This window comes from Lethenteron reissneri, chromosome 10, assembly GCF_015708825.2.
Source record: "Lethenteron reissneri isolate LAM-NWPU_2019-01 chromosome 10, ASM1570882v1, whole genome shotgun sequence".
Classification (NCBI taxonomy): Eukaryota; Metazoa; Chordata; class Hyperoartia; order Petromyzontiformes; family Petromyzontidae; genus Lethenteron; species Lethenteron reissneri.
In genome coordinates, this window is record NC_083788.1 from 9,482,653 (window position 1) to 9,613,653 (window position 131,001).

Below are 131,001 nucleotides of genomic sequence, written 5' to 3' on the forward strand. Positions count from 1 at the left end.
ACTTAGTGTGGCTAATCTGTCAACAGACTCATGTTTCATTAGTGTGGATATACAAAACAGAGGTTCATATATCTATTATTTAGCAGGATCATGTTTTTAACTTGTTCAAAAGTGGGGATAATATCACCCGCATTGACAATGCCACCTGCATTGCATATTCCCTCCGCACAAACCATGCGAGTATTTGTTTTACACAATCCCATCAGTCACGGGACCTTCTGAGTGCATAATGTCCTACGTGCAAAAAATGTATTTGCTCAAAAGTTTTTCCGCGTTGCTGCTCCACGTTCGTTTCTGGAATCTCCTTTTGCTGCTCTATCTACAAGCTCAGTCCCATCCCTTTCGCTCCCAATATGGTATTGGAGTTGGGAGACCATCCAAATATAGGATCACAGAACTTGGGGAATTGTTGGAGATTGAGTGTCATACCTGTCAATCCATACGGTTTACCAGGGAAATTGAGTTTTCAGGTCTATAAAATTAGCACAAAATTAGTTTTATTTGTTTGTGTTTCCCCGTTGTGATGGTACTTTGTAGGATGAACGTTGAGATGTATAAGGGCACTGGGTGACCAATAAGGTCTGAATTGGTCTGTAATAAGGTAGGGCACTGATAAGGGGTTGACAAGATATGTTACTCACACCTGTACCTAACTTTTTTTTTCTGGTACCTCTTAGCCTCATACTATATTTGCACTTTTATTTTTTGTTTATGATTCACGCGTGCGTGTGTTTCTTTTAAGACCGTTCAATATCCCGTTCTCCGCAACGTTTGATGTTTTGTTGTTGTGTGTTGCTGTGCTCGCGGACCTCCGTTGTGAAATAGCCGGGCAAATGGCTAAGTGGGGTCAAATGGAGTGGAAAAAAGGACTTTAAAAAAAAACTAGGGTGATACAACTTAACGCTCGAACTTGAGCAGCATTGGTTCGACATTGCAGTGTCTCATCAGCAAGGAGCAAGCGGGCTTGCTTGAAAACCCACGCTTGGAGAGCGTCCCATTGTTTATGGGCACGGATGCCCTCTCCTAACGTGAGCTCGATGCAAAAATAAAAAAAAACCACATCATTGTGGAGAATATAAAGTAAAACAACACGAGCAAGGGCTTCGTCCGCGTTGTTCACGACGCAACGACATCAACAACAACAACAATTACGGGGGGGGGGGTGTAAACAAATCTTCATTTTTATGTGGCGGAAGAACGAATGCGTGACGAAAACGTAGCGTCTTGCCACTTCGTGCTGGCGTTTAATATCGTCGCTGGGATCGATGGTTAACGGTGTGTTAGAGTTGAGAGTGGGATGGGTGGCTGTGGGTGGCTGTGGGTGAGTGGTGGTGGGTGGTGGGTGGGTGGGTGAGTGGTGGTGGATGGGGTGAGTGGGTGTGGGTGAGTGGGTGATTGGGGATGGGTGAGTGGGTGTGGATGGCTGTGGATAGGTCAGTGGATGTGGATGGCTGTGGGTGAGTGGGTGATTGGGGTTGAGTGAGTGAGTGTGGGTGGGGTGAGTGATTGAGTGTGAATGGGGTGAATGGGTGAGTGGTTGTGGGTGAGTGAGTGGTTGAGTGGCTGTGGGTGGATGTGGTTGTGAGTGGGTGGCTGTGGGTGAGTGGATGTGGGTGTATGTGGTTGTGAGTGGGATGAGTGGGTGAGTGGGTGGTTGTGAGTGGTTGTGGGTGGCTGTGGGTGAATGTGGGTGGCTGTGGTTGTGGGTGTAGGTGAGTGGGGACGGGCTATGGATGAGTGGATGTCTGTGGATGAGTGGATGAGTGGCTGTGGGTGGATGTGGTTGGCTGTGGGTGAGTGAGTGTGGATGAGTGGGTGATTGGGGTTGGGTGAGTGGTTGTGAGTGGCTGTGGGTGGCTGTGGGTGAGTGTGTGAGTGGTGAGTGGGGACGGGCTGTGAGTGGCTGTGGGTGGCTGTGGTTGTGGGTGGCTGTGGGTGAGTGAGTGGATGTGGGTGAGTGAGTGGGTGAATGTGGGTGAGTGGTTGTGTGGGTGAATGTGGGTGAGTGGTTGTGTGGGTGAATGTGGGTGAGTGGTTGTGTGGGTGAGTGGCTGTGTGGCTGTGTGTGTGGCTGTGGTGTGTGTGTGTGAGTGTGTGGCTGAATGGCTGTGTGGTGCTGTGTGTGGGTGTGTGAGTGGCTGTGTGGTGTGTGTGTCTGTGTGGCTGAGTGTGTGTTTGTGTGGCTGTGTGGTGTGTGTGTCTGTGTGGTGTGTGTGTGTGTGTGGCTGGGTGGCTGTGTGGTGTGTGTCTGTGTGTCTGTGTGGTTGCGTGTGTCTGTGTGGCTGTGTGTGTGGCTGTGGTGTGTGTGTGTGGCTGAATGGCTGTGTGGTGCTGTGTGTGAGTGGCTGTGTGGTGTGTGTGTTTGTGTGGCTGTGTGGTGTGTGTGTCTGTGTGGTGTGTGTGTGTGGCTGGGTGGCTGTGTGGTGTGTGTCTGTGTGTCTGTGTGGTTGCGTGTGTCTGTGTGGCTGTGTGTGGTGTGTGTGTCTGTGTGGCTGAGTGGCTGTGTGGTGTGTGTGTGTCTGTGTGATGTGTGTGTGTCTGTGTGGTGTGAGTATGTGTCTGTGTGCTGTGTGTGTCTGAGTGGCTGTGTGTGTGTGTGTCTGTGTGTGTGTGTCTGTGTGGTGGCTGAGTGGTGTCTGTGTGTGTGTGTGTCTGTGTGTGTGTCTGTGTGTGTGTGTCTGTGTGGTGGCTGAGTGGTGTCTGTGTGTGTGTGTGTCTGTGTGTGTGTGTCTGTGTGGCTGAGTGTGTCTGTGTGTAGCAGCAGCAGCAGGCGGCGGGGGATCTGGCGCTGCCCGCGATCTGCGCGACTCCTTTTTGGCTCTCGGGCACCGCGCGCGTCCATTTCGCGTGCGCGCCTCTCCCTCCGCCTGCCGGCCCCGAGCCTTCTTCGCTCATCTCACAACTCTCTACCCTCACATTCTTCCTCCCCTTTATTATTGTGGATTCATATCGAATGCAGTTTGTTCGTCGAGCAAAATCATTTTTTTTTCGCTATGTTCAGAAACACGCAGCTTACGCTACGTTGGGGTAACGCAGAAACTCCCCCCTCCCTCCCTCCCTCGCCTCCTCCTACGATTGTTCGAACATTTGTTGTCGCATTTCTTATTCAAAAGGGGTTTGACGGCTTCCTGCCGTGAAGTTTGTTATAATTGTGAGTGGTGGTGGTGTTGGAGGTTGTAACAAACGCGTTTGGTTTTCGTGGTCTCGTAATGGAGCCGGGCCGAGGGGCGGGGTGAGGTGAGCGCGCGCCTCGAGGGGCGGGGCGGGGGGCGGGGCGGGGGATTGAGGGGAGGGGGGATGGAGGTGACGGGGGGGGGGGCGGACATTTTCTCGATTCGGTACCCGAACACTCCGGCGGCCATCTTACTACGGGGTTGCCCCCCGCCCCTCCACTCCTACCCCTCGCCCCTCTACCGTGCGTTTCTCTTTGGCGGGTCCTTCCTTTCCGACGCCGTTTTTAGTCGACGAGTAACGACGTCACCAACCACCACCCCCCTCGCTCCCTCCCCTCCCCCACCCTCCTACATCCATTCAACTCTCTCCCTGACAAAGATGGCCGGCATGTCCCAACCGCCCCGCCCTCCTCCCCCGCGGTTGGCTCGTGGAGGCAAAGCGAGGGGCGGGGCGTTTAAGGGGGCGGGGGCGAACGTGATGACGTCAGTTTGCAACGCACCAATGAGTCGTCGCGCTTCCACCCCCCTCCCCGGGGGCAGCTGATCGACGAAGCCTAATCTACATCTGATTAGCATATAATTAGCATATTCGGCGGGTGGGGGCTAAAGTGATGTGGGCGTGTTTATTAGAAAAGGGGGCGTGGTATGAAGAAGGAGGCGGGGCTATGTGGAGGGGGCGGGGCTATGTGGAGGGGGCCTCGCTATGTCTCACCACAGTATTCTGGGTGGTGAATCTGCGTGCATGAGTTTATAATAATCTATTAGAATATATAGTAATCGAATCGTTACAATTAACGTGGTCGTGAATAAGCGCATCATTATGCGTAGCTCTCTTAGACCGGGACGTATTATAAGATTCACACCTCCACAATTTGTTACATCCCTGCGTTGCCATTCGAGTCAATTATCCACTAATTTTAGCGTACATAATCAAGCATGAGTAAGAATATTTGTTCATGCCGCCGGTTGCATATTGATATACTTAGAGGCCAGCGTATCGTGGTCTCGATTAGCATGCACTTTATTTTGATCCGGCATGTTTTACATTAAAAAAACCCCCACCAATATTGCTACACAACCGGTGCGGTGGTGAATTGTGTTCGAATAACCCCCGGTGAACCCGTTTCCATCCAGCAGTGGATCGCTTCCAGTATATGGGTGGACCACGGGGCCCAGGTGGGACTGGGTTGCTCATACTGCCATCGTGTGGGGTGTGGGATGGAGAGGCTTGCCACCGTGTTTACTGCCAGGAAACGTTGTTGGAGGTTGGGTGCACGTGGGATTGAATGGCTTAAGATGCAATATTCCAGCCAGTATATTCTTGGTTCTTTCGGTAAAGTCACGTAGAAAGGAAATAATAAAATAATATTAATATAAAACAATTGTTTTATTTTGATCCGGCAATATAAAACAATTGTTTTATATTTTTATATGTATGATTTTAGTATTTCCTTTCTACGTGACTTTACAGAAAGAACCAAGAATATGAATCCCTGCAGTCACGAAAGCTTTAAATAAAAATTCCAGCCAGTGTTAAGATAATGTTCCCAACCTCCGATAAATAAGCACGGTCGGCTACGTACGGTACGAACGAAGTTCAATATACACGTTCAATCTTGATTTGAAGCTTTCGTGACTGCAGGAATCCATACTCTTTGGTTCTTTCGGTAAAGTCACGTAGATAGAAAAATACATTTAAAAATACATATCACGATGTTTCGATCGCAACACAAGCGGTCGTCCTCAGGCGGAAAAAATTATCCAGCAGTGGAAGAATCACAGCGAGAGAGTTGTGGAACTGCTAAACCAGCAAGAAACACAGCTCTCTATCGCTGTGATTCTTCCTCTATCGCTGTGATTCTTCCTGGTTCAGCAGTTCCACTGCTGGATTATTTTTTCCGCCTGAGGACGACCGCTTGTGTTGCGATCGAAACGTCGTGATATATAATTTTTTAGTACATTTTTCTACCTACGTGACTTTACCGAAAGAACCATGCACGTTCCCGATATGTATTTTGCTGTTGTTAGTAATACCATCGTCATTTGAACCTCCCTTGCCAGTATCAAAATATAAGAATAGGAATTAAAGCTTTCGTGACTGCAGGAATTTATATTCTTTGGGTGTTTCGGTAAAGTCATGTAGATAGGTTTTCTTTGAACCTGTCTACGTTACTTTACCGAAAGACCCAAAGAATATAAGAATAGGTTGTACCCTTTATGGCAATAAAACAGGAGGTGTTAAGATGTTCAAACACCAAACTTAAACCTTTTGCAAGGAATCATGTTAGTTTCCCCAATGCGACATGTCTCGGACCATGTTCGTGAACACAAGGCAGATCTGAAGCACTGGAGGACCAATACCTCGGCCGTGGCTGATCATTGTTTTAATGCGGTGGGCTCACACGAAATTGATTTCTCTAAGACAAAGGTACTTTGCAAACCAACTGGCTATCAACAAAGATTCGTTCATGAAGCCATCTATATATTTCGACAGGGACGCAATTTCAACCGAGAAGATGGGTACAAACTTATCAATCATTGGAAGGACGTTATCAACCACTTTAAGTCCAACTGGCTGTGATGTTCCCTTCCTGCCACCTTCAGATGTTAACCCCGTGGCTTCGGCTCACCGATTTCACATTAGCAGGTTGAATTTCTCGCGCCAACGTGGTCACCTACGGACGACGACCTCTGCGTCGCGGTGGTTCTGCGATCTTAAATTAACATGCTAATCTCTCAAATTAACCTAGCCACCCACGCACTTGTCACGGACGCCGTTCTCTGATCTTACATAAAACATGCTAATTTCTATACTCTTTGGTTCTTTTGGTAAAGTCACGTAGGTATAAAATTAAATAAATCACGACGTTTCGGGCACAACACAAGCGTCCATCATCAAATGGGAAAGCATGGTCTGCTGCTGAGGCAGACTTTTAAAAGGTTTTAAATGGGTGTAGCCAAAGGGTCATAAAGAAGTGGCCGGGGCTAGTGATGTTAATGTGAAAAAAAATTAACCCGTAAAAACAAAGTTTTTCACTATAAATCCTTTATATGCGTGGCGGCTAGAGTCCTCTCGTCCTCTGGCTTGAGATGGCTGCCACCTATGGGTCAGATGATTGCCTGCCACCATTAAGCAATTGGTAATTAAATATAAAAAAAATCCTAAAAAGTTTAAAGTTATGGAAACAAATTTTTACGAAAATAAATTGTCACGCACAACGAGTCTGTGTGCAAAATGTCAGCTCGATTGGATCACGGGAAGTGGGTTAAAAAACGACCGAAAGATTTGCACGGTCGTAAGCAAGCAAGCACGCAAGTGAACTTAATATAAAGGATTTAAAAATGTGAATTTCTCACATTATTAGCCCCGCCCACTTCGTTAATGACCCTAGCACTACACCCGATAAAACAGTCTACATTCACTATGAGATCTCATTTACCAGTGGCAAAATATAGTAGTAGATTTTTACCCTTTTAAACTGGTACAAAACTGACACCTTTATTCAAGGCATCATGTTTGCAATAACCACAACACAATTAGTCAAAAAAGCAAACAAAAAGAAGCAACTCTGATAATGATAATAATATGCACTGTCCTTGAAGTTGATTGGTCCACACCCGAGACGGCTTTCTTTAGAGCCTAGTCCCCATTGGTGTTGGACCAGATGACACCAGAAGGCGTACAACTCAAACACAGTGCAATATCAGAGTATTGAGAGCTCGGGGTAAGCATTTACACTATGAGATCTCTTTTACCAGTGGCAAAATATAGTAGTAGATTTTTACCCTTTTAAACTGGTACAAAACTGACACCTTTATTCAAGGCATCATGTTTGCAATAACCACAACACAAGTAGTTAAAAAAGCAAACAAAAAGAAGCAACTCTGATAATGATAATAATATGCACTGTCCTTGAAGTTGATTGGTCCACACCCGAGACGGCTTTCTTTAGAGCCTAGTCCCCATTGGTGTTGGACCAGATGACACCAAAAGGCGTACAACTCAAACACAGTGCAATATCAGAGTATTGAGAGCTCGGGGTAAGCATTTACACTATTAGATCTCTTTTACCAGTGGCAAAATATAGTAGTAGGTTTTTACCCTTTAAAACTGGTACAAAACTGACACCTTTATTCAAGGCATCATGTTTGCAATAACCACAACACAAGTAGTCAAAAAGCAAACAAAAAGAAGCAACTCTGATAATGATAATAATATGCACTGTCCTTGAAGTTGATTGGTCCACACCCGAGACGGCTTTCTTTAGAGCCTAGTCCCCATTGGTGTTGGACCAGATGACACCAGAAGGCGTACAACTCAAACACAGTGCAATATCAGAGTATTGAGAGCTCGGGGTAAGCATTTACACTATGAGATCTCTTTTACCAGTGGCAAAATATAGTAGTAGGTTTTTACCCTTTTAAACTGGTACAAAACTGACACCTTTATTCAATGCATCATGTTTGCAATAACCACAACACAAGTAGTCAAAAAGCAAACAAAAAGAAGCAACTCTGATAATGATAATAATATGCACTGTCCTTGAAGTTGATTGGTCCACACCCGAGACGGTTTTTTTAGAGCCTAGAGCCTAGTCCCCATCTTTACTCCTCTCTCCTCCTGATGACGATCGCTTGTGTTGTGATCGAAACGTCGTAGTTTTTTGTTATTTTCTTTGAACCATCTACGTGACTTTACCGAAAGACCCAAAGAATATTATTCTTTCTTGATTTGAAGCTTTCGTGACTGCAGGAATCCATACTCTTTGGTTATTTCGGTAAAGTCACGTCGGTAGAAAAATAAAATCAAACAAAAAATAATATATCACGAAGTTTCGATGGCAACACAAGCGGTCGTCCTCAGGCGGAAAAAATAATCCAGCAGTGGAACTGCTGGACCACATTGTGGGAGTTCCGACCGCTTGTGTTGCCATCGAAACGTCGTGATATATACTTTTTTGTTTTATTTTTCTACCTTGGTGACTTTACCGAAAGAACCAAAGAGTAATACTCTTCTTATATCACCATCGTTATGGGACACCGTGTAAACGTCTGGAAAATTCCCCAGCATTGATTCCAAGCAAACCCGAACTCTGCCGATGAGACGCTGTGTGTCGTCGAAACCGGTCCAAAACTTTTTTTTTTTACCGTACTCATACCGAATAAATGCCGCTGCAAAATTATGCAATGTAATTTTTTTTTTAATCACGTGGAGATATTTTGTGGGAGACATTGCATTTCTATTTTTTTTTTGGTCGGATTATGGAAGTTGACAAGCCAACAAACGGTGCGATTCCGGCCATGCGACCCCACACACTATGGGCCAGATAGGTCAAAGCGACACGAACCGCAACTCTTGTCGCCCTCTCTTCGTGGCGAGCAAGATCTCTCGACGTTGGCATTTAGCTCCATGAGGCAAGAATGGAAAGGAGACTGAGTGTAGTAGTTAATTGTAGTAGTAAATGTTGTGGATTTGCTCTCCAATACACAACCGGTGTGCCGTACTAGTAAGGAATTGGCACGTTCTGTTTACGTGACAAACCTTACTGATTGGCCGTGTCGGGTGGTGGCGGATTTAACGACAAATTTATATTTACGCAATCTAACTCAACAAAAAAAACCTATATTATTGATTATATTGGTCGCGAAAGCCGACGTGTTAAACTAAGTAGTTATATTTTTTACTTAAAACTTTCGTGACTGCAGGAATTCATATTATTGGTTCGGTTGGTAAAGCCACGTGGATTTAAAATAAAATAAAATTGTAAATAAAAGGAAATAACCACGACGTTTAGATCGCAACACTAGCGGTCTTCATCTCTCCGCCTGATGAAACCCGCTTGTGTTGCGATCGAAACGTCGTGGTTTTTTGCTTTTATTTTTCATTTTAATTTATTTTTACAATTTTATTTTATTTTCTATCTACGTGACTTTACCGAAAGAACCAATAATATAAGTAGTTCTAGTTAAAGTTTTGAATTAAAGCTTTCGTGACTGCAGGGATTCATATTCTTGGTTCTTTCGGTAAAGTCACGTAGAAGGGAAAAAATTAAATAAAAAAACGTTAAACAGTAAAAATTCTCACGACGTTTCGACTGCAACACAAGCAATCATCATCAGGTGTGAAGCAATCATCATCAGGTGTGGATTTCACACCTGATGATAATTGCTTGTGTTGCAGTCGAAACGTCGTGATCATTTTTATTGTTTTATATTTGTATTATTTTATTTTTTCCCTTATACGTGACTTTACCGAAAAAAACAAGAATATAAGTAGTTCTTGTTATCTTCTTGGTTCTTTCGGTAAAGTCACGTAGAATGGAAATAATAAAATAATACAAATAAAACATAATAAAATAATTCTGACGACGTTTCGGCCAAAACGCAAGCAGCCGTCCTCAAGTGGAGAACACCTGAGGACGGCTGCTTGCGTTGTGGCCGAAACGTCGTGAGAATTATGTTTTATTTTTTTCATTTTATTACTTCCATTCTACGTGACTTTACCGAAAGAACCAAGAAGATGAATCCCTGCAGTCACGAAAGCTTTAAATCGAAATTTAGTTCGAGTTACTTCTGATCGGTGCATCGGTGAGATGACGGGGGGGGCAAGAGGTAAAGCGAATGGGTGTGGCGAAGGCGGAGCCTGTGAGGGCAGTGGGCGGAGCTTGTGAGGGGAGTGGGCGGAGCTTGCAGGAGGGTGAGGCGGGGCTATACAGGGGTAGGGGCGGAGCCTATTCAAAGTGGGGGAGGGAGGGAGGGGAGACGTGTGTGTGCCTGCGCGGTGACGTAACGAACGTGTGCGTTGTTACATACAACAAAAAGGGGGGGGGGGGAGTTAAAAGAGGGAGGGGCCTGTGTGTGTGTGTGTGTGGGTGGGTGGGGGCTACGCGTGTGTGGGTGGGGGCACGAGGAAAAGGGAGGGTTGGATTGGGGGGTGGGGGGTGAGAGCGAATCGGATTAGCTTCGTGCGTTTCCGTCGAGGCTTCGTGCGTTTCCGTCGGGCTGCGCGGCTCCTCCGTTGTTGGCTTCCTCGGGCGAACGTAAAACTTTAAGATCAACAGCCGCCATTTTGTTTGGAGGTTCTCTCGCCCGCCCGCCCGGGAGCCGCGGTCTCGGCCGCCGGGACACACATCCGCAGCGCGGCAGTCGCCGTTCGTCTGCTGTTCGCCGTCGCCTCCGCTGTGCCTCTCGTGCCCCTCCGTACGCGCGCTTAGACGAGCGAGGGAGGGCTCTTCGTTGGTCGCTCTTTGTGTTTTGTTGAGGGGGTTGGCGTCGCTGCCGTGTGTGGCCGTGGCCGCTTCGACCGTCGCCGCCGCGCGCCGTTCGCTGCCTCGCTTCCATTGCAGCCCGGTTGGAGCCGTCACCATTTTTGGATTTTTTTTCTCTCTCTCCCTTCTCGCTCGCTTTATTTTTATTTTTCGTTTTTGGGAAAGAAAGCTTAAGAATTATTTATTGACGTTTTTTTTATTATTTTAAACGAGCTTCGCGGATTCGATAACGGGTGGAGGGAGGTTGGGGGTTTTTTTCAGTTTTTTTCTGGATTTCAGCGACGAGGTGATTACACGGCAAGGCGGGGGGGAGGAGATAAATAAATATAAAATAATTAATCAACAGCCCCTATATTTTATTTTTTCACCGTAAATCTCAAGTATAACCGTCGAGTCGTCCAGCGGAAGCAAAAAAAAAAATCAAAATTCTATCTCGACTCGGGGGGGCCCCCCCTTTACGCGTCCTTCATCTGCGGGCAAAGTAGTGTTTTCGTCGGCAGGGGCGCTAGGTAAGACGTAAGGCTTCGGCCTAAGCTTGGGCGTCCCCCGCGGGGCCCGTCTGTCTCTCCCGGCCCGGCCTTCCCTCCCTCATCCCTCGGGAGGGTTTGACGATGCCCTGATCGGCCAGGACACGGGACGGCGAGCCGCCTTCACGGCTCTCTTCGCCGTCGTCGTCGCCGCCTTCGGCTGGTCGGCGGTGGGGAAGGAAGGCCGAGAAAGGGGGGGGGGGGAGGAGGAGGAACCCCGGCTGCTCGCGAGAGGCAGAAGCGATTGGTTCTATTGGGACGACGACGACGAGGAGAAAAAGGAGAAGGAGGAGGAGAAACAAAGTCGACGACGAGGTTGTGGGGCTAGGGTGGGTGGGGTGGGTGTGGGGGGGACGGGCGTGCGGCCACGACGAGGTGGACCGCACCGGCCATGGCTGCGTCGCGTACGGACTGCCCGAGGGGGCCACTGATTTAAGGAAGAAGAAGACGACGACGACGACGGTCTTTATTGAGTTGGAACAACCGAGACAGACGACACCACTCACTATACGAGTGATTTGAGAGGAGAGGGGGAATACGAGGAAGAGAGAGAGAGAGCGATAGGGGAGCAGGACGGTAGGGGGAGGAAGGTGGAGGAGGAAGACGCTCGCGCTCGAAGGCAAAGAAATAAGACGAGGATTTAAAGGGAAATCTCCAGCAGCAGCAACAAGTCTCGACTGAAGGGGCTCGTGTGCGACGGCGTTTTCCGAATGATCTCTGGCCACGGGGAGGCTGCTGCTGCTGCAAAATGGCCGAGAACCTGATGGACGGACCTCCCGCCGCCAAGCGGCCCAAGATCTCCTCGCCGACTCTCTCCGCCAGCGACGGCGCAGGTTGGTGGTGGTGGTGGTGTGGGTGGTGGTGGTGGTGTGGGTGGTGGTGGTGGTGTGGGTGATGGTGGTGGTGGTGGGTGGTGGTGGTGGGTGGTGGTGTGGGTGGTGGTGGTGGTGTGGGTGGTGGTGTGGGTGATGGTGGTGGTGTGGGTGGTGGTGATGGTGGTGTGGGTGGTGGTGATGGTGGTGTGGGTGGTGGTGATGGTGGTGTGGGTGGTGGTGATGGTGGTGGTGGGGGATACCCCGGGTCGGCAGGGTCGTCTCAGGACGGGATAGGGGGACGATAAGGGGGGACTGGTGGCATTCGTTAACCCTCGTCCCCACGTCCCCGTCCTCTGTGGTGTGGCGGGAAGTTGAATTACTTAAATTCGGTGAGCGGGGGAGTGTTGGGGGGGGGGGGCTTTAAATTGGCCAGAACGTGCAAATCGCAGGACCAATCCTGAAAAAGGGAGTCGTGGACCGTGCTTTGTTGGGCAAATGCATGACATCGCAATTATTTGATGCGAAGTGCCAATATTGTGAATGGTTCAGTTGGTTAAACTGCGACATAGCATGCGCCTCTGTATGTGTTGCGAAAATGGGGGTTTGTTGGTGTCGTCAGTGTAATGTTTGGTTGCATTGCACGGTGTGCATTGTAAATCCAGACCGCGTATGCCTTTTAAGTCTACACGCTACGCGTGCACATGATACACATACAGTAGTCTAATGCATACAGTGCTATAAAACAGCAATTATACTGTTATGAGATTTTAAGCTTGTTGGCACAGACAAACGCTTTAAAGAGACGCGATTGGTTTAGAATTGCAGAAATCGCCAACGCCGAATTCAACGATGTTTGTGATGCGAGTGTTGCCAAGGGGGGCCCATAACTGTGCACACGCGTGCTGGTGTCGTCTCGTGCATTAGTGCACGAATCGAATGTTGCACGCGCGCCTGTGTCGGTGCGTTATGCACGTGCGCGTGTTCGCACGCGATTCCTCCGTGCACCGCGCGCTGCCTTTAGCCTTCAAAGCTCACCCCCCCCCCTCCTCCACCTTCCCACCCAGCAGCAAACTCCACAATTAACCACCGGTTTCCACCAACATCCACACGGACAACCGTTGCACATGTTTGTTCCACGTTGCTAATTACCACCAAACCCTCCCCCCCCACTCTCCTCCCCGACTTGGCGCGCAGACACTGCCTTCGGCTCGGTGCTGTTCGAGCTGGAAAGCGAGTTGCCAGATGAACTCATACCGTCGAGCGACCCCCTGTCCCGGCTGCCCAACGGCGGGGAGCCGGGAACCATGGGTGGCGGGGGCGCCACGTCCATGATGCACGACGCCGCCGCCAAGCACAAGCAGCTGTCCGAGCTGCTACGAGCTGGCAGCACCTCCAACCTGGGCCCTGGCGGTGGTGCCGGTGCAGCCTCTGGAACCGCCGGCTCAGCTCAGAGCCAGGCTGCCGGGCAGTCTTCGGCATCCGTCGGCGCTGGGCAACAGCAGCAGCAGCAACAACAGCAGCAGCAGCACAGTCCTAACGTGTCCACGGTGCTGGGCAATGCCGTGAAAAGCCCTGCGGCGCAGGGTGGCCTCACCTCACCTCCCGGCATGCTGGCTGGGGTAGGTGGGCAGGGAGGACCTGGCGGCCACGGGGGGCCCGAGCAGCAGCAAGGCCACCCTGGCTCTGTGGGCATGCAAGGTGGAATGCTGAATCCGGCGGTGAAGAATGCCATGAACTCTGGCATGGGGCAGGGCCACCAAACACTCCTGAACAGCAATGCGCAAACGATGATGCAGCAACAGCAGCAGCAGCAAGGCGGACAACAGGGACAAATGTTGAATGGGCCCCTTTCGGCCAACAGCCTGGGGGGCATGGCTGGAGGAGCAGGAGGCCCCGCGCCTCCCCGTGCCGCCATGCAGTTCCAGGGCACGGTGGGAGCCAACAGCCTCCTGGCCGAGACCCTGGCCCAGGCGACGCCGGGGAATCACCCGGGCCTGGCGCAGTCTCAGGCCGGTGCCATGAACAAGGTAGGTGTGATGGCTCTGTGTTTGCGTCTCTTGTTTCCACCGCGAAAAGATTCCTTCGTATTCGGTGTTATTTCTTTTCGTTCTCAAACACGCAACCAAATAGAGCTTGTGTTGGGTTGTAAAACGCAGCTCCCCCCCCCCCCTCTCCATGACCACCCCTCATGACCACCCCTCACCCCCCTCTACTAACTCACGCCACTCCTCCTCCAGCTGCCCCCTCCTCCTCCGTCCGCAGGACAAAGGAAGCCGCCGCTCACACGCGTATAACGCGGGTGCTGCGTGCAGAAATATCATTGCCCCTTGTGCCATAGAACGGGGGGGTTTGGTGGGTGGTGGTGGGTTTTTACCCCCCGTAGTCCGCGCTGGTTCATGCACACAACCGCTCGCACATGAGAGAGGGGGGGGGGCCCTCCAGTGATGCCGTCAATACCAACTATTTGCTAGGGTTGCCTGCTTTAGTTTGTCACTCGCAACGCACAAGTTTCGACTGGGGAATGGGGGGGGTTTCAGGCCATTGTGTTGGAAAAATGTTGGCCTCTTGCGTTTGTTGTATGCGAAGGACAACTTAGATTCAAACACGATTGCGTTTCTTTTGGACGTGGTGTTCGAGACGTGTATCCTCCGTCGTGGCTGGTGTGTGTGTGTTTTGTAAACATCGTCACTGGGGAGACAAAGGCGGCCGCGTGTGGTGTTGGCCACCCCCTCGTGTGCCGTGCCGGTCTTAATAGGTGCTCGCTAACAGCACTTGCCCCATCACAGTCTGTTAAGGCTACACGGGGAGGGGGGTGAAGCTTTGTCTTTGTTATTGCAAGTGTGAGTAAATGGGGACCAATTGAATGGGCCATGTAGGGGCGCGGGAGAGGTGGTTCGAATGGGAGAATGTTTGCTGCACTGCCCAGTGCTCTACTTTTGCATCGATTTTGGCGTCTATAGCGGCATTTCAATCCGTCAGACAGAACCGTGAATATTTACAGATGTGTAAGTTATACGGACAGATAGTAAAGAAAAAGGGAAGGCCTTGGAGCCTGTACGTGCACTTTGAGATTGCGATATTGATCGGTAACGCTCCTCAAACACGTTATCCTTGTTACATATCTTTCCTCTTACGACGGTGATGTAATGACGAAGATGTTGCGTTTATCTGTCCTTATTGAGGAGGGGAGGTGTGGGGGGATATCCTGAACGTGTGAGTGAGCGGTGCTGCTTGGGCATTGGGGATAGCCACCTAACCTCCTGGTGTAGGGATTCCCTCCTATAGGGGGACCGGTGGAGCTGAGATAATGTGGCATTGCCTGGTGTCTGCTGCTGCTGCTTGAAACTACTGATGTGGTGTCTGCTGCTGCTTGAAACTGCTGATGTGGTGTCTGCTGCTGCTGCTGCTTGAAACTACTGATGTGGTGTCTGCTGCTGCTTGAAACTGCTGATGATTCCCTCCTATGGGGGGACCGGTGGAGCTGAGAGAATGTGGCATTGCCTGGTGTCTGCTGCTGCTGCTTGAAACTATTGATGTGGTTGCTGCTGCTGCTTGAAACTACTGATGATTCCCTCCTATGGGGGGGAACCGGTGGAGCTGAGAGAATGTGGCATTGCCTGGTGTCTGCTGCTGCTTGATGCGACTGATGTTGCACCAAGTGGCGATACGTTGAGTAGCCATCATCATCATCAGCCGCCGCTAGGCCCCGCGTTGCTCGCTCGGGGTTTAGAATTTTCATGTCGGGATTAAGAGAGGTGAATTGCAGTGCCCCGGATTAGCCAGCCGTGTTGTGTATTATATAATGACGCGTGCGTTTGACTGTGTTATCGCCAATGGTATGCGCGTGTGTGTTTCTATCTTCGTGAGCGTGTTTTGTGTACCGCATGTGTTTGGCGTCGATGCATGCTTGTGTGTATTTGCGTGAAATGAAACGTTCGCCACGCGTGCAGTATCATTTTGCGGTGGGTGCATGCTCGTTATAGCAGCCTGTGTAAAGTGCTTGCTCGCATATGCGCAGATCCGTATCCGTGCTTACACTTGCCTTACAATGCTCCTACGCGTAAGAATGTGGAACTGTGCATATGCGATGTAGCATATACGAGATGTGTAGCAATGCATAGGATCTAGTGCGCACTGTAGGTGCATATAGCAGCAGCGCCAGTAGTGTATGCATAGCACGCAGCATACTGTACTTTAATGTAGCGAGTGTTTAGAGCTGTCAATCACCAGCCGGCAATAAACGGGGGAGATGTGAAGATTGGTTAGGGACCCCCCCCCACCACTCCTCTCTTCATCCAGCAGTGGATGGACGAAAGCTTATCAATAATCAATATCAACCTCCCAATAGTGACGGCGTTGGAGGGCCCTGATCATCTAACAGTCGAATTGACGATGGCTGCGGATTATTAAACTGGTGACAAAATAAATGCGCCTACGAAGTGTAACCCAACAGCAACAACAACACTTCATCTCTGCAGGCAAGTGGATTGCCGTGAAGGCATTTGAAGGGGGGGGGGGGTGTCGGTTTTTGTATTGTTATTTAGGCATTGGGGAAAGCGTAGGCCTGCAACACACGCAGCTTTAGAGAAGTCGCAGCAGCAGCAGCGATTGAGGCCCGTGTGGGGTTGGGCATTGTACAAGTTTTTTCTCACAAGCGTGTCTCGCCATTTTAAAGTGTTTACGCCCCGTGCTTTTAAAAGGCACGGCCTTGCTCGCCCACCCCACCCCACGTCTGTCCGTGGTGCGTGTGTTAATGCATATGCCTGCCTTCCGTGCGAGCGGGTTGGGTGGGTGGGTCCTGTGTTGCTCGTGTGTGTGTGTGATATCTGCTTGAGAGAGAAGTTGTGTGAAAAAAAGGAGCGAGCGGATCGGTGTTGTTGATCGGCATTGTTGTCCGTGTTAGACCGGTTTTGGTGGCTCAGCCGATACTGTGCCTTGTATTGTGCGTTTCGGCCCACGCTTCACCAAAACGCATATGCTTAAAGGTGCCGGTTACATTGTGTAGTTTGTCGGTGCGTTGAAGTAAGTGTGAAAGCACTGGTTGGTGAAAGCGATTGTTTGTGGTAGTGGATAGCGAGACCCTCTTCTTGATAACTAGAAATGTATGTTTTTCTTAGCCATATGCATTTTGGGTTGTTTCATCTGCATTATCATCCATGCAATGTTTGAGGAGCCAGAAAGTACAGTAGTTGAGTATAGCACGTGCATCTTTTTTGCGTAGCTTGCAAAACGTGTTCGTCAGAGGTATTTTAGCATGGAGCTGTGCTTATGACTTGAGACCATTTGACTGTGAAACGTTGTATATATATCATCTCCTTGGTGTTTATGCATACACGGAAACTGAAAATAATTCTCAACGCATGTGTAGTGCATTGCAAACTTTAAATAATGAAGCGTGTAAGGATAATACGTATTTGCAATTCAATGGTTGTAGCTCTGAGTTTCAGTTTGTACGTTGTAAAGAGGCAAGCCTTTAATTTCGCAAACACTCCTGTTTTATTGTGAAAATGTTAAAATCTTGGTGGCACTGTTGTGGGTAATGTGCAATGTCGAATTATGTATCCCAGTGCAAAATTGGCGGAACATTTTTGCAGGTTTTCAAATCTACATTGGTGAATGGGCTTGAAAGAGTTTTCGCACATTGCATGTTAAGCGTTAGCGAGTGAGGATTTTAACAACTGCACATCCGTATTGCATGGATATTGGTTCGCGATTTAAAAGCAGTGTTCTACTTGCAAAAAAAAACTAGTTTGGGATTATCAGTAAAACAAAATGGCTGCTGCAAGACGCTGTAAACAATGTTTGCACGTGCGAATGTTGTGCCGAAGCATGGACATCGGTGCGATGTTTCGGCCACTTACGAGTAAATATTCTTACTGTAGAATGCTTATGGACCCTTATATTTTGATGCACAGGTGAACGTAGTTTTCCTACAGCTTGCTTTAACTTGGACGACGATTTGCGGTGGTTAATTAGTTCTTGGATGTGAAGAGATGTTGCTTTGCTTTTGTGGCTTGGCGACGCGGCATAGGTGTGTGGTGTAAATTGATGTTGGTGCACTGGATATACCTAACTCTTAGTCTTTGGAAGCCTGCATCAGGGCACTTTATTGTTTGTGTTGTTCGCAAAATATGAATACAAGTGCATATTTGAACAGTAGTGGGTGTGCTCCAATGTGAAAACCATTCTGGAAAACAAGGTGTAGTATAAATGAACGTAAACACACTTTGTAGGTTTGTATAATTCTGCAAAAATGAGGCTGCACAGTGTTGAATAATTATTATATTTAAATGTTGTGTCCTAACAGGGTATCCTCCATCAGTCATTGCAATGTTCTACTTAACTAACCCCTGTCAGTTCTGTCTTCATTTCCTCATTCGCACTTGTGTGTGTTCCTTGTTGCACACGGTGAAAACCATCACTCACATGAACTCACTCGCTTGTAAAAAGTTCTCACATAATCCTTGCTGTGTGCATATTGCAGATGACACCATCCATGGGAGGTGGCGCCTACGGCCAGCAGTACAACCAGGCCACCAACCAGCAACTGAGCGCTGCGGCCATGGGCAGCACGATGCAGAACAAGGGCGGCATGATGAACAGCATGCCGGGCTTCCCCAGCGACCTCAAGAACACCTCCATCACCAGCATGGCCAACATGGTGAGCGCCGTGGACTGATTCATTGCCACACCTGCCGAGAGCGTTGCAGTGGCACATATCGTCACTTGGGTGGAAATGTGTGTGTGGTGGCATTGGCACAACGGTTCAAGGGTCCATCATCGATCCATACGAGAGAAGCCTTTGCTATTTAAAGTTTATAGGCCCAATAAAAGTGCAAAACCGCAGATTTTATTTTCACTGATTTCTAATAAGAGGGTATAGAATAACAGTATCTACTAATTTCCTAATTTTTCGACACCAATGCCGCCATCCATGTGAGGCCTTCTTTATGCTGGATGTTCAGCATATTCCCGCAATTTAAAATGACAGTAAAAGAGAGAGTTGACTTTTTATTTACAGGGAACATTTGCTGACATTGGAAATGGGAGTTTTCATGTTTTCACACTTTTTTAAATGGAAATCTGGGAAATTGGAATATTATTTGAAAATTAGAACACAAGTACAAATTGGAGTACTTCAATTTTTGAGCGGGAAAATGCTGATCAGGAATCCCAACCGTTTAGATGAGTGGAAGATCCACACCATGCGTGCAAATTAATTGGCACTGTTGCATTGTGTGCGTAACTAACGCAGCAGACTATTGAGCGAACAATTAAATGCGCATCAATAGGTGTGTTTCTAAATATCTCCATTTCCCTAAACAAAGCACGATAACCAATGTTAACGACACAGATGTTCATACTCTCTAAACGAGGCTGATGAAAACTGGCTGAGGTAAGTCAATATCTGCAGGAATGCAGTGCTACTCATGGTTAATAAAAACGTTTACACTATGAGATCTCCTTTACCAGTGGCAAAATATTGTAATAAGTTTTTACCCTTTTAACTGGTACAAAATTTGACACCTTTATACAAGGCATCATGTTTGCAATAACCTCAACACAAGAAGTCAAAATGCAAACAAAAAGAAACAACTCTCGGTAAAGGAGATCTCATAGTGTAAATGCTTACCCCGAGCTCTCAATACTCTAATAGTGCGCTGTCTTTGAGTTGTACGCCTTTTGGCGTCATCTGGTCCAACACCAATGGAGACTAGGCTCTAAAGAAAGCTGTCTCGGGTGTGGACCAATCAACTTCAAGGACAGTGCATATCATTATCATCATCAGAGTTGTTTCTTTTTGTTTGCATTTTGACTTCTTGTGTTGAGGTTATTGCAAACATGATGCCTTGTATAAAGGTGTCAGATTTTGTGCCAGTTAAAAGGGTAAAAACCTATTACTAATAAAAACGTTTTTAGGCAGTGGTGTGGCCTTGCTTAAGCCAGTGCGAAAGTGAAGTTTTGTACACATTAATGTTCCTGCTTCCCGTACCAAAAGAAGCGAAGTGGCAGCGGGCAGCATTTAAAGCGCAAAAGTGCTGTTTTGATGCATTTTCTTTAAATAGGACCATGTCAGCATTAATCGAACTAGGGATGTTGAGTATTCTTCCCACCTGCCATTTATTACACATGCAATAATTTTCTGACCAGCTTGAGATTGTTGGTTGATGGTTAATACCTGGAAGTAAAATTTGTAGCTCTTTGCGACATCTCTCTCGATAAACGTCCACATGTAGTGCAGTCGGTTTGCTTACTCTGTACGCACAACAAAGTCTAATTTTGCCGAATGTGGATTCGAATTTGTTTTGATAACTACATCCAGTGCTTCGAGGAGGGGTATGCACAGCCGTCATCCGGCCATTGCTTATGATAGATGAATAAGGAGCTATACGAGGCAGTTCTGGTCATCCTAGGCTTGTGAGCTCGGTGGGAATGCTTTGCTGTAGGGAAAGTATTTTATGGACATTCGGAGTCTTTTTCTATATTTATGCTTGCGGTGTTAAAATTGCTGGCACGTGTTTTTAGTTTTGTTTGGTACGCTTTTACTTGTTATTGAACATACTTAGTATTAATAAACAGTTTCCCATAAAATGTGATTGTGCAATTAAAATAGAAATATTTTAATGCTTTCCGAACAGGTAATTTAAGTTTATAAAAAAAATAGACATTTCATGTATAGTCTTCAAGCAGGTAACCCAAGTTTATTCCACATATAGCATTTATTCATTTTCTTAATAAGCAAGTTGTGCTGAACATATTGACCTTTTAACACTGCTGATTGAAGAATTTTAATACAGTGAAATGATTTAGTTGTAGTGCCTTTATCAGTAGTTGCACATGTGTATGGCTGAAGATATTAACCGACAAACATCACTCAAAAGCTATTGCTGAGGTGGAAGGTAAGGTGTATGCATGTAATGGCAAGGTGGGTCTATTCGGGTATGAAATGTGGTAGGATAGTGTTAATTTAATACTTCGCAACTCTGTTACATAGTGAGTGACAAGTTCTCAAACTAACCCCTCGCTGGAAGGGTCTGTTGGCTTGAGGTTTATACCTGTATCAAGCTCTTGAAGCCAAAACCTCCGATGTTGTGCACTAAAGCGCTAGGGTTAACCACCGCTATCAAACAATTTTTTACGTCAAGTGGTTAGATTTTTGTTCTTCCACCAAAGGCAAATATGGTTTCACAAAAATCCCTTTTTATGAATTGGTGTTCGTACTTGGTTTGGTCTTAGCCAGCTCCTGTGTCAAAAGGTAAACCGAAAAGAATCCTAATGTTCTACGAGGCTCATAGGTTGCTGTGTATCAGGAATTATTATTTGTACATTATTAAATGAAGGTGTTAACATGTTGACACCATCCTCAGTTCTGATCAGGTTCGATTGGTATTGCATACCGTGGTTTCGTTGTAATTACATCATCCCTCGGTTGGCTTTCTTTATAAAAACTTGCACTTTAGCATGTCTTCATTTTACAGGCAGTGTATGCATTGATACGTTGATGCATTTGTGTGTTTTTTATGCAGTGTGTATATCGGATACCACACATTTCAATCCAGTGATTGCATTAAGCAGAAAATCGATTGCTTGTTTTGTTAGGTAATTCTGTCAATAGGGTCAAGAAAGAGTGGAGCCCGCACATACATAATGTGTGTATTTATAGTTTAATGCAAAATTGATGTGCGCTCTAAAATAGTTGTGGTTTGGAAATCCCTGTAAGGTGTTGTAGGCTCTTATGCTCCATGTGCTCGTATGCAGCCGCTGTTGCCGACATTAACTCATGCACTGTACTCGGCACTGGTGGATGTGCACGCGAGTGCCATGCTTACTAATATTGCGATGGAGCCAAGCTGTTAATAATATAGGTTTTTTTGGGTTCGATCATGTAAATATAAATGTATCGTTAACCCACCACCACCCGACACATCCAATTAGAGAGGTGTATCGCGTAAACAAAATTTGGCAATTGGTTACGACTTCAGCACACCGGTGTGTTAGAGAATAAACTCACAACATTTACAATTCGAGTATGACGTTTGACTGGTGATTGCAACCATCTTCATCGGGTGATTTGCTAGAATGTTGATTCTGGAAAATTATCTTTACGCATTCTAACCCAAAAAAACCTTTGCATATTGGTCGCGAAAGCCCACGTGTTAAACGTAGCAAAACTGGCTAGTACATAGCAGTGGAAATGTCTTTAGGATGAGTTGCTTGGATGAAAATATCAGTACAAAATGTAGTAATTCAAGAAAGTTTCAGCTACGCAAATTAAAATGTTTCATCCATTGCTGAGTGTTTCTTTCCTGAAAAGTTATCCAGGCAGCCAGGGTTAAGTGGCCTAAAAATGCCTATGCTTATCAAAGGAATGGATATGTTTTTGTTGTTCACCTGAGAATTAACTTTTAGCCATCGTGTAGCAGACACATCAAGCACAAAGATAAGTCCGCAGAGTTGATGTAAAGTAGCAGCGTGTCCCCGTGAGTGTTTTTATATTTTCTCTATTTATCCTCTTGATTTGAAGTTTTCGTGACTGCAGGAATCCATACTCTTTGGTTCTTTGGTAAAGTCACGTAGGTATAAAATAAAATGCTTTCCCACCTGATGACGGACGCTTGTGTTGCGCCCGAAACGTCGTGATTTATTTTATTTCATACCGACGTGACTTTACCGAAAGAACCAAAGGTTATATATATTTATCCTGTAATACAAAAATAATTATATAGCATGTGCATTTTGGGGTCACCCTCTAAAAAATGAACAGTAATGATCACACCAGTAATGAATCTCCTTGGGTGATTGTTATTTGATCATCAGTGGACTGTTAATTCCTGGAGTTGGCCTTGGATAGCCTATTTTGTTCTAACGCGTACAGTCAATAGGCGTGCCTTAAATGAGGATGTGGTTTCGTCTGCATACCCACTTTTTCATCTTTTGATAAAAAGTCTATAAGCTTACTGTGATGCAATAAATATTTACATTTATGTATACATCTGTGCTCTGGTCAAACTAATTGGCTGTCCCTTCCTGCTAAACTTTTAAGACTTAGGGCCAGATTCCCTTCACAAAACAGGCAAAATATATTACCTTGATGATAGTAGGGAAGGAGGCGTCGGTGCATTTGACTAATATGAACATTTGTCTAGGTATGAACCTGGCTTCTCTGAGATTATTAAAACTGGGACATGTTAAGTCGGGGGTCTTGGATGTTGCGAGCTTTTGAGGCTGTGGAGCCCAATGCCTGTAGGATAAACTGCACCTGAGCAGTGGCGTGATTGACCTGTCATTGACGACCCCTTAATCAGTGTCTCAGGGGCCTCCACCTTTTTGGATGGAACTTGTCAGCATCTATATGTCGACGAAGTGAAGATATGTGTTACTCACAACTCACTTGATTAAGTGCAATTAGATTAGTGGAGTGTAGTGATTGATGAAGAGGCGGCTTCAGTGGCATTTCCCGTGCTCAACTCCGCTTGTTGGCTGTCTGCACGTGCACGCTGCTGTTAGTCATTCACATACTTGTGTTGATTAGTGTTGGTGTTTTTTTGGGATAGCCTTTAGGCTGAGCCAACTTCTCTGCAAAGCCTAGAGTTGTCTGTTTGCTGGTAAGAATATGGAAAAAGTGGTGGACCCGCTGAACTCTAGGAAATCCCAGATACAAATTGATAACATTTTGAACTGGAAATACTGCACTTGGGGATATTATGTTTGTCCAAAATATAGATTCTTCACACGCATCATTTGTAAGGTTAAAATATGGAGACAGTTTTATTGCATTTAAATTAACTCGTACCCCTACATAATTCTGGAGTACCAGTGATCTGTTAGAATAGTATTTGTTTATTTTTGTGTGGAGGTGTTTTTGAATCGCCTGCTACATCTCTCTGCGTTTGTGTTTTTGCTTTTCGCTGCGTATGCCTGATCCTCTTGTCCTTTGACACACCACACACTCACTATCCCAGCCACAGCAGGCGGGTGGACTGGCTCAACCTCCCGCGCAGGGCCTGGCCTCCACGCCGGCGGCCGACCCCGAGAAGCGCAAGTTGATCCAGCAGCAGCTGGTGCTCCTGCTGCACGCGCACAAGTGCCAGCGACGCGAGCAGGGCAATGGCGAGGTGCGGCCCTGCAACCTCCCGCACTGCCGCACCATGAAGAACGTGCTCAACCACATGACGCACTGTCAAGCCGGCAAGTCCTGCCAAGGTGAGCGTGTCCGCCTTCTTGCTGCCGTCATCCGCAAAGTTTTTTCTTGGATGTTTCCCGCTTACTTTGAAGGAGCGCAGGCCTTTGCGTGCACAGCAATTGACAATTGGAGGGAGAGGTGACATGCAATTTGCAAGCTTGTTTCGCTTGAGGTGACAACGGTTCACTTTGCAATATTTTAGTTGAGAAAAATATTGTAGGACCCTCCTGAAAAAGTCTTTAAGCTCGTTGAGGCTTTACCGTGTTAACCATTATAATAAGCATAATCATAATAATGCAATAGCATTTGATGCTGCATGGCCAGTGTCAAAAATGCCATTGTTTCCAATGTGGCTTCTCTGCATCACACTCTTTGTTTCTATCACTTTCCATTGTCTCTAGTTGTGTTCCTGACAGGGCCTGCACACTATATTGAAGAGTCCTGTTGTCAAAAAACTGGTGTCGATCAGCTATGCCTCAGTTGCTGGCATGCACCGTGGACTGCATGCTCGTTTGCCAAAACGGTTGTTTAGATTTTCAGGTTGTAGCCAGCGGCTGTATTTTTGCATGTAATTTGTATTTTCGCAAGTTTCCTTTGGCCTTGGTACTCTGCACTCTATTTTGTCACGGACTTGCTTCTAAAGTTTTACGTGCATCACAAGGTAGTTCCATCTTGAGTAGGTGTAACCTGAAACAGGTCCATGCATAGACCGATGCTTGGAAGTTACAGTTTTGTGGTGACCCTCTTTGTCATTTTTACTTGAGAGGGCCACTCACTGGTCAACATTTCTCAAGGATAAATACGAAAGAAATACCTATGTTATTATATATTTTAAATGTTTGTTACAATTCGTGCAGCCAAACCTGTTGCTTTAGTGAGTGAGTCTTATGTGTTGGCCGTATTGGTAAAATTATATATGTGGCGAATTCAGACAGTCGAGTAACCAATTTGGTTTTATATTTTCAGTCGCACAAACATTACTGACCAAGCCAGAAGTGGGAACACTTTTGTAACATCCTGTGCCAAATCAACGCTGCAAACAGTAGCAATGTGTGCTTTTGAGCCACACATTTTAACATACCCATCAGGTGTTTACTTTTAGTCAGCGGATGTTTCGATATCCTTGGATGACCTCAATTTAAGTAAGAGGCAGAGATCAAATAAGGTTCCTATATCCAACAGGAAGGACCAAAATCTGCAATACAACTTTTGGCCAATCATAGTTTTTTAAATTTAATTAACTCTTAAGCTTAAGGAAGTCTGGGTAGTTTTTCTGAATAGTTGAGTCAGCATTCCTAGGCATTGATTCGTTTTTGAAAGGAAGTTTTTTACATTGCAGTGAAAAAGGATTGTTCCCTGCTGTAATAATATCCAAAACAGGCAAGTGAAGCAAGGATAGTTTTATGGTTGAAACTTTTTTAAACTACTTAACTTTTTTATTTTACCAGGTAAGGCACAATGAGCTATATAGCTCTTTCAGAAGTGATTGGTAAACGAAGTGACTAATGTGGGAATTTAAAGTAGCCAAATACTCTAAATGCACGTTGATTCTAAATGTGGAGGGGAAAACCGGAGGACCTGGAGAAAAATCAACGCGACCAGGGGGAGAACATGCAAACTCCAAATATACAGGTGTGAGGGTCGGGATCAAACCCACGACCTCCTGCATGCCAGGCGAGGAAGTTAATATCTCGGCACAGTGGCCCCCACATGATGATTGGATATTAATCTACGGTTATGCTAGCACCCTTTGCCTAAGAGGTCTCCACATGCACCTTACTGACTTGGCAGCGCGCGCGCACCTCGGTTCGATCTTGCGTTTACTAACCGCGATGGGGCTCTTCCTTTTGGCAGTGGCTCACTGCGCATCATCGAGGCAGATCATCTCCCACTGGAAGAACTGCACACGACCCGACTGTCCTGTGTGCCTCCCGCTCAAGAATGCTGGAGACAAGCGCAACCAGCAGTGTGAGTATCAAGATGGTCACGTACGGACCCATTGACTGGTTTACCTTAATTAATGCTTTCAATACGGAGGGGGGGTTGCTTTTTGATAATGCGCTCAAATCCACGTGACAAAGTTACAGCCAAGCGTGAACGCGTTGAATTTTTTAACGTATAATATTTTCAGAGTCGTTTGTATGCTGTTACATATTTCAAACTTTATTGTTGCTTGTTGTGCCTGATAATCGCCGCTATTTGCACAATGTTCCCGTGGCAGGGTACACGACACCTATTGTTGTGCAAACCTCTTGTAATTTGCATATTGGCATGATATGAATTGTTTATATATATGTCGAATATACATATTACTGGCCTTTTGCATAGTGCATTAAGGTCCTGGTAAAGTAATATACCACGGTGTGTAAGATTTGAGAGGGTATCTTGTGACAGATTCGGGTCCGTTTTGGCTGTGTTTGTAATATTACTCGAGCAGTCGGCCATTTTATCCTAAGCCATTTTGCAGTGGTCTCCAAAAATGAAGGACAGTGTTTTAGTCGTGTACAATTTTTTACTTTTTTCTTTCACAAAGTTGCGCTATTGCATGCTATCGAAGTAAACGGTCTTAGAATAGTCTGTGCTGTACTAACATGCCCTGCTAATATCCCAATAACACTAAATATGCACGTGGGGAAACTTGCCATATGAAGCTGTATCGAATGAGTTGCCATAGGCAAGGACAGCCAATTGCCGCCAGGTGGATTACACCAGTAGAGTGGATCTTATTTATTTTAGTTGCCTAAACTGAGAATATTTGTACTCGCGTTGCATAGAAGAGTGATTTCCGAGATGAATGAGCGTGGTTTAGCTCTGATACACACATTGCGTCATCGTTCGTGTGGTTTTGACGAGGTTCTTGACGAGAAACTGAAAATGGCTGACTTTCGGTATTTGTTGCCTGGGGCACAGGGTGTGATGAACAGGTTCACGTGCCGGCAAAGTCTTGCTCTTCCGACTTTCTCGTGCGCACGCGATAAACCAAGACTGGGAGACGAGGGGTGGTCCACGGGCGTGGCATTGGCCACATAACCCTGACTGACACTTGCTCCGCACCAGCCACATAACCGTGACACGTGCGCCGCACCGGCCACGTAACGGTGACACGTGTGCCGCAGCGATCACTAACAGTACTCGTCCCAGAGGTGTGCGAAGCCGGGTGGGTAAACTTTGTCACGCTTTGTGTGTGTTGTGCAGCCCTGCTCGGCGCCCCGTCGCTGGGTGTGAGCAGCTCGGTGAGCACGGGTGTTATGGGTCAGCCCAGCACGCCCGGTCTCTCGACGTCAAACCCCATCGACCCAAGCTCCATGCAGCGCGCCTACGCCGCACTGGGCATCCCGTACCAGAGCAGTCCGCCCCATGTGGCCCAGCAGCAGAGCGCCAATCGAGCCATGAACAGCATCAGTGAGTATACCTTCAAGATGACGATTGTTTGCAAAAAATCCATCCAGTGTAAATTCATTAAAGAGACGATTACTTGGATCATTTTCCTTTATGGTAGTGAGCATTCACCGAGTTCTAAATGATGGATTCGAATTGGGATTATGGACTCCTGCCAATATACTCGAAATAAAAAGTAAAATTAACAGCAGTATTCCTCAGCAGGTGACTTGCTAACTTGAAATCGACCAAATAAATATCTACATAACATAACGCAAGTTGGCAAAATGCCATTTCCTCCAAACAGGCCAAAGTTATTTTAATTTCATGCAGACCCATCCACTTAATTTAAGTGTAAAAGTTCCATTGTTTTTTTGCATAAAATATGTTGTGTAATACGCACCATTTTGATAAATATAACTTGAAAAGTCACTGCTGTAATGACTCCATAGGTAGGCCTCAAAAATCTTAAATTTTAAAATGATTAATTTCATGTCTATCATACAGACTTGGAATATATCAATCCTAACACCATCAAAGCCAACATGAACAACCTACTTTTCAGTAGTATTTAAAAAAGTATATATTTTTAAGCAACTGCTCATTGCACAACCACACATCCAAAATTCACACTAAATCTGCCCATTGTGCAATTTAAATAAGCAACAGCATGTGGTAGGGCTCTGAATTATTTTAAGTGTTTGCAATCAACTACGAGGAATAACGTAAGTTGATGATAGCAGCAATGGGAGCTGTCGGTTCTTAATTCTCACCACGCCACCAGCAAGGAGTGTTGTGATTGTGACCGCTGTTTCCTCAATTTGTGCGTATTATAATAATCTCATGTCTATGGCTTGCCCCAATGTTTCTCGGTTTGTGAGGAAGAAACGGCAATGCGCGAAACCCAAGCAGCGGAAACATGCCTCGTTGCATGCAGATACTCGCATTACAGAGAGCAAATAAGCGTTTAGTGTCCCGTGAGAATGTTTTCTCCAGATAAAAATCACCCTCGAGTTCAAATTAATAGTCACCCTTTTCATTGTTAGTGCACGTTGTGTTTACATTGTTTAGGAGTTAATGACATTACTATTTCAATTGGTAATGCTTGATAAATCACATGGTATTATAAAACAATATGATATTATATCTATAATTGCATTCTTTATAAGAAACTTTTAATGCCTTTATTAGAGCTGTGTTTTAATTATTAGTTATGAAGTCTACTGTTGGGGTTTCTTATCATTGCGTTAAAAACATTCGTTTTTATCTCCCAATGGACATTCATCTCTATTCAAAACATTGTGTTATAACTTGCACGACACAGGCTGGATGTTGACCTAAGTTCAGTTGAACAGTTTCTTGAAGATAAGAAAATATAACAGGTGTTAAAACGGTATAACTTATTTTTTATTTGAATGCATTTCTAAGCCTCAAATCTTCTAATTGCATGAATACCTTGCTAAATTATTTTGGAACTATGTCAAAGCTTAATTGTAAATGCCATGTGCTCAAATGCCTTATTTTCAGATTTACCATGCAAAGTACTGTGACAATATGAAGGCGCCACCGTGCAAAACGTGTGTTTTCATGCATTTGTTCACAGATGCCAACCAGATGGGTGGTATGGGCGCTGGCGGAATGGGCATGTCCAACTCTAATCAGTCGGGTAGCATGATGCAGGACCCTGGCATGCTGCCGCCCATCGGATCCCAGAGGTATGGTGGTTGTGCATCCGTCCATTGTCCTTATCACTTTCCCCATCGCAAAATCTCTGTTGGGTTCCGCTTCGTCGAGACTATTGCCCGGAACTTTTCATCGTCAATTCTGTTTTTTTGTGTCCGTCTGTGTGTTTTATAGCCCAATGGGTGGGGATAACGGACAGGCCGGAGGGCTTACGGCAAGTGCGGCCACGGCTGCCCCCAGCACAGGCGTGCGCAAGGCCTGGCACGAGCACGTCACTCAGGACCTGCGAAATCACCTGGTGCACAAGCTGTAAGTACTGGCACCTTGCACACTTACTGCAAGCACACCCATCATTATCTGACCACAAGCACTTGAAGAGCTTGGCTTGTTGGACTCCATTAAAAAGCATCCTTTAGAAGAAAAATCATGGGAATTTCAATAGGTTGCAGTCAGTTTTTGATCAACTGTACTTACTTTATCCATGATGTTGTTAAAGGAACACAGAACTGTATGCGTATCCTTAATTACACGTTTATTTATCTTTATCCTTTACTGCCGACCCCCGTTTTAATGTTATTCACAAGATGTTTTTAACTTATTATCCGTCTGGCAGTGTCCAAGCCATATTCCCCACGCCGGACCCAGCTGCACTGAAAGACCGGCGGATGGGCAACCTGGTGGCCTACGCACGCAAGGTTGAAGGGGACATGTACGAGTCTGCCAACAGCCGGGTACGGTGTGCCCGCCCGCGCGGTCATCCACCCCTTGAGGGTGGACATCTCTTTCGCTTGCCCTTCAGCAGCGTATGAACGGCATACTCATGTGCGTGCCAAAGTAGTAACACGTCGTGTTTTTGTGTGCGGTGTCCTTGCAGGAGGAGTACTACCATCTGTTGGCGGAGAAGATCTACAAGATCCAGAAGGAGTTGGAGGAGAAGCGGCGGTCACGCATGCAGAAGCAGATGATGCAGAACCCTGCTAGCATGCCGACCATGAATATGTCGCCGGGACAGGCCATCCGACCGCCCAGTAAGAGCTCTAAGTGCATATTGCCGGGTAGGCTTGTAAACCATTGGCTCCAGTAGGGCTATTGTGCACACATGGTATTTTAAGGGCACCCTGTGAGACTAATAGGTGAGCATGTGTGCGCACCTGGGAAAGGTCCTAGTGAAGAATATTTCTGTCCAGTTGTGTGTGTTAACATGAAAGCCATTGTGTATCGGCAAGCAACTAAAATTCATGGATGCGGTGCGATTGAAGTCACGCGTATCCTAATGGGCACCATATCGGGACCATATCATGTACAGAAATTTAATTGTTGATCAATGTGGTGAACCCAAGAGGGTTATTTATGGGGATGTCCTTATCCAGCAGTGAACATAACAAAAGGGATGTACAAATACATGCACAGCGTAGTGGGATTAATGTTTAACTTCCAAAAAACTTTTAGAAAAATCAACCCTATAACTAAATGCAGCCATATTTAGTTTTTGGTGGCTCTACAACCAAGCAGTGACGGAACAAAATCACTCCCTCCTTATCCATACGAGAGCCTTCTGCAAGATTCTGATAGCATTGGTGCCTTCAGTCACGGTGAGGCGTGTACAGGCATGTCCTTTGTCTTCAACCATCTCCGTACTGAATGCTTTATTTGTAGGCTGGGGGGGGGGTCTAGAAATGACGTGATCTTTAAAGGGTGATTTTATTCATAATGTATGACAAGAAGTTTACGTTGATATCTTTTTTTTGTGCAGATGGGCCAATGTCCGACACCGGTATAATGCACACAACTGCTCCAAGCGCTCCAGGGGTGCCTTCTCAGCTGCATGGCCGCATGCCAGCTCCACCAGGTACTTGCCAGTTCACGGAGGGGCCGTCCGCAAAGCTCATTCAGCTTCTATGCTCCATTATTTTATTAAGGAAATTAATAACACAATTATTCGTCAACGGTGTGTTTTTTTTGTTTCGTCAAGGATGAGAGTATGAGTGGACGAAAATCGTCAAGCCTAACGGCAATGGCCTTATAGATTACAGTGCACTGAGGAAGACATTCATGACAAAAAACTATACTATATGTTTTTAAAAACATTTACGAAGTTCACTGATTGGCTGACCTCAATATGGGAGGAAATTGAACATCCCTCGCACACCAAAATTTAATAACTGAAACGCACTAAACTTCAACTGCTTTAGTTGACTAGACTTAGAGAATGAGGAAATAAAATCCAGACTAATAGCAAAAGAATGCCACAGATTCTGGTAGAAAGGCCAACTAAATTATCACTTGTGCACACAGCTCTGTGTAGCCATCTAATCTTGCAAATCTGCTCTTTAAAAAACAGTTTTGAGCAAACTCTGTCTAGTGTAGAACTTTTTAGTAAGACTCCTGTGATGATGTTGGCGGCATGGTGGCATGTCTCCCCTTGTAACGCTGTTAAGGTAAAGGAATGGGTGGTTGATGCAGATGAGTGAAATTGCTCAAACTCACTTGGCTGAGAGTTACATTCAATTGGACGTCTGTGCAAAAGAGCTGCATAGCTCATCAGATTCTTGTGTTTTGTCTGGTATCACAGGAGTTGTGTAATAATAGAATTATCCTTTTGGTTGAGCATGGATGGAATGACTGAGTTGTCCTTCCCCTAATCATTGCTGCTTTGTTTCAATGCATAGGTGAAGAGAAACACATTAGTTAACAAAAGAGATCTCTGGTAGTTTAAAATGTGCAAACAATTATTGGGAACACTGCACTGTATGACAGTTGTACTGCAGAATGGGAAGGACATATGCCCTCTGCTGAGAGGTTTTGATGCCCCTTGCCTTGGTTAAATCATTTCTTTTATTCTCTATTTAGTACCCACTTCAATTATCATCCATGCCCAGTCCTTAGATGGTATGGTAGGTCTTGTTTGACGAAATGAAATGCGCAGTTTGGTATTAAACCTTCAATTCATTACAATTTTAATGAGTAATTCAATTTGTGATGTACATTTAATTGTTTCTGTTGCGCTTGATAATTAAGTGTCTTCCGGCATGTGAAGCTTCCTTGCACTCGAGTATAACATACAAATTAAATGTAATTGAGAATCATTTTTTGAAATACATATTTCCACCCACTTGTGGAGTGATCGCTAATTGATGGCCCAGTAGGGACCAGCGCGCAGGACTGTAAGAATGAGACAAGTGTTGCCATGGCTTCTGGAAGCCCGCTTGATCTGGGGTAGACTCTCTGCATGAAGCACAATCACCCATTCTCCTGCCACTGCGTGGAGAGCAAATGTTTGTTTCTTGTAGCCTTGTACCAGTATAGCATGACCAGGTGGACACACCCCTTGATTTATGCATTGGTATGCATTTGAAAGCTCCCGTGCTTGTTCACAAGATTTGGCCATTGTGTTCTGAATGTAGTTGCAGATATTGTGAGTTGCCTCCAATTATGTCATATTTACTGTGGGACAAATTGCTTCCAAATCTACTGTGGTGGGTAAATTTGAAATGTGCCAGATTTATGCCACCATGTCCCTGAAGGGTTCCTGTATTCTAATTGGTTGTTTCCACCCATGGAACTTTTTTTTTTCTAAACTATCATCTGAAAAATTCACTTCCGCACCATATGTGGGCATGTACTGTGTGTCTTGTACTTTTCTGACCTGCACTTGCAGTGAATCTTTACATGTTGGTGTTGCTTGTGGGAAGTCAGAGGAGTGCCACGAACTCGGACAAATTACTTACTCCTGGAGTGGGTGAATTAAATTCAGTTTTGGCTGGCTGTTTTGTGAGCCACTCCACATTGCCCTTGTGGAGTGTGGTTAGTGCAATAAAAATTAGGTTATGTAGTATTTTGTTTATCACGGAATACAACTGGCCGCATTGGGTTAAGGGGACAGACTGGTCTGCCACGGGGTTTTCATATTCCCCATGCCAGGTGTGGGCAATGATGCCAATATGAATATAATAGAATTAATTTGCACTTTAATTAGGTTTGCTGGGCACGCCTGACGTGGGGAATTTTTCAAATCCCGTGGCAGAATGCAATGTCCCTTTCGTCACTTGGGAGTCTCGGGTGCTTTTGATATAAGCTTCATTTACATGTATTCAGTAACTTGGTTGTCGTTGAAAATCCAGGCCCCGATCAATTAATCATTAATTACTGTATGCAACAAACTGCCCCAATAGATGTTGTCCTGCACTGATATTTTTGTTAGTTTTTGGAATTTGTAGTTTCCAAGAACCTTAATTTCCAAAATGTGTTTTGCGGCATTATCACTGTTCAAAAGTAAGAAACGAACAATAATACTTCAGAAATAATGAAAGACCAATTAGGGGAAAACTGCCTGAAAGCAACTAATCGCATGCAGCGTGTGTTCTTTTAAATTTTCCTTGCCTAACTCGTAACATTTTAACTTTGCATGCCAGTCTTGTGTATTGGGTACCATAGATTACCATTTATTATTTCCGTGTATCAATTATAAGTGCGGCGCGAAACTTGAGATACAGACAGTGTGCGCGATGCCTTTGTTACTTGAATGAATTAATGATATGTTATTTGTCATAGCAACACACATGTGAATGTGACATCTGCCATCTCAAATCAGCAGGACCTGGGCTCGGAGCTTGGCGGGGTCCGGCGTGGCACGGTGTGGCGGCGGGTTCTGAGTTTGCCGGCGCTGTTGGTGCTCGTGTTCCCGCAGGACCCGGGGGCCAGTTTGGGCAGATGCCCCCGATGGCAGTGCCACCAGCCGTCCTCAACCAGCGCTCGACGCCACCACTCAACCACCCAAATCAGTTGAACCAAATTAACCAAATGAATGCAATCAACCAGGTGAGAGCCGCGACTGCCGCTGATCGCTACAGGAATCCCCCCCCACCACCCCCCCCCCCCTATAAGTTGTCATATTTGTGTTGTTTCACATATACTTTGCTGATGAATTAGGGAACATGTATTTCCTTGTGAGTTTAATGTTTTGCATGTGTTCTTAAAAAAACAGCTCAAAATAGCAATGCACATGGTGAAAACAGACTATTTTGCGACGTTGTACAGTATTGTACGCGCATAGCACGCACCAGGTGCAGAGGCAGGTGAGCTCTCGACGTGCTACGCTGTAACAGGACGAAATGAATCGGCGACAATTACAAATTATGTTCACGTGGTACGCCCCTATGTGCGTACAATACAGTCGGTGTCGCAAAGTAGCTGGACTCGACAACGTAGAGGAGTTGGAGATGGTGGAGTAGCTGGAGTCCCATGGTGAGGACTGTCATGAGGAGCTCATGCAGCTAGAACAAAAAAGCAGACGACAAGGCCGATTAACTTATACCACCACAAGGAATATGAGCTGGCCTGAGCACAGCTTTCTTTGTCACTATTCTTAAGGCCTGGCCTCAGGAATAATGAACGGTCTGAACTGCATTTGGTCCCAGAAACGGTTAAGTCTGGGCACCAAATGTCGAGTTTCAGTGCTGTGTTTTTCAGTTTTGTTGTACGGTATGGAGGCCTGGACATTGCTTCAAGCTGATTTGGATAGGCTGCAGCCCTCGCACATGCCATGCCAAAGATGCCTTCTTGGCATCCGATGGTTCGACTTTGTCAGAAATGTCACCATTGCATCTACGACAGGTCTACTAGTGATTGAGAGCTTAGTTGGAAGGAGACAAATTGTCCATTTTTGGACACATTGCCTTTCTTGTTGCACAAACTCTAGCAATTTGTCCTTCAGTTGGCAGTTGTACGTTGGAAGTTGACTGCAACCCTTTGAAGAATGGCTCCGGCCCCCATGGTCACCCCCGTGATCCATAGATCAAACAAATTACTGGACACCTATATGGCAGCAAGAGCAGTTTTTTTTTAAGTTGCAAGAGGTCGCACGTTTGGCGCAATGGTCCTTTGCTGGCGATGCATGATGATTGCTACAAGGAACTGTACGAGCGGAAGAAAAAAAATTGCTGTCGAGCTGTCTTTGGACAGATATATATTTTTTTACATTCTGCAATGAAGTCAGAAGGTCTGTAGATGAGCCCAGAAGAGAGCCAGCTTCTTCTGGTGAACGTTCTTGTGGCTCCAGCTTCATTGTCAGATTCTTCCCCCTTAGTCTGTGTAACTCCAACACTACTCACCCCAAGAAGCATCTATCAAATAAGGTCCTAAACCATCTCTGGAAAGTTTTTTCTAGTTCTATCTATTATGAGTGAAAATGTATGTTAACGTATGCATTTTTGTATACTTCATGATGTATAGTCACGTTGCTTCAAGGATTATCGACGAGGAACACACAACCCCTGATTGAAAAATTATGTTTCGGAAATTAGAGTTCTCTTTAAGCAAATTCGAGTAACATTTCCCAGGAATGCACGCATCCCCAATGTTTAGTGGGGGAATCATGTACTCGCCCCTGAAGCAGCAACTGAGTAGGCTGCAGTAGACAAAGCCGAAAAGCTTTGGCTTTTACAGCCCGAATCACGATCTCGGATGTTTTTTTTATGAAATGTGGCTGGTGGTTAAATTTTGCTTATTTAAGCAAGAAATATTCTTATTTCCCACCCTACTGTCTGCCACAATCATGCTGGCATGGGCCATGTTACATTTGCAAGTTGCCACACTTGAAATGCCCACAAGGATGCCGAGGGCATGCTGCTGCTGCCAGAGCCAACATAAATGGGTGCTTATTGTTAACAGTGAATTCCACTCGGTGAGACGAAGCTGTGATGTTCCATGGGTATTTTATTGGGTTTAATGTCTCACAAATCAGATGCCCCCTTTTTATATCTAATTATAATTGCTCTTCTTCCATGTTAACTCAACACAGCATCTCGTAGGAGGCTGTGGCTCAGCTGCTTTTGAACATCACGGTTGTGGTTAAATGTGTGCCTTCAACAATCTATTGCTGACGTCACCGATAAGCCCATGATGCAGCTATGGTCGATCCTGTGAAAGTAACTGCTTAATTTGTGTAGTGGCCTTATAGTGAATAGCAAGTAGGATTTCGTGATCAAGGTTTTTAAAAACAAATCAAATGCGGCTGGTGTTTTCTGCTGCATCGGGTTCCATTACTTTGGAAACTCGTTTTGATTATTGTTCAGTGTGTTTGGCTTCCAGCTTTCATTACTGGTGAGAATCACATGATAGCTACCAGCCATGGTTATTCTGAATGGCGTAAACATTGACCATCTTCATTGTCTCACACTTGTGATTCGTTACGTGGCGGCTGTTTGGGTTGATGTTCCAATTCCCCATTGTACTGCGTGGGTCGATTCATGATGGGTTTTGTGTTCGTGTTCTTGCAGATGGGGAATACGCGCATGCCGCCGGCGCAAAGCATGATGCACATGGGCAACATTGGAGCGCAATCGCAGCAGCAGCCGCCGACACCGCAGCAGCAGCAACAGCAGCAACAACAGCAGCAACAGCAGCAACAGCAGCAACAACAACAGCAGCAGCAGCAACAGCAGCAGCAGCAGCAACAGCAGCAGCAGCAGCAGCAACAGCAGCAACAGCAGCAGCAGCAGCAACAGCAGCAGCAGCAACAGCAGCAGTTCCACTCTCAACAAGCGGGGCCTTTCCCTCCTGTGACAGCAGGCAAACCCACAAGCAGCGGGGCCCCCTCGCAAACCCCTCCGCAGCCTGCTACCACACAGGTGTGTGCCATAGTCCCTCCATGTACCTTCATAGTGACATTTACCGTTATGCAGGTGTTCCTTCACAACTGGTAAATATTCAGATTTCTTGTCATTTGTAATTCCATGGAAGGAGAGCAATGCAAGCTCCATGTTTCTTGCGATTACAGAGAACAATAATACAAATCGATGCAGTTCACTGCTTTACATGTGACACAACATGTTGGACAGTCTCATTGTGTTGGGAGGTTCATAATTGCTGATTTCAAATCTAAACATTATTTGCTGATAATGCATTGAAAGTGGTGCATAAAGAACAAAAAAATCAACAACACTGATGAATGAGTTTTTCAGAGTTGATGATGTCGGGTTGCAAATTGGTGGGAAAATTTCCAAACTTTGCTGGTCTTATTTACATGCACACGCTTTCTTTGGATTTCACCGCTCCCTCCCCCCCCCATGTCTTGTACAGGCGGCACCCATGCCAAGCACAGTCATGCAAAACAGTGGAAAGGGGAACGCAGGGCTTCCTCCAGTGACACAGGTGGCCGGGATGGCTCCATCAGCCGGGTCTCCTCTGCCACCTACCCATCAGTCCAGCCAGCCGCCCACGGGCCAATCTGGCATGCACGGGAAGCAGTCGCCCCAGCAGCAGATGCCGCAGCAGCAGCAGCAACAGCAGCCTCAACCACCGCCTCAACCGCTTGCTCAGGTATGTGGGCTGCATTGGTAACCACTGTGGAGGGTGACTTACTGATAAAGCTTTGGTTTTTTATTTGTGGAATCGAAATGTCAGAATATATTTTAGAACTGAACATTGGCCATTGAGGTTAAACACGGCGGATACAACAAGAAGCAACATGGCGTATGCCATTTGCATGCGCTTTGGGCTATCTGGTTTGAGCAGTTATCCTTTAAGTTGGCTAAAATCGGAGAAATACTAATCTTGAAAGCATATTCTGTATGAATGTAATTAGAAAGTGGAGGTTGCTTTAGGTGGGAGATGTGCAGAATGTACGAGAAACAGGTACACAGGCAGGCATTGGAGTTGGGCATCGGGAGGTTGGCAATCTAGGGTAAGACCTAAAGCCATTGGTAGTTATGAGATCTTAGAAGGCCTGGTGTTTATTGTGCAACCAAATTCGGGATATTGACCGAAGGATGGAAACAATAGTAAAGTGTGTTTGGCACATCAACGTAATTGGCCCTGATGGCCTTTTGACCATTGTGGATTTTTTGTCCCCCGGGCGCAATGCAGGTTCAGCGTTCTCCACAGAGCCAGGCGATTCCTATGGCGCAGACGACGCTGCCTCCGGCCCAGGGACCCACGTCTGTGGGGCCATCCCCAACCGCAGGGCCCCAGCACCTGCAGCAACCACCGCGCCCGCAGTCCCAGCCACAGCCACAGCCCGGGACGCCGGGCCAGCCACAGCCCAAGACTCCGGTGAGCCGGCAGGGAGAGTTGCGACGCAGAGCCACGCGTAATGCCAACATGTTTGCGTGCGACTGTGGTTGGAACTGGGTATGGATAGCACTGTGGTGTGCAATAGCTGCTGCTAGTTGCGTAACAATGCACAGGATTAAAATTCTGTGATGCTCAGGATGCTCGGTTTGAATCGTCGTTTAGGATTTATGCTTACCCACATGCTCATGTTACGTTTTGCCTAATGTGGTGTATAGCACTACAAATGAGATGAACAAGAAGCTATTTAAACAGGATCATAAAATAAATTATTTCTAATAACAATGACAAATTATTGAAAAAAGGTTCTTAAATGCCAAACTGATGCTCAGACAAACTGCACTCTCGTCATCACATCAGCCTGAAACCAAATGTCGGTCCCCTTTTTTTCAACACATGGTTAGTCCGTTGCCCTTAGAATGCTCATTTTTGTCAACTAGTGCATACCTGTAATACAGCACTGTCGACGAAATTCAGATCTTTGACTCCTAAACCTACCGGTCGGTAAGGTAGCCAAGAGTCTGCAAGACAGCAAATACGTTTATGAACATGTATTGGTGACCTTTTTAAAATGATCCAGTGATGTTTTCCTGGACACATGATTGACAGACATTTTGTTCCGAGATGTAGCCAGGTTTCGATTTAAAGCTTTCGTGACTGCAGGGATTCATCTTCTTGGTTCTTTCGGTAAAGTCACGTAGAAGGGAAATAATAAAATAATAAAAATAAAACATAATAAAACAATTCTCACGACGTTTCGGCCACAACGCAAGCAGCCGTCCTCAGGTGAAAACCAGGTCCGTCGAGGCGACAGAGTCTGAATGAAACAGCACACGAGCTTGGAGCATATATATAAGCTGGGCGCATTGACAAAGGAATTTGCATATCAAAAGGAATTTAGCATATTTATGGGAAATGCAGGCACGTGATTAGTACTGCATATGCATGTGCATTATGCAGGATTAACAGCATCAAAGGGAGCTGCAGTTACTGCTGCTGCTGCAGTTGCTGCTGCTGCTGCAGTTTCTGCTGCTGCTGCAGTTGCTGCTGCTGCTGCAGTTGCTGCTGCTGCTGTTACTGCTGCTGCTGCACTTGCTGCTGCTGCAGTTGCTGCCTTATCCATTTTAATATAACACTATGTATTATTCTACCCACCCTAATGTGTATCACACTGCTATATGTTTACTATACAATTACGACACCATACATTACTCTGCACACTGCACCATGCCAGTGAGTGGAACGCGGTCTGAAAGTCACCGTAAACGTGAACACAATCAGTTAAGATTCGGATTTTAACTGATCAGTTAAGATTCGGATTTTAACTGATCAGTTAAGATTCGGATCTTAACTGATTGTGTTCACGTTTACGGTGACTTTCAGACCGCGTTCCACTCACTGGCATGGTGCAGTGTGCAGAGTAATGTATGGTGTCGTAATTGTATAGTAAACATATAGCAGTGTGATACACATTAGGGTGGGTAGAATAATACATAGTGTTATATTAAAATGGATAAGGCAGCAACTGCAGCAGCAGCAGCAAGTGCAGCAGCAGCAGTAACAGCAGCAGCAGCAACTGCAGCAGCAACTGCAGCAGCAGCAGAAACTGCAGCAGCAGCAACTGCAGCAGCAGCAGTAACTGCAGCTCCCTTTGATGCTGTTAATCCTGCATAATGCATATGCAGTACTAATCACATTCCTGCATTTCCCATAAATATGCTAAATTCCTTTTGATATGCAAATTCCTTTGTCAATGCGCCCAGCTTATATATATGCTCCAAGCTCGTGTGCTGTTTCATTCAGACTCTGTCGCCTCGACGGACCTGGTTTTCACCTGAGGACGGCTGCTTGCGTTGTGGCCGAAACGTCGTGAGAATTGTTTTATTATGTTTTATTTTTATTATTTTATTACTTCCCTTCTACGTGACTTTACCGAAAGAACCAAGAAGATGTAGCCAGGTGGTAAATCTTTGTTTGGAGCAATGGCATTCGTAACTCACTTTGCATTGAATGGTTTGTTTTTATGCAACCATTTAGGAACTTATTTAACGGCCAACAACTATTCTGCAAGCCATTTTGAATGCAATTTGCCCATCAGAATATCCATTAACTTCAACCTGTCCTCGTAAAATCCTCTTGGATAATCGCCTTGGATGCCTAAGAATTGACTTTATTGTGCCCATCGATGCACGCCCAACGCGAACATCCTGTTGCTTATCTTCTTGGTTCTTTCGGTAAAGTCACGTAAAATGGAAATAATAAAATAATAAAAATTAAACATTAAATAATTCTCACGACGTTTCGGCCACAACGCAAGTAGCCGTCCTACTTGCTACTTGCGTTGTGGCCGAAACGTCGTGAGAATTATTTTGTTTTATTTTTATTATTTCCATTTTACGTGACTTTACCGAAAGAACCAAGAAGATGAATCCCTGCAGTCACGAAAGCTTTAAATCGAAATTTTATTGTTTTATTTTTATTATTTTATTATTTCCCTTCTACGTGACTTTACCGAAAGAACCAAGAAGATGAATCCCTGCAGTCACGAACGCTTTAAATCGAAATCCTGTTACTTAATTCGGCAACTCCTGCCTCCCTAGATGTCACAGTCGTGCGTGGGCGCCGCCGACGTGAAGGTGGCCACCCCGGCATCGGCGGGCAGCGCGTCGGACGGAGGCTCGCAGCCCGTGCCCACGGACGTCCCCACAGCCGCCACCGCCGCCACCACCGACATCAAGATGGAGATAAAGATGGAGGAGGGCGCCAGCGAGGGTGCCGCCCAGCCCGACGAGAAGCCCGACGTTAAGGTATAGCGGTGCCGCCACTGCTAGACGCTGTCGATATGGATTTGCGGATTAAAAATGTTGAATTGCGGTGTTACCCGCATCAAGTCTAATTGTACGTTAAGATCTTATTGGTTCTTTCGGTAAAGTCACGTAGAAGGGAAATACCGAAAGAACCAAGAAGATGAATTCCTGCAGTCACGAAAGCTTTAAATCAAAATTTACGTTAAGAATTGAAATGACGTTTTTGTCGAATGAAGTAAGAGAAAAGAAATGAATGTGATGTAAGATGACATAGTTTTCAGTGAAATCGTGAGCATGAATTATGACAGTTCTCAGTGGTTGAGGGATAGATTTTTGTGTATTTTAGTAACTATGCTTGTCAAAGTCATGTAGAAAATCCTTAATGGGTATTTCTCTGCAGGTTTTGTATCTTTGCACCTGATGGACCTTAGGTGTACGTTCGTTTCCTGTGATGTTTTGTTGCTTAAAAGAAGATTCAACCTTTTAGATCCATGCTTTTTGGGCTGTTCAACGCAAGTTTGAAGTTAATTAATTCTTAAAATTAACGTCCTGTCAGGTTCATCACTGGTGGCATAGTGACATCCCTGGATTGCCCATACGCTTTAATGTAAAATCAGAGCAGCAATATCACAAGAACACTGATGGAACATTTTCCCAAATTTTTTCTCAGTAACACAGCTTCGTCTCTCATATTTCGGATAGCCCAGAACACACAGCTTGGGTACATACCTCCAAAATAAAAGCTACTTTACGTAGCTTATTGCGGTTGTGCATTAACGCTATCCGACGTATTTTTGGGTTGTAATTCTTGTTGTTTGGCACGACTTCTGACGTTTCACTCTCATGCTCTGGGAGCTTCAGGATGTGAATTGCTGGGAACGAAACGTTGGACATGCCGAACACCACTTGGTTAAAACCAAGCTGTTCGCTTCTCTCAAAGCATTTCACGTTTTAGCAGTTGGTCCCATCACTAGGCTTTGACTGTGTTGATAAACAAAACAACAGTGCGGCTCTTGGTGCTCGAGTCCCCGATGACGGGCGTCTGTAGCCTGCAATGCTGACCACTGTCCATCCGTCGTCCGCAGCCGATTCGGGAGGAGGTGGACGGCGAGGTGGAAAAGATGGAGCCGAGCGAGGTGGACGAGAAGCCCGATATCAAGATGGAGGTGAAGGAGGAGAGCTCCGAGTCGAGCAACTCATCGACCGGGCCACAGCCCTCGCCCGCCACACCCCAGCCACGACCCAAGAAAGGTGACGGCATCCCCCACCCCTCGCCTACCTCCAATTAGCACGGTTGGCTACGTACGTTGCAGAAAAAGTTGTGCATACATATATGCAGTATATACATACGTTACCTACATCGTGCCCAAAGCTGGGACCGTTGCCTTCCTTCGCTGCTGTGCTTGCTAACAGAAGACGAGACTTAAAAGAACAAGGAGCTCTTGTGTTATTGATGCCAGTCATGTAATTAGTCATAGGTTGTAATTAATTCCTGATATCAGGATAAATTCATCAAATAATGCATCTGAGAATCTGTTCAATTTTACTTCCTACTTATTTTCTAATCGTGTTTCTTTGGGTAATGATGAGACAATATGAACAAGCCAAAATATGATTTATCTTGAATTCAATCGTGACAATTTGTTGAATCGTTGGGGGATGTTTGAGTGAATATACCTGCCTAGTAGAAATGTATTTGCGCTGTGTCCCTTGCTGTCTGACATGAGTTAAAAATTTAATTTTTGAGGAAAAAAGACTTTAAAATCACTAATGCTCCCTTCAGACACACACACACCTTGGGTGCATGTCCACAGGATGACATTTGGATTGCGTCGCCTTTGCCCCAACCCAGTACATGCCTAGGCGGTGCTTGGCGGCGTTCCTAACGGAAATGCGTTCGTGTGCCACCGGCGTGCAGTGTTTAAGCCCGAGGAGCTACGGCAGGCTCTGATGCCCACACTGGAAGCCCTGTACCGGCAGGACCCCGAGTCCCTGCCCTTCCGTCAGCCCGTGGACCCACAGGCACTGGGGATTCCCGTGAGTTACACTTTGCACGTCACAGTCACAATCATCATCATCATCTTGGCACCCTCCCCACAGGATTTGTTCCAAAGCTAGAGACACTCATTGCTCCCATTGCTCGAGTACTTAATTGCAAATGAGAGATTTTCTATTTTAGATTATGTCAAAGGAAGTGCCACTCTCCCTTCCTTAAGAATGTCCTTTTATCGAAAGCTCTTCAGCAGAGCTTTTGCTAAAAAGCAAAATTTATTGCAATGCAGCTTAGATGACTCACCTGTTTCTGAACAAGGGGTTTCATCCATCAATGCACCTGTGCACACGGCTGTGTGTATCCATCCAACCACAAAGCCTGGCATTTTAGAAAATCCTTCTGAAGGCAACTGCCCAATTTTAAATTATGCCACCCACAAGTCTGGGAAAAACTGGCTGAGCTGTTGTTGGTAATTGTTAGAGAACCCTGTGTTATCACAGGGGGGAAATTTCATTAATTGACTTGGGGCATTTGAGTAAGGCCTGATATTGTTTAATCCACCTCACCCCCTCGCTGCGCCACGAGCCTTAACAATCGGGAGATTTTATCTACGCTTCCCGAACTTGGTTGAGTTTAACTTGTCGCAGTGGTTAATTCAAAATGCATAGTGTTGCTTGTTCATTAAACCACGACCTAGTTACCGCATTGGGAAACCCGCAAACTCGTGCAGAACCTGGACTTTGGGCATATAAGTGTGGCACTTAAATCTCCACGTGACTCACCCAACCCCCACTTTTTGCTCGGATGCCTTGCCTAGCTTCTCGTGCAATCTCACCTGACACCAACCTTGTGTACATGAGTGCGTGTACATCTCTATTCATCACACCCGCATGCACCCGAGCAGCTTTTCAATGAACCGCAAAGGACACCTGTTATTCTTGTAGTGCTTGCACCTATTAATTGTAGTGGACATGTGTCGGAGAGTTTGCAGCCTTAGGAGAAGCATCGTTGTGAGAAAGCCATGCACCCAGGAAGTTTGCCTTTGCCAAATATGAACGCTCCACTTTTTACTGTGTTAGCTGCCACTACTGCCCATAAAGGCTGCCCCCTCTCTTAACCTTGTCCAGGGGTGTGGCAGAGCTCATTCCTTTCAGACCTCTCAAAGATGGCTGCAATGAAAAGAACCAAAAGTAAACCCAAATTTAGATCGGTGCGGGCATTCGGGGGTGAACCCCTGTCGTCACTGTTAGTGCATTGTAAGTGAACACAATTTGACAGAAGTTTGGGTCCTGGATTAAATGCATAATAACTGTCTTTTGAGTTTCCTATTGGTGGTAGCATTCAAAGCTATCGTGTGGAAACCTTGATGTATAGACCCAAAGTCTCTTCACTTGGTTTTACCACCACCCCCACGCACTAGATTTTAAGGAAGTTTCAGCTTCAACTTAAGCGATATCCCATTTAAATGTGTAACATTTAGGCTTTGGCGACCAAAACCTCTATTATGGATTCCATTTAAAACTGTAGTGATGGATATAAACTGAACATAGCATCATTTAAAATGAGTGCGCCGATTAAATCGCTGTTCGGTGCTGAATGTGTGTGTGTGTGCATGTCAACCGGTATTTATGTACCAAATTCGTATAAACTTAAGGCCGTTTGTTACCGTGAGCCATTTGTAAAAAAAAAAACTGCTGGTGCTGCTATGTTGCCCTATTTAAGCCCTTGCTTAAAATCTTTGAAAATCTATGCTGGTGATGCCTTAACTCTTCCATTGCAGTTCTTGATCCCTTCGTTGCTCCACTACCTCTGTCGTGTGCAATAACCCAAAGCTTGCTGGGATTTGATTTTTGTTTCTTCAACCTCTGTTTTTGCAGATTTAAGATATTAAAAGTTGCTTTATTTACATTAATTGGCATTCATACTCCACCTTCATTAATGTCACCTGAAGATAATCTGCCCATCTTGACATGTTTTCAGTACGTCAGAAGAACGGAAATGAAGTCCCAGCTAGCCCGCTTACAGCTTTACTGTTTGTGTGTGCGTGTGTGTGTGTGCGCGCATGTGTCATCAAATTTTTTTGGCGTTTCTGCGAAACGGTAAGACACAGCCACGGGAGATTTTGTACCATTATTATACGGAGCGAGCTAAAACTGTGTTGGAAAGTTCCAATTGCAAAATCGCTACATGATGCTACACGTGTAAAATAGTTTAAAATGAATAAATAAATAAAGGCCAAATGAAGCCGTTAACGCCCCCACAAGTGCCTACGGACATTTCTTGACCGGCAACTTTATGCGCGACAGTTGATTTTAAGGCTCCAAATTAAAGGTCCTCTCCGTGATAAGCCACGCTCAAGCCGAACGCACGTTTGTGTTGCCATCTGCTGGCCACAATGGTGGTACCAGTTCTGCTGCAGAAAAGTTGATGATCCCCTTCAGCCTTCGTCGTGATTCTGTGCAATTCGTTGGGGGGAGGACGTTGTGCCCTTCGGCCATTTTACGTACCGACCGTTTGAGGTCCTTTATAAAAAAAACGTGTCTTTAAAGAAGCCACAGCTTGTTTTGGTCCCGAGTGACTCATGCCCGTGAAATATAATGCCCGTGTATTCGGAGACTTGAGCAAAATGCTGCTCCTTATTTTGCGTATTGGGTACCAGGCAATCGTGGTATCGACAAATCCGGCTCGACTGTTGACGGCCTGCTAGCCATGTGCTGAAGGCGCATGTGCGTGAAGCTCATTAATTGTTTTCAATTGCTCGCCCGAACCCATGCCCCCTGGCTGTGTTTGCTCTGAGTGACATGTGAACCACCCAGACACCGTAAAGCCACGTTTCTTTAACAGAAACGCACCAAATTATGAAATTGCTAGTGGTGACGGATTAGCATTACCTTATACGGTTGTATACATTTTGGCCCCCAGGTGGTGCAGTGTGGAGGGTAGTGAGTGCGTTGCGATCGTGCTGCTGTTTTGCCGCTGTCAAGGAATTGAGCGCTTGATTTGTACGCCATTCCCTCAATCACATTTAAATTTCTCAACCTACAAGTGAATCTATAACACTTTCGCTGATTAAACTGCACAACTTTTTGCAGCCTTTTAACTGGATGCAGTTATTTCTGCTCATGTACGTACTTAATTTGACTCGCGCTGTTATCCAGACGCTTATGGGTTCATGAGAATTCACTTTGCTCAAACATAAGATTGCATAGCCATCGCGATGGTTTTTTCGGATGCTTGATATTTCTTGATATTGGTGCTTTTGTTTGTTATTCTATAACGGCTTTATTTTGCCCGTGGCGTGTTGAGCGCGTCCGAGTCGCGTGCCGAGCTGGGCGAGCGCACCCTTCACTCTCGCGTTGCCGCCGTGTCGGCAGGACTACTTTGACATCGTCAAGACCCCAATGGACCTGTCGACAATAAAGCGGAAACTGGACACGGGGCAGTACCAGGAGCCATGGCAGTACGTGGACGACGTGTGGCTCATGTTCAACAACGCTTGGCTCTACAACCGCAAGACGTCGCGTGTCTACAAGTACTGCTCCAAGCTGGCCGAGGTGTTCGAACAGGAGATCGACCCCGTCATGCAAAGCTTGGGCTATTGCTGTGGACGCAAGGTGAGTGCGATGATTGTGCCCGTACTCTCTTCGCACGGTGCGGAGCTCTTTGCCTACAAATTTGTCCACAACGCCACCTCAACTCGATGACTTTTAGGTGGCGGCGTCAGTGATCGTGGTGCCGCATCGTTGATGCCGTGGGTTTGTTTTCCCCGTGCCGTGTCGTTTCAGTATGAGTTCTCCCCGCAAACGCTGTGCTGCTACGGCAAGCAGCTGTGCACGATCCCCCGCGACGCCTCCTACTTCAGCTACCAAAACAGGTGAGCGCGCGCCGCACAGGGTGGTTCCCCCCTCACGTGCCTTGTCTCCGTCCCCCGCCCACAAAGCCAGTCGCCGACTAAACGGCACGAGTGTTGCCTGCTAGTTTGCGTCGTCGTTGGGAGCTCCCAACAATGTTACGTGCGCACATTTGGTGCCGAACAAAAGCAGCAAGGCTGCTGCCATGTTGACTTTCAACAAAACAAAGTCTGACAAAGCATTGTGCAGCTACATTGAGGTGGGCCTATATTTAGCAGTATTGTTTAAATTGAGCTTTGTGATGTACGCAATCGACACAATCAATGTTTAACTGCTACTATTAATAATAGTTGAAAAAGCTAATTACATCGTGGTCGTAATAATAACTGTAAAATTAAAAGCAGAACTAACACGTTTTGTTTTTTGCCAGTAGTTCAAGACAAGAACCGCCGTGTTCCACGTACTTTGACACTTGCTGAGTTTTTGTTCTTCCACAGAAGTGGGCCAGATGATTGGTTATACAATTAGCACTTGCAAATGGGGCCCAAATGTTCCAGTGTAGAATGGGTGAACTGCAAAAGCTGTGGGATGGTTTTTGAAAAATGGCATTTCTTTCTTTTTTCTCATTCAGTCTTTGCTCTTAAGCCTTTCCTATTTCTGCTGGCAGCTCCTTGTCTTCCCTTCCACTAACCTCTCTCTTGCAGCATGAGACTTGATTTATAACCTATCCTTATCAGTCTGCACCAAACCGGTCTTTAAATCCTACCGCAGATGGAACACTGCCTTGCAGATGTGGGAGAAAGAAAGGGATGGGAAGATATCTCTTCCGCAAGATGTAGAGAGGGCTCCTTGCAGAATTGTGTTTGCACCACCACAAGCCTGTCACTTTTATGAGACATAATTCTGTGGACAGCCGTTGCAGGTGCAGTGCACGCGTTGTGATGTCTACTTTTTCCGAGTTCACACAATTAGAAAGTGGAAAGTGAATAAACCCGACTTCTATGCCACTTGATATTTGTGCAGATTAATAAAAAAATAAACCTCATGCTAAGCATGTTCTCTACACAGCAAGGTTTCAAAGGGTCACAGCTATTTTGGTTTGGCATTACCAAATGAGCGCTGCCTGATATAGAAAATGTTAAATATTCTGTGACGTCCTTTGCAGGATAAGGCCATTGCACCACAGTGATAACATTTTACAAAACCTTATAATTGCCAGTGTAATTTATTTAGATGTTTTTTTATCCCATCATGGCCACACAACACAATGGACACATGATGGTGATGCAAACTGCACGAGTTACACAATTGCAGTCCTTGAAATTAAAAAACTTAAACTGTACCGAGCATATCCTAATAAAAATGATAAAAGGAATAGCTTGGCACTATGGGTTGTATGTGCAAGGGTAAAACAACTCGTCAAATAGTGCAGCGACGTTTCGACCCTTTCAACGTGACTCTCTAGGTGTTCTGTGCAGGATCTCTGATGCAACGTTATCTTCCGTGGATAGACTGCTCATCCTCTGCCTAACCTTGCAAGCTTCTCGTTCGCTTCAGTTGTACGAGGAGACACGGGGGGGGGGGGGGGGATGTGGTCTTGCTGTTACAGATGTAACCTCTGTGGTTCTTTGTCACCTGCCTGCTTTTTCCAGTCCATGCATTTATCCTTCCGACTGATTTCCCTTTTCTGTCCATGCCCTTCCCACCCCAGCCACCACTTCTTCTAACCTGTTCCACTGGCTGCTCGGGAAACCTTTTAATTTCTCACATTTCTAAAATTGTGTTTTCCTCCTACAAAGGCCAAACAAGCGTATTTGCAGTTAATCCATTCAGTTGCGCACAGATAATCTCCAATCTCTACTCAATTCTACGGTGACACTACACTTCAAATTGGTAGTCGTTGCTTGTAATTTCTTGTATACAAAGGCCATTGGTGATATTCTAAAATGATGTGAAGTGTTGTGATGGACATGCCTTTGTGGTTTATCTGGGAATCCTATTGGTTCAACTAGGGCTGCTCAAGCCCAAATCTTCCCCCAAGCAAGCGCGTGCATTTTGAAAATTGTATCAGCCACAGAACAGGCTCCTAAACCTTTGTATGCAACACTCTGTTGCATCTATTATTTCAATCAGTCTACACTTCGGATGAACAATTGCTCAGCGAGATAAGAGGCATTAGCCCTCGCATCCAGGAGTATTATTTGACACGAAATGAACGTTGGAAAGACTTGGTTTGCTTTTTATAAATGGCTGCTGGCTTGAGGGTTAAACCGTACCCCCCCCCGCCCCCCCAAACTTGCTGTCCTGTGCCCCTCTTGTTCAAGCTCCCCCCATGCTTGCTGCATTTTGTATTTTTACCATTTCCTGCTTCGCTTTGCAATCTCGTACTAAGAATCCGCTTCACTGCTGATTATGGTAGCGAATTCTTTAACGTGTAAACTTTTAAAGAAGTAAAGTCCTGCTTGTATTGTTAAACAAATTATAACCATAATTTACATGGCAAGAGTAAATTGAGAAAATTATCACAGTAAATCAAAAGCCACGATGGCGTTAATGATATTCGTTATCTTGATTGCTTGGTCAAGGAATCGATGGAAAGTGGCGGTTGATTACGGGTGGAATTCATTGTAATGTGACTTGATCGACGTGTTAATTTTGAAATCAGTTGCTAATCTAATGCTTTGCTTTGGCTCTCTGCTCTGTGTTTGTCTTTGTGTTGCGTCTCCCCTTTGTGCGTACCATTTGTTTTTTCCCGACCTCACAACCCACTACCCTTGTATTTTACACGCCCCTTATTCCTCCTCCCCACCAAAAAAAAACCGCACGCATTGCCCCCTTCACGACCCCCCTAAAATGATTCCCCACCCCCCCCCTTGCCCTCCTCCCACTTGCAACCTCATCAACCAATCGCTCCCTGCCCCCCCACCCTCCCCCGTCGGTTTGTGCCGGTCGCCGTCGCCGCCCGCCACCCCTCCCCTGCTTGGCTTCGTTGCCGCCGCGTTGGCTGTGTTCTGTTGGGGCGGACAGTTCACCCAAATATGGCCTTATTGCTGACAGGTATCACTACTGTGAAAAGTGCTTCAATGAGATCCAAGGGGATACCGTATCCCTTGGGGATGATCCCTCTCAGCCGCAAACGTAAGTTCTCAGACTGGTGTGTGCTGCATGTGTTGGGGTGGGGGGTTGTGCCTTTGCTTTGGATTATTGGGGAGTGCGGGGGGGGGAGTTTGTGCCAGAATGAGGCGTTTACAGGTAGTCCTCTACTTACGATGTAGATGCGTTACGACGACCCCATTGTAAGTCTAAAATATCGTAAGTTGAAGATGGCCTAGCCTGCCCAGGAGTCTTAAAGAATGGTGATAATTTCGCAAAACAGAGCAATTTACAGTGCCGTACTATATAAACTATATACTGTATGTATTTATTAATTACAATACTGTATTGCACAGTAAATTTTAAAGTAAAAAAGAAACAAGGTAAATCCTTAGCCTACCTATATGAACTGCAATTTAATAGAAACGTTTTTTTCAGGAAACAATCCTATCTGCTATAAAAACTTTTAAAATGCATTGAACGTATCGTATCGTGGTAACCCTAAAATGAAATCGCTAAAGTTACGTATCATACATGCATTGAACGTATCGTAGCGTATCATATTGTCCTGTACTCACCAAGATTCTGTCCGTCGTCTGCACACTTGAACGATGTTAGGTTGTTGATGGCAATTTTGTCGTATCGCTATCGCCATCGTAAGATCGAAATATCGTAAGTCGGAGCATCGTAACTCGGGGACTACCTGTATTTTTGTGTCTGTTTAATTCACACTTGTATGGGTTCGTTGGGTGGGCATGGTTGGTAAAGGCCCTCGATGGGATATGGAACCATTGTCTTTGAGGTGTTGATTAAGTCAACTTGATCAACATCAGACTTTGCTCCGTTATGGTCTATTGGCTGACAACCTTATGGGGAAGTCTATGTTACGGCAAAAAGCCTGGGCTTATATACACATGCATCTGGCAGCAGGGAATTCGAAGTGCTCTTCTGAGTGCATAGCACAAGATGTTTAGAATATTTTATAAGTTTGTGTGGTAGTGTCAAGACTGCAATTACCATGTTGAAATGTTCTGTTGCAAAAAAAAAGTGGTTTGCAGCTTTAAAGGAATACCGGAGCATTACAAATGCATTGAATAAAATAAATTCCGTCTCATTGTAAACAGATGGTACAGCTTAATGGAGCCACGCCACAGACGATCAGTTCAATCCCAGCCTTCTGAATTGCCTGTAATTTTGGCCTACTTCCCAGTGGCCAGCAGCACCTTAAATTAAAAGTCCAGTGCTCTTGTGTGCGCGCCATGGCAACAGGAACACCACTGACCACTGACCAATTGCACGCACTGACATGTGTGAACATGGGGATCCTTTGCATCCACACATTTGCATGTTATTTTAAGTCGACAAGGCACACGGCAAATGCCATTGATGACCAGGTCTGTTTTTAGGCAATCGCTGCTCGAAATTCTTGTGGACGGTTGCTGCGCCATTTTCTTTTGCCAAATATATGCAGCTGCCTAAATCTGGCCTTGTGGTCGTTGCTCCCCCTAGTGGGCACCTGGGGTGGAAACTTCCAATAAGATCGGACAGGTGTCAGTAATTACACGAGGTTGTGTGCTTTTTAGACCAATCATTGTTTTTCAGGCTTATTTTTTGCACACGTTGTTTTCATTGACCCTGACAGAATTATCGCTGTATTTATTTCACGAAGTTACCACAGTTGGTCACAAATGCATAGCTGTTGACAATTACCGACGTTTGTGCCGTAACATTTTTCTAGTGTATTAAATCAGGACCCTGGAGATCAAAATACAACCCCACCAGTAACTTGGCCAGGGGAAGTCAATAGGAGTCGTGTTTAAATACACATTTTTTACATTTAAACAGATGATGAAAGAGATTTGTACGCTTCATGTGTATGCACTAAATATAATACGTAAAACTGTTTACATTAATGTCAGGATTTACAATATTGCAAATAAGAGAAGTTAATGGTGAATCTGAATATATTTTAGATTTTTTTTACTACCCTTCGAGTGTTCTACCACCTCGATGTAAATGGTGGCTGTGTGGTGGGGGGGGGGGGGGGGGAACCTGCCTGGCCTTATAGCTGGGCATAGCCCATGATGTTCCTGTGTGTGTAACCCTGCTGCACCGTTTCTTACAGGACCATTAACAAGGACCAGTTTGAGAAGAAGAAAAATGACACTCTTGATCCTGAGCCGTGAGTACACGCCCCCCTGCCCACTTCCGGCACCAGTTACCATCCATCATGTCATGCACTTTCTTTGTAATTGCTGCACATCCACCACCGGACCTGCCTGTCCCTGTGTAACCTTGTTTGCCGCGTGCTTGCTGTTGCAGGTTTGTCGAGTGTAAGGAGTGTGGACGAAAGCTGCACCAAATCTGTGCGCTCCACAATGAGACCATTTGGCCAGCCGGGTGAGTGATGCCTTGGGCTTCTTTTAAAATAAAAACGTCTCGCCCCCCCCCCCCCCCCCTTCCCCATGAAGCTGAACATTTCTTATTTGTGATTACATTAAAATGTGGTTTGTGTGTGCAATATTTACGCTCGATTTGTGCGGTAACCTCTTATTGAAATACCCTCCTGTTATGCCCACAGCTTTGTTTGTGACACTTGTTTAAAGAAAACGGGAAGAACGAGGAAAGAAAACAAGTTTTGTTCTAAAAGTAAGTGGAGTGCGATGACCACGACAGTGTGATCCTGCGATTCATCTCTTCTCCCCAAAGACAGTGCTGCTTCTGAGATGCGTTCCAACGGCGAATGAGCAGATCCTGTTGAGCTTCATGTGCCACACAGCTCACCATATATAGAGTTGGGAAGGACCATGTTAACAGGGCCACTGATATTCGTTGAAATATTACAAGTGTAAATTCTGTAGCATAAAACTTTGTTGTGCATCAGCGGTGTTGTAACACGGCTTTGATTCACACACCCTGCCTCTTGTTCACTCAGTAAACACGTTAATCCGTTTTTTGAGTATGGCATACGTCACAAGTAATGGTTTTTAATTCCTCTAATTGGTATGCTTTTGATTTTAATCCGGATTCTTTTCGAATGTCCGCAATAACCCCGGGTGTCTGGATAATCTGCTGGTGAGCGAATTTGCCACCGAGGTAGCCGTATGTGTCGGGGTTTGGCGGCTCCAACCCCCACCATACCTGCTAACATTGCAGTGCATGATATATACCATTGGCTTACGAGATGAAGTCGAGTTACGGCAGCTGCTATAACTGTTCCTCCGCCTGACAGGCCTGAATGCGGGGTTGCCGACATCCAAACTGGGCACTCACCTTGAGAATCGCGTCAACAACTTCCTGCGACGGCAGAACTGCCCGGAGGCGGGCGAGGTGACCGTGCGCGTGGTGCATGTCTCCGACAAAACGGTGGAGGTGAAACCTGGGATGAAAGCCAGGTGAGTTCTCGGGCGGCAGCAGCAGCAGCAGCGGTGTGGTCGCCCTGCGGTGCCCGTTCGGGTTTGCTCTCTATGCATTTTAGCTCGGCCATCGGAAGCAAATATGTATTATAACACAACTGGCATTCTCGTGATAAACTTGATGGCACCACACCATACATTAGCTGATTAATATAAGGCGAGGTGTGTGGATACGGCGGTGACCAATCTGGAAAATAGTTGTGTAAATCTCTTGGAAACTGGTCGACACATTTTGGGTGTGGGGTGATGAGCATTGCCTATATGGTATTTGATGGCACTACAATGTAATGCATTTGTTCTTCACAAGAATGCTTAAACCTGTAATTCATATTTTAAAAGGCTTAATATGTTGTATCCAATGTGTTGGCACTTTACCATTATGTAGAAGCCTGATCGCCTCTAAGCTGATCGTGTGTGTGTGTGTTTCGCCCTCTGCACTTGCGCTAGATTTGTGGACAACGGGGAGATGGCAGACTCGTTCCCCTACCGAGCTAAAGCACTTTTTGCCTTCGAGGAGATTGACGGCGTCGACGTTTGTTTCTTTGGGATGCACGTCCAGGAGTACGGCTCCGACTGTCCACCACCCAATCAGAGGTAAGGCCACGTGCTGTCAATTAAGCTTAATTAATCGCCTTAACCCCCACCGACTGTACTAGACTCTGGCCTTGTGCAGTAGGTGATTGATGACAAACCAGTGATGTTGGACCAAGTGTATCAGAAGAGTTTTGAGAAGTTTGTGTATTGAGATTGGTGGGGGACATGTAGAGGCTTGGAAATAAAATATCGTTTTAACGGAGTATCAATAAAACAGATCGCCCAGTAATTATAGCTGTTATAATTTGGGCCAGCTCTATAATCTACGTGACCTCCTTGCGCATCGTATTCGCCATAATCAGAGCTCACTTGACTATCCCCATCTGTTGAGCCTAGGCATAACACGTGCATGTCTGGTCGTCCTTTTTTGCTAGGCGGGTGTACATATCGTACCTGGACAGTGTGCACTTCTTCCGACCGCGACACCTACGCACAGCTGTCTACCACGAGATCCTCATTGGCTACCTGGAGTACGTCAAGAAAATTGGGTGAGTGTGGGGGGCAAAGGAGAAAACATCCTCTCGTCTAGAAGTCGAATTGGGTGAGTGTGGGGGCAAAGGAGAAACATCCTCTCGTCTAGAAGTCGAATGCATCCGTGAGCTTGTCAAATCCGTTGGGAGATTGTGGGGAATTTTGAGTCTTGCATTACCCTTTGGCAAATGCTATTCGGTAAGTATTCAACACCTGTCAACCGGCAAGATGTTTGTTAATTTAGGCGATCCAATTTGGCGGTTTTACATGCCGCAGCCCGTTATAATTCTAATTGCAGCCTAGAGATGTTGATTACAATGTAGTAACCCTTGTATAACTTGTGATTATGCCAGCAGAAAAGCTGAATGTTCTCTCTGGTTCCGATGGGCACAACCTTGACTCAGATCGTGTGTGTGTACGTGTGGATGTGTCCACAGCTATACCCAGGGTCATATCTGGGCGTGCCCACCCAGTGAGGGCGACGACTACATCTTCCACTGCCACCCGCCAGACCAGAGGATACCCAAGCCTAAGCGCCTGCAAGAATGGTACAAGAAGATGCTGGACAAGGCAGTGGCTGAGAGAATCGTCCATGACTACAAGGTAATGCAGCGACGCACGAACAACAAGGCGTGCCCATCAACCCCAGGCTCATGCGAGCATGTTAACCTCTGACAATGTGGGTTATACCTTTAAGCACCAATTGAATGTGCGTCAGTCCTCGGCGCCTGAATTGCACGAGCCGCGTTGGATACATTTTTTTATCTTGCGGTATTGATTTTAACCCGGTACGTTGGCGATGTCACGGTGCAGGACATCCTGAAGCAGGCCACAGATGACCGGCTGACGAGCGCCAAGGAGCTGCCCTACTTTGAGGGAGACTTCTGGCCCAACGTGCTGGAGGAGAGCATCAAGGAGCTGGAGCAAGAGGAGGAGGAGCGCAAGCGGGAGGAGACGAGTGCATCGTGCGAGAGCACCGAGGTGAGGGCCGTATGGTACGATGGGCAGGGACCGCTCGCTCGGTGGCGGTCGTTGGGCCGTTGCCGATGTTTGAAGGTCCCACACAACGCCTCTGCTTGAGGTCCCCAGCTTGTACGTCTGCGCCCGCGCTCTTGCGTTCTGAGAGCGTCACGCACTTTTTTCGTTTGCGCTGATTGTGCAGGGGAAAAAGGGAGATAGCAAAAACGCCAAGAAGAAGAACAACAAGAAGACAAGCAAGAGCAAGAGTAGCAGCAGCCGCACCAGCAAGAAAAAGCCGGGCATGCCCAGCGTGTCCAACGACCTCTCTCAAAAGCTGTACGCCACCATGGAGAAACACAAGGAGGTAAGTCTGTGGCTGGGTGGGTAAGAGTGGCTGGGGTGTGTGTTGATGGTTATGGGGTTGGGCTGCGTAAGATGGGTATGGGTTGACTTAAAGCTTTCGTGACTGCAGGAATTCATAGTCTTTGGGTCTTTCGGTACAGTCGCGTAGATATTTTTCTATCTAGGTGACTTTACCGAAAGACCCAAAGAGTATGGGTATGGGTGCTGTATTAATACGCTTTATACATTCAAATAGATGTTATTGTCAGACCTCTCTCTGGGTACGGTTGGCTGGGTGAGTATGCGTGCCTGGGTTGATAAGGGGTGGTTTAGGTGGGTTCTACATTGAAATCCCAAACCCCTGCCAGATACGCGTTTGTTTCATGTTCAATCCGTATTGTACTCGTGATGGAATTACAATTGGGATGTAATCGGTGAAAATTGCTGTGAACGTTTTAAATGAATTAATCAACAAGCCCTTCCCACTTGGAGGCTTCCACTCCAATCTCCGCTTCCCTCGTGACCTGCATCAACTCGCCTCGTCTGCCATGTTCTGTCCTCCCTTCCAGGTGTTCTTCGTCATCCGGCTACATCCCCCGGCGGCGGCAAACTCTGTGCCGCCAATCCAGGACCCAGATCCGCTGGTGACGTGCGACCTCATGGACGGGCGCGACGCCTTCCTGACGATGGCGCGAGACAAGCACTACGAGTTCTCGTCGCTCCGCCGCGCCAAGTGGTCCACCATGTGCATGCTGGTGGAGTTGCACAACCAGGGGCAGGACCGCTTCGTGTACACCTGCAACGAGTGCAAGCACCACGTGGAGACGCGCTACCACTGCACCGTGTGCGAGGTGCGTAGACCAAGCGAAGAGGGGGCGACGGTCTCTCGTCCGCCATCGCGCGAGACTTTTTGTCGATATTATCATTTTGTGTTGGAGTCTGATTGGCCTCAGTTTTTGTGCATGTGTGTTGGTATTTACTTCCCCTGTTCGGCGCTAACCTTGTTACTCTTAGCAGTAAATCAAAAGGATGGTTACTGGTAGAAAATGTAGCGTCCGTTGATGCCGCATTGATTAGTGTGTGTGTATTCAATTCTCGAGAAATAAATATTACTCTTGTACAGAAATATACGAGTTATGTCACATGGCAAAAGTGGTTTAAAATCAAAGTACTAATGGAGGCGTTCTTAAAGAAAGTGCAAATTAAAGGTCACAAGTGGCTTTTCGGGCTAGTTGGTCAATCCGTTTTTCTCTCCTTGCCGTGTGCCTGCAGGACTACGACCTGTGCGTGGCCTGCTACAAGACCAAAGGCCACGAGCACAAGATGGAGAAGTGGGGCCTGGGCCTGGACGACGACAGCAACAACCAGCCCATGCAGAACCCGCAGGAGTCGCGCCGCCTCAGCATCCAGCGCTGCATCCAGTCGCTGGTGCACGCGTGCCAGTGCCTCAACGCCAACTGCTCGCTGCCGTCCTGCCTCAAGATGAAGCGCGTCGTGCAGCACACGCGCGTCTGCAAGCGCAAGACCAACGGCGGCTGCCCCATCTGCAAGCAGCTGATCGCGCTGTGCTGCTTTCACGCCAAGCACTGTCAGGAGAACAAGTGTCCCGTGCCCTTCTGCCTCAACATCAAGCACAAGCTGCGGCAGCAGCAGCTGCAGCACCGCCTGCAACAGGCGCAGATGCTGCGGCGGCGCATGGCCGCGATGACCCAGGTGACGCAGCAGCAGCCGCCTCCGCCGCCGAGAGTCACGCCGCCGCACGCGGGCCTGCCCTCGCCGACGGGCAACAGCGGGAGCTCGGTGCCGACCACGCCGACGGGGCCGCAGGCCGTGCCGCAGACGCCCCCAGGCCCCGCCGTCGGGCAATCGCCGCAATCCGCCCTCGTGCCGCAGGGCCTTTCGCAGCCGCCAAACAACGTGACGCTGGCCAACAACGGCATGGCACGCCAAGCGGGAGCCCCCGGGATGTCGGGCGGAAAGCCGACGGGGCAGCCAGGGCCAGGACAGGCACCGCCAGCTGCCGCCGTGGAGATGGCGCGGCAGATCGAGATGGCGGCGCATAACCAGCGGCACATAGCCTCGCAACAACAGCAGCAGCAGCAGCCGCAGCAGCCCCAACCGCAGCAGTCGCCGTCCATGTTCTCGCGGCCATCCAACATCAACGGCAGCATGGGAATGGGCAACTCGCCGATGATGATGGCTGGCCAGCAGATGACGTCGATGAACCATTTGGGTTTAAATATGACGGCTCCGCGCGGGCCGCAGCAGCTGCCGCAGGGCATAGGGGCCATGGGCATGCATCATTGGCAGCAGCCCGGCATGCCGACCCAGCAGATGCAGCCGGGCATGCAGCGGGCGACGGGCTTGCAGATGGGCATGTCGCAGCAGCAGATGAACATGGTGGCGGCGCAGGGTGGTAGCGTAGGCCCCAGTATGCAGGTCCCCACGCAGGGTGTGCAGCGGGGCCAGATACCGCCGTCAGCGCTGCAGGACCTGCTGCGCACGTTGCGTTCGCCCAGCTCCCCGCAGCAGCAGCAGCAGGTGCTCAACATCCTCAAGAGCAACCCGCAGCTGATGGCGGCCTTCATCAAGCAACGAGCGTCCCGCTACCAGGCCGGCCAGCCTGTCATGCAGCCGGGCATGCCGCCACAGCAAGGCATGCAGCAGGGCATGCAGCAGGGCATGCAGCAGGGCATGCAGCAGGGCTTGCAGCAGGGCATGCAGCAGGGCATGCAGCAGGGCATGCAGCAGGGCTTGCAGCAGGGGTTGCAGCAGGGTTTGCAGCAGGGTTTGCAACAGGGCATGCAGCCGGGGATGCAGCCGGGAATGCAGCCGGGCATGCAGCAGGGCATGCAGCAGGGTATGCAGCAGGGCATGCAGCAGGCGATGCAGCCGGGAATGCAGCAGGCGATGCAGCAGGGGATGCAGCCTCAGCCAGGGATGCAGCAGGGGATGCAAAACGCAATGGCGATGCGTCCTGGCGGCCCTCAGCCCGGCATGGGTATGAACCCGCAGGCGCAAAGCATGGGCATGAGCCCTGGCGTTAGCATGGGGCCGGGCGTGGTGGGGCAGCAGCAATCGTATCAGCTTATGCGGAGAGCACAGTACCAGCAGCAGGCCATGGGCGCTCATGGGCAGTTCCAGGCACCGCAGCCCACGAGCTACCAGCAAACCATGCAGCAGGCAACGCCGCAGCAACAGCAGCAGCAGCAGCGCATGCAGCAGCATCTGGGCATGCAGGCGACACAGATGGGGCAGCAGGGAATGATGAGCGGGATGACGCAGGGTGGCATGGGCCCTGAGGGTGGCCCCACGGCCATCACCCAGGCGCAGCAGCGACTGATGCTACAGGTTCAGATGAAGCAGCAGCAGTTGGTGGCGGCGGCCGCAGCAGCGAGTGGCGGCGGCCAGTCGACGCCCATGAGCCCACAGCAGCAGCACATGCTGGCGGGGCAGCAAGCGGCGCATATGGCCGGCCAGCAGATCCCAACGTCACTGAGCAACCAAGTGCGCTCGCCGCAGCCTGTGCCGTCGCCGCGGCCCCAGTCACAGCCTCCGCACTCGAGCCCTTCGCCGCGGATACAGCCGTCGCCACACCACGTCTCTCCGCAGACGAGTTCCCCGCACCCAGGCATGGCAGGCGGCCCGCCGCAGCCGTCGGGAATGGAGCAGCAGGGACACTTCTCGGCGCCGGATCAGAGCGCCATGCTGCCACAGCTGCCAGGGCCTGGCATGGGACAACACCACCTGGGGCCGGGGGACATGGGCCTCGGGGCCGATGGGTCGGACATGGGGGGCAATGGTCCGACAGCGCCTGACGAGCTGGAAAAGTTTGTGGAGACGTTGTAGTGTTGCGTGTGGAGATGGACACACACCCTTCGGACTTGACTTAAATTTTTTTTTTCTTTTGTTTTTGTACAGTTAAACATGGGAATATTTACGTAGGAAACTTTAGTAATGAGGATGTAATTCTTGTGGGAAGCTAATGCTAATATATTCCATGCTGGCCGGAATGAGCCGGTCGCAGTGGATCGTTTTGTTTTGCTAAGGACACTGATTTTTCAACAACGAACTTTTAATATGCATATTTTATATTTTTTCCTCCGTCTTTCTTGCATTCATGTTGTATCGTGTCCAAATTCATTTGTGGCAAATGCAACATGTCAATGTACACAAAAAAATGTCATTCTTTCTAAGATGAAGATATAGCCGGAAGAATTTAAACTTTTTCTATAAGTGTCTGTGGAGACGTTTCAAGTATTAATTTGTATAGTTAGGAATTATAGATATATCGCGCACATTTATTTGCCGATGCCTCTGTCTTTTGGATGTAGAAATGAATTCCGCCTCCTGGTTTCTTCCTAGCCCTAGTTTTTTCTCTCACGACGCCTGTAGAAGCTGCTTCTTACCCGTGCCCTCTCGGATGCTTCTGGAGTGTAAAGATCTTGTAAAAGAAAGAAAACAATGTAAATCATGCAGGCCCTTGGAATACGATTGGTATAAATATATGATGGAACGTAAATGAAGGCACTGTAAAAAAAACTGCATATTTCCTTCCTTTATGCTTAACTGAAATAAATGTGTGCACCTTTAAAATGGTGATGTGACCTTGATATCGCGTTAATGCTGTAAATGGTTTGGGGGAGTGTTATTGTTTTTTTATTATTTTGTTATTTTTTTTGTTGCCGATGAATTTACGTTTGTACAAGAACCAAAGCCCTTGTGCATTGATGCCGACTTCCACCCATTGCTGAGGCGCGGAAAGTGGCTTGCTTGGTAGGGGGGCATGTACATATAAACTGTGTTACAGGACTGTCTGCCAGCCAATCACAGCCCCTTGTGTCCCTCTGCAGTAATGTGCTAAATAAATGAGATTGTGGTACAACTACTCGCAGCGTTAGTGTCGACATGTTCTCTCTCAAGTCCGCCCAGGTGCCGTGAACACAAACCTGGACGCACACGCCCGTGACCCCCGGCCAAGTGTTGAAAAATTCCTGAAGTTTTTATTCTGGGTGGAAGGAGGAGGAACTGCTGTTTTGTTAAATAAAACACAATGTAAATCGTGAATCTCCTTACATACTTGGCACCAAATGATCATTGGTTTCAAACTATGGCAAGTGAAATTGACATGCTTCTTGGATTAACGTTGGCGTTGTGATGTGCGATGTAGTGATCTATTTACGATGTTTTCATGTTAGGTGCAGGCTTGGATTGTGATATGGTAATTTGATAACACTATCAACGGATTTTTTTTTTTATCAGGAATGTAGTTTATGGTATTTCATTGGCATATATTTTTTTTGCAATTTGAGTTCTGACAAGTTTTTAATAAGGTCACACTCATCAGATTTTGTTAGAACATTGATAAACCAGTAAATTGGTGCTTGCACTTTATTTGGCCGTACTTGACTCCGAGTACAAATATTGGCAATCATTGCTGAGCGGAGAATAATTTAATTGCGGTAGAAACACTTTATCCCATGGTTCTTCTGGGTTGAGCACATCTTCCAGTGTGGAGTGAGAACCCCCAATGTTTATTGGTCACTTGTTGAAAATTATGCAGTCGTTTGGAAAAGGTCATCCCACTTTTTATTCTTCATGTCAATAATAGGAGGTACCGCCAACTTGTTGATTCATGAATTAAATGTCATGTTCCCTTGCCATGACCAACTCTGCACCGTTTCTACATACAAGGTGCTTGCTGCTTAGTGAGATGGGGACAAATCCAAATACTGTAATATTTCTTCCAACGATTTAAAACACTGAAACAGAAATCCTTGTTGAACCGCCCTGCTTGGAATGTGTCGTTTTCCAAAGGGGAGGAGCACAACTTTAGGTGTCGGCGATACGTAACCACACTGCTGTGGTTTTTCTGCTGAATAAACATGATGGCAAAAAAAGCAATAGATTGACTTCTCGTGCATGAGCTCCCAGGAAAGTGTCTCAGCAATGTGTCCTGTAAATTGCGAGCCTCTCACAGGAAACGGTGATATGTTTACGTACAAACGATTTTCTGAATGCATACTATGCGTTGATCATAACTCTTGAGGACACTGGCAAGCAAATGGTTGTTAAGTTCATTTCGGCAGCAGCATATTTGTTATTTAAATCTCGGTAAAGTCAATTGAAATGCGTGCGTCTGCTGTAGGGGAGTTACGTACGTGGTGATTGTAAAAAAAAAAACTTGTGCCGAGCTACAAGGAAACATTGTGTTGAGTGATATTTTTTTCTGCTGCTTTTTTAGGCCTTGTCAAAGCATATTTAGAATTTGTATGTTTATAGAGTTTAAGGTCCCAAGAGCTGAGTGAATGGCTCAATGAAATAAAATAAATTTAACAGTAATATAAAGACGCTAATAACAACGGTTAATATGATTTGGTCAACCGTTTTGCCACCTGCAATGTGATAATCCATTTTCCAGTTGTAAGACAAGCGTAAATTTGACATCTCCAGTATTACATTGCTTCAGTGATTAGACATCTTGTTTAAACTTAAAGTAACAACCAGATTTAAATTCTGGAAATAAAATTGTGTGTGTGCCATCTAAACACATTGAGGGCCAACTCACAATGAATACTGCCCGCTGGCCAAAATGTTAAGTCTTTTTACCTCGGTGAAAAATTGCCGTTTGTTCAATTGGCGCATGCTCCATGTATAGACAATTTGTGTTTCTCCATAATTTCCGCCTTCAACGTTTCCTTGTACGTAAGCGCTCTTGATAAAAGGGATTTACCAACCTTCTCCAAGTGACGCCGTGTGACTGTTTCATGATGACCTCTTCACCTTGGCCCACGGATCGTGGTGGTGATCGAGTTCATTCTACATTCCTGTGCTAGATCGGGAATGTCACAAAAGAAATGTGCCGTCAACCGTGACTTGCAGCCATCAATGACTCAAATGAAGTCTCCATTACACTCCAACGTGTTTTTGACAATGTTTTCAACCATATAATTTTTACACGGCACGGGTTCCATACCAGGTATTCCGTGGGACTGCATCGAGGATTGCCTGTCCTTCCCTATACACTTATTTTCATCTGCAGCACAGTACGCAAGATTTAAGTGCAGTTCTGCTCCAGAACATGTGCTTTCCCCTCCCCCCCTCACAACAAAAAACCGTGTCTCGCCTGCCACTGCCCCGCACATTAATTTCACCGCACGTCGATATTCGTGAATGAGCTTCAAGGCGTAAAGACCTAATCGCTGCAAATGCTGTCGGCGAATGATCGGAATGGGGGTGGTTTTTTACGTGTGTTTAGAGACCATGGTTGTGGAACGTGTGGCCCATTTTATGGTGGAATTGTCAATCGTGTCGCGTCTGCCGTTCGATGTTCTGACGCGGTTCAATATCCCTCCTTGCCCCCCCATTGTTTGCGGTGTAAATTGAAACCGCGAGCTGACACACCCGCAGACACGTACACAACAACAACAGCAGCAGGTGCTCGTGTTGCTGATTGGGCAGCCACCACGTGGATGGACGCGTGGCCCGGCCCTCTGCAGCTGTTATCGGAGGCCGTCGTGTGTTCTCGGCAACCTGGGCAAGACTTCCCATCCCACCGTCGTCGTAATCGACCGGTCCAAAGATTATAATTGCATTTAATGTGCACGTCGCTAATGGGAATGTTGGTCCAATGAAGCTGATCAGAAGAAAGAACAAGTATAACCCGTAAAAACAAAGTTTTTCACTATAAATCCTTTATATGCGTGGCGGCTAGAGTCCTCTCGTCCTCTGGCTTGAGATGGCTGCCACCTATGGGTCAGATGATTGCATGGCAGCATTGAGCAATTGGTAATTAAATATAATATTTTTGTTCTAAAAAGTGTAACATTTTTCAAAAAAAATTTCACAAACATTCATTGTCACGCACAACGAGTCTGTGTGGAAAATGTCAGCTCGATTGGATCACGGGAAGTGGGTTAAAAAACGACCGAAAGATTTGCACGGTCGTAAGCGCGCAAGCGAACTTAATATAAAGGATTCATACTCTTAGGTTTTTTCGGTATAGTCACGTAGGTAAAAAATTAAAATTAATAAAAGTAAAATAAAATAAAAATCACGACGTTTTGGAGGCAACACAAGCTTCCGTCTTGTGATTTTTATTTTATTTTACTTTTATTAATTTTAATTTTTTACCTACGTGACTATACCGAAAAAACCTAAGAGTATGAATCCTTGCAGTCACGAAAGCTTCAAATCTAGAATTAATATAAAGAGATGGTCTCGGCGATCAGGATCGCAATGCCCGAATCAAGGTGACCCCTGCTATGGCCACGTGCTCTGGCACAGACTCGCAAGGAAGTCCCAAGCCAAGATTGTAAATCGTTCCTTTTGATTTACCTATCGAGCTGGTCGTGGCGAATAGTGTCGGGATTCGGGTTGTTTCAAAGGGGCTGTCCATAAATTACGTCACGCACCTGGGGGGGGGGGGGTGTCAGACATTTGTGACGATGTGTGACGAGGGGGGGGGGTGCGAAATGTGACGTCACATAAAATGCGCAACTTTAAATAAAATAAATATAAACGACAGTTAATGAGTTAATGATGACGTCACCCTGCTGCTGCTCTATATAAGCACGGGAGACACAGCAGAGCCTCACCATTCTGGCGAATTGCCCGATGATGCTGGATGCAATTACCAGCGAAACGTCGAACTCAAAAAATTGTAAATGTTGTGGTGTCACGCTTCAACACACCGGTGGGCTAGAGCAGTGAACTATTTGTCTTATGTCAACATGACACTTTTTTACTGTTTGGCCGTGTCGGGTGGTGGAGGGTTACGACACATTTATAAATAACGCGATCTTAACCCAAAAACGTTGATTTTGAATAAACTGCATAGTTAATTAAATAGACTTTTTAATGAATGTTTTCTCCGACAGACTGCAGCGCCACATTAAATACGCACTACAATGACAATAGTTAAAAGCATTTGGGGGGGGCAGAGCTTTGTGACGTCATATTTGAGGGGGGGGGGGTCTGACTTTTTGTGACTCCGTGTGATGAAGGGGGGGTGGTCAAAAATCGTACAAAATCGCGTGACGTCATTTATGGACGCCTCCAAAGGCCCTGTAGAATATTAAATTAAGAGGCTCTTAAAGGTGCTTGAAGGAGGATAAGTTTGGAGATTATAGTGATTGGCTGGCCATAAATGGTTATGGGAGGATTTAGCCCAGCGCGGTTCACGTGACTTAAACTTTTTTTTATATCGAAATGAGAGTTCGGATTCCTTTCATGCTGCGTGTCCTATTTTCTGAAGCGTCTGAACAACATGTTTCATGATCAACATCCGCACGAGCGGTTTCAATTAAAAACAGATATGGATCAGGCGAGGGGGAAAACCAGCAATGTGAAATTAATCGCATTAACGAAATACATCCAACCAGAAACAAACACATTCCTGCGTAGGGAGCTGGTAGGAACGTTGGGTTGCTCGGTCAATGGCCAACTGTGAGGGCGGGCACAAGCCGGCGTGAGTAGGTTAAACGTTGAGTTTTATAAGGGCACCACGGGGTGACCAGCCCCTCCCCACCCAGTCCCACCCCTCCCACCCCCCACCCAGCCCCACCCTCTCCACCCAGCCCCAACCTACCCAGCCCCTCCCGACCCTCCCCTCAGCCCCACCCTCCACACCCAGCCCCTCCCCACCCAGCCCCACCCCTCCCACCCCCCACTCAGCCCCACCCTCCCTCCCCACCCAGCCCCTCCTCCCCACCCAGCCCCTCCCCACCCTTTCCACCCATTTTTTGGATGCACGACGGACACAATAATCCCCTGTGGGCTGGTGGAACCAGGAGGTTCCTACCAGTAAAACGCATTCGCTCGGCTGTTCTCATTGCGGTGGATGACGTGGGTGTTTCTGTTTTAAAGTGTAGGTAACACAAGTGGTTATTATATATTACAGCGCTACGTTCGTAACGCCAAGTGGCCCTCGAGTAAAACTTTTCCCGTGTTGGCACATTTAGTCACAACCGCGCGTGCTTTAAAATCAAACAAAAATACGAAGAGTAACATTAATTAAGGCTTTTAAACAGTCTGCCTCATCAGCTAACATTAATTATGGCTTTTAAACAGTCTGCCTTATCAGCTAACATTAATTAAGGCTTTTAAACAGTCTGCCTCATCAGCTAACATTAATTAAGGCTTTTAAACAGTCTGCCTCATCAGCTAACATTAATTAAGGCTTTTAAACAGTCTGCCTCATCAGCTAACATTAATTAAGGCTTTTAAACAGTCTGCCTTATCAGCTTTACTCTGTTTTTTTTATTCCTCCTGATGACGATCGCTTGAGTTGTGATCGAAACGTAGTTTATGGCAAACAAGGTTCCAATGGTGTAAATGCTTACCCCGAGCTTTCATACTCTGATGGTGCATTGTCTTTGAGTTGTGCGCCTTTTGGCGTCATCTGGTCCAACACCATGTGAGACTCGGCTCTAAGTAAAGCTGTCTCGGGTGTGGACAAATCAACTTCAAAGACAGTGCATACATTATCAGAGTTGTGTTTTTTGTTTGCATTATGACTGCAGGTCAATACCTATGCAAACCTGACTCCTTGTAAAAAAGGTGTCAGTTTTGTTGCCAGATAGAAGGGTAAAAAAACAATTATGAAACGTAGTTTGTTTTGTTATTTTCTTTCAACTTACCTACGTGACTTTACCGAAAGACCCAAAAAAATCCCCCCCCACCCCCCATTCTACTAATTATAAACATTATAGCGAGGGGTCACACAGAGAGGGGGGGGAGAGGGGGGTGGGGGGGTGACTACGCTTCTGGAATCTTCGACCCCCGCCCCTCGGCGGGGGGAGGGGCGGGGGCGGAAGGGGGGGGGCTGCAGAGCGGGTAGGAGGCAAAGTGGGGGGGGGGGGGAACGATGCCCGCGACGCGATTGGTCGGCGCCTCGTCACGATACCTGCACGGCGCCTCGTGATTGGTTCGAGCGTGGGCGGTGACGTACGAGGCCCCGCCCCCCCCGCCTCACAACGTTGGAGGATTCTCTCTTCAGACAGCGGCGCTGGTGCTTGTTGTCTAGGCCGCAGCTAGCAAGTGCGAATTATCGCAACGATTACAATTTGCCGTACACGAATAACGAGTAATAATTATAACGCCGCTGCTGCCCCAGTGCCCGATCGATTAGCTGTGTACGCGTAGCGAGAGATGGAGCCCGAGAAGTTGTCGCAGTTGAAGGCGTTCGTGCTGCTGTGCTCGCAGAACCCGGGCGTGCTGCACAAGCCCGAGCTACACTTCTTCAAGCAGTGGCTGGAGAGGTACGCGCCGCTCGCTCCACACGCGGACACGCAGAGCTCCACACGACCACGCGGAGCTCCACGCGACCACGCAGAGCTCCTCGCGGCCACGCAGAGCTCCACACGGCCACGCAGAGCTCCACGCGGAGCTCCACACGGCCAGGCAGAGCTCCACGCGGAGCTCCACACGACCACGCAGAGCTCCACGCGGAGCTCCACACGACCACGCAGAGCTCCACGCAGAGCTCCACACGACCACGCTGAACTCCACACGACCACGCTGAACTCCACACGACCACGCGGAGCTCCACACGCGGCCACGCAGAGCTCCACGACCACGCAGAGCTCCATGCGGAGCTCCACACGCGGCCACGCAGAGCTCCACACGCGGCCACGCAGAGCTCCACACGGCAACGCAGAGCTCCGCACGGCCACACAGCTCCACACACAGCTCCACACGGCCACACACATGACCACACATAGCACTACAGAGCTCCACACAGCTCCAAAAAGCAAAGGGGGGTAGCTCATTATGGCTTGTCACCCTCAAAGCTCCGCACAGCTCGGCACAGACACAGCTTTTCACTCTCCATACATACAAAGACCGCTCCACACAGCCTCTCAACCTCCACACACATTGAACAATATGGTCATTCATATTGCAGTGGAAAATGGGCATGAGTGGCATGGTGGTGCATATGGTGGCTCAGTAGGGGGTACGGCTGGTGGTGCATCTACCGGTCATCTCAGTCGGCCAACCCATGGCACCTGCTGGGTCTGTCCCGAGACCTGTCAGCGAGCATTCGACACTCCACGTGGCAGCCTCAAAGTGCACCGCGCCTGGCACAGGCGCCGTGGTGACCGTGGCGAATGGCGGGCATTGGTATTGGGTCATTACACTCCTTGTATTACAGTCCTTTAAACCACACCCCAGCTCGGGAGCACGCTCCCAGACAAACCAGAACTCCCACGCCAGCACATTTCATACCGTGCCAACCCATACGGTTTACCCCGTATTCTTGAACAGGGAAATTGTTTTCAGGTTAATACGGCGTACAGCCGTTTTGATATGGGCAAACATATGTTGTCTATTTGGTTGTGTTTCTTCCTTGCGATGGGTCTTTGTAGGATGAATGTTGATATGTATACGGGCACGGGGTGACCAAAAAGGTCTGAAATGGTCCGTAATAAGGTTGGCACTGATTAGGGGTTGACAGGTATGACACTTTAACAACAAAAACATGATTTACTAACACACCAAAAACCACTAAAAAAAATAACATTCCGACGAATGCACAATAGGGTCAAGTATCCAGACGGTGCTATGCGGAAAGATCAAAACGGTAGCGTAATACAAAACACGCACCACGACTTAGGGTGAATGAATAACGATCACCTACACAAGTTAATCAGTACACGTATCACAGTCCAGTAAAAAATAAAGTATCAATTCATCGTGCTGATCTCACGGTAAAGAGGTTTCAACCCTGTATTAACACACACACACATCATCTTCGGAGAACTTCTGGAAATTGTATGGGGCTCAGCTCCAGCCACCACGTGCACCGGCCATGCTACCCAATGCCACTTTGCCACTGCAGTATGCTTCAGCAAACAAGAGTGAAAGAAGCTCCCGCAGTAGTTGAAACTTGTATAGTAGCAACATACCAAGTAAAGGCAGAGTGCTACGAGGAACCAGGGACGACAAAAATGTGTTATTCGTACAACTACCTTTCCAGATAAGATCACTTCTTCCTGGGCATCTCCATGTTTCCGGTCGCAAACTAACCACGCAAACTAACCAGTTCAGACCCCCTCAAGGGAATTTACATGAATAAAGTGTACATCGAGATAATACAGTTTAAAAAAGGTTACCCAGTGGTTAGATAGAGGAAATAATCATCTTTGTCATTGACTATGCATAGTAGTCAACCTAAAAGTTACCACTTGGTACTAGTGTATCCAGTAAAACCTGATAGTCACAATGACTGACGAGGAACTTGACAAATATTTACAGACTTCCAGCCGACTGCCTGATACATTACAACCTGGTAACTTGTTCCACAAAATGAACTGGTAATGAGAACATTTGTCACTGACTTCCTGATAACTACCTGATGCGCTACGGCCTTGTAGCTTGTCTCACAGGGATAATTAAGGGACATTATCACAGATTCCCGAGTATCTACCTGGTAACCTATGTCCCTACATCTTCTATTGTCCCTCAGTGTCTCCCTATATCGTCCAGTTATATCACAATGTCTACCTGTATCGGTGTCCTCCCTGTGTTTTCAAATACTGTTACTCCTGGGGTGTCACTGCACGCTCACAAATGTAGACTTCCTTGTGACCACGGGTGCCTTGAACCAGGCCCCCAATATCCACGTTGTTTAGGGAGAAAACTGAGGCTAGGCCGACCACACAGTACTATTAAAAAAATCCTCTTTCACCACGAAACTACTCCATCCAGACGTTACAAGGAAAATACACCTTAATATACTGTATTAGGAGCATTCAACAATGAGGGACAGGCCTTTTTGGTAACTGCTTCCCCATTGTTGAACGCTTATCGTATTATTAGATTTGGGAATTGAATCATTGCCGCCCATGAGAAACCTTCTGTTCGCTCCTACAACTAAAGGTCCTGCATAGATGTCGCTGTAATAAATAATAATCAGAGAAGCTGAAGCCCAAGTCTGTATGGATCATACTTAAAGTTCTCAGTTACTGATTGCGTTTGGTTTACTAAATAAATAAATCCTGTGTTTTTGTTCGTTAAATAATGTCATTTTTTTATGTTGACAAGTGCCAATACTTTATGTTTGTATCACGACCTATGAAACCACGATTGTAACCAAGATCTGTACCTTGCAACATCTGTACTGCCGCAGGGTGCACATGATATAGAACCTAACACATAATTTGGGCCCTTCCTGCTGAAATAAATACAATCTAAATCTAACAATTGCTCCACTTTTGAAAGTTAATGAACTTGACAATTTTATTCTGAAATTACAGGGCATGCAAAGCAGCCATGTGCTCCTTAATTACGCCTCTTCCCCCCCCCCTCCCACAGGGGCACTCAATCCCCTTCTCCCAAATGGTCTCCCTGGGACCGCTGAAATGCTCCCTTGTTGTTACCTTGTTTATCTCAGATCAATGCGACTTAACGTCTCTGCTCAAAAGGTATTAAATGTGGGCATTATGTGAAAAATTGTGGCCGTCTTAGGAAAATGGTGGCCATCTTTGACTTTAAGGTGGCTCACATGTTTTCCCACAAAGTGATCCTAAGGAGATAATGTGCCGAATTTTGTGCTTATATCACCATTTGAACAATTGTTTATATTATCTGCTCCGCTATGCAGGGTGTGTGTGTTGTTCACAGTTGTCTTACGTTCACAGCAATGGATGATAAGTGGCATGTAGTCCCTACTTCCTCTCTTCATTTTGTACAAACATACAGTCCAGTATTCTGCACCCTCGAGTATTTGCTCAATATTGCTTTGCTACTGGCAGTATGGCAGTGGTCACCGAGCTACTCTGTTTAATGTTTAACCCGTTCTCTCCAGGTAATATCACCTCCGATTCCCCGCACCTTCGATTAACACAGTTGGCAACGTACGGTGCAAAAGAAGTTCAACATGCATGCATACATTCTCAAGCAACACTTGTTTTTTGCAAGGGTATTTTTTTTAAACCAGACTTTTGGTGGATTGCTAATGGTTGTACCTTGGGTGTACGTTATGAAAGATATTTTTTTTATTCTCAAGGAATGACGCATCATACAAAAATCATTCATAATATGATGACTTTAGATCGTACGTAGACATTGGTTTACAACAATGATGACGGAGTAGAACGCTAAATATAAATCCATTCACAGAACTGTCCTAAGAGAATGTACGTGTTCATTTCTTCACGTTTGTCTCTGTGTGTGAAATCTCACTTTGATTTAAAAGAGGAATATATTTTCCACTTGAAATAATAGCCACAACTGCAGTGCGCTTTTTATAACACTTATTTTCATCCAGAAGCTTCACCGTGCTTTCATTGTGAGCGAATTAGTTCAACACAGGATCTAAAAAAAGTGCCCCCCCCCCCCTGCTTTGTTGTGGGGTCCCGGCTCTCTGCATGGTCTCAGCAGATGTCCCGTCTGCCCCGATGGCGTCCCACCGATAAATCTGGCATTTGGGCCAACGGGGACTTTCAAAGCCTCGTCTTGTCCTCATGTCACCACCCTCTCCTCCTCCACCACCTACCACGTCATCTGCGGGGAAAAGTCTGGTGTCTTGTGCACGTGACCACCGCACCTTAGCTCAGCCAAGAATTGGAGCAGGAATCTCTTGCTGCTGTATTTGCTTAATAATGGGGCCACCTTTGGCTCAATGCAGACTGGTGCCTGCTGTTGACCACTATTGTGTTCATTCTGGTTTGCCGATGTTTGTAGAGCCCATGGCCTGGGGAGCACGCCAACACGTGCCGGGCGTGGGGAAGGAGGAGCCTCGTAAAACCTCCACCCCCATTCATTCATAGGGCGTCACCCATTGAGCGCGTCCTTCCATGAAGGGAAAAAAGAAAATGGTGGCAATGCCCAGAGATGACTCTCTGCTGATGGCTGCTCATACTCTTGGATTTGTGGCTCTGATGAATTGGGTTTTGGGTAATTATTCAAACCGGATTTATTAACTCTGCCCATAACTCACATTTGAATGTGATAACCATGAAAAAATTGTTGTTATTTGAGTCCGAGGTTTACTGTCTGTGATCTGGCTGATCCACATTTCTAGGTGGCCAGAATAGATTTTTCTGTACCACAACCTTTCTGCAGAGAATGCCCTTCGGAACTATATTGCTCTACTCGGGGAACCCTTTACAGCAATTAGCGTTGGAATGTTGCAGTGGTCTACGCAAATGTTTATAACACAAGTGCTGTAGCGATCACATTGGCTCAATATTTGGTGACAGGTATGCTTCCGAGAGTATGTCTGCCTTAATGTGGAGCCGTAAAATCTGCTTGTGCTGATGCTTGATGGATTTCATGCATCGCAGGCTTGCGAGAGATGACAGCGCCTTATGGAAGCCGACGTCCAGCAGTAGATTGACCGTGGCTGATGATGAATTTAATGAGGTGGCAGGTAGCACTGGCTTGTGTGTGTGGGGAGGTTGTTGTGCTGGTCCAGAGAGGTTAACCTTTGACCCGTGTGCATCTTATGCCGTTTCAGCATGGGAGCCCAGGTGCCAGCGGCACCAGAGGAGCCAAGTGCTGCCAAGCCTCCCCCTCCCAAGGCACTTTTTGCTCCACCTCAATAACAATTAGTACATTTGGTATTCGTAACATTCTTATAGGTGCAAGGCAATCGCCACGGTGCTACGTTTCTCATTAGACCATTACGCTGGCAGCAAACCATCCATGCCAATGCAGTGTGGTACACCACGCCCATTTGCGCAGCACACTCATCATTCAACACTGCCAGTGATCAAAACGAGGCAGTCCACAATGGGTGACGTCATTGTATTTTATTACATCACCGTAAACGTTTTTCTTTTAAAATTATTTTATAATCTTGAAATTTGAACATGGCCTTCATTTACAGCGATTCCGAACGGTGATAAAATTTTGCAAATCTTGAGTATGATCCAGTAAGCTCGCCACCAACAATGACTCTTATAAATAACCACAGAAGCCACGGAGTCCTTTGAAACTGCCATTTTCTGCTTCAGTGCCACAAAAATCGCGCCCACTGCCCACCTCGTTTGGTAGCGCGATGTCACCGACCCTTTTGATTTCGCTTCCCTCTCAGACCTCAGCAGTGTAATGAACTTATTTATCCAGGAAAGCCACACTGAGTCAATTGGACTGTTTTTTTCAGGAGGGTTCTGAATTGTTTACATGCTCATATCAAGGTTTGTGAGCCGCAGTCACACTCTGGGCACAGGGATAGCTGCCACTAGGGGTCCCTGTTGAATAGACTGCAGCAAGGCAGTGGAATGGTTTATACGAGATGTCACGTAAGGCGCTTTGAGTTGCCGAGGCATTTAAGCGCCCTATGAATGCAAATCCTGATCCTTATGTTTAATTGGCCATTGGTGGTAGTCGTGGTAATGGCGTGGTGCGATTGTGATGTCTGCTGAGCAGGAGGAGAAGAAGCCAACGTCCCCACCCCCATCCACTTCGGCACCCGAAACAGAACCAGAGCCTGAGAGCGAAGAGAGCGATCTGGGTATGTTCATCCTCGCGCACCTCAGCCCTCTACTTCCCTCGATGCCAGTACCGCTCCTGCTGCGGTGTTCATTCTTGCTGGTGCTACTGGTGTAGTTTTGCCTGCTGGTGCTTGTGTTGTTTTCTGTTGGTGCTTTCAACCACGGTGTCTACGTGGGATTCTCTGCTGCGAATGCTCGCGCTGCCGATGCCCTTCCCCGTGCTGGTGTTTTTGGTGGCACTACCACCAGTGGAGTGGGTGGAACAGTGGCTAGCGCAGTGCACTACGAGCCTGATGACCCGAGTTCAATTTCCGGCCATGGCTGACATTGATGGCGAGTGATATATGAACTGGGCATCTACTCGGACGACTAAGCCTTAAATGAGTAGCTGGTACTGTGTGTAAACATCAACACTGGTGAGACAAAGTGGCTGGGCGTGATGCTGGAGTTTCCGCTTTAATAGGCGCTCGTTAACAGTACTTGCCCCAACAGTCAGTGAAAGGTGATTCTACCGTTGCTACGGATGGTAGTTTTGGTGCTGATATTTGTATAGGTGCTGATGCTTCCGGTAATATGAATAGTGTTGGTAAAGAAGCTGTTGAGCCTAATGGTGGATGTGGTGTTGGTGTCGTTGCTAATGGATCTACTGGTGTTGGCGTGCAGAGGTTTTAACGATTCTTTATCTCCCCCTGTGCGCAGACATTGATGATGAGGGCGTGGTGGAGGAGGACCACGATCCACCGCAGGAGATGGGCGACGCTGAGGTTGAGGTGAGCACATCTTGACCCTCTTCACCATTAGAGATGGATGGATAAAAAGAGTTCATGATTTTTATTCATGATCAAGGAGAGCACCTGAGAGCACATTCATCGCGGAGATGGAGCAATGAGTTTGGCTCGTACGCAGGTACTGTATGGATTGTTGCCTGTTGTTTGCTATGTGCAGCTGCTGAATTGAATGCTTAGATTTTTTTTATGATGGAGAGCACAATATGATAAAAAATATTATTGTACAGCATCTTGAGATGTGGTCACATTTAGGTGCCCTTTAAAAATCCCAGTTGTATTGTTAATTGCATTGCATTAGTGATAATGGTGGTAATGTATTTTCAGCGTGTGATTTTACATCACCACAAGTGTGTGAGCCCTGATTTAAATCCCAATCACCACCGATACCATGTAGACAAAGATCCCCCATATGTAGCCTTTAACAGACTTTTGGGCAGGTGCTGCTAGCAAGCTCCAATGTGGGCCCGGCATGCTTGTATATACTCGCACATCTGTTTGTGTTTGCTACGATTTTTTTGTTTGCGTCGTTGTTGAATTTTTATTTTGTGTTATTTTAGTGACCCAGGTAAAATGTGAAACTATTGTCTCTTTGAGTTATAACCTCTGGTTAATCACATTTTAAACAAAATTTTACTTGGAACGTCTGCGCACAGCCATGATGTACACGTAGTTTAGCGTCACCCGATGTGTGTGCCACAGGTGTCGGAGGAGATGATGGACCAGGCCAACGAGAAGAAGGGCGAGGCCATGAGTGCCCTGGCCGATGGTAAGGCCGGGGGGACAGGAGCACACAGCGGCGCATTGCTGTATGAAACACCGATGATAAATACTAAGCGTAACCATTAATCCTGATTCAGTTGTCACCGTTAAGGATCACAATTCCATTCAAGAATATTTTTTCGTCTCATTTTTATAGTCTGGTCGGGTTTTGGAGTCCCGAGCTCAGTGAGACTTACCCAAAATAAACTGACTGATTGGATATATTATCTTGCCAAACAATTGAATATATTTGTATTCATCGCACATTGACTGCTCTTTTACACACAATCTCACATTTCTCGTGGATCGTAAGAATTCATTAAAATGGATGAGTCATTACGTGCCTACTAAATATACCGTGCTGCACGAAATTTCACTACGTGAGCAGTGGTGCAGTACTTAGTGCACTCCGCTATGAACCTGGCATACCCAGCCATGGATAAGGTCAGGGAGGAGCTTTATCTGAACTGGTCTGTGACCTCACCGGCTACATTGTAGAAATATTGGCTTTCACTCGCAGCACTTTGCCTATCAGATTGTATAGCTAAGCGGTGGATGTTTGTATGTGTGTGGGTGTGAACCTGGGTCGTGTGTGTGTGAACCTGGGTCGTGTGTGTGAACCTGGCGACCCGAGTTCGATTCCCGCTCACAGCCAACACCAGTGACGATTATTTGAACTGGTCCTGAACCCTCTCCGAGGTTCACTCGGCCTCAAATGAGTACCTGATGCGATGTGTAAATATTTCCACGAGGAAGATAAAGGCGGCCAGGCGTGGTGCTAGCCACCCACTTCCTCGTGTGCTGTGGCCGGCATTCATAAGTTCTCGCTTGCAGCACTTGACCCAACAGACTGTGAAGGCGATGCATGGGATTGTTGTCTGTGTGTGTGTGTGTGACAGGGGAACTCCAGAAAGCCATTGAGCTCTTCACAGAGGCCATCAAATTGAACCCCTCCTCTGCCATTCTCTATGCGAAGAGGGCCAGGTTTGTTTCCTCCAATTGGTCTTTGCTGGGCTTTCACAATCAGCAGTTGGAATTGTATAGTAGTACTCTTAGGTTTTTTCGGTAAAGTCACGTAGGTAAGTACTTGATACAGCAATCGTGCTGTGACGGTTCCACCTGAATACGGAAGCTTGTGTTGCCTCCGAAACGTCGTGATTTTTATTTTGCTTTTATTGATTTTAATTAAATTTTTTACCTACGTGACTTTACCGAAAAAACCTAAGAGTATGAATCCTTGCAGTCACGAAGCTTCAAATCTAGAATTGTATAGTAGTGTTGTGTAACCAGTACCTATCTCATTAGTATTACACTTACAATCATTATTAAATTGCAATTACTGTTCATTGCTTTAGGAGTTAATTATTGTAGTACCACTGAAGAGTTGTTGATTACTATATCACCAGGAAAGGGTTTTAAAATATTGCGGAAGCATCGTTTGTCTTTACCGCAGAACTTGTCTACAGGAACAAACATGACAAGTCATCCACTTGAAGGGGGAGGAGAGGACCGATGAATTGCTCCATACATAGTGTGTTCTGAATCCCACAAACATATTTTCGCAAAGTAACAGCGACGAAGAACTGCTTTAAATAAAAGACCCACAGTGATTCAGCTTCAATACAAACGTTGGGAACTAGAGGCTGCTATTCACTGGCATTGGACACTGGGTTAAAATGGCCCTGATTGGTCAATCCAAGACTTATGGAGGTGGTGTTTGCTGGCAAGCACGCACGGATACACGTGTTTGGTAGTGTAATGGTTCGCGCGTTGCGCTACGAACCCGCCATCCTGAGTTCGATTTCCGCTCACGTCCAACACCAGTGACAATTATCTGAACCGGTCCTGGGCCTCCTCTAGGTCGACTCAGCCTTTAATGAGGACCTGATGCGATGTGTAAACATCGGCACTAGGGACACAGGCGACCGGGTGTGCTGCTGGCCGCCCACCTGCTCGTGCCGTTCGGGCCTTCGTAGGTGCTCGCTAACAGCACTTGCCCCAACAGTGTGGTAAGGCTACACGGGGGATCTTTGTCTTTGTGGTCAGTGTGTACGTGAAGCTCGAGAAGCCAAACGCAGCGATCCGCGACGGGGACCGAGCCATCAGCATCAACCCTGACTCGGCGCAGTCGTACAAGTGGAGGGGCATCGCCCACCGGTGGGGTGCCGCACGCACGCACTCGCGCACGCACACACTCACATACTATACACACTCGCACACCATACACACACTAACATACCATACACACATACCATGCACACGCACACACCATACACACCATACACACACTCGCACACTCGCGCACACTCACGCACACTCACACCATACACTCACATACCATACACACGTACACAACACACATGCACACTCGCATACCATACACACGTACACAACACACACATGCACGCATGCATACCATACACACTCGCATACCATACACACTCGCATACCATACACACGGACTCGTGCGCACACTCGCCCTACATATACAAAGATCCCCTGTATAGTCTGTAACGGAATGTTTGGACAAGTGCTGTTAGCGAGCACCTATGAAGGCCGACACGGCACACTAGGGGGTGGGTTGGCAAACACCACGCCCGGCCGCCTTTGTCTCCCCAGTGGCAATGTTTACAAATTGTGCTAGGTACTCATTTTGAGGCTGAGTCGACCTAGGAGAGGCCCATAACCGGTTCAGATAATCGTCACTGGTGTTGGTCGTGAGCAGGAATTGAACCCGGGTCGCCAGGTTCGTAGTGCAGTACACTAACCGCTACACGATGAAAAACAAGCGCATACTCTCGCACAAACATGTGCTCACATGCTCACACAAGACAAAGATATATCTTTTCATGCTTGCGTACACACGCATTTGTGCATGAACACACTCGCGCTCACCCGCACACGTACGCTGACAAGCATATCCACTCGTACACACGTGCTCGGTCACGAACACGCGCTCGCTAGCTCACGCACGCATTACGCGCCCGTGCACATACTCCCACACATACACACATTCGCTGGCATAAACACACAAACTCATGCACTCGTGACCCCTAACACGCACGCTTGCTCGCTCATCTGCGCGTGCATACAGACGCATATGCTGGACTTTTCTTGAGTCTGCATCACCGCACGCGCACTTGTGTGTGTGTGGGTGCGCCATGTGACATCTCCGTTCCCTCTTCGGTCTCGCGCCTCCTTCGTGTGCGGCCCCTGTGCTCGTGGTGCCCTCCAGGCTGCTGGGCCACTGGGAGGAATCCAGCAAGGACTTGGCCATGGCCTGCAAGCTCGACTACGACGAAGATGCCAGCCGCATCCTCAAGGAGATCACGCCCAAGGTGACGCGGAATTTGCCGTTTGCTAGCGGAGGTTGTGTGGGGCAGTGGCTCGTAGTGATGGGTGTGCACAGCACTGTAATCCCAATAATAATCATCATCACCTTGCATGTATATGGAGCTTCAATGTATGTTTGTTGAACTTCTTTCGCACCGTACGTAGCCAACTCGAATTTCCTTGCATCATATCTTGTATCAAACAGTTGTGCCTGTGTGGGACAAGGGTTCCGTTTGCAGCCATGCATGCGAGTGACCAGCGGCATACGGATCTTGGATTATTTCTATATCGACTTGGCCTTAAATGAGTAGCCGGTGTAATGTGTAAACATCACTGGTAACACAAAGGCAGCACAACCCCCCTCATTCTTCGTGCCAGTCTTAGTTGATGCTAGCAGCACTTGCGTCAATAGTCCACGTGGTTAAATGGTGGCCCTGTCTTTTGAACGCCCGTATGTTTGCCCGGTCTCTGGGTACTGTCTTGTGAATATTGCCCTCGCCTCTGTGCAAGTTAGACTTTTTAGGGATAGCTTCCTACGGTTTCTCGGTAATTTCTCATTTTTGAATTATTGTGTGCAAATTGTAAATTATTCATACTTTTTAAACATATAATTATACATGCATCTTTTCCACCATTTATTCCCGATTGTGCTATCAGCGTCATAATATTGAATGAATTGTCCATTTGGAACGCTTGCAGGGTAGTGCAGCACCCGATGCAAGAGCAACTTTATTGGAATGAGATTCACAGAAGTACTTCCAAATTATTTCAATCAACCTCTTATCTTCTCTTCAGTGGCAGCACTTTCCCACCCCGCCTCACTGCAGACATAAATGTCCATGGCTTGACGGTCAAACCGATATCGCATTTTTAAATCCTTTATATTAAGTTAGCTTGCTTGCGTGCTTGCTTGCTTACGACTGTGCAAACCTTTCGGTCGTTTTTTAACCCACTTCCCGTGATCCAATCGAGCTGACATTTTGCACACAGACTCGTTGTGCGAGACAATTAATGTTCGTGAAAATTTTTTTCAAAAATTTTACACTGCTTAGGGAAAACAAATTAAATATTTAATTACCAATTGTTTAATACTGCAGACAATCATCTGACCCATAGGTGGCAGCCATCTCAAGCCAGAGGACGAGATGACTCTAGCCGCCACGCATATAAAGGATTTAGAGTGAAAAACTTTGTTTTTACGGGTTATACTTGTTATTGTCGACTTTAATGTGGCCAGATTAAGTGCAGAAATATTTTTTATGTTTTTTTTCTGGTTATTGGTGACTGGAACTGAGGCTTTAAACTCACTCTGCTTGAGAACTCTACAGGCAGCTGCCCAGAATCAAACTCAGGAAATTCAGTGGGGCTGGTTTCAGTCCTTTGATCTCTCAGCCCACCCGGGCCACCTCCAATTATCCAAACTATTAAAAATTCCTATATGTAAATAGATTGCGCAAGCTGCACTTGCAAATGATCACCTGTTGACATTAAATATGAATCATTGGAATGTATCATTCATGTTTTTTCATGGCCCCTTACGTTTATTTTTTAACAGAAAGCTTGTTGAACCTTGATAATTCAAATCTGCCTTAAAAACCGAATTCGTCAAAGAAACGTCACACAATACACTTACACCCCTACGCAGGCAAGCACACGCGTGCGAAACAGTAGTCTCGCTTTCCTGGAATATTACAGGAAAATCACAAACACCCGACATGCACGCATATCGCATCAGGGGTGTTCACTCACAAGATGAACAACTGGCAGGCTTCGAATTCGGCTTCACTGCACCGTGACTGACACTTCGCACACTGTTCAAACGCTGAATGCAAGAAATGAATGGTGATGTAACATTACAATTGTGCTATTGTGTTAAACTTAAAGTGATTACCTTAATATATCACTTCCTCAATTGTTTAATTCGATTCATAAATTAGAATTTAACATGATCGTAAACGCATACATCCAGAGTCAACTTAAATCAGATGCAATACATTTTGGTCAGTTCCTTCGACTTTTAATTATCAATATCCCCTTTCTGTACGCACACCCGTCTATATGCAAGCATACAACTATGCAGACATACACATTTGCGGTACTTAAAGATACGTGTCTGCATAGTATCGAGTTTTTAAAGACACAAGCTGAAGCAAATGTCCATCAGTTGACTGCAAACAGTGACCTTCAGTGCGTTGAGCCGTGTGCATTGTGGGCCCTGTAGCGGCACTTGCGGTACAGTCTTCGTAGCGTTGCCCCCAATGCTCTTTGCTGGGAGAAGATGGAATTCTGGGTGGTGGTGGTGGCGGTGGGAGGCGTCGTTTTCTAGGGGCAAACTGGCGCACTCCATCAGCAGCCCTCCACCCCGCGCGTCCCAGCACCGGCGCTCATGGCTTGACGTAGCGATTCTTGGGCGTCTCGTTGCACAAGTACGACCCGCACGAGGGCGCCGCCGCCGCGCGCACCTTCAAGCGGGCGACCGGCGACAGCGAGCCGAGCAGCGCGGGCAGCTCGACGGAGATGGCGCGTTCGATCTTGTCGAGGAGGCATCCGTTGGTGTAGCTGCAGTGGTAGGAGAGCGGACGCATCGTCGCCACGGAATTGGCGCCGAAGAACGACTTGTAGGTTTTGGGGTCGGGCAGGTCGAACTTGCTCACGTTGGAGTTTGCCAGCACGGAGCCGTAGATGTTGTACTCCTCGGGGTGCTCCACGATGTCGGCGAACACCTGATCCGCGTTGCTGAAGAAGGAGGAGGAGCGCGTGCGCAGCGTCTGCACGTAGCGGTCGACCACGAGCGCGTGGATGCGCACGCGGATGGCGTGCTGCCGGATGAGGGCGATCTTGTTCTCCATGCGGTTGGCAATGATTTGCCGGAGGTCGTCGAGCAGCGAGGTCTCCTCGGCGAGGAAGAGGCCGCTGTTGGTGTCGACGCGGAAGGCGTACGGCCAGAAGGAGCTGACGTAGACGCGCGGGGGCTCGGTGACGTTGATGAGCGGCGCGAGGCTCCAGAAGAGGGCACCGTAGACACGCATGAGTTGCTGCGTGGAGACGCTGTCGGCCTTGTTGAGGATGATGCGGATTTGCGACTCGCGACCCTTGAGCTGCCGGAAGAGCGTCTCCAGCTCCAGGCCGACATCCAGCTTGGTGGGGTCGAACACCACGAAGATGAGGTCACCGCGGTCAATGAACCACTGGCACACGTCGTTGAAGGGGTAGCCTGGTCACGGGGTGGGGGTGGGGAACGTGAGACCTTGTGCTCGCAAAGGGCATTCGCACGAGCATTGGGTGGTACTCACCTGCTGTTTGCGGACCCGAGTCAGGGGTGGAAATTCCACATGCCTTTGGTGAGAGCAGGACTCTGTAGGACAGTCCTGGCACTTTTGAGTGCTTGCAACAGGAAACCTCGCGACCAAGGCTACTAAGCACAAACATGCAGGGAAACCCCCCTCCCCCCCCCCCCACATTTTTAGTCCGAAATGGCACTAAAACAACATTTCCGGGCTTCAAACCACAGCCCAACACAGGGCAGCTCCATCCCCCATCCGCACGATACCGGTCGGCACGCTGGCACTTATTCTTATGCAAGGGTGGAGCGGTGGTGCAGTGCTTTGCACTCTAAATGAGGCAACGGAGTTGGATTCCCCGGCCGTGGCTAACTTCACTGAGTGATATCTGAGCTTATCCTGGCCTCCCGCACCCCCCACCCTTCACCGACCCGCACTGACCATCGTGGGTGAAGTTTGTTCAAAACAAATCCCCATGATCGACAGTGTGGGGGAGGGCCCTACCATCCAGCAGCGCATTCGACAAAGTGCTGCAAATTACTCTTGTAAATGGAGAACCTGTTCAGAAACACAGCCACTGGCACAGCGCTCACCTCGCTGTTGCTGCTTCCGGTTCTCGATGATGCCTGGCGTGTCCACGAAGGTGACGCGCTCCAGCAGCCTGTGAGGCATCTCGACGCCGGAGAACTTCTCCAGGAAGCTCTGGCCGAATTTTTCGAGCGAGGCAAAGGTGCGCGAGCCGTCGGTGGCCATCACGATGCCCTCGAGGTGCTTGACCTTAGAGCCGTGTCGGATCACCGTGAACTCCGACGTTGTGGGCTCGGCTCCTGCGGAGATCGTCAGCAGGAGTTGTAACAATGGGCAAGTTTCTTACATCCCACCAGCCCCTCCCCCCCGCCTCTGTCCAGTCGACAGTGTGTATGGGCACGCTACTGTGAGTCGATTGGCATGTTGTTGCCTGTAGTGGTGTAAAGTGTGGATGCCTTTATCTCTTTCAAGACATCTGGCTAGTGTTGGAAGAGTAGGCCAAATACCTTCTCGAGGCGATCTCTCTAGCACTCTCTTGTGGAGGCTTTTCCACCAGCCATCGCTTGATCAATACATGGCATAGCTTGTCCATTACATTTTATTTGTTACTATAAATTACCACCATCATTGTCGTCGTTGTTGGATAACGACGAGCTGGATTTCATAGCTTTGGCATGCTTGGAATAACATTGAGAGACGGAAATATAAACACGTGGATTGGAGAACAATACACAGGTTGAATACTTCGTTTTGACTGTAATAAAACTAAGTGGCCTTGAGTGGGACGCGTTGCTGGAAAAGATGATAACCGGTGGTCGAGTGGCAGCCAAGCGGGGGAACGCGACCGAGAGGACATCTCCCAGGAAGATTGAGCAATGGAATGATATCGCCACAAGTGCATGTACTATGGTGGATTCTTATATCGCAGGATCATAATAGTTTGGGGATGCCTTCATCCGAGAGTGGACTGGTCATCGCTTATGATGATGATGATGGTCACCTGTGTAAAGTGAGAAGGCCTTGTCGTCCAGGCCTAGCAGGTAGTTGATCATGGACGACTTCCCGACACTCCAGGGACCCAGGAACAGCACCAGGGGTTTGGCAATGATCTCGCTCTCTGCGGCACACGTAGCCAGACATGCACACTGAGCAAGGATAACAGTTTGAGTTCATATTGCACACGCTTTCCAGCACTGATATAGCATCTAAACACCTTCATCTAAAGAAGCTGCACAGCTCAAGCGTGGAAATGAGCACTGCACTTTCGGACAAAGTAAACCTTGAAATCAAAAGCGGATGTGGGTAGATTTATCACCGGCGCGGTACACTGCACACATCCATCTCGACACAATCGGGGATTTGTGCTTTCATGTGTAATGAGAGCGGTGAGGACAAATTTAGGCTGCAAAGGGAAGAGCAGGCGAGGTGATTATTTGTAGTTAGGTGGAAGGGCAAAGGGTTTGAAAAAAATGTGTGGAAATATGAGGACAGGTATTCTATCTGGATTCCGCAAGTTTTATTGATTCCAATGCCGCCGATACACGCATCAAATCGTGACCGTCTATGATATGTAATTGGTGAACATGACAGCCGCAGCCACAAGAGGTTCAACGTGCACCACAATGGCAACAAGAAATATCGACAAGCAACGTTGCATCGTGACGTTTCAGCAGACCGCTGCGGTGTGTGAAAATATTATGCCGATGACCTAGTCACCCTGAATGTGTCTGATGTTATACAATCTGGGAAGCTAAAACAGGGTTGTGCCTGGAATTGGCCATACATGCCAATGCAGGATCTTCCTGGCAAAGAGTCCTGAGACTCAGTGTGGCATTCCAAGCAAAATAAAGGTCGTTATTATAATTAATGTAACATGCCTACACACACGCGTGTCACCAGGGCCTGTGCTTGGGTGACTGCCCTGTGTGCTTGTATGCAGACACGCATGCAGAAACAGCAGCCCAGTACTCACCGTCAAATGTGCTGATACTTCTTCCGTGGCTAGCTACAGTGGAGAGGGCACGGAGTGGGTGGTGGAATGGTAGATTGTTAGGACGAGTGTTAGCACGGGTATGGCACACAGGGTTAGGGTGAACGGCAACACAGAACCATTGGAAATGACCAGTTGTGTCATTTATCATACTGATAATAGATGATGATAGCATTAGAATAGCCTAATGGTCAGGCCAAAGCCTGTCAAATGTGACCTCAATGTCGTCGCGACGTTATTTCAGTGCAGTGGTTACGTGATGAGTTCTCCGGTATTATTTTTGCTTGTTCTGAAACTGGCTGAGCCTGTCCCCGTGGTCTTATCGTGAGCGGGGGGGGGGGGGGTCCACAGACACGAGGTAGAGAGTTAACGAAACATCTTGGCTTTCTTTTCGATTTAAAGCTTTCGTGACTGCAGGGATTCATCTTCTTGGTTCTTTTGGTAAAGTCACGTAGAAGGGAAGTAATAAAATAATAAAAATAAAACATAATAAAATAATTCTCACGACGTTTCGGCCACAACGCAAGCAGTCGTCCTCAGGTGAAAACCAGGTCTGTCGAGGCGACAGCGTCGTGGCTGAAACGTCGTGAGAATTATTTTATTATGTTTTATTTTTATTATTTTATTACTTCCCTTCTACGTGACTTTACCGAAAGAACCAAGAAGATCTTGGCTTTCATTCCTAATCCCCGATCTTGCAGTATCCAGCAATCCTGTACTCGCACCAAACCAAGTTGACATTTATAACCCATTGCCCAGGAAATTACGCTTGTGGTGATGTGGCAGTAGTACGGGCTCATTGCTTGTAATGTAACGGTGATGGGTTTGTTGTGCTGGTGTGTGGTCGTGGAGTGGCGTTGCCACCACCTGAGCCGCGGTGTTGGTGCGTGGTCTCGCAGGCCCCCACGGTTACCGGTCATGTCGTGCTGGCGGATGGAGTCGTACTTGTAGATCCTCTCCAGGGGCTTGATGGAGGTGTGGTAGATTTTTTTTAAACGGTCCAGAAGCCCTGCAAATGTAGTCCTTTGCATGTAAATTTTTAGAAATGCCTACATTAAACAAATGACACTGGCATTACACGTCATGGTCCGAGTTTGCCAAATAAAATAAAAAATCGGTACAAATTGCTTAATTTGGAGCTGCAGATCGAGCAGCCGAGCGAGCAAGGCCACTGCTGGGATGGCGATGTTGATCCCAGCAAGAGCTGGACTATCCGATTGGTCAGTAATTTACGGCATAAAATAATCAGATAGAGCAAAAATTGTCGTGAGAAAAAAAATCACCGCTGTTCCCACGTGTACCGTTGTAGGGGAACCGATGAGTGGGGATTGTTGATGTCATCAACAGCATCGTCGCGCTTAGCGTGCCTTGTAGGGGGTTTCCTGCCTTCGGGACGCAGGATGTTAGGGGCAGCCGCCATTTTTAAAGGAACCCCGAGTATTCTACCACGTAAAACTGCGATCGTCTTAGTGGGCAAATTGTCCCAACTTTCGTCCCCCCGACCTGGGTAGTCGTCGCGCGGGGTGTCGTCGTTGAGCTGCAGCGTGTCGGCGATGTGGTGGCGGTTGCGGAACATTTCGTCGAGCTCCGGCTCCTCGCTCACGTCCACCGCCTCATTCTCCTCCTCCCCCCGCTCGGGCGAATCTTGACGCACGGAGGTGGCAAGGGCGTCAAAGATTTCCGCATCGGACAACGACACGACGTACAACGACACGCTTGCGTTGTAGATTTACGCGTACCCGGGATGTGTCGTACCGACACTGTAACGGGCCGCGCAGTATATATTCGCTCGCTCTCAGAGAGAGAGAACGAGTCAGAGGCACGAGAAAACCGCAGCTTCGTTGGAAAGGCAGCACCCCGCTGAACCCCCCCCCCTCAACCTCTGGGGTATTTATGGTAAAAAAAATAATCGGCCAATTAATGAGTGTTTGTACAAAATAGGTATCACAAGGACAAAATAAAGTGAATGGATGTGGTGTGCCTAAATAATTCCTGGAACAGCATTCCGGACTGGTTACACTGCTCTGCAAGAGTTCCGAATGGATTATTTGTTCCATAACATGACACCGATCGTACATTCGTGATAAAATTGGGGGGGGTGGGGGGGGAAAACTTAAATTGATCGACACCTCTCCCTGTACTGGTTCAAGTGACCTCTCACTGCCTCTGCACGGCACTCTGCGTCTGTGTTTGTGAGTTTGCTTTGCTGTCTCCCAGACGTGCGAGTGTTCGCAACTGGTAGGGTGTTTGCCAAATGGCTCAGACTGTGGCTCATGTTGGCATAAGCTGGCATTTTCATAGCTTTTGACAGCAGGAGTTGTGATTGCTGAGACGAGAGCCACCTTAATTTACTACTACTATTGCGAGATCACCTGACGGGGTAGAGCATCGGTCGCATTCCGCAATCACAATCAAAAGTTTAAGAGTTGAAATCTCGGTTGGGGGTCGACTCAGCTGTTCATTCTTTTCGAGTCGATAAATGGTGATGGTTTTCCTCTATGGAAAGACTCTCCCCCCCCCCCCCCCCCCCCCCATCATACGAATGACAAACTTCCACCCTTGGCTCGGCTATAAAGAGGAGATGAGCGTCCACCTCCACACTCAGTTTAGCAGGAAAACCGCTTTCGATATTGACTATGACCTTATCTGTTAATTCCTTGACCTGTTCATGTGACTGTACCAGCTCTGTTTTTTTAAATGAACCGATGTTTCGTTTTCTCGGTGCTTCTCGACTCTTGATTTTATTTGGGGGCGATCTCCCCAGTGGTGCTTGGCTCGCAGCCACACGGCCGCGTAACTCCGCCGCGCCGTGCACCGCTGTCCATACTTGGCTAACAAGGCGGGGACGGGGGGGAAACTCTAAAAGCGGCGGACGTCGTCCACGCCAGTGCTAATTCCATCCCAAGAGCGCGCAGAGGGCAAGCGGACACATGCGTGCGTTTGAGAACGGCAGGCCGCGTGGTCGCCACGCCAGTTCTGCGGTCGTGCCGGCTCGTGGCCTGGCCGCTGTGCAGTGAGACCGGCAACTCCGTGGATCCCGAGATTCTGGTGAGATCTCAACGGCCCACTGAGACCTCTACACAGGGTCATCAGCAGTACTGGCTCGGCAGAGGTCGCAAACGGGTTTTGATTCCTTACCCGTACCCGTACCCGGCCGCACCAGGGTCGCAAATGGGTACCCGTACCGTACCCGGCCGGGTACGGGTACCCGTTCCCTACCCGTACCCGTACCCTACCCGAAATGAGTGACAAACGGTTACTCACCAGTGACTCACGGCCTACCCGTACCTGTACCCGGCCGCACCAGGGTCGCAAACAGGTACCCGTACCTGGTACAGGTAGCCGGGTATCGGGTAGGGTACGGGTATCGGGTACCCGGTTGCGACCTCTGGAGACCGGCAACTCCGTGGATCCCGAGATTCTGGTGAGATCTCAACGGCCCACTGAGAGCTCTACACAGGATCATGAGCAGTACCGGCTCGGTGAGAGCGTTACTCTCCCCTCGGCCATTTATCCGCTTTTCTGTGTAATAATTTAAACCATCTTCTTGGTTCTTTCGGTAAAGTGATAATAAAAATAAAACATAATGAAATAATTCTCACGACGTTACGGCCACAACGCAAGCAGCCGTCCTCGGGTGAAGAACAGAACAGGTCACCTGAGGACGGCTGCTTGCGTTGTGGCCGAAACGTCGTGAGAATTGTATTTTATTACGTTTTATTTTTGTATTTTATTATGATTTATTATTTTATTATTTCCCTTCTACGTGACTTTACCGAAAAAACCAAGAAGATGAATCCCTGCAGTCACGAAAGCTTTAAATCGAAATTTTATTTAAACCATGATCACCCTGCTATGTAACGGGCCTGTTGAAGGCCTTCTCAAGCCGCCGCTATCTCTCACGATTCTTTCGATGTCACGAATCCACCTCGCGCACGTACACTCGAGCTGAGTTCATTGGCACATCTCCTCGGTCGACATCCTCTCAGATGTGTTTCGTTTCTTTCGGAATGTGAAAATAAATGACAGCCCTTTGTCGATTATCCACTGGATGAAGAAGGGCCGTTTGATAATGCTGCACCACACTGGTCAATGCTGGGGAAACCAGGACCGGTTGAGAGATCGTTTCCCACCGGTGGTTAGCCATGGACAAGAACCAAATTGAGATCGCCGAGTTAAGAGCACATCGCGCCAACGCCCGTCTCACCGCTCCAACCCGCCTTCTGTTTATAAATAAAAATCGTAATTCATCTCGGTGTCAGAGGAAATCCCGTTTACAGCGTGGCCCTGGCGACGGCATGCCGCACACGCTATCAGGAGCTCGTATTTAAGACCCGTCGCATTGGAAAGCGCAGGGTGCCCGTTACATAACGAAGACCCCATTTGTAATTGGAAATTATTGAAATAGGTCGGCGATGAGAATTGCGCTGGGATCAGCGGGGGGCCGAGAGTGTGGCAGGGGCAGCCAGCCCAAGGGGCATGTGGTTCGGTTATGTCCAAACTGACGCACAGAATGTGCTCACTGGCTTTTTGAGTGTGTGGCCCTGGTGCAGAGGTCGCAATTGGGTACCAGATACCCTACCCGATACCCGGCTACCCGTACCCGGCCGCGACCCTGGTGCGGCCGGGTACGGGTAGGCCGCGAGTCACTGGTGAGTAACCGTTTGTCACTCATTTCGGGTAGGGTACGGGTAGGGAACGGGTACCCGTTTGCGACTCTGGTGTGGCCGGTTACGGGTAAGGAATCAAAACCTGTTTGCGACCTCTGCCCTGGTGTGGCTGAACAAGGATGCAGAAACCGATTTCGTAAAATGACAGTCATGTTGCGTCGTGGAGAGAGACCCGACTTGGGGAGGGTTGATGGGCTGATGTGTGCGAGTATGCCTGTGCGTGTGTGTCTTGGCAGACACTTGACCCCTTGGGGTTAGGATGTCCAAGAGTGAAGCTTTCTGTCGGCACAAGCTATTTATTGGGCTTCGTGAAATGTGGGCTGTTGCCACCTCTGTAGCTTTAGTGCGCGCTCCTAACTTGTTTCACTGTGTTAGGGGGATCGCATCGGCACACTCTTGTTGCCAAGTGAAATAAATCGTGAAGAATTTGTATCGATTCAAGTATAAAGCAAGTTAAAGGAACCAACGGACTTTCGCATCATAACCTGCAATGCCCAAACACCATGCCATCTGTAAACCATTTGTCTCTACGGACGCGTACAGTGCACGTGTGCTCGGATGTCTCTGCGTTACGCCGTGGGCACGGGTTGCATTCGGCGGGGTGGTTACTTTTCCGGCCACGTTAGGTGACCAGAGCGTGTGGCTCGCTATCAGAAAGGTTGCGAGTTCAAAATCTGGTTGACGGTTGACCAGAGGTCGCAACCGGGTACCCGATACCCGGCTACCTGGACCCGGCCGGGTACGGGTAGCCGTTTGCGACCCTGGTGCGGCCGGGTACGGGTAAGGAATCAAAACCCGTTTGCGACCTCTGCGGTTTACTTAGGAACCGATATAATTATTACCACTTTGCAGAGGAAAACCAAAACAGAGTTTGTCCTGTGGATCGACTCACCCACCGCCATAGGATTGTGCAAGTTTCACGCAGTTTCAGAGCTCTAAGCTCTGAACCTGCTGTTCCTTGATGCTTATTTGAGCAGAAAACCACTTTGATTGCTTGAGCTCTGACTACATGCATGCCACAGTAGCCTGTTTGCTCAAATTATCATCTCTAATTTTAGTTGAAATGAGATTTGCACGTCTGGGTTTTGCATATTGTGGGTGCCCTTTTATTCCGATGGAAATACTAAGCGGGGTTTTGAAATTTTCCGCAACTCCGCTGCTGTCGCGAGAGTTTTGACAGGAAGGGTTTTACGGGCTCCGTGTCGGGCCTTCCCACAAGTGAACATTGATTATGCCAAACACCCATTGCTGGAATTGGCCAAACAGCCCAATGTGTTTAGCCCTGCTGAAAGAATGGTGAGGTTAAACGAAGCTTCCCTGGGTAAATAAAGAACATTGCGATGAATCGTTTCATTCGTCGGCCCAAGTAGAGAACTCCGCACATGTGTATGTCATGGGTTACTGCGCTCAAAAAATCACGGGTGTCACTTAATTTGTGCAGTACTTTGTTTTCCTATCTCATCGAATCTCGGAAGCAAAGCAAAGTTGTCTGGATAGTGTTTGGATGGGCGACCACCATCCATTAAGCAGGTGTTGTAGGCTGCTGTAAGGGAAGAAAACCCCCATCCTCGTACTGGACTACAGTCCAGTGTTTATGCTCCCCATCTCCACGTTAATCTGCACACTGCCCGCCATGGTGAATTCGATCAAATCACGATCCCCCCCCCCACGACCCAGAGACATCAAAGCGCTCTCAAAAGGTATCGCAACAAGGTCGGGGTCGGCCTGTGAACGTAGCGTTATTTTTAAGAGCTGACATTATATTCAAGCAGACGGCTGCCGCAGTATCCCGGCCAAGTGGCACAGCAGCAGTGAAATTGGCTCACAGTTGGAGGGTTCCGAGTACAAATCCTGGTTTGAGTTAAATCAGCCTATCACCTCCCCCCCCCCCATGGTCGATAAAATGATTACCACTTTGTCAGGAAGGAATTTTCACCACAGGTTCAGGGCTGTGAACAGGCGATGAGCACCGGTCTCTCAATGCTTATTCGACCAGGAAATCACTTTGCTTTGGTCACGCATTGGTTTGTAGCACACTGCAGTCTGAACCCGCGAACCTCGGTTCATTGCCTGGCTAACATCAGAAGCGGGTTAAATCTCAGTTGGTCTTGCACCCCCTCGCCACTCCTTTAAATTGCACTGACCAGTGTGGTGAAGTATGCTCGGACCAACCGCTTGGCCTTGCGCGGCATGGGGGAGCCCTCGTCCATCGGTGTTATCAGCAAAGAGCTGCGAATCGCAAATTCTAAAAATCCAATGCAAGAGCTGGAAATCCCAAAAAATGAATGCCAAACCTCACAGGTGGCACAGGAGGCCTGTAAAGTCCTGCTCGACCCGACGTCCCTTGTGACGGACGACACCCGAGAGCGAGCGCGCGCGTTTGGGAGGGAGAACAGAACTGACGCTTACCGTCGGCACGAGCCGCGAGAATCAGCAGGAAGAGCAGGGTGACTTTGAGCGGCGGCATTGTCCAGCGGCGAAGGTTGGTGGTCTCGGAGGCAGACTCGTCCAGAAGAAACGGAGAGGCAGGAGATGTATTATTATTATTGGTGTTTGAATTCTAAAATGTGTGTACTGCTGGAGACGGAGATAGACTTGGAGTCGTAGAGAGCCTGGCCGATGAGAGAGGCTGCGAGGAAAGGAGACACAGACAGAGCTCATGTAAAGTTGCCGAGTGGGGAGGCTGGCACGTGACTTTGGCACACGTGGGGGCCTGCCACTTACGTCTGACAGTAAATTTAACTCTCAATTCCCTCCCTTCCCAACCCCACAACCTCAATCCCCCCCCCCCTCCCCAACCTCAATTCCCCCCCCCCCCCCACACACAAGCTTCCACCCCCTTTCGGTGACTTGTGATTGACAAATGTGGTATTTGAACAATCATAGAAATGTGTGTGCATATAAAAGGAATCATTTCCGGCCATTCTTAATACACAAATAAGTGTCCCTCCATATCATGCGGGTCATGGGTTTATTTTTAGCATACTTCACGGAAGTTGGTGAAGGGTTGCGTATGTTTGTGTGCAAATTAAATAGAGTAAGAAAAACATGATGCTTGTGGTGGGTTCAATATTGCCAGGAGTTTAGAGGTGACAACAAACGGGGTAGGGTGAGCGACTCGTGGTTGACAAGGTTGCAAGAGTTCAAATCATGGTTGGGGGGAGTTACTCGGTCCACTGTTCTTCCTGTGTCGATAAAATGAGTACCACTGTATGGGGAGATCAAGAGTGGTTATCCTTTGTTTAGACTCTCCCCCATCATAGCAATGTGGACTCTGCACCTCACAGGCTCTGTTGAGCTGTGATCAGCACCAATACCTCTGCTCATTTGAGCAAGGAAATAGTTTTGACATCTTTTGATTGCTCACGGGATAATCCACGCCCACTTTGAGCATTCGACCGTCGTGGGTCCGCGTGCCGTGGAACATTTGATGCAAGTGAAGGCCAGAGAGACGAACAACCACGGGGCTGAAAAAAATCGACGTGCAGAGCTCAGCGGTGACGTCTGAGTTACGACGCGAGAAGCTTCAGCTGTTGCAGCTCTCAAGGGAGAAAGCAACCCGAGCTGCAATTTAAAAATAAACATGAAAGACGGACGTTTGTTCATTATCTGCAAGTTTAAATTAGTCATTTGGCAGCGTGGCGAATCCAAGCTTCACGTTGTCTTCACCGACGCAAGTATATCTGAAAGCAATGGCAGAGCCAGGATTTTCAGGTAGGGGGGGGGGCGGCAACCCCTCCAGCAATGAAAAATGATAGGAGTTGTTAGAAAGTAAGGACTAGTCCCTTGCTTTTTATTTGACGCATGTGCGGCAACAGCGCAGCCATCGAATGAGGGTCGAATCCGAACTGCGTTGTGTGATCGGCATCACGCTCGCTGAAGGTGTTTGCCTTCAGGGAAGTCGTGTACTATATACGCAACTGCTTACAATTCTGAGTCACTTATAACCGCTTTGCCGTTACTTATTGCCAATTATGGACTCATCTCATAGAGTCCCTGGCACGTGATAATATGCTACACAGTGGCAGTGGGGGTCGCAAAATGCCGATTTATTACTAATAAACCCCAATGATCCGATCTAAATTAAGGATTTCGATCGGATCATTGGGGCGGCACATGCCACCCCCCCCCCACTGGCTCTGCCAGTGTCTGAAGGCAGACTTTACTTGCAGTGCTCAAACTAAACGTAGGCTTCTTCGCGATAAAAAGTCTCCACCGCCAGGTTGCTTTTGGGACAGAACCACGTCACCCTTGGCCGTGTATCTCCTCCTCAACTCCCTGTATCAATGGGGGCAATAAACTAAAGGGGCAGCACAACTGGCAGTGAACGTTTTATTTTTCAAGAGTGTTTTTACGTTGTGACATTTTTAAACTATCGATCGGGACACAACAGCGGTGGCTGCGTCGTAAGTCACTTGAAATGAAATATTCGCGGTCTGAGCTACAGCACCAGGAGTTGTGGCCCCCAACGAAGGTCAGGAGTCGGGGTGGCCAAAATGCCGAGGCAGAGTTGCAAGGTGTGACCTTTGCTCCCTGCCTGCTCTCTGACCCAGAAGCAGCTGGCTCCCTCTACCAAAACTCAGCCAGATAGATGCTTTCGCGAGTCTTTCCGAGCGGCGCCGGTGAGACCTGATCCATATTTGGTCCTCGCTTTTAGAGTCGTGAAGGCAAACGCTTGGGATGGAGCGTGGAGTTGGAATGCGCGTGGGCGATGAGACCATTGACAGGCGTCGAGCGCGGACGCGTTCTGTTCTTCGTGTCGCCTTGTGGCGTCGTTGCGAATCGCCGTCGCGTTACGCCGCAGTGATTTATCGCCATCGTGATTTGCGTGCTTGAGCGGTGGTGCGACGCCGCGGTGGTGGTGTGACGACGTTTTGTCTCGGTGGCGGCTCAGGCTCAGCGCATCGCGGAGCACAAGCGCAAGTACGAACGGAAGCGCCTGGAGCGGGAGCTGTGCGACCGCAAGGCACGCGTGAAGCGAGCGCAGGAGGAGCACGAGAGGGCGCGCAGGGTGAGTGGCACGTCGCCGACGCGGGAGAGACGCGTACACAGAACACGTCCACGCGTAAAAACACGGATTTGGCGCACGGGGAAACGCACGACGTAGAACACGATTCCAAACGCGCGGCCAACACGCCCAGAACGCAATTGACGCATGGCAAAAACCGCGCGTGGAACACGGGAAACGCACACGTAATGTGCTGAACGCACAGAGAATACGCGTGCAGTGCACCCTAAAAACTTGCATGGGACACGTGATTCGCACACGTATGTAGTGCTTGCAAAAAACGCCAAACACGCAGGAAACGCACGGAGTACATACTAATGGCGTGCTCGACACACGAGAAACGCCGATAATGCACGCTAAAGAACACATCCAGAACACGCTTAAACATACGAACAATTGCACATTTATCGCACAGCAAGTGGACCGCAAATACACGTGAAGTGCACGCACGCCAATATTCTTGCAGTGAAAGTGCATGACATACACGTCGCACGCACGCACGCCAAGTTTCTTGCAGCGTCTGCTCATCGTAACTCGTAGGTCACGTGAACCCTGCCAGCGGTCCCAGCAGGCTAACGCAGGAGTCGCGTCTGTGCGCGTGCGTGTACAGGAGGAGGACGCACGGCGGCAGGCTGGCGGGGGAGGCTTTGGGGGATTCCCTGGTACGTGTACATACACACACACACACGCGTACATGCACACATACACACGTACACCCATGCATGTACACACACACACCCATGCATGTACGCACATTTGAACTGACAAACATTGTGGCTTTAACATCCATTTTCAAACCCAAGTCATACCACACCAGCCGTAGCCTGAACGTTCTACCCAGGATATTAATTCTAGATTTGAAGCTTTCGTGACTGCAAGGATTTATATTCTTAGGTTTTTTCGGTAAAGTCACGTAGGTAAAAAATTAAAATGGATAAAAGTAAAATATAAATAAATAAGTTGCGGCGTTTCGGAGGCAACACAAGCTTCCGTCTTTAGGTGGAACCGTCACAGCACGATAGCTGTATCAAGTGAGAGAAACCTAAGAATATGTTCTACCCAGGGCTTAATTTCTCACTCGGCGTGTTTCCGGTCACGAGTAGCTACGGCTTTAGCTAAACGTATACTGGATGTGGCACGCCGGGCGCGGAAATCATTTCTGCCAGTCGTGGAGCTGGACAGAGCTGAGTCTACGCTCGCAGAAACGGGGTCTGTTGATCCTTTGCTCCACATGTTTACGTGTGTGAGAGAAATTGGCGTGTGATGTGACGCTATTGTAAACTTATAATCACATTTGTTGGGAAAACTGTTGCGTTGTTTACATACCATTGTTTTAGTAAGTTTTAGAGGGGCTTGGTTTGGCCCGATTTTTTTTATTTAGTATAGATTTATACTTAAAGTTTTGATCTGTATTGTATTATGATTTTTATTGGGATCAAACATCGAAATGGAATTTTTTTGCACTTTTTGTACGCAGCATGGACGGGTTGTGCTTTTTCTGTAGGATTTTATTGTTTACGTAATGTGATGTTTAGATTCGTGTACAACGAATTTTAGGTGTATCTTGTAATTTTATTGTTTGTTGCGGTTGAACCCAATTTAAGAGCCGAATGGCTCACTGGGTAAATCCTATTAAATGAAACTAAAAACTGAAACTGTCTCCACTGACTCCTGTGCTGCGTTGTAGGTTTCCCAGGGGGCATGCCTGGGGGATTCCCTGGGGGAATGCCGGGGATGCCCGGAGGAATGCCGGGGGGAATGCCGGGGGGCATGCCGGGAGGAATGCCCGGAGGAATGCCAGGAGGGATGCCCGGGGGAATGCCCGGGGGAATGCCAGGAGGAATGGGAGGTCTCAACGACCTCCTGAGTGACCCAGACGTCATGGCTGCTGTACAGGTGCGTGTCGGCAGTGGGGGAAGGGCCCCGATGCATGGCAGTGGCGACGTGTAACGGTCTTGATTGTGAAAAGGGCTCAGGAGGTGTAACATCTTGATGTTGGTGATGATTTTGAGGATGCACAAATGATAGTAATGGTGAGGAAGCTAGGTGGTTGTTAATGTGTGATGGTGATTTTTAGAAGAGAGATCTTGATTGTCGTCATAATGACAAGTGGCGTGTCTGTGCGTCTGCATGCTCGCGTATTTATGTATGTGGCTTGTGTGCATGCCTGTTCGTGTCCGTGCTTGTTTTTCCATGGAGAGTGGTCGCGTAGCGGTTCGCATACTGCACCACAAACCCGGCGACTCGAGTTTGATTCCCGCTCGCGGCCAACACCAGTTAGGTCCTGGCCCTCCCGTAGGTCGACTCAGCCTGAAATGAGTACCTGGTGCGGTGTGCAAACATCGCCACTAGGGAGACAAGCGGCCGGGCGTGGTGTTGGCCACCCACCCCCTCGTATGCCAAAGTGCCAGCCTTCATAGGTGCCACTCGCTAACAACACTTGCCCCAACAGTCTGTTAAGGCTATACGGTAGGATCTTTGTCTTTATACGTGCGTCTGCATGTCCGTGTGCTCACCCAGGACCCCGAGATCATGGCCGCCTTCCAGGATGTGGCGCAGAACCCGGCCAACATGTCCAAGTACCAGGGAAACCCCAAGATCATGAGCTTCATCGGAAAACTCTCTTCCAAGTTTGGGGGGGCTGGTCATTGAGTCCCCTCTTGTAGTGGGGGGGTTCAGGGGACACAGAGGGGTGGGGGTACAAACCCCCCGAGGGAAAGCATCCCACAACTAGGAAAGGCAGTCAAGGGGCAGCGGTGGGCAGTGATAGCTGGAATGGCTGCAATTGAGCGAAATTCTGCCTGCGATCGTTTAAGTGATAATGACTGTGACAATTACGTTAAAACCTGGCAGTTATTTTTTTGGATACTTTTCTTTGTTACATTTTTCATTTGTTTATTGGGGTGGGGAGGGGGGGACAGACGGGCTGGACAGCACTGAATCCACGTTGTGTTGTAAACATCTCATCGGCGGATCACACCTCAGGAAGGGCGCTCGTTCGGTCTTCGCGCCAGCAATCCCCGATCGCTGGTTTTATTCACGCTAAAAACAAAAAAAAAACAGAGCCAGCGGTGAACGAAATGAATGTGTGGTGGGATTTCAGGGGGAACTAATGGGATAAGAGAAACGGGTGGTGGAGATGATGGGTCACTCACGGCTTCAATACATTTTTAGTCCACAGATGGTGTTAGTCCACTGCGTGGGAACAGCACGGAGGCTTTACGCTCGAGTCCTGTTTGAAGAGACATGAAATTTAGAGTGCTTTTTATATTTTTCTCCACCTGCTAAATCAAGTTCTTTTAGTACGTTGCTCGATGGGTATTTTTTTTTGTTAGATGCGTGCATGACTTGGCAAATTCATGTCGTGGATTTTTTTGTTGTCGAGCCGTTTTGTCTCCTGTCAATGCCGTGGAATCTCACTCCCCAGGTGAAAAGATGTGGTCACACATGGTAGGGGAAGCAGTCCTTCACGAGTACAGATTAAAACGGGGCTTAAATTATCTTTATCGAGCTCTGGGAAATGTGTTTAACGAGCAATTCGAAGTGATCAGACACGGCAGCTTGTGAACCTGCCTTGTCTTCGCGCGACAAGCAAAACTGGTGCGCGTTCATGTCGCCTTTGCCGTCTCTGCATCAGTCGGGCTCAGGACACCAGAGGTTCGCAAAGTAAAGTGTTCGTAGTTTCAATGAATTGCGCGAACATTGCCCAAAGCGTGTCTAGGGGCTGTCACGTGTCACGTGTGGGAATGAAGCGTTCCGAGGGGAGGGGGGTGGCAGGTTTTGCCGTCATTGCCTCGGCCGCAGCTCTTTGCTTATTAAGCCCTTATCTTGATTTCCGACCTCTCATCTCCCCCGCACCCCTCGCTGAGCACACGTCGGTTGTGTCTTCCTTGTCTTCGTCTACTGATAATTCCCAACCTCTCGTCCCTTCGCATCCTCCAGTGGTGGAGCGCCGAATGTGGCCCATCTATTCAAATCCTGGAGCGATGCTCGGGGCTGTTTGGGTTTCATTGAAAACGATGAATAAACACATTCTATAGGTGAACACAGCCTCCTTTGTCGAGTTCCTTTGCTTGTTAGAACATGGCTTACCATGGACGCCATCGGTTGTGGTGCCGAGGAGGGTGGTGGAGGACAGCCCCTCATGGTGTGATGTTGTGCAGGCAGCAGGCATGGGATTCTGGGAATGAACCCAAGCAGAGAAACCTCGTGGCAGCGCTGGGGGGGACACAGCTGCCGGTTTGTGCGTCGATGGGTTTCATGTTCACAGAGTAGTACACTTGGGGGTAAAGCATTCATGATGGACGGCGTGAGCTTGGTTGGGAACAGTGATTAATATTTTTGTAAACACCGTTCGGAAGTTGCCCAGGTTACTCGCTGGACTAATTGTCGCAGCACGAAGCTGGCACTGTTGAGATCCGAGGTTCGAGTCCAGGTTTTGGCAGCCCATAAAATAGTTCTCGACTGAAGCAACTTGGTCTTAGCCAAGTCGGTGACAAATGAAACCAATTTTTCTTACTTCACTATTTTAATTGACGATTACAGATCATTTGAATTGGATCCCTCGAACGGGGCATGCGGGGAAGGTGGCAATACCCCCTTGGTGTGCATATAACAGGTACATTCATGGGCTCTCAGATGTAGATCCAGAGCTTGTTCTCCAACACGGAGAGGTGCACCGATATCTGCGAGCGATGGGAGGAATGGAGGTTTAACCTCGCCGTGTCGAGCGCAAATATCAACAATGCAAATAAAAATCAGGACACTTGCAGGTTTTGTAAAGAAAGTTTATTATTTTACTGATCCTCTCCTCTATACACACTAAAAAGAGGTACTATACGTGGACTAAATGCCCTATCCTCCTTGCTGCCCGACTCACAACCTACATTCAGCAAGTGCTGTGTCTGTACAGCGTAATGTTAGAGCAGCCGTTGCCAACTCCCAGTACTGTGGACCCACCCCGTTAAACCATCCCAGCAGTTCGCCCATTGGGCACCGCCAACCTCCCCGCCGCATTGGGATTGGAGGTTGGTGAACACGGGAAGCAGAACTTTGTGGGGGTGGGTCAATAGCGGCGGAGTTGATAACAGCTGTCACGACCAGCTATTCTCAAACGGCAGTCGTCTCTTCCCCCATCCTGCAGGGAGTGGGAGTCCTTTACCACAGGAGCACTTCCAACTTAATTTCCCACATTCAGGTGCTGGTTGCATAACCCCCCCCCCCCCCACCGCCAAGCAAAAATGTCTCTTTCCTATCTCGAGCAGTGTCATTGTAAGAGAAACGTTCACTTGAGCCGATTTATGCAACCAGCCCACAGGTCCCAAAAGCCAGGCTGGGCCACAAAGGTGACAACAACCAGGGACTGGGGTTTGAGAACAGCCGTCGGATATAGACCCCCCCAACCCTCCCCTCCCAAGCCCACCGTGGCCTCTTCACAAAAACCCTGGGGCCTCTTTACCGGAGAGACCCCTCCTCCTCCTAGGCTGCGGCTCCGACGCGCTCCAGGACAATCTCACGTTCTCCACTCTGAAAGAATCCCCGGCGATCCGGTCCAGGACTTCCAAGGTCTTCCCAGAACCCGGGGAAATGCGAACCCCTTTTTAAACGGCAATGTTGCCAGGGGGGGTTTTGATGCGACGCGCGGACTGAAACCGCGCTGTGTGTCGCACCCGCTCGAGCGAGTGAGAGCAGCGCTGTGGGGGGGGGGGCGGGTGCAACTCAACTCGAGCCGATTGAGCGTCAACGCAGGGCAAATCCCAGGCGCGTCGCTCCGCTCGTTTTAAATCTCCCGCGCGAGCTGTGGATTATACACGCGCCGTTCTCACCACCGCCTAAAGGGATTTTGGGGAAACCCGAGTGAGATTTAAAACCACAAAACAATTTAACCAGGCCAAAAATCGCAGAAACACCTGTAAGAGCTCACTGTAAAAACCTCGCCGAAATAGTTTTTAAGCGCAATTTAATATTTTGTACGAGCACTGGTCGTTTACTTCTGGAATGTGTCTGTAGCCGAAGTGGATTCACTGTGCGACGTTCAACGGAAAGTCGAGAGTTGTGTCCCTCCGTTAATAACATGAATAACGATAACATTCAAACGTTAATAACACTTAAGTTTAAAAAATAAAAATATATAAAAGGCCATGACACGTGGGGACTGAACGCCTGCTTGCACGCACCCCCGACAGTGGCAGAAGTTTCATAACCGCATCGCAATTCACAAAAACAAACCCTCCCACAACACACAAGAGCCAGGCAAGAGCGGTGGTTGTCAAGGGCAAATACGGCCAATGCGAGACCTCGCATTTAAGATGCACGGAGATCAAAAGTATCCAAATTGTAATTGCCATGGACAGTTAAAAATTACGACAGAGATCCCTCGACCTTCGTTTTTTTTTTGCTCTCTGAATTTCGACTTGCTGCATGTAAACCTAAAAACACACCGGCTGGGGGTTTTACTTTACCTGCCATCGGATTAATATTAAAAAGACGATGACAAACCCATAGGGTGGAGGCTCGCAAGCGCTGCTGTTGGTTTTGCAAGGAAAACGCGCTCTCTCCTGCCGGCGAGAATTGGCGGAACAACAAAACCGGTGTGCGCGCACGCGTCATTGTGAAATATACCCAAGTCTCGCTGAAGTGCGGCAGAGGCCGCCGATACCTTGCAAGCCCCGTGAGATCGTTCTGTACATGCACAGCATCCTGACTGAGACAAGTGTGAGCGCATTCCACCTTTCAGCGGTACAGCAACGTGACAAGATGTGACAATGTGTGTTGGCCTGACCCACGTTCAGGATCACGGCCCTATGCCATGCCACTGCGGCAATCGGACGTGACCATTCAAAAGGACTGGAAGTTTGTGGTGCCTCTTGTCGGCATGCTGTGCCAGCATGTGTGCAGACTGCCAAATTGGTAGTCGGTGCCCAATAGTGTAGGACTAATAACGAATATACCGTTGTGTTACAAAGAGAAACATCCACTGCGGGAGCGATGCTCCTCCTTGGTAGAGATGTCCAGATTTCAACTAAGGTGGTAAATTATGGTCGCCGAGCTCCCAAGACAGCGAGTGGACTCTAACTGGGTCTTGTATCGAGTTCATTGAATGTACACACACGTGCACCACCTTCCAGCGGTCTACTCCCCCCCCCCTTACGAACGATATTTGCCGCTGGTATCACAAAAACGAATTTTCCATTAATTGGATGAAACTCGCCCAAGACTGACGACGGTATCTACCCTTTTAAATCTTCCGACAAAGCAAAATGTCGCTAATGCACATTTTATTGTGCTCGTTAGCGGATGCGCGAGTCCTCTTTCTTGGATGAGGAAACCCTGGCTCGGGTTTAGGTTTCAATCAACCACGTCCCAGTACGACCACGCGCTTTCAGAGACCCAACACCTGGAATCGGCTCAACCGTGGGACAAGCGCTTGCCTTCCTCCCCAAGCCGTGGACAGAATTTCCTCGCTATCCAAGTACATTGCTACACACGAATTGCATCTGGAATTCTCTACACGACTGCATCGACAGAGTTGAGAGAAAGCGATAAGATAAAGTCATGAGATGGAGAACGTCTCGACGCTTGAGAAGCATCTGCAGACACTGCGCGTACATATTTGGACGGCAATATCTGTGACATTTGCTATTCGCGAGTATCTCCGGAACGTATCCCTCGCGATTAATGAGGGAAAACTGTATTGACTCGGGGAATTGAGTTTGTTTACGAAGAGAGAGTGGGGATGGCGGGTGGGGGGGGGCATGAAGCTCCTGCTGTAAGCCATCAATTCACTTCGCTCGACGAATATACAGTATTTAGAGAACGACAGTTGTCATGTGATTGTTTTTGAGAGACCCTCTCTCGCCGGCGAGCTTGGGCTGGGGGGGTTCAGCGGCTGTAACCTCACCACACCCCCCCCCCCCCTTCGCACAGCAGCTATGGGTATTACTAAAACCGCGAAACCGCGAGATGACGGACAACACCGCGGGGAGACGAAACGTCGATGCGAAAGAGAAGAGCTGTTTCTGCAAACCAGAACTCTGGAGTGTGAATCAGTCGACTCCAGTCACCTGCACGGGTCCCTCTCTCTGCCTTGCGGTCGCTTCAATTCGAGGCTCGCCGGTAGGAGGGCACCCCCCCCACCCCCAACGCTGCCCACAGAACAAAGATTTTTTTAAAAGTCTCCACCCACTCCCAACTGCGCAGCGCGAAGAGTTCCCTGTAACGCCTGGAGCAAGCGTGTAGACGCCGCGGCCCAGGTAACACACACAACACACGTGCCTAGAACTCAGGCTCGCGCAGGCAGGCAGGCACCCCACTTCCCCACCCCCGGCCCCAACCCCAACCACCCTCGCGCCCCTATGTGTGTAGCACCAATCCGGCGGTGCTCACAACCGTGTGCGAAGTCGCGCACGGCGCCGGAAACACAGAAGAAAATATACACTATAGCCGACCCCCCCCCGCTCCACTGCTCGCTGCCCAGTGCCGGCCTAAACCCCTCCCCCCCCCCCCCCCCTCAATTCCACTTCATGTCAGAGTTCAAAGGCACAGAGCACTCGCGCTGACACGCACACAACACGCCTGCCGCTCGCGCACCTTAAGAGCAACTACAGTCCCTTTTCATTTGTTTCGTTTTAACTGTTTGCTTGACACCACTGCCACTGGTTTGCCTTCCGGGTGACGAGCCGGTTGCTGCTCCTGCCTAGGCCAAGTTTAAAAAGGTCAAACCTCAGCGGCTGAAGGTCAAACGTTGGATTGTACCTTTTGTGGATTAAGCCAGTTAATGTAGAGATTAAGAGACCACCCAATCAGAGACCGGGATTTGAAAATCTAAAATGTCCCAAGTCTTCTGGATGCGGACGCGTTTCCGACTTGCGACGTTCACGCTTGCAGCCTTACGTCGGCGAATTAGTAAATTTTTGTCCGTCAAGTATCTGAAAGAGACCTGCGCTGGCTTCAACACAGGCAACCGCTTAGCCACGAAAATAAGCCTCAAAAACAGCACAGCTTATTTTCCTTTCTTTTTTTTACCAAAAATATAGTTTGTCATAAAAAATTAAAACAATAAAATTAAAATAAGCTAACAAGGCATGATTAAGACTTACACCTAACTTCAACAAACGCTGCTACTCTACAGCCTTCAAAATGACTGCAAACTAAGGAACTCGATAACATTTTTTTTACTTTTTTTGTTGTACGTCAACCTACGCCAACCGTAGGCCGCGCGTGTTTTTTTGTAAAAAAAACAATCTAAGTGCTTTCATTTCGCAAGAGACATCCGAGCTGAGCATCGCACCTGCCTGTGAGTGCAGGTGAGGGTGGGAGAGCAGGGGGGGGGGGGGCACGGTTTCATCAGGGGTTGTGGTTGGTTTTAAACTATTTTTTGTTTTGCGCGACAAGACATCACAATGTTTGGGTGGGGATACAAACTCGTTTTCCGTGGTGGGGGGGGGGGGGGGGGGTGGAGGGCGGGGGGGCTGCGTACCCGCCACCGCCACGTTTCTTCCCCGTGTTTTGTGTCGTGCAACCTCATGTCCGTGGCCACGCTGCCGCCATTCGCTCTCGGATCGACGACGGATGCGCGACATCAACTCCACCCCCTCCCCTCTGACCCTTCCAGCACTTCAGAGCTGCCCTGGAGACTTCACATTACTGCTTCTGTCCGCTTTCCACGTTTTAGCGACACTTTTTTTGACCGCTTTCGTTTGCTCCAATTATTTCTCCACCGACTGCTTTTGCCGTTTCCGCGGAGCGCGGCGACGTGCGTGGCGCGGCGGTGATGGTGGTGGGAGGGGAGGGGGGGGGGGTGAGGGGGCGGCCATCACGAGGCCTGCTCGATCATCTCCACGACCACGCGGCCCTCGTGCCGGTGCGGCACCCGGCTCCCGTCGTGGCCACGATCCGACGCCTCTTCACCTTCCTCCTCTACCTCCGCCACGGCCGCCGCGGCCGCCACCACGTGCCTCCGCAGCCGCTTGATGATGACCTCGCTACGCGCGCCCTCGTCCGCGTCGTCCCCGTCCTCGTCCGAGGGGGAGCCGGCCCTCCGCAGCGGCGACGACGACGCTGCCGCCACGGCCGCCACGGCGTGCAGCGGCCGCCCTCCGTCGTGCGTCCCCTCTATGTGCTGGATGGCCTACGCCCACACACGCGGTGCGCACACGGTACCGTTATACGCCATCCTTCTTAAACCCACGCACGTGCGCGTACCTTGTACGCCGTTTCCTTTATCAACACGCGCAGTCGCGAGCGAGCGGGCGAGCAGCGTCACCTGCACGATGGTGTCGAGGTTCTGCCGGGACGTGGAGGCGCTGGAGATGACGGAGGAGGGCGGCGCCATGGTTACCACGGTGACGTGGTGTGGCGGCGGTGCCGGAACAATCACTGTCGGGTGCTGCTGGGGCTGCACACACACACATACAAATCCACGCACACACACACGAATCAATCCTTGAACAAAAATCTTAACACCATATTATGACAATCAAATTGCTGGTGTAGGGAGGGAGGGGGGGGTGAACCATTACCAACTGCCATTTGTAATGCGCTTATAACATAACAATGTCTCAAGAGCGTGTAGGTGAAGACGAAGGTTTTAAGGAGAGATAGAGAGAGAGGGGGGGAGAGCAGGGGGAAGTTGCCTGGGGAGTTCCGGAGGAGAGAGCGTAGCGGCTAAAAGATTGCCCGCCAGTGGTGGAGAAGCGGATCTTGGGATCGAGGTGGCAAGAGTCAGTGCAGCGGAGGGAGCGGAAGGAGCCGCTGGGAGAAGGCTGCAGAGGCAGCGAGGAGGCGCATGGCTGTGGATGGATGTGAATGTGAGGACAAGGATTTGGTAGTTGCACACGCTTCCTGGCTAGGAAGACAGGGAAGTGAAGCCAGGAAAGGAGTGATGCAAGCGTAGGATTTCAGAATTCTAATATTTATTTATACTGGAGGAATCCGATGAGCTCAAAGAGTGCGCACACACCGACATAAACACCGACACACCAACACAAACACCGATCCAACAACACAAACACACAAGCACACGCACCTCCGACAAACGCTGCGGCTGTAGCTTGTGTCCTAGGATGTGCTGCTGTTGCTGTTGCAGCATATGCTGCTGCTGCTGTTGCTGAATGTGAATCTGTAGTTGCTGCTGCTGCTGCTGTTGCTGCGGGTCGATCCGTAGCGCCGTGTCCCGGTGGGGTGGCTGTATCTGCAGCTGCTGAGCGATTCCCTTCAGCTTCTCCGGGTACAGCTGAGCCTCCATTGAGCGCACCTGCTCAGCCCGGGCAACAAACAAATAAACGCTCGCAACCGCAAACACTCACGCACGCACGAGCAGAAGTACACAGATACGCGCGGCGTCCTCGAGCATAAGAATCCACATTTCTGGATTCGTGTACATTGCACGTTATGAGAATCAAGTGACCCCTGCAGGCACCAGCGGCCACTGCACCCACCACGATGTTAAAAGTCACCGAGCTGCCAGAGTGGCGTCAATCCTCACGCCCCCGGGGAGCTCCGCGCTCCAAAACCACCAAGTGGAATCGGCACGAACCCCCTCCAACTGGGTCGCTCCTGGTTCCTAACCCAGTCTCTTGTGTCCACTCCAGGCACCCTGAACTCTCATCCCTTACGCGTCTTTCCCTCTGCCCGCCTGCCCTCCCTTCTCCATCCACTCCCATTCCTCCGTCCCCCCAGGGTCCACACCTGCTCCTGCAGGAGGAGACGCAGGCGCCGCTCCTTGTCGAGGGAGGCGCGCAGCTCGAGGAGGTCACGTCGCAGCTCCTCCGCCTTGTCCTCCTCCAGGATGTCCGGCGAGCCGATCCCCTCGTCGCGCTCCTCCGCGCCGCGTCGCGCCCGCAGCGGCGAGCCTCCGTCGCACTCCTGTGTGGCGCGCACGGACGAAGGCGCACGTTCAAGCAGACGGCGAGACCATCGCACCGGTACGAACGTTGAACTCCTTTCGCAACGTACGTCGCCAACCACGCTAAATCGGAGGTGCACTCATCTGTTCAACTCAAGAATTATTATTTGACCGGGTGAGGCCCATTGAGCTACATTGCCTCTTTTTCAGAAGTGACCTGGCTATCATAAATGATAGCTCAACTTAAGTGGCTCATCACGTATTTCTTTTTTGTTTCTGGGTAGTAAGTGTTATTTTCTAATTGCTTAAGCCTCAAAATTACAGAAAATGGCTATTATTCCACGCAAACTTTTCTTTTGTAACCAGGACAGTGATACTTTGAAATTTACCTATTTTCAATGAGAAAACGTGGTGTGCATTTGTGTCATTCCTTCACGTAAAGTCCTGGTCACAAAAGCAAAGTTTGTGGGGAATAATAGCCATTTTCTATACTTTTGCGGCATAACCAATTAGAAAATAACACTTACTACCCAGGAACAAAAATCGTGTTACATCGTGTTACCAGTTCGATGCACCAGCAACAGTGCGTAATTAAACCATACCGTCACATTTAAATTATCGATTAATCCATCCAGATGCATCACCCGAGTGAGCAAACCCAAACTGCAGCTCCGAAACACAACCTCCAAGCCATTTCTCTTAGCGGCGCAATGAGTAAGGATCTTGCGTTCATCAGTGGCTGGCGCAATTAACCAATGGAACGGCTGCAGTCAAGAACCTGAACCACGTGTCCTCCATGTGAGCGATGGAGCGAGCGCGCCCCCTGCTGCTCAGGACTGGAAACTACCACCGGTCACGTGGCTTTCACAGCATTTCCCCAGCCGAACGTCATTCCAAATCAGTAAACTTAATGCACTTCATTCAATCTGACGAGAGCCCAATTAGATACAACTTATCGCCCGCTCGGGAAGCGGTCGTTAAAGCGGGCACGTTTAACGCCACAAATGAGTTATGTGTGTGTGAAACTTAATTTTCACCGACGCCTCATGGCTCACTCGTGTCAACAAATTCTTTCACGTCTTTTTGACATCAGATCCTCCCATCATTTCCTGCAGAAATAAGCAGCAGACTGCAACCCTGTGGCCCAGATACGGGCCCGCGACCTCGTTTCATACAGCGCGCGACCTCGTATCACACGGTTCCGCGACCACTTTTTTTTAAGTGGCCTACAAACTACATACTCACGCATCACTGCGAGCAACTAGGTCACATTAATTGGGTCGTAGGGGGGAATATTTTCTACCTGGCAACAACACCGTTGTCTTGATCTTCGGGGCCTCTTCCGGTGAGGCCGTGGCGCGTGACAACGCCAACTCGCCCCCCCGATCCTGCTGCCGTGGAAGGTTCCCCACAACATTGATCCCGTTGCCGACTCGCTGCCCGTGGGGGAGCCGGGTTATCAGCACGGTTGCCCCGCGCGGCGCTGCTGTCGCCCCTCACCTGCACGAGGCGCTTGAGGTGAGCGTTCTGCTGCAGGAGCCGCGTCTTCTCCTGCTCCAGGGAGTAGATGTACTCCGCCGTCTGCTGCAGGATGGCGGCCTGCGGCACGGCAACAAGTCGGCGTGGCTTTTGTAATTAAATCGATTCTCTGGCGTTATAGTTTGATGCGACGTTAGCGAGAGCTCGAGAATTGGATGGAATCGTTGAAGTCGTCGTATAAATTATGGCGACGATTTGAACCTGGGTTGCTGAGGGAATGACAAGTTGCACCAATGGCCACACCGTCATTCCCCTACATACAACGGAGGGGTTTTCGCAAACACAAAGTCCTCCAAACCCACCACAATACCCGCCTCCCTTACGTTGTTACGCGCAGAACACGCCTGATGATTACTAAACACTTCAACGTGTGAGAAAAAGCTACAAAAATGAAGCCACCTGTGTGCACTGACAGTGCTCAGCATTGAATTGGTATCAACGGATAAACTCAAAACAATCTGTTTAACTTGTAACCCATGGGTGTATTATCCGGGTTGCAGATTAATCATGTTTGCGATATAAAAAAAAGAGCGCCTGCTAGTTTGAGCTGCTCCTCACTCATCCATAGTTAGCGACTCTGAGGCAGGTCGTGACACCGCTGCTACCAGTCGTTGGCACACAAACACACAAGAGATGCGCACGCCGATGGGTGCGTACCTTGCTGAGCTTCTCGCCATCCGTGTGCGGGATGAGGGTCTTGAGCGACTGGAAGCCGGCATTGATGCTCTGCATGCGGCGGCGCTCGTTGCTGTTGGCGATCTCGCGGCGGATGCGCCGCTCCGTGTCGCGCTGGCTCTCGGGGGAGCCCACCGACACGTTACCCAGGCTGTGAGACACGCACGGTGAGACAGTGGTGAGAGACAGCGTCTGGGTGAGACACAGCGAGTCTAGGCGAGACGCACGGTATCTCTCAGAGACGCGCAAACAACTCGGTGGACGGTCACAATTCCAGGGTCACCATTTAAGGTCACGAACAGGGAGCGGGTCACAATTCTCCAATTTGTCATTCAGGGACATGATCCGAGGTCACAAATCAGGTTAACGATGTACGTGTGCGCATACATTTATAGCAGTGTGCATTTTAAAAGAGTGCTAAAAATGTTTATATCAGAAATTATTTTTTTACAAGCACAATTTGAAGCATGCAAGATTAGCATAACAATCCATATCAATCAGTGAATTGTTAAATCCATGGCATGAGGTAAACGTCTTCATAAACTAGCATTCTGCCACGTTCATTTTTTTTAGTGATTAACTCTAACACAAACCACAAAACATAATCCTGGCAGGTGATGTATCATGAAAAATAAACATTCCACTTGGCTCATGAGTCAAGCAGGTTGAAGTAAAACTCAATTATTTTTTTTCTACATTTTTTTTTATTTCACCAGGTAAGGCCCACTGAGCAAAATAGATATATTTTCATAAGCGACCTGGCCACAAATGATAGCTCAACCAAGTGGCTTATACTCCGGAAATGTATCGCAGCCAAATATTCTAAACGCGCGTTTCTAAATGAGGAATAAAAAATCGGAGGACCTGGAGAAAAATTCACGTGACCACGGGGAGAGAGACACGCCAACTCCAAACATACAGCAGGCGTCAGGGTGGGGATCGAACCCACGACCTTCTGCATACCAGGCGAGGTAGTTAACATCTTGCCAACACCCCATTATAAACTATAATACATGATTAAGTTGGTCGGTACCACCAGAGAATATATATATGCGCTAGTATATACACCATGGGCAGTGTCCACCAAGGGCAGAACGCTTAGCGTCTAAACTGTTTTGTATAAAGTCTTCCGATTTACTGGCCTCTTCTGCGGATGTTTCATATTGCATTTTTCTTCCCTCACCAAAACGATGTTCTCCATAAAGCGTACTAGGGTGCCCCTCTTTAACGTGCCACAAAAGCAGCTATCACTGTGACCTTGCTATCACACGTATTTCTAACCTAGGGATAAAAAGTTAATCTAAATATGTATTCGCACTTGCTACCAATAAGCCGCGTTTTGGTCCAATAGCTAAAAGACAAGCCGATTAGCAAAAAACGCTCCGAACAACCGTGCTTAGAGAATGCTCACGGGGGGCATTCATCACATGCGCAGCGGTACTTTGCGAACATGTAGGTGGTACAGTCACGTGACAATGGACAGGTGCATCGGCTCGATGTTAAACAGCAAAGGTGGCTTCATACAGGTGGCGGGGGGGGGCAGGGTTGACTGCTCATGCGGGGTATATAAGGTTCATTGGGACAAAGCCCGTGCCACTGAGAGCCCGAACAGCAGCAGCAGCACCATGGAGGGCTCCTACTCCACAACCCCCACGCCTTGTGCTGCTTGGGACCTTGAAAGCCACCTGTAGCTTCTTCCACAGCGAGTGGGCAAAGCCCCGACCTCACATCACCTCCTCCCTCCTCCCAGCGTATTTTTGTTGCTCATTTCGTCATCAGCCATGGCTAATCCACCGCTGTATGAAAGCCTCCACGAGACCATCGCCTTCCTCTCACTATCATGCGATATTATGATCCACCTAGCACCTGCATGACAACAGATTTTGCTCCCCCTTTTTGAAATCTGAAAGCTGGCTCGCGTGGCTGTGAGGATCTCCCATCCTTGGTGCTGCTGTTGCTGCTGTTGTTATTTATGTTCTGGATTAACCCCCTCGGGTATTAAATGAATGCTCACCGGTCACAATTTGCTGCCAACTCTGCGCATCAATGAGCCATTGGACCTTTGTGTATTGTATCGGGGACTCCTAGTGTCGTCATGGACTGATAATAATTTACGCGTGAGTGTTTGGGCCAAACCAGGCAGCAGCGGCAGCTTAATCATTTGCAGATTGTGGCCGCATCGTCCACGGGACCGCCGGCTCGGGGACACAAGCCTTCAACAACTTGCATCGACGTTGTTCCGCCTTGCGCCGGGGATTACAAACGATGCTTTCCTTAAAATGAACGTAATCCAAAACTCCGGTAACGGGCCCCCAACATTCAAACACATTATTTAAGCTCGTCAGCTTTCCGGACATACAATATCCAGCAGCATTCGTTCATTCAACGCACACCAATTCTATAAGACCCTCATCCAACCCACGCGCGCAATTCCACCTTTTGTGGTCACGTTCAGCAAAAAAAAAATGCGGGCTTGTAAACAACACAATTTACTACTTTGGACGAACAGATGTTGTTGACGAGGGGCAACTCCGTGCAACAAAAAAGAAACACGGGAGCCCGTCCATTGAACAGTCACAATGAGAGACTGCTGCTGCCGCCACCGCCGCTTTCCTTTACGAGACTGTCGGAGCCCGGCTCGGAGAGAGGGCCCCATCCCTCGTGCAGTGGCAACAGCAACACGGTGACTGGTCCGCCATGTGGCCGCGCACAGTTAAAGGGGGACACACCCCCCTCCTACGTCACACCCCCCCCACGCCCCCTCCCCCCATGTCACACCCCCCCCCCCGCACGTCACACCCCCCCCCACAACCCCCTCCCCCCTCACGTCACCACCCCCCCCCACGACCCCCTCCCCCTCACGTCACCACCCCCCCCATCCAACGGCCGCTTCCCCCCCCCCTCCCAACTGACAGCCACTCCCCCTACCCACGGTCGCTTCCCCCCCGTCACCCCCCCCCGATCCTCCTCCACGACCCCTCCCCCCCCTCACGTCACACCCCCCCATGACCCCTCCCTCCCTCCCCCCTGACGTCACACCCCCCAATCCAACGGCCGCTTCCCCCCCCCGTCACCCCCCCCCGATCCTCCTCCACGACCCCTCCCCCCCTCACGTCACCCCCCCCCCCTCCCAACTGACAGCCACTCCCCCTACCCACGGTCGCTTCCCCCCCACCCCCACGTCACCCGCCCCCCCCCCTCCACGGCCCCTCCCCGGTCACGTGGCGGGAGCTTCCATCAGCTGTGGCCGCGCACGTGTTGCGGCCTACAGGGGGCGCCACGTGCACTGCCCCATGGCCCCCAACTCAGTACAGAGACGCGAGCCCCAACACTCTAACCCCCCCACTCCCACCCAGTGTTCTTCGCGAATTTTCAGGGAATGGAGCCCCACTTTCGCCGATAAGACATCATCAGTGCGAGGGCCGCCACACATTTGAAACCATTGGGGTTTGACAGCAGCTTGATAATGGTGGGGGGGGGGGGTCACATTTGTGTACTGTCGGGGGCCGCACTAAAGGCAATCAGGGGCCGCCAGTGGCCCGCGGGCCTTGCAATGAGAAGAACACTGATCTCTAGAGACGCGACCCGCAGCACGGTAGCCTGCCAGCCATTGCCCATCCTACTCCGAGAGCCAAAAACCACGATCGATCATAGATTGACACGGCTCTATAGACGACTCCAACGACACCCCCTCCCCACTCGTGCAAGCACACTCCAGTGTAGGCTATCCCATCCCAATGCACACCACAGAAAGACCCACACCAATCTACCCTACTCATAAACGCACACCGCTATGGCCTCGACCAGCCATGCTCCACCACTCACACTCCACTCGATCAGAACCACACCGCTCTATCCTGTTAGCCACGTACACTGCTAATCTACACCACCACTCTACCACACATCGCTCTAGCCGATGCTGCACCGTGTCATGCCCACACCACTCACGCAGACCCACACACACCAACCCCGCTCTCTGCTCCTCTTGCAATCATCCTATGGGGCCATCCATTTAGTACGTATGCAAAAATCTGTCGCAACTTGACCCCCCCCCCCACCTGCGTGCGTACATACGCTTGACGCACCCCCCCCCCCGAATCCTATAGAACGGCCGATATTTAATCCACGCAGAAACGAGCAAGGATGAATAATATTAACGTGTTTAAGCAAACAGATAGTCCACCGCCGGACTATCCAACTCATTTGAAGGCCAATGTAGACAAATTATTATCGTACGCACATTGTCAGTAGCCCTCCCCCCCCCCCCCCATACGCACAAGCGTACGCATTTGGGTTACCCCCCCCTCCACCATGCATTACGCACTCAATGGATGGCCCCCTATTCAGGCTCTGCACGTGCGCGCGCCTTTCCCGCTCTCTCTCTCAACCCTCCTCCTCCCCCCGGTGTCTCCTGGAAACCGCGAGTTACGACTGCTGAGGGGCTGGGCCAGTCCGGAGGGGAGAGGAAAGGAAAGGGAGGGGAAGGCATTAGGAGATGCCCAGCAGCAAATTCTCCTTCTGCCCAACCCCATGATGAGCGGCGCCACTCCTACTCCCATTCATTTACAGGCTCCACGCGCTGGCTACCCCAGTCCACGTGCTTGCTGCTGCTGCTGCGAACCAAAGTTTCTCTCCCCCCCCCTTACCCCCTTTTCCAATCGTCTCATTTTGTTCGATACTTGTCCGACGAACAAAACGATTTCACCGGCAGCAATTGGAGAGCTCTCCCGGGCGAGAGAAGCCGGATCAATGCCCATTTCGTTAAGACGCGCATCGCGTGGGATGGTTTTGCAACAAAAATATTCAGTAAAAAAATCGTCCTTTTGGTACGGACTATAACAGATCGGATATTTAGGAGTAAGTTTAAATTGAATAGTTTTTTACGTAAAAAAAAAACCTGCCCGTTGACCCCCCCCCAATGTATAATTGGATGTATGAGAAATCAATTCACTTGTACAAATAACTTCAGTTGTTTACGGCGTCTTCAATCAATTGTATTAAAATATAAATGAAGTCTTGAATGGAATGCGTCTATCAAGGCGGGACTTATAAGATCCACTTTCCCATAGCAAAAACTGGGGATGCGTCTTAGTGACCAGTTTGTATAACTTTAGACACTGGGAACATGTTTGGGCCGATTATTTACTTCCAAAGCGTCTTATTATTTTATAAATTGGTCTCAAAATACTTTTAAAAACTACAATCGCAATGCGTAAATGTAGAATTTGACTCGATGTAAACCTCTTTATACTAAATTAAATGTCTCAAGACACTCAATGACAACCACCCCGTTATTGTAAATAACATGTTGCAAACGGTACATACAGTACTTGTGATAACCCCAGCAAGAGAGCGTGGCTGTATTAACTTATACCACCGCAATGAAACAATGTTAACACATTGGCAAACGAGTCTCAAGACTCGTTGTGCAAGAAGATACTGCACCGGGATGGTTGGTCAATTACATTAACGAGTGTCACGGACTTCACTTGGAAGGAAACCAAACAATAAATGTTTTTGTAATAAATCCATATACAGTACTGACACCTTCCAATCCTACACAGCATCTGTGATTCCCACACTGTTGACCCATCCATGTAGCTAACAAGCGAGAACTCTGATTAGCTTCCAAGTGCATATTCAGTAAAAGTGCGTACAAGTGATTTAAACAATGCCACTTAATACTAAGTGCGTTTGATTATATATTATGTAAAAAATCTTGTTTTAGTATCCTTACCCGTCCATGTTGCAGCCAAGTTATTCTGCATTGCTATGGGACCACCCCCTATCCATCTTTCCCACTGCGTAGTCAAGTCAAACCAGACGCAAAGACTCCCAAAGCAGCACGTGTCGCCACTACAACAAGCCGTAGACACAACTGCACTTCGTACCATTCTCCCCACTGGATGACAGTAGTTACACGTGCGTGCCTGTGTACATGTCGGGGGGTCGACCTCTAGCACGCACTCATTGCATCGAGGCTGCAAACACCAGACCGATGGTGAAACTCGACCCCGATCATTAATCAACATCATCGATTGCTCCGGAGTAAAAATTAAAAAAGCCAAAGCGCATCGCTTTGGTTGGGGCCGCCAACGACGTTGGCTGTTGCGTGGGTGGAAAATCTATTCCTGGCCAGAGTAACGTGGAATTTCCGTGCAACGTGGGCTGCCCACCACGTGTTTTGTCATCGCCATCGTTGCTGATGCAGCAGTAGCTGCGGCACGTGCAAGACGAGCTAATTGAACAACGCTTCTCTCTCGCACTTGACATATGGGAAGCTCTCCCCTCCCTCCCCTCCATTCTCTTTCCCTTCTCCCGACACGCGGTCCCACAATCTTCACGATCTCCGCCACGTGCTCCTCCTCATCCTCCCTAGCTCCGCACTCTTCCTCTGCTGCCGCTCCCAGCATCCCCCCCCCCCACACACACACAAATACATTCATTTCCCACTCTCCCTTCCATCTCTCTACGGTACATCTCTTCCCGCTTTGTCCCCATCTCCATCGTTTACCCCTCCAGTGGACTCATTCTCGCCTTCCCTTCTCCCCCTGCTCTCCACAACAACCGCCCCCCCTCCCTTCTCCATCATCTCTCCTCTCCCACTACATTACATCCTCCCCCGCCCCCCAAAAAAAATCTCCGTTCTCTTCCACAGACTCCCATCTGTGCCTGCTCTCTTCAAGCATCCCATCTCTTCCTACACAAAATCACCGTAACACGATCTCCACCCCACCACCACCTCTCGCCATCTCCGCGTTGACCGCTCATCTTCCAATCTCCCCCCACCACCAACCTTCCTACACACGTACCTCTCCCTCTCTACAACCTCTCCTCTCTACACAACATCACCACCCCACCCCAACAACTCCCTGTCGGCCACCTCTACAAACACGAAATCTCCTCCCTCCCGCGTCTCCCCTACAAACATGGGGGGGCGGCGTGGTCACCACGTGGCCAATGTTTTCAACACAATCGCGCGCCAAAGGCGCTCGGGCGGCGTTTAAAACGACAACACCACGACAAGGGAGGGAGGGAGGGGGGGCTGCTGCTCCCCTGATTAAATAAAAACACCGATTACCGCTCGCAACAACAAACAATGCCCACGTCTAGCCGTGCAAAACAACAACCCGATACAAGCGAGCACACGCGCAATATTGAAAGTGCGCAACGCGCGCGCGGCGTGCGATGTCCCCCCGTCCTCCCGTGTTGCAGCTCTCTCTCTCCTCCTCCTACCCCCCCCCCCTTCGTCAACACTTGTTCTCTCTCTCTCTGTGTCTCTATCACCGTGTCGCACGCAACTCGAAACGGCAACAACGCCCGACCGACCTGCACAGGCCGCCGATGACCTCCTGCTCCGCCTTGCGAAAGTCTCCCAGCGCCACGGCGGCCGCGTTCTCCGAAGGCACCACGAAGTAGGCCATGCTGCCCGGGGGGGGGGGGGGGGCAGCAGCGAGGGCAGCTGCTGCTGCTGATGATGGTGGTGATGAAGCTGCTGCTCCTCTTGATGGTGATGCTGCTGCTCCTCTTGATGGTGATGCTGCTCCTCTTGATGGTGATGGAGCTGCGGATGCTGCTCTTGATGGTGATGCTGCTCCTCTTGATGGTGATGGAGCAGCTGCTGATGATGATGAAGCCGCTTCCGCTGCCTGCAGTCGATGTGGGTTCAACTACTGACCACCGATCGAACGCTTCAGCTGTTGCTGCTGGACACTGTCGATGCAGCAGCAGCAGCTGCTACTGCTGCTACTTCTGCATCTAAATGCAACTACTCGGGACTAACACAGCCTCGCTGCTGCTGCTTCTCTTCTTGCTGTTGCTGCTGCTTCTTCTTGCTGCTGCTGCTTCTTGCTGCTGCTTCTTGCTGCTGTTGCTGCTCACCTCTCGCAACTCTCAGCGACTGTTCCACCGAGACACTTCAATGACTGACACTGCCGCTGCTGCTGCTGGTGGTAGAAACGACGCGAGCACAGCGTGGCTTTGGGGGGGGCGCTGGGGGGGCTGGGGGTGGTGGTGTCGGGGGGGGGGGTGTTGGTGATGTGGGGGGGGTGTTGGTGGTGTGGGGGGGTGTTGGTGTCGGGGGGGGGGTGGTGTTGGTTGTGGTTGTTGTGTTGGGGACACACACACGCGGCGAGCGAGAGAGCAGCGAGAGCGGAGGGAGAGGCCCCGAAAATGGCGGGAAACAGCTGGGCGAGCCGCAGCACCGCCCCCCCCTCGAGCCCCGCCCCTCGGCCCCCCCCCTCGAGCCCCCCCCCTCGGGCCCCCACCGCCGGGGCCGCGTGCGCTGCCTCCGCTGCACGTCCCACGTGTCAACAAAGCACTACATTGGTGGCCGCGTGGTGCCGGGGGGGGGGGTTGTGTTTAATTTTAATTTTAGTCGCCGCAAAGCACGTTCGGTTAAGTGGAGACTTGTGTGGGTCACGATTTGACGGGGTTGATGGCATATTTTGTAGTTCTTTTTATCAGCGCGTGGCTTATTACGCGGACTAATTTAGAGCGTATTGGTCAACCCGTTCTCTTAAAATGTCAATGTTCATCCTATAAAGTCCCATCACAAGGGAGAAATACAACACAAATGTTTTGTCCGTATTAAAACTGCTTTACGCCGTATGGACAAGAATAGGGGGTGAATCGAATGGGTTGACACGATATGATGATGATGATGCACCTCCACTGATTTCAAATGCTCTATCTCAACACAATAAAAAAACAACCAACACTTAATTTTCATATGTATTATAATGGTGATAGTCGCTATAGATGAAGGTTTATCGTGACATTAAAAAATATCTCGAATAAAGGAGTGGAAGCTGAGTCGAAACACGTTTGCCCCTGATAATTGAGCACGTAGGGTGTTACTTTAAAGTATTGTATCTTATTCTTGTTCTCTCAACACTGTTTACATCAGTTATGCATCTTGACTTAAAGCTTTCGTGACTGCAGGTATTCATATTCTTGAGTCTTTCGGTAGTCACGTCGATATAAACACATTCTGAAGACGACCGCTTGTGTTGCGATCGAAACGGTGTAATTTTTTATTTTCTTTGAACATATCTACGTGACTTTACCGACCAAAAGACCCAAGAATAATAATGTTTACGGCAAATACTTTGTAAAAGCTGTGACGAACGTCTACTTGTTATAATGTCACCCACAACCCCAGTTTTTTAGACTCTACTTCGCATATTTAAAGGGCAGTTTTTTTTGTTAATGTAAAAATAGATTTATTTTTTATTATTTATTCGGAAATGTCTGGAGGCCTGCGAATGTCCGGGATGGAACGCGTCCCGATATTCACGTCCACGTGGTTAAAGACTTGATCGATTAAAAATCATCTCACGTGATGATTGCAAGTGGCCCATATAAATAGCAGCATCGTGAATGGTGACGATAAGCGGGGGGGGGCTTCATCCAGCAGTGGATCGATCGTGGCCACTACTAATATTGCAATTATTTTTCCAATCGTATCAGTGTCTCGTACAAACCTCCCAATAAACACCAAACCGCACAGAACCTATCGATTATTATCGGTTCAACAAAAAGCAATGTGACTTTAGAGAAACAATTCTAGATTTGAAGCTTTCGTGACTGCAATAATTCATACTCTTAGTTTTTTTCGGTAAAGTCACGTAGGTAAAAAAGAAAAAAATAATAATCTAAAATTATTTTATTTCTATAATTTTTATTTGTATTATTAATTTTTTACCTACGTGACTTTACCGAAAAAAACCTAAGAGCATACTTTAGAAACAACTCGCAACCCATCGCCCCATCCGTGATGTGGTGACGGATCTCGTGGGCAGCAGCAGCAGCAGCGTCAGCTGCGCGGAGGGATCCCGACTGCTGCTCGGGGCGACGCGTGCGGGGAGACCTCGTGTCTTGGGGTGTGGGGTGTTCATTTGCTCTCACAACAACAAGCCCAGCCAGCCCCCCTTGCTTTGATCACTCGCAACACCACAACACTTCGCAGGGCCGCCCTTCTGTTCGCAACACGCGTTTGCGTCGCACGGTCACGGCCGTTCGAAGGCGGGAACGGAGCTCAATTTGCCGTGAGTGAATGGCGGCGGTGGTTGTTTGCAGCCTTTCGAGTGGTTGATGATGGTGGGTTGGTGGTTTGTAGTGAGTGGATGGAGGAGGAGGCTGGGCCATCGTGAGCAATGACGATGGTGGTATTGGGGGGGGGGATGTAAACGAAAGGGATGGGCGGGCTGGCGCTGCTTTCAATGAGCGACCATCACAAATGGCGCCTCCGCCCTCGTGGTGCCGAAGAGACGAGGGGTGGTGGTGGTGGTGGGCGGGGAGGGGAAATTGCCCGCACGCCGTCGCCTTTGTAACGAACGCCACACACGGCGACCACGTGCGTTGCCGTTGCCAAGATCGACACGGAGGCGGCCATCTTGGTAAGGGTTCCGACCGCGTGACTCTCCGTGAGGGAGTGACGTCACAGCACGTGACGTCACGACCACCAGCTGTGTTGCCAGCGACAGTTACCCAACACCCCCACCACAAACCACCCCTGACCAAGATGGCGGCGGAAGCGCATGCGCAAACCAAATTGGTGCGCGCGCGCGGCGTCATCGGCCACCAGCTGATGGAGAGAGGTGGGTGGCGGGGGGGGGGTTACTTTTGTTTTCTTGTTGCCCGTTGGTCGATAGGTAATCACGTGCCGGTGGCGAGCGAAAGCGCGACACCCCATTGGTTGGATTTCAGATATTGGGGTGGGGCCAATGGAATGTTCTCCCCAACTCTTCCACACCTCCCCCCACCCCACCCACCCACCCCCACTGCTACACACGCCCCCCCCCCCACCTCCTCCCCCCTCCAACTTCCGTTGACTGCGAGTTGTGGATACGCGCGCGCTGATTGGGTGGTACGCGACGGTTGTTTTATGTTAATCATTTATGTTAATTATTTTATGCAAATTAGGTTATGTTAATTACGCGCATACCACGTGGGCTTCAGTGCGAGCAAATCGCGCTTGAGCTCTTAAAGTGAGGCCGAGACGCTATTCTAGATTCAATTTTAGTTTTGATATGCGCGCGTGAATCGATCAGGGTAATCGATTACCGATAACAATTACTGGCGACCAATCGGAGCCGGCGATGGGAGTGCAGGGTAGTCCAGAAGTCTTGTGACCCCCCCCCCCCCCATTTAATTATCCTAAAACTTTATTTTTAAATAAATATTTTAAACATAAATAAATATGCAAATTAAAAACAATGTTAGTAGTCAAATAATTGGGGGAGGGGGGGTCACAAGACATCTGGAGCAGCCTATAAGTCTGGCTCTCGATTCATACGCATAGAATGCTTGTATTGATACACAATCGATTATGTAAAATATGTAAGTAGATTAATCAAATATTCATATTCTTAGGGTTTTTTTTAGATTAATCAAAGTATATATCACGGATTATTTGCTGCATTCGCAGGGCTGCGCAGACATACAGTACTGTAACAAACTCAACATATTAGTCACCAAAAACACTGGCCTCAAATCGAACATTAACAGCTAGGCGACGGTTCGGGCAATGACCCTTCATGGGGACCATCAATTATATTTCAATTTAAAGCAGTGTTATTGACGAATTCGTATTTTGTTTATGTTACACATTCTAATGTTGCTGTGAAGACCATGACAGACTGGTGAACGTGTATTATGCTTTCCTTCATGTAAGCTGAGGCATCGATTTAAAGCTTTCGTGACTGCAAAGATTCATATTCTTGGTTCTTTCGGGGAAGTCACGTAGAAGGGAAATAATAAAATAATAATCAGGTGTGATGATGATTGCTTGTGTTGCAATCGAAACGTCGTGAGAATTGTATTGTTTTATTTTTATCATTTTATTATTTCCCTTCTACGTGACTTTACCGAAAGAACCAAGAATATAAGCTTAGGCTGTTATTTTTTTTTATATATAAACAGGAGTTTTGTGAAATGATTAAAAACCTGACGTCTTGAGTTTCCTGGCTGGCTGCTGGTCAGGGCTCCTTCTCCACCCCAACATGAACTATTCAGAATCACAGTCTTTATTGAGACTGGAGGAATTCTATGAGCTATGAAGCCCTTTCCCACAGATCTCCAGTATTGTTAGTGGCTGCGGGTCTTTGCCGCCGAAGCTAGCTGCCTATGTGGCTCAATTGGACTTCCCGTGGCACGAATAAGACCTGAAACGGTGGAACAAGTGCGGAAGACGTGACATTTCGACACCTGAAGATGTGGAGTAACGAATACAGAATATCTTCTTGGTTATTTCGGTAAAGTCATGTAGAAGGGAAATAATGAAATGATAAAAATAAAAAATAAAATAATTCTCACGAAAGTTTCGGCCACAACGCAAGCAGCGTCTTTCCGACAGACCTGTTCTTCACCTGAGGACGGCTGCTTGCGTTGTGGCCGAAACGTCGTGAGAATTGTATTTTATTATGTTTTCTTTTAATTATTTTATTATTTCCCTTCTACGTGACTTTACCGAAAGAACCAAGAAAATGAATCCCTGCAGTCACGAAAGCTTTAAATCGAAAAGAATACAGAAGACTTAATTTCAGAACTGCTGTAATCTTTACAATTCGCGGCCCAATTTAATCCTATCACCAGACTGGAAAAATATAGATTTAAAAAATCTTTCACAATACATGTTATCTTGCCATTTTATTACGCATTTGTTTTTATTACTTTTACTGCTCCGGCTACAGGATTGTGAGAAGGGTGTGAAAAATGACAGCTGCCTCTTAATTTTCCGTTGTTTTTGGAGGTGATGTTTATTTTCCATAATTGGAGGCTTGGGTTCCGACCACTTGAAATGAAACCCAACGTCTCGAAGTGTTAGTTGGAAGGGTTGCGTAGCGGTCAGATGACACTTGCATTCTGCAGACGATGAAGCCGCTTGTCAGGCTCTGGCGCAAATAAGTAAATGCAATTAGCACTATTCGCATTCCTGCATTTCCCATAAATATGCTAAATTCCTCTTCAAATGCAAATTCTTTTGTCAAGGCTCTCTTCCTCCTCCCTCACAGCTTAAATAGACACTCCAAGCCTAAGACGTGTCATTTAGACTCTGTCTTATCGACAGGCATGTTCTTCACCTGAGGACGGCTGCTTGCGTTGTGGCCGAAACGTCGTGAGAATTATTTATTATGTTTTATTTTTATTATTTTATTACTTCCCTTCTACGTGACTTTACCGAAAGAACCAAGAAGGCAAATATTTACATGTGTCTTATTTTTTATTTCATTGCACATTAGAGCCCAGTGGGATATTCAATACCCAACAGCCATAATTTGGCCGGGGTGGGGGGGCTTCTTCTACAAGTTGGAAGGCCCCGTTAGTTTCAGCAAAGTGCTGTCACGCACGGTGGCTCCACTGAGCTGCGTTAACCTCGGCTAGAGAGGCTCTGTTGGGATCCCTGTGTGTTCAAGGTTAGTCCAGATGTCTTGTGACCCCCCCCCCCCTACCCCAATTCATTGACCCCTAAAAAAAATTCCTTTGCATATTCACTTCTGTTTTCGATCAAACATTACTTGAAAAAATATATATTACGTTTTTAATAATTAAATGGGGGTCACAAGCCATATTGGCCGCCCTGTAGTGTTTGCAGTGGAACGTAAAAGGTGAAAAGTTAACCTGTTCACCACAACCACCGCCCCACGGCCTCGCTGTGCAGTAGGCTGGTAGGTCTCAACATTGTGAGATAGGGATTACGAGTGTTGAATTCCATGATTAGTGTAACGATTCCCATAATGCGTATCGTAAGATCTTTTTTTGTCTCTCCTGATGAGTAGTAGAAATAATGACATGTTTTATAACAGCCCTTTGTCAAGCCACTGATGGACGAAGGCCACACGGTTGTCGGTCATTGGGCTCGTTTGACCATACTTCACCAGGCTGGTCGGTATTGATTCTAGATTTGAAGCTTTCGTGAGGTCACGTAGGTAAAAAATAAAAATTACTGTATCACTTGATACAGTAAATTTAGCTGTGACTGTCCCACCTGAAAATGGAGACTTGTGTTGCCCCCGAAACGTCGTGAATTATGATTTTATTTCTATTATTTCGTTTTATTTTTTATGTTTATTATTTTTATTTTTTTTACCTACTGACTTTACCGAAAAAAAACCTAAAAGTATGGTCGGTATTGGTTGGTGAAGGCAGAACCTTGGACCAGTTCAGATATCACTCGTAAGCTGTGGCCAGAAAATGCGCGTACCAGTATGAAAGTGTGGGGATTCGAACTGATCTGCTTTTTTTATCTTACGTTCAGCCTGATGTCCAGTTGGGACTGAAATAAAAAAAAAACATCAAAGTGCACTTAATATAAGCCTTGAGCTTAACATTAGCATTAAGATGATTGAGTAGCTTAGGGTGGTAAGGCTGTGCCCGTGTCACACTACTGAAGCAACACTGCATTAATATTGGGGTCAAATCCCATATTGCCACCCAAAATAAAACTAGGTTTTAAAGTAATTTATACCTCTGCCTGGTCACAGTGACTGAACATGAACATTGCATTTTCGTATACGGATAAATATATCTTAATTTTGGAGCTTTCGTGACTGCAGGAATTATTCTTTGGTTTTACATAACATTTCGATACTTTGCTAGGTTATTTAATTTAGTGTGTTCTGTCTCCCTCTAAGCCTGCTTACCTTACTCCCCTCCCTTCGTACTCATTGACATGTAAATGTTTTCCCTACCCCCTCCCTCTCTCTGCCTCCGCCCCCCTCTGTCTATTTAAGGCCACCCCACAGAGACGATCACCTCTCTCTGTACCTGGGTTGCTCTCTCTATGTATCTTGGTGATATCTGTCTGCTTATATGTCTGTCTATAGTTTTCTGGTTATATTCTATGTCGCTATTTCATTATACCTGATGATGATTGCTTGTGTTGCAATCGAAACGTCGTATGCTATTATTTAATTTATTATTTTATTTTTATACGTGACTTTACCGAAAAAACCAAAGGATAAATATATTCCAATATTCAATAACGTTTCAATAACAAGGTAATAATTCAGTGTCTGTGTATATACGATTTTAAAGAATATAGAAATATTTGTTATGCCACCTTTCAGTCGTTTCACAATAACATCTATATAATTCGTTCTGTATGTGATTAAATAAGAATGAACCCGAAAGGACGACCACCACGGATATTGAATGATAAAATCAGCTCATGTGCATGAGTGAGGTGCATTGTGGCATCACAGCACCTCCAGTGATACTTTGCTAGCAGCATTTCGGATATTGACCATGAGGCTACTCCGGAAACTGTACACAGAACTCCCAATTTCAACATGAATATGCATATTTTTTTTTTTACTTAACTCCCCTCCATTGTGAATAAGGAGGAATGGATAGTGGCTGTGTGGGGAGACCTACATCAAGCAGTGGATAGAACATGCCTGATGGTGAAATGTTAAATATAGTTGAACATTTGTAATGGTCCCCCTTTCGAATAGTGGCTGTATTGAGGAGCTGCGAAAGGAACTTCAATTGAGTTACATTTGTGCGTGTTTCCAGATTTCAATTGTGCCTACATATTTTGACATAAGCATGTATTGATATTTAGTCTGGCCTGGACACATTTTTCCAACTTTATGGGTATTTTTATTGACTGGAGCTGATGTAATACAGCCGTAATACAATCGTCGTGCTGAAATCTGCGTTACATCTCAACTTTTCACGCTCAACTCACAAGTGAGATGTCTTATTCCCGGTTTTTTTCTCTCTCTAAATTTCAAACCAAATTAAATACATAATAACAAAACGTGCGATTGTCCTGTTTAGTGTCTTGCTCTGAAAACTCATGACTGCTTCTCTGAAGCAGCAGCAGCAGCTCGGAGGCTGCACATTCCATGGCTGGTGAGGCAGGCGGGGACCCTGGATGGAATGCGTTGTGGGGGCAGGGGAGGTGCTGCGTGTTGCGTGGGAGAGAGCGAGAAGGGCGTCAATGGTTAGTGGGTGGGTGGGAGCAACAACGCAAGAGTTGTGGGCAGAGACTTCAGGGATTGCAAGGACCCCCAGGAGTCACAGGTGCTCGCAGAGGGAGGAGTTGCCAAGCGTTCGTGCCACGTGCGTCTTTGTGAACGAGGCCCCTAAGCTCGCCAACAACGGCGCTCGCTCCCAACAGTCTGTTCATGGCTATACTGAGAGGTGGGGGGGGGAGAGAATATTTGTTTGTGGACGAGTGCATACGCTGCACGCTAACAGCACTTGCCCCGACAGTCTGTGTAGATTACACCACTGTTGGTGGGATGTCTTTATCTTTGTTTCTGTGTCGACGGATATGTGAACTGGTCCAGAGCCTCTCCGAGGTCGACTCAGCCTAAAATGAGTACCCGCTTCGGTGGTGAACATCAGCACCTGGGGAGACGAAGGCGACCGGGCGTGGTGCTTTTGATCCCCTCCACTTTCCCTGGCAGTCTATGGTCCCCTACATTGGTGGGGGGGGGTCTTTGTCGTTTTGTGTCTCTGGGTTCATCCTGGCTCCAACGAATTCCCTTACCTCGCCACCACATCGTGTATGAATAATCCTGAGTTTAGCGTCACTTTTGACATTAGCCATGATCAATCCACTGCTGGATGGGAAGAGAGGGGTGGTAGGTCACTCTCTATGTCGCCATCCCTCCCCTTAAGGTCCCCGCGGTGCAAGAAATCCCACCCGGCACCTGCGCCCGATCCGATCTCAACGTCTCCATCTCAGACTGGGAACGTCCCTACTCACCGGTTGAGGTTGACACTTTATTATTCCCAATAATGCGGTGTTGTCCTCGTGTTTTTGCCGGTATCGAACCGTGATGCGGTGGTGCCTTGGCCTGGACATTGTTATTGTGACCCTGGAGTCCATTTCTGTCCGTGCACATTCTTTGCCACCATGCGCAACAATTGCTAACCCAATCCTCGCGTGCGTTTCCCCTTGGATTGCAGGGCGTAAAATGAGCGAGAACGTACGTTGAACTGCTTTTCGTAGCCAACCGTGGTAATTGGAGGTGCCGGGAAAGACAACAAACTAAACACACACAGCGGTTCTTAAGAAATTCGTTTTCAATGGATATTTAAAAGCGCACATTGTCTGCTACATGGGCTTCCTGATATCTACTAATAACTTCTACCAGTTGCATCAACTTTGTACTGTGGACACAAAAGTAGTCTCACATATGTATTACCGCCTGTACTTACTTCATATGTGAACATTGCTGACCGTACAACATAAACCTGAACAGTAAATCCAGCCGAAAGGGAGATGTATACTCTGTGTGGGTGTCAATGTGGGGAGTGGCGGTGTAGTGGTTAGCGGACTGCGCTACGAACCCGGCGCCACAAATTCGACCAAAAACAGTAGCGAATGTCTGAACCAGTCCTGGGCCTCCCCTAGGTCGGCTCGGCTTCAAATGAGTACCTGGTTCGGTGTGAAAACATCGTCATTAGGGAGACAAAGGCGACCGGGCGTGGTGCTGGCCCCTCACCCCCTCGTGTGTCGTTCTACCCTTCATAGGTGCTCGCTGACAGCACTTGCACCAACAGTATGTGGGCAATATGGGGGATATTTGTCTTAATTCGTGTCTGCCTACCCATATGTGTAGATTAGTTTGCGTGAAACACACTTTGTAAAAACATTTTTTATTTAGAGGCAGCTTGGATTTTTCTCAGTTTCTCCCTCCTAGCCGAATGCTCCTCTGTGGCACAGATTGCGTGTTGTACCCTGGCGGAGTGTGTGTTTGGCTTGGCCTGGAGCCCTTGCTGCGCCGTCAAGGATGGTGCTCTGTCCCTGGCCTTGTGAATAGAAAAAAAAAACATTCTCCAGCTAAAATTAATGCTAAAAAAAAAGCTTCTCAACGTCAGACATTAGAGGACACGTTTTACAATCACCAGATGTATCTGAGCCGTGCTATTGGTGTCAATGCGAGAAATGAAACACTTCATTTTTGAAACACTGACACTCACCAGAGCCTCATGTCAGGTAATGGCCCTTAAAGAGGCCGAAACAAAACTGCTTCTGGTGTCTTTTCAAAACGCATTTTCCCACCATTTTATGTATCAGTGGCTTGCCAAATGTCTATTCTGTATATAGTACCGTACTGTATATACAAATTTCAGCTCGGAGATCTGGGTCAGATCATATTCGGCAAAACACATATTTTATGTAATAGATTATTTATGCGGTCATTTATACGTGACAATACTTAGACCTAGTTTAGTCCCAGATAGTTGACTGGAACTTAAAAGCGAAGCTCTCTGAAGCACTAACTCAGTGTTTCTGGCTCAACCTTTTCGCAATGTGGCTTATTGGAAACATAAATGGCCAGTGCACTGTCCAACTCAGTGCATAATATACTGCCGTATTTCGTTCACAAAAAAGTGTTGGTGGCCATTTGTAAGCCTTGGCCAGAAATGCAATAATTTGGCCACAGATAATTCTTGGCTTCCTGTTTCTCATACAACAATTTGGGCACTTGGAGTAGGAATACATGCCCATCCCTTAAATGAAAGCATGTGTTTATTCAGGTCCTAACAGCAATGGCCAGAGGGCATCAATGCATGAAATTCTTGTATTTACGCAGGCCCCAAAGGCATTGGCCAGTGGACATCACGTAAGAGAGTGCTGCTGGAGGAGGGCAGAGGCTTCATTTGTATGTTTGGTGAGGTTTTGGCATCTCCATCTGAATTGGGTCCCAAGCCTAACCTGACATTTCCGAACGCAGCATGACCTGGCAAAGGGATGTGAGAGTCAAGTTTCAGGATCTGTGGCATTCCACCCAGACCATCTACCCTTAATCGAGGCTGAACACAAGTTCAGCCGTCAACATTAAGATGGGGATGAGCGGTAAGCTAAACCCTCGGCACGCCTGACTTGTAAAACTTTAACCAACGTGTGCCCAGCCAGCCGTGCCAATGAGCCTGGCTCGAGCCAGTTTCCACCATGTCAAGTGTCTGCCATATGTGTGTACACATGTGTACTGTGTGTGCACGAATGCATGCTTGGCCACTGGGTTTGTGTATACTTGAGGTGCGTTCGGTCAAGGCATATCTTTAAATAATGTTTTAATGTTTCGTTTGTTAAAGAGTAAATACACATAATAGGTAACCAATTGGCAAGACGTTAATAATTTATTGCATTGCGTTGGTTTCTCTAATTCCTGGCAGCGTGAGTGTCGAGTTTCCATTTTATTTTGTTGAACCAGGTGAGAACTCAAGGGACCAGAAAAAGTATCATTTGTGAGAGTGACGTGAGTCACCAAAACGATAACAAAACGAATAAAATAAAGTACATCCATTGAGGTAAATAGCAATTAGTGCAAAACCAACGGGAGTGGTGGAGTGTGGTGACACATGCTCATTTACTAATTCGCAGACGTTGCTCAAGGTTAAATAATGGCTTGTTAAAGAAAGCATTGTTTTAACCCAGCCATGCCTTTTAGGTAATGTTTCTTTGAAATACTGTATCCATGACTTAAAGCTTTCGTGACTGCAGGAATTCATATTCTTTGGGTCTTTCGGTAAAGTCACATAGATGGGTTCAAAGAAAATAACAAAATCATGAACCGATCTATGTGACTTTACCGAAAGACCCAAAGAATACTGTATCCATATTGTGTTTTTGCGAGGTAATTTTTTTAAAATAGCCAAATGCAACAATCAAAAATACCAACAATGTATAAGAATAAAAAAACAGCTAATAACGTTTTAAAAATCCAAGCAAGCCGTTGAATTGTACCCTAGTCTTGTGTTGTTTGATAACGTAGCTCGAACGCAATGATATTTATACTAAATTGTTCGGGCATCTTGGTGAGGGATGTTTACACTTTTAAAAGTAGTTTTTTATACATAGTGTGCTTAATGTGGTTTAGTCTTTGAGTGTTTTTCTTCTCCCCATAACGCGTGCCACATAACACATTCGTAATGCAAATATAAAAGCGGCGACCTCTGAACTGCTGTTTGTAGCGCCAACAACATTATAATCACTAACCCTACACAAATACATTTGTAGGCAATTTAGAAATGACTCCATTAATTTTTTTAGTCTACCAGATGATGACTCTACCGTATTACTTTAATAAGCAAATGTAATGTGTGCACTGCATATTGCGGCGATATATATGTAAAAGCATACGGTATTTACGAACCAGTGACCACATAACCCAACCACCCCTTCTCCTTAACAAATGTGGCCACGCATGCAGCCTCATTTAAAACCATGCATTGAGATTATGTTGGTGCCATGTCCAAATGATGGGCCGCTTTGTTTAACTATCATTTGTAGCCGGGTCACTTCTAAAAAATAAGTGAACACCTCAGCGGGCTTTGCCTGGTAGGACGGTGGTATTTTAGTTGTATTTGTACGTGTTTGGGCGATTTTTTTACCATCAGTTTAACACATTTTCAGTTTCAGTTTCATTTATTTGGTATAGCCCTGTGAGCCATTCGGCTCTTGAATCGGGTGCAACCGCAACAAACAAAAAAATGAACAAGAAAACATCTTAAAGTGACTATGTGACTATATGCAAACAAAAAGTCAAAGAAAAGACAGCAAAATATTGCATAAAAAGCACCGTGCACCAATCCTGTGTGCAAAAATCCCAGTGGGATGCAGGCTTCATACTCTTAGGTTTTTCGGTAAAGTCACGTAGGTAAAAAAGAAATAATAATAGAAATAAAATAATAAATCACGACGTTTCGGAGGCAACACAAGTCTCCGTCATCAGGTGGGACCGTCACAGCTAGATTTACTGTATCAAGTGAGGCAAAATTCCAAGAGTCAAGCTCTTAAATACAAGTTTAAGGGGAGAGGGAAGGGGGAGGGGGTTATCTGAATGTAGAAGCCAATGAGTGGAACGTGTTGGGGGGGGGGGGGTGGGCAGGGCTAAAAGAGAACAGTAGGTGCATCTTGTTGATGTTTCACCCGATGTTGGTTGACAATCCAAATACAAAAAAGGAGCAGAAAAGTTGTTGGTTGACAATCCAAATACAAAAAAGGAGAGGAGAGTGCTGCTAAACGCTGGGGATGTCAACAATGCCACTACTGGACATCATACTCTTAGGTTTTTTTCGGTAAAGTCACATAGGTAAAAAAAGATAATAGAAATAAAATAATAAATGAAAATAAATCAACCTACTGGACATATGTAAGAAAAGGGAGAAAAAAGCTTCATAGCTCATCAGATTCCTCCTGCAGTATAAATAAATATTTCTGATTCATTCCCAACTCAAGCCACCTCCCCAACCCAGCCAAATGTATTTGTGAAGCTGGCAGACTCTGGCTTTACCCCTATCACATTTCCTACACTGGATAGGGAGTTGGGGGTGCCCCCCCCCCCCGCGCGAGCGAGCGCTCCTCGCCTGCCATTGGTTGGAACGAGAAGAGACGACCAATGGGAAGAGGGCGGAGAGGCGAAGTTAGGATGGGGGGTGTTTGGGGGGGGGGGGTGGTGGAGGTGGGGGTTGGGGGGAGAGGTGGGGGGTGGGGTGGGGGTTGGTGGCGAGAGGTGGTGGGGGATGTGGGGTGGGGGGGAAGGGAGTGGGGGGTGGGGGAGGTGGGGGGGGAGGTGGTGCCCAAGAGAGCTAGGAAATGTAAACGCGAAGTGGACCCGGCGAAATTGTTGGATCCGGTTCCCCAATGGGAGTCAGCAAATGGGGGGGGGGGGGGGGGGGCTCCCCCCGACCCCCCCACTCCCTCCCTCCCCCGGTATTAATTGTAGCTATAATCTTATATTTTATATACATACGTGTATTATGTGATTCGATCAATTAAAGCGGCCATTCGTTATCCGCTGCTGGATGACGATCTTATTTTTTGCGTTTTTGCCACTTTTTTGGGTCCCCTCGTGTGCCAGCCACCTGATCATCATCCCACTGATGTCCCCTTGGCGTGAAGTGGTTCAAGCGCACCTCACTCTTTAGAAGACTTTAAACTCTTTGCATGCCAAAGTACGCACTTTGCATGGACTATATAGACGGGTTGAGGGCGACTTGCTGTAAAGTATCTCAAATTATCTCAATTTTAAAATAAATCGAGGCGATATCAGCCGTGTAACAAATTACCTGTTTTATGTAAACAATAAGGCGCACCATGAGAAGATATCCGCTACTTTTACTTTAATACCACAGGGAAAAGTGCGTCCTAATCTGTAGAATTAGCTACAATGTACAATTACCATTGGAACAATTAGCAACAACTCCCTTGGGCTATACATTTCTCACATACAAGAGCCACAAAGCTCTTGACAGCTTAAGCATTAAAGACTTAAATGGCCAAAACATTTGGGAAAGTAATTTATAAGCCAGTGTCCTGTTGGCGATGTTTCCACTTGTAATTGTTTATGCGGTAAAATGGATAATAAAACAATGTGATCCCCAGGAAATACGACTCATTGCGTGTCGAGACACCTTTTCTCGAAAGTCTTGCCAACTAATATTTGGATGTTTAGCCCATTTCCTCAAGTGAAATTGTGGCTTCACATGAGAGCACAAAGCACAACCTGGATCAACCCTCTTTGGTTTTTTCGGTAAAGTCACGTATAAAGATAAAAGAATAAATGCTATTATTTAATTTATTATTTTATCTTTATACGTGACTTTACCGAAAGAACCAAAGAGTAATTCCTGCAGTCACGAAAGCTCCAAATTAAGATTGGATCAACCCTCTCATGCGGTGGGGGGGGGGGGGGGGGGATACCACTCAAAGCTCCGCACAGATATATTCAATAACTCCTTGCTGTACAGACACAAACTGCAGGTCACCTCGAAGCCAACAAATACAATGGACATTAGGCCATGCCACACTTCCCATCCTGTTGTATGAATACATTTATTTGCACTGCGTTGGGATCTAAAGAATGAAATGCATTCTTATAAATTCATACCTGTCAACCCTTCATCAGTGCCTACCTTGTCACAAACCAAATCAGACCTTATACTGGTAGGAACCTCCTGATTACACCAGCCCACAGGAGATTATTGTGTCCGTCCGTCCGTCGTGCAGGGAGGGGCTGGGTGGGGAGGGAGGGGCTGGGTGAGGAGGGGAGGTTGGGGAGGGGCTGGGTGGGGAGGGTGGGGTGGGGCTGGGTGGGGCTGGGTGGGGTGTGGGAGGGGCTGGGTGGGGAGGGTGGGGCTGGGTGGTGGGTGGGAGGGGTGGGGCTGGGTGGGGAGGGGCTGGTCACCCCGTGGTGCCCTTATAAAACTCAACGTTTAACCTACTCACGCCGGCTTGTGCCCGCCCTCACAGTCGGGCATATTTGCGGAATACACCACGCCGCCGTTGACCCTGGCCATTGACCGAGCAACCCAACGTTCCTACCAGCTCCCTCCGCAGGAATGTGTTTGGCCACCACGTGCCCTTATAAACCTCAACGTTCATCCCACAAAGTCCCATCACAAGGGAGAAACACAAACAAATGGATATATTTATTGTGCCCGTATTTAAACGGCTGTGCGCCGTATGGACCTGAAAACTCAAATTCCCCGTGTATAAGAATAGGGGGTAAACCGTATGGATTGACAGATATGCAAACTCGATGATGAGTG

The 131,001-nt window shown here is 47.9% G+C and overlaps 4 protein-coding genes across 10 annotated transcripts; 2 read left to right on the forward strand and 2 right to left on the reverse strand.

Moving 5' to 3' along the window:
- Positions 1–10,166: 10,166 nt before the first annotated feature.
- On the forward strand, positions 10,167–62,365 carry CREBBP (CREB binding protein). 5 transcript variants are annotated; one of them, XM_061548839.1, is made up of 32 exons: positions 10,167–11,801; positions 12,978–13,810; positions 18,268–18,444; positions 23,747–23,987; positions 25,822–25,935; positions 27,163–27,369; positions 28,949–29,060; positions 29,203–29,337; positions 29,642–29,759; positions 29,903–30,056; positions 30,782–30,877; positions 33,620–33,846; positions 36,306–36,656; positions 37,108–37,347; positions 37,894–38,079; positions 40,698–40,904; positions 41,990–42,155; positions 42,823–42,941; positions 46,272–46,511; positions 46,683–46,771; positions 49,776–49,886; positions 51,967–52,023; positions 52,164–52,241; positions 52,423–52,490; positions 53,074–53,236; positions 53,705–53,851; positions 54,226–54,339; positions 54,760–54,925; positions 55,136–55,303; positions 55,485–55,646; positions 56,194–56,475; positions 56,897–62,365. In XM_061548839.1, the coding sequence occupies exons 1-32, from the start codon at positions 11,717–11,719 to the stop codon at positions 59,471–59,473; spliced, it is 8,190 nt and encodes a 2,729-aa protein (XP_061404823.1). In that variant the 5' UTR covers positions 10,167–11,716; the 3' UTR covers positions 59,474–62,365. The 5 variants fall into 5 exon arrangements, with proteins under 5 accessions (XP_061404823.1, XP_061404825.1, XP_061404824.1 ...); XM_061548841.1 differs by having other exon boundaries at positions 46,293–46,511; XM_061548840.1 differs by having other exon boundaries at positions 33,623–33,846.
- Positions 62,366–66,592: 4,227 nt separating this feature from the next.
- On the forward strand, positions 66,593–97,467 carry ST13 (ST13 Hsp70 interacting protein). The gene is made up of 12 exons (XM_061548980.1): positions 66,593–66,885; positions 72,087–72,150; positions 73,001–73,085; positions 73,765–73,835; positions 74,553–74,619; positions 75,512–75,596; positions 76,659–76,769; positions 77,848–77,950; positions 93,309–93,425; positions 94,033–94,084; positions 95,110–95,318; positions 95,943–97,467. Exons 1-12 carry the CDS (start codon positions 66,776–66,778, stop codon positions 96,072–96,074), a joined length of 1,206 nt encoding a protein of 401 aa, XP_061404964.1. The 5' UTR covers positions 66,593–66,775; the 3' UTR covers positions 96,075–97,467.
- On the reverse strand, positions 79,486–91,105 carry SRL (sarcalumenin). 2 transcript variants are annotated; one of them, XM_061548952.1, is made up of 7 exons: positions 90,824–91,105; positions 85,248–85,388; positions 84,658–84,753; positions 83,727–83,759; positions 82,755–82,871; positions 81,820–82,053; positions 79,486–81,159 (listed from the first exon to the last, which is right to left on the reverse strand). In XM_061548952.1, exons 1-7 carry the CDS (start codon positions 90,879–90,881, stop codon positions 80,330–80,332), a joined length of 1,509 nt encoding a protein of 502 aa, XP_061404936.1. In that variant the 5' UTR covers positions 90,882–91,105; the 3' UTR covers positions 79,486–80,329. The 2 variants fall into 2 exon arrangements, with proteins under 2 accessions (XP_061404936.1, XP_061404938.1); XM_061548954.1 differs by lacking the exon at positions 83,727–83,759.
- Positions 97,468–98,195: 728 nt separating the features above from the next.
- Positions 98,196–115,495, reverse strand: TFAP4 (transcription factor AP-4). 2 transcript variants are annotated; one of them, XM_061548978.1, is made up of 7 exons: positions 114,811–115,495; positions 107,464–107,632; positions 106,768–106,866; positions 105,111–105,287; positions 104,449–104,676; positions 103,687–103,818; positions 98,196–103,551 (listed from the first exon to the last, which is right to left on the reverse strand). In XM_061548978.1, exons 1-7 carry the CDS (start codon positions 114,903–114,905, stop codon positions 103,237–103,239), a joined length of 1,215 nt encoding a protein of 404 aa, XP_061404962.1. In that variant the 5' UTR covers positions 114,906–115,495; the 3' UTR covers positions 98,196–103,236. The 2 variants fall into 2 exon arrangements, with proteins under 2 accessions (XP_061404962.1, XP_061404963.1); XM_061548979.1 differs by lacking the exon at positions 114,811–115,495 and adding an exon at positions 109,496–110,150.
- Between the last annotated feature and the right edge of the window lie 15,506 nt (positions 115,496–131,001).

Excerpts from the sequence above, each read along its gene's own strand:
- TFAP4 (XM_061548978.1), bottom strand. The coding sequence starts at position 114,905 with ATGGCCTACTTCGTGGTGCCTTCGGAGAACGCGGCCGCCGTGGCGCTG. Across the intron at positions 106,867-107,463 it reads ATGGCGAGAAGCTCAGCAAG|GCCGCCATCCTGCAGCAGAC; the intron begins GTACGCACCCAT and ends GCCGTGCCGCAG. Across the intron at positions 104,677-105,110 it reads GTCTCCTCCTGCAGGAGCAG|GTGCGCTCAATGGAGGCTCA; the intron begins GTGTGGACCCTG and ends CGGGCTGAGCAG.
- SRL (XM_061548952.1), bottom strand. The coding sequence starts at position 90,881 with ATGCCGCCGCTCAAAGTCACCCTGCTCTTCCTGCTGATTCTCGCGGCT. Across the intron at positions 85,389-90,823 it reads TCTCGCGGCTCGTGCCGACG|ATTCGCCCGAGCGGGGGGAG; the intron begins GTAAGCGTCAGT and ends CCGTGCGTCAAG. Across the intron at positions 83,760-84,657 it reads CCGCCAGCACGACATGACCG|CTAGCCACGGAAGAAGTATC; the intron begins GTAACCGTGGGG and ends TCTCCACTGTAG.
- ST13 (XM_061548980.1), top strand. The coding sequence starts at position 66,776 with ATGGAGCCCGAGAAGTTGTCGCAGTTGAAGGCGTTCGTGCTGCTGTGC. Across the intron at positions 66,886-72,086 it reads TTCAAGCAGTGGCTGGAGAG|CATGGGAGCCCAGGTGCCAG; the intron begins GTACGCGCCGCT and ends ATGCCGTTTCAG. Across the intron at positions 74,620-75,511 it reads CATGAGTGCCCTGGCCGATG|GGGAACTCCAGAAAGCCATT; the intron begins GTAAGGCCGGGG and ends TGTGTGTGACAG.
- CREBBP (XM_061548839.1), top strand. The coding sequence starts at position 11,717 with ATGGCCGAGAACCTGATGGACGGACCTCCCGCCGCCAAGCGGCCCAAG. Across the intron at positions 42,156-42,822 it reads CCAGCCACGACCCAAGAAAG|TGTTTAAGCCCGAGGAGCTA; the intron begins GTGACGGCATCC and ends ACCGGCGTGCAG. Across the intron at positions 53,852-54,225 it reads TGTCCACCACCCAATCAGAG|GCGGGTGTACATATCGTACC; the intron begins GTAAGGCCACGT and ends CTTTTTTGCTAG.